This window comes from Mustelus asterias, unplaced genomic scaffold (assembly GCF_964213995.1).
Source record: "Mustelus asterias unplaced genomic scaffold, sMusAst1.hap1.1 HAP1_SCAFFOLD_581, whole genome shotgun sequence".
In the NCBI taxonomy this organism is placed as follows: Eukaryota; Metazoa; Chordata; class Chondrichthyes; order Carcharhiniformes; family Triakidae; genus Mustelus; species Mustelus asterias.
The window spans coordinates 1-111,352 of NW_027590531.1; the positions used below are offsets into that span (position 1 = coordinate 1).

General features: G+C 45.7%; 1 protein-coding gene and 1 pseudogene across 2 annotated transcripts; one reads left to right on the forward strand and one right to left on the reverse strand.

Annotated features, from left to right (window-relative positions):
* The first annotated feature begins 25 nt into the window (after positions 1-25).
* LOC144487074 (Golgi apparatus membrane protein TVP23 homolog A pseudogene) lies at positions 26-24,788 on the forward strand (annotated as a pseudogene). The gene is made up of 3 exons (XR_013496366.1): positions 26-151; positions 790-918; positions 24,655-24,788. The product of XR_013496366.1 is annotated as a Golgi apparatus membrane protein TVP23 homolog A pseudogene (transcript).
* A 53-nt stretch (positions 24,789-24,841) lies between these two features.
* On the reverse strand, positions 24,842-95,381 carry nubp1 (nucleotide binding protein 1 (MinD homolog, E. coli)). The gene is made up of 11 exons (XM_078205133.1): positions 95,315-95,381; positions 82,001-82,105; positions 81,774-81,907; positions 55,153-55,221; positions 44,075-44,107; positions 39,634-39,724; positions 36,060-36,214; positions 31,323-31,433; positions 30,006-30,108; positions 28,553-28,636; positions 24,842-26,980 (listed from the first exon to the last, which is right to left on the reverse strand). The coding sequence occupies exons 1-11, from the start codon at positions 95,343-95,345 to the stop codon at positions 26,928-26,930; spliced, it is 969 nt and encodes a 322-aa protein (XP_078061259.1). The 5' UTR covers positions 95,346-95,381; the 3' UTR covers positions 24,842-26,927.
* Between the last annotated feature and the right edge of the window lie 15,971 nt (positions 95,382-111,352).

Genomic DNA, 111,352 nt, shown 5'->3' on the forward strand with positions numbered 1-111,352 from the left:
GTTGTTCTGTTTCTTCTCAGACTAGCCCAAAAATAGAGCTTCTTCAACTGAAGCAGAAGCTCAGATCTTCTGGCTTGGACTGATCGTCTGTCCCCTAATATGGACAGTGTTTCTTTTCAGCACTTTGTTCTCCCTGAAACTGAAGTGGCTGGTAAGATATTTGAAAAGGACTGCTGCAGGAATATGAACCAATTTTTTATTTTGTTCTTTTAATAACATAGTTATTATCATTGACCTCTACTGGACAGACCTACCCAACAATGTGACGTGGCAGCCAGAGCCAGGCTTGGCTGTTTTAATTTTTACTCCATCCCTCTTGTAATAAAGGACAACATTCCATTTGCCTCCTAATTACTTGCTCTGCCTGTATACTGACTCTTTATGATTCATGTACAAGGAGGCAAAGACCCATTTGTACCATGGCATTCTGCTGTCTCTCCATTTAAATTATATTCTTCTTTTCTGTTCTTCTTGCCAAAGTGAGCAACGTTGCATTTTCCTACATTTGCTCCATCTGTAAAATGTTTGCCCACTCACTTAACCTATCGACATCCCTTGTCTTCAACTCCTTTCTATTAATCAATATGTCCATTTAATCTGATTTAACATACCTAACTTGATTGACATTATTATGTGGTTATAATAAGTTGTTTTTCTGTGATCTCTTTGTCAATTTCTGAATGTTGTTTGGAGAAGTTTAACAGATGTGAAGTGGTTCCTGATGTGATAATTGCCCTGTCTGTTCTAAGACTTGTGCATCTTTAATTCATTAATTAATGTGCTTTGCAGGCCTTGGTGATAGCAGGACTTTCTTTACAAGCAGCTAATCTTTATGGATATATCCGCTGTAAACTTGGAGGCAACAAGAACGTCACTAAAGCGGCTTCAACATACCTAGGCCAACAACTCTTTCAAAGGGTAAGGTTAAAAGATACTACAAATAACTAACTTTTGTTAACATAAATGAACATTTTTTGAAAATGTTTTACATTCAGGGCGAAAGTGTCTTCTAAATGAAGATCTCAAAAATATTTTGGATCCTACTTGTAAAGCATTTCATATTAGAGAAAAGTCACCTTTGAAGCAAATATGTGGAGCGTTAGAATTATACTCCACCTGCTGGACTCGAGCTTACACTTCTGTTTCAAGTGACTTTTTAATGTCTTCGATGTTTTATTTTGTTTAGGGTGCTGCATAAGCTCTATTTTCAGACAGTGCATGCTTTTCTTTGAGGTAAAGTGATTTATCGGTGAATAAAACTTTAGGTCTGTTTCTATGCTCAAGACTTTTTGATTTGATTTATTATTGTCACATGTATTGGTATACAGTGAAAAGTATTGTTTCTTGCGCGCCATACAAAACATACCATGAAAGGAGAGAGTGCAGAATGTAGTGTTACAGTCATAGCTAGGGTGTAGAGAAAGATCAACTTAATGCGAGGTAGGTCCATTCAGAAGTCTGATGGCAGAAGGGAAGAAGCTGTTCTTGAGTCGGTTGGGGGGGGTGTCCTCAGACTTTTGCATCTTTTTCCCGACGGAAGAAGGTGGAAGAGAGAATGTCCAGGGTGTGTGGGGTCCTTACTGGGCTACGTTGACAGTGGACATTGCCATATGCAAGGATCGGTCCAGCCTTTCCTCCCAGCCAGATAAACTTCTAAAATGCAAAGTTCAATATTCCAGACATAGAAAAAATACACATTTGTTTTTTAATGCAAGTAGGAACCACTTGTGAACATGTTATGCTCAATTTATAACTGGAATACTCTACTTCTACAATTGCTTGTTATTGATTGGACAATAATAATGCATTAGGGACCTGGACCGGAATCCCAAATTACATTAGGATGCCACACTAGACTCCAACAGTTTTTCTATTTTGGCATATATGTGAGGATAGAATGCTTTACTCCAGGATTAATTCCGCTAACAAATTAGAGATCTTTTATAGTAAAAACAAACTTTATTTAATTAAGTATAACTCTAACAAAATGAAACAACTTAACTATTAACAGTTGAGCAATAGTTTAAAAAAATGAAAGGAAACAACTTTAATTTCTAACTGTTTCAGTTCCAAATAAGCAACATTCTCTTACAGACTTAAAAATTCCATTTTAAATACAGTTAGCAATAAATATACTTGCTATAAGGAGTATAGACAGCCTTGAAGCCATCGGATATTTTAGTTTCAGAGCAGCTCGCAGGCCTCTTGTCTTTAAACAAACCCCAGCCAGAATTGAGAGCTGTTTTTCTCTGCTACATGCCTAGCTTCTCCCAATAACCACATTATCACGTGACCCTGTCAATCAACCTAATCAAAAACCCCAGAGGAAATCTTCCCCTATAAACAAAAATCCAATTAGCTCTCTCCTAAGTAAACACTGTTTAGCTAAAATGAGTAATTATCCTGCTCTCCCAGCATCTGACCTGCATTCAATGAAGACATACCGACTGCCGATGGAAAAAAAACTGAACTTTAAAATATTCCCCTTAAACATGAAATATATCAACAGCACACTATCATCACAATGCCCTTTCATATATAGAGTAAATTCTGACTAGAATTATAAATATAATTGTTAGTGTAAATGTCAAATGATCCAGGGACCATTTGCAAAAAGACTTTGTACTTGGGATTCTCTACCGATGTACTACATACTTAACTGTACAAGGCTATGGTGGGTTTCTGATCATCTGCAACTCACTGGAAACCACATCTTGATTGTGGATATGTAACCAGTTGAGGTTCCTTGCTTGTGGAGGTATCATTCCTTTGTAAGCTGATGGTCAAGATACAGTGGAGATGTTGAAGAAGTAGCCTGTGGGCCAAATGATCCCATGAGCTGCTTGATCTGACCTCCCAGATTCTGCTGATTCCTTCTTTTCACTTTTAGACAAAGTTGCTTTCAACTTCAACTCCATTGATTTCCTAGGCTTGGAAGATGAGAAAAAGTTTCACCCGGTTTGGTCCAAATCCACCAATCAGGAATGAACCTTTACCAGTTCCTCAGACCCAGGAACTTTGAAAGAGTTGATGGCTCCATATTTACGAATTTTGAAGGGGAGAGTTGAAAATGAGCAATAAGGAAGGAAAGGACATAAACTAATCTGAGCTTGCAAAATTAGAATTTATTTGTGTAAGGGTGTCCCTCCCGCTCTTTGAACTTAAGTTTCTGCATAAAACTATGCAGCCTACTCGATGAAGAATCTACTGATGACCATGAAACCATTGTTGATTGTTGGAAAAACCCATCTGGTTCATTAATGTCCTTTAGGGAAGGAAATCTGCCGTCCCTACCTGGTCTGGCCTATATGTGACTCCAGAGCCACAGTGATGATGGTTGATTCTCAACTGCCCTCGGGCAACTAGGGATGGGCAATAAATGCTGGTCCAGCCCATGTCCCACAAATGAATTTTTAAAAAGTATCACCTAGTTCTCTCAACCTAATGTCTCTGATGGAAAAGATCAGCAAGTTAAAACAGGTCTAACTAAAACTGTAACAGAGACATAGCGATCTCATAAAGGGACTCTCACTTTCTTCTCAATTTTATTCCAATCCAGCTCCATATCCTCAAATTTTCTTTTATTATTAGGGCTTGAATTTAGAAATGTGTGTTGCCTTTTGAGCTTTTGTTTTCTCCAAAGTGAGAGATGTTGATACTTGGTAAGTCTAATTTTGCACTCTGGACACCAGTCTGGATTCTTCAATTTGCGGTGTATGTTTTTGTTGGGGGATTGCTGTGCTAAAAATTGGGTGGAATTTTGGGATTAGTTTAGATTCTTCAGTCAGGATTTGATTTGAGCATTAAGCATCTCCAGCAGTTTCATGATCCATGTACACTGATGTGTAAGTAGGATAATATCATGGGCAGGATTCTCTGTCCTGTTCACGCCAGGGGGATTCTCTGGTCCCGCTGCAGTGAATGGAGATTTGGCTGAGCGCCAGATTGTCCATCCTTATTGGCAGTGGGGCGTGAATAAGAATTCTGGCCCACATGTACCCTTTTCCCTTAACACCTCACACCATTTCCCTTGATTGTCCTGTTAAATTGAGTGGAAATCAGCTGAAAAATTAATACTGAGCATTGTCTGATCTAAGCTATCTTCTTGTTTCTTTTCCCCCTGTTGTCACTGAGATGTTTCCTTGTGGATTTTGCTATAGTATTTCATTTTTTTTCTACTTCTGCGCAATAGTGACTTTCCTATGGGAATTCTCCCAAACCTCTACTTTTTGGAGACCACAAAGGTTGCCTGGCAGGTTGCACCTGAGAATAACATAATATTCATGAAGGCCCTGCCTTTTCAACCTTGCCCCTCGCCTGAGGTTTGGTGATCCTCAGGTTAAATCTCTACCAGTCAGCTCTACCCCCTCAAGTGGGGGTGGGGGGCAGGGGGGCAGCTGATGGTCACCTGGGACTAGGGCGACTTTATCTGAAAAGGCTGGCATCTTCCTGACAATGTCCTGAACAGCAATGTCCATATACCAGGGTGACACGGTGGCACAGTGGTTAGCACTGCTGCCTTACAGCGCCAGGGACCCATTTTCAATTACGGCTTCAGGTGACTGCGTGGCGTTTGCACGTTCTCCCCGTGGGTATCCTCTGGGTGCTCCGGTTTTCTCCCTCACTGACGGGGAGAACATGCAGACTCTGCACGGACAGTGACCCAAGCCGGGAATCGAACCCAGGTCCCTGGTGCTGTGAGGCAGCAATGCTAACCACCATGCCACCGATGCCTATAAGAATGGTTGAAGGGACATGACCCATTGAGCTTTTGGAGCGCTGCTCCTTCGTTAGGTGAGTGCTCTGAAAGCTCATGATTCCAAATAAACCTGTTGGACTTTATCCTGGTGTTGTGAGACTTCTTACTATGAAAATCTATGAGAAAGGATGTTTGTAGAAGAGTGGGGACTCGCCTTTTCTTACCTGTTCAGCTCGTGTCATTAACTCCTGGTCATTTTTTTCAGTCGGACATCATATTTGGAGAGCTGTAAACTACAGGTAATAATGTTCACGTCATACTTTCCCATAAGGTGAACCAAAGCTGTAGCTATTTTTATAACCGCTATCCAGTGTAATATAAATCCAGTTAAATGAGTATGATTTTTTTCAAGTGACTGGCTAACTTTTAGTGGCAAGATTAAGATCAAACATCTTATATTAAGCATTGAGGATCATTTTTAGAGAAATATGGGGTTTGCACAATTTTGCTTCAGTGAAATCTATTACATTGAGCAAAGGAAAAGTCAGGAGATCTCATTTTCCACTGTTCAGCAAGGGTTGAAGGAGTGAGTTTTAAAATTTGCATTAATCTATGCTCCATCTTGCGTGTTATTCTCGACCTTAATATCCTTGCTTACACATTCTTCTGGGCGGAGAACTATAGGGAAAAGAGAGGGACTGTTTCCTGAATAAGACCCTTCATTGTGATTTCAATGATCTGTTTGATCTGTGCTACCTCAGACTCTTAAAATTCAGTCCGAGCAAATTTTCTTCAACTGTTATTCATAATCAAGAGAGATTGCTTCCAAACTCTTTCACTGTAAATGAGATTGATGTTTTAAAACAAAAATAATGTGGTGGGCTTGCTATTGCTAAAATGGCTATATTTTTCATATCTTTTATTACTGGTACAAAAATCACTAAATATATTATAGGAACTGCATATGAGAGAACATTCGAAAGCTAAGATGACTCAAAGGCTTATCAGAGGGAAATGGATCTCAAGGAAGTCGTCAGGAAAGGTGGAACCATACCTAGCTAGAAGATAAACTTTCCAGCCACTATACAACTCCAACTTGCATTTAAGCTAGTTGCTTGTCGAAAGGTGCTTGATTGAAATGTAATCAGACAAAATTTTACGAAGAACCAAAGAAGGAGACAATGGAAACAATTTTAAAGGGCATCTCAAAAAGGGAGAATGAAGTTGAGAGGTTTGGGGAGGGAATTCCAGAGCTTTGGGCCTACACAGCTAAAGGCAAGGCTGTCAGTGCTGGGACAAAGATCTGGAAGCAAAACAGACCAACTGCAGAAGAATGAAGGGTCCTTGGAGGATTTGGGCAGATACAGGTTTCAGAGGGCTTGTGGCCAGGGAGGGATTTGAACATGAGGATATGAATTTTAAAGAGTGCCAATGATGGATGTAGATTAGCGAGTATGGGGTACTGAGTGAGCATGGCCGCGGTGTGAATTGTGATACTGATCGAATAGTTTTGGATGAGCTCCAGATTATGAAGGACAAAAGGTGTGAGGCTGGTCAGACCAGCATTGAGATAATTGGACGTGGATAAGGCTTTCAGCAGCAGGGGAAATGAAAGTTGGCTATCTTGTCAGAGAGGGTGTTGGCTTATAAGCTCAGTTTGATCAAATATGATGCTGAGGTTGTGAACAGTCTGGTGCGGTCTGAGATAGTGGCCTGGGAAGTGGATAGAATCTGTGGTAAGGGAACTAAGCGGTAGAGGCTGAAGGCAATGGCTTTGGTCTTTCCGATGTTTAATTGGAAAATGTTTCCCTTTCTGCGCATATACCATGTAATTCTATCATTGACACAGACTAATTGAGCCCAAATGATTTCTCTCTGTGTGGGAGGACTATATGTCAGACAAGTTGGAGACAGTGTTGGGATTGAGAGGGGTAGTGGTGAAGTAGAGCAGAATGCTGTCAGCATACATGTGGAACCTGATCTGCTTTCTAATTTCCTCTTGAGGGGCAGCATTAGAAGAAGTAGGAGGGGGGGGTGGTCGGGTGGCAACCGGTGGTGAGTGGATGGATCGTTCAGAGGTAACGATGCGAGAATGGGAAGAGAAGCCAATAGAAGTTGATCCTCCAGCTGCCTATGGCTTTGCAGGAAATAGACAGTTCCACTCTTGGACGGCAGAGGTGTTGAGGGATGATGGTGTGAATGACCACAGCAAAGGCTGCAGTGAAGTGGAGAGAACGCAGAGGGATAATGCGCTGTGACTAGTTACAGTGGATGTCATTTGTGACCTTGGCTGGGGCCACTTTATTGCTGTGACGGGGTAGAAACCTAACTGAAGAGATTCAAGCATGGGGTAATAGGAAAGATGAGGCATGCTATGGACCCTTCCCAGTGGAGACAGGGACGGGGTTACAAAATGCAGCAAGCCACTCAAAAACCCACTGACCTTAGCAGGACTAGAACAAAGAAAATTACAGCATAGGAACAGCCCATTTGGCCCTTCAAGCCTGCCCTGACCATGCTGCCCGTCTGAACTAAAACCCCCTACCCTTCCGGGGACCATATCCCTCTATTCCCATCCTATTCATGTTTTTGTCCAGACGTCCCTTAAGAGTCACTATTGTATCTGCTTCCACTAACTCCTTCGGCAGCGAGTTCCAGGCACCCACCACCCTCTGTGTTTTTTTTAAAAAACCTTGCCTCGTACATCTCCTTTAAACCTTGCCCCTCGCACCTTAAACTGGAAAATTCCACCCGTTGACTTTGGAGAGAAAAGGGAGGTTGGAAATGGAGCAGGAGTCTGCAAAATCAGAGAGGTCAAAGGTGGTTTAAAAGGAGGGTAATGACCGCAGGGTTGCATCTGTAAATGAATCCTGAACTTTGAAAGCATTCACTGCTGGATTGAAAGTGCATTTTTAAAATTACTTTCATAATTGTGAATCGAAAATCAAACACGTCAACGACTAATGTGGTTTTATAGAGCTTACAAAATGTAAATTCTTTATCATTCAGGAGTAACTGTATTTTCCCTCAATGTGCAGTGATGTGTAACTAGTTTCATATTGAATATCCTTCATTCAGAATAGCACTTAAAGATTGTCAAATGCAAATTTGTTGCCGTTTTGTTGCCTAACGTATTTTTTTCGTTTTAACTTATGCTATCAGTGATGTGAAGGTAAGAAATGTTTTCAAAACTACAGATTAAGTCACACATGCGGCTGAAAGATTGTAACCAGATCACTGGGTACATATTCTCTGCATTTCCAGCACCTCATTCTGTCTTGTCCAGCAAACTTAAAAATAATGATCTGTAATTAATGGAATAATCTAATTATTTAATCCTTTGTTATTTAAATGTCTTCACCCACGGGATAATCTTGCCTTGATGTCGGATATCTTTTATTAATTCAGTGATTTCAGTATGTGTGGAAGCATAAATAACAAGATGTTTGCACGGAAACTCTTTTATTGTCTCTTCTATTTGATTTGATTTATTATTGTCACATGTATCGGGATACAGTGAAACGTATTGTTTCTTGCACGCTATACAGACAAAAACATACTGTTCATACAGTACATAGGGGAGAAGGAAAGGAGAGGGTGCAGAATATAGTGTTGTAGTTACAGGTAGAGTGAAGAACATAGAACATAGAACATAGAACATTACAGCGCAGAACAGGCCCTTCGGCCCACGATGTTGCACCGACCAGTTAAAAAAAAACAAAAAAACTGTGACCCTCCAACCTAAACCAATTTCTTTTCGTCCATGAACCTATCTACGGATCTCTTAAACGCCCCCAAACTAGGCGCATTTACTACTGATGCTGGCAGGGCATTCCAATCCCTCACCACCCTCTGGGTAAAGAACCTACCCCTGACATCGGTTCTATAACTACCCCCCCTCAATTTAAAGCCATGCCCCCTCGTGCTGGATTTCTCCATCAGAGGAAAAAGGCTATCACTATCCACCCTATCTAAACCTCTAATCATCTTATATGTTTCAATAAGATCCCCTCTTAGCCGCCGCCTTTCCAGCGAAAACAATCCCAAATCCCTCAGCCTCTCCTCATAGGATCTCCCCTCCATACCAGGCAACATCCTGGTAAACCTCCTCTGCACCCTCTCCAAAGCCTCCACATCCTTCCTGTAATGTGGGGACCAGAACTGCACACAGTACTCCAAGTGCGGCCGCACCAGAGTTGTGTACAGTTGCAACATAACGCTACGACTCCTAAATTCAATCCCCCTACCAATAAACGCCAAGACACCATATGCCTTCTTAACAACCTTATCTACTTGATTCCCAACTTTCAGGGATCTATGCACACATACACCTAGATCCCTCTGCTCCTCCACACTATTCAAAGTCCTCCCGTTAGCCCTATACTCAACACATCTGTTATTCCTACCAAAGTGAATTACCTCACACTTCTCCGCATTAAACTCCATCCGCCACCTCTCGGCCCAACTTTGCAACCTGTCTAAGTCTTCCTGGAAACTACGACACCCTTCCTCACTGTCTACCACACCACCGACTTTGGTGTCATCAGCAAATTTGCTAATCCACCCAACTATACCCTCATCCAGATCATTAATAAATATTACAAACAGCAGTGGCCCCAAAACAGATCCCTGAGGTACACCACTTGTAACCGCACTCCATGATGAATATTTACTATCAACCACCACCCTCTGTTTCCTATCCGCTAGCCAATTCCTGATCCAATTTCCTAGATCACCCCCAATCCCATACATCTGCATTTTCTGCAGAAGCCTACCATGGTGAACCTTATCAAACGCCTTACTAAAATCCATATATACCACGTCCACTGCCTTGCCCCCATCCACCTCCTTGGTCACTTTCTCAAAAAACTCAATAAGGTTAGTTAAGGCACGACCTACCTGCCACAAAACCATGCTGACTATCACCTATCAATTCATTACTCTCCAAATAACTATAAATCCTATCCCTTATAATTTTTTCCAACATCTTGCCGACAACAGAAGTGAGACTCACCGGTCTATAATTCCCGGGGAAGTCTCTGTTCCCCTTCTTAAACAATGGGACAACATTCGCTAACCTCCAATCTTCTGGTACTATACCAGAGGCCAACGACGACCTGAAGATCAGAGCCAGAGGCTCTGCAATCACTTCTCTTGCCTCCCAGAGAATCCTTGGATAAATCCCATCCGGACCAGGGGATTTATCTATTTTCAGACCCTCCAGAATATCCTGCACATCCTCCTTATCAACTGTAATACTGTCTATTCTACTCCCTTGCAACCCAGTGTCCTCCTCAGCTATATTCATGTCCCCTTGCGTGAACACCGAAGAGAAATATTGGTTCAATGCTTCACCAATCTCCTCCGGTTCCACACATAACTTCCCTCTGCCATCTATAACTGGCCCTAAACTTGCCCTAACCAACCTTCTGTTCTTGACATACCTATAGAACGCCTTAGGATTCTCTTTAACCCTATCCGCCAAAGTCTTCTCATGTCCCCTTTTAGCCCTTCTAAGCTCGCTCTTCAACTCCCTCTTAGCCAATCTAAAGCTTTCTAGTGCACTACCCGAGTGCTCACGTCTCATCCGAACATAAGCCTCCTTTTTCTTTTTAACCAACAAAGAAACTTTTTTGGTGCACCACGGTTCCCTAGCCCTACCAATTCCTCCTTGCCTGACAGGGACATACCTATCACAGACTCGCAGTAGCTGCTCCTTGAAAAAACTCCACATGTCGGACGTTCCCAGTCCCTGTAATCTCCTAGTCCAACCTATGTTTCCTAATTCTCTCCTAATAGCCTCATAATTACCCTTCCCCCAGCTAAAACCACTGGCCCGAGGTTCATGCCTATCCCTTTCCATCACTAAGGTGAACGTAACCGAATTGTGGTCACTATCACCAAAATGCACACCAACTTCCAAGTCTAGCACCTGGTCTGGCTCATTTCCCAGCACCAGATCCAATATAGCCTCACCTCTAGTTGGCCTGTCTACATACTGAGTCAAAAAACCTTCCTGCACGCTTTGAACAAAAACTGACCCCTCTAACGAGCTAGAGCTATAACAATTCCAGTCAATATTAGTCAAGTTAAAATCCCCCATAACAATTGCCCTATTACTTTCACTCCTAAGCAGGATTGACTCCGCAATCCTTTCCTCAACCTCTCTAGAACTTTTAGGAGGTCTATAAAAGACTCCCAACAGGGTGACCTCTCCTCTCCTATTTCTAATCTCCGCCCATACTACCTCAACAGATAAGTCCTCATCAAACCTCCTCTCTGACACTGTGATACAATCTCTGACCAATAATGCTACCCCTCCCCCTCTTCTACCTCCTTCCCTACTTCGACTAAAACATTTGAATCCCGGGACCTGCAGCATCCATTCCTGCCCCTGCTCTATCCATGTCTCTGAAATAGCCACAACATCGAAGTCCCAGGTACTGATCCACGCTGCAAGTTCACCCACTTTATTGCGAATACTCCTGGCATTGAAGCATACACATTTCAAACCCTGCTCCACCCCACCTCTGCAATGCCGTGCATTGCAGTCCCCATCCATGCATCCCTCACTTTTAGCCCCACTACTCAGGATCCCTCCCCCCCCCCGAATCAGTTTAAACCTCCTTGCATGGCCTTAGCAAATTTACCCCCCAGGATATTGGTCCCCTTCTGATTAAGGTGTAGACCATCCTTCTCATAGAGGTCACACCTTCCCCAGTACGAGCCCCAATTGCTTAAGTACCTGAACCCCTCCCTCCTGCACCATCCCCTCAGCCATGAATTCAAACCTTCCCTCTCCCTATTCCTCTCTAAACTATCCCGTGGTACAGGCAAGAGTCCAGAGATAACCACTCTGTCAGTCTTGGCCTTTAGTTTCCACCCCAACTCCATAAATCCCTGCCTAATATCCCCTTCCCCTATCCTCCCTATGTCGTGTGTCCCCACATGTACAATAACTTGTGGTTTATCTCCCTCCCCCCTAAGAATCCTGAATACCCTGTCAGACACATCCCGGACCCCAGCCCCTGGTAGGCAACACACCAACCCTGAGTCCCTACCTTTAGTTCCGACCCTCCTATCTGTCCCCTTAATTGTGGAGTCCCCAATCACAAGGCCCAGTCTTTTACAGCCCCTAACCACCTGAGCTTTCTCACTCGGCTCACCCCCAGAGATCTGCTCTCTATGCTCAGTTGATTCCTCCTCAACTGTAGCCTCCAGCACCGAAAACCTATTATGGAGGGGAACCGCCCCAGGGGATTGTCTTCCCGATTGCTTCTTACCCCTCCTCCTGGCATTGACCCAAGCCTCATTTCTAGGAGTTACTATTTCTCTATAACTCCTATCAACTTCCACCTCCGCCTCCCGAATTATGCGGAGTTCCTCTACCTCCCCCTCCAGCTCCTTTACACGCTCCTCCAGAAGCTGCAATCTAATGCACTTCTTACAACTAAAATCTCCTGAAACACTACTGGATTTCCTCACCACATACATCCCACAGGAGATGCAGCATACTGCCTGAACTGCCATCCCTGAAGCCATTACCAGCAAGAAAAAATAAAAAAAAAAAAATAAAAAAAAAACAACTTCCCCACACTTCCCCAACTGTCACACTCTACTGCAGCCCGAGCAGCACTCCCTCACTGAGACACCAACTGTCACTCTCCACTGCAGCCCGAGCAGCACTCCCACACTGAGACACCAACTGTCACTCTCCACTGCAGCCCGAGCAACACTCCCACAGTGAGACACCAACTGTCACACTCTACTGCAGCCAGTGCAGCACTCTGAGGAAGAGGAAGCTTAATGTATAATAGGTCCACTCATGAGTCTGATAGCAGCAGGGAAGAAGCTGTTCTTGAGTCTTCTCAGGTTTTTGTATTTTTTTCCCGACAGAAGAGAGAATGTCCGGGGTGCGTGGGGTCTTTCATTATGCCGGCTGCTTTTCTGAGGCAGTGGGAAGTGTAGACAGAGTCAATGGTTGGGAGGCTGGTTTGAGTGATGGACTGGGCTACATCCACAACCCTTTGTAGTTTCTTGCGGTCTTGGTCAGAGTAGGAGCCATACCAAGCTGTGATACATCCGGAAAGGATGCTTCCTATGGCATCCTTAAAGGTCATGATGTGGAGTTGGACTCGGGTAAACACAGTAAGAGTTTTAACAACACCAGGTTAAAGTCCAACGGGTTTATTTGGTAGCAAATGCCATTAGCTTTCGGAGCGCTGCTCCTTCGTCAGATGGAATGGAAATCTGCTCCTTAAATCCTTAAAGGTGGCAGCACAGGTGGAGAGGGTGGTGAAGAAGGCATATGGCATGCTTGCCTTTATTGGACGGGGCATAGAATATAAAAGTTGGCATATGATGTTGCAGCTGAAGAGAACGATGGTTAGGCCACATTTGGAATACTGCGTCCAGTTCTGGTTGCCACACTACCAGAAGGACGTGGAGGCTTTGGAGAGAGTACAGAAAAGGTTTACCAGGATGTTGCCTGGTATGGAGGGTCTTAGCTATGAGGAGAGATTGGGTAAACTGGGGTTGTTCTCCCTGGAAAGACGGAGGATGAGGGGCGATCTAATAGAGGTGTATAAAATTATGAAGGGCGTAGATAGGGTGAACAGTGGGAAGCTTTTTCCCAGGTCGGAGGTGACGAACACAAGGGGTCACGGGTTCAAGGTGAGGGGGGCAAGATTCAACACAGATGTCAGGGGGACGTATTTTACACAGAGGGTGGTGGGGGCCTGGAATGCACTGCCAAGCAAGATGATTGAGGCGGACACGCTGGGATCATTTAAGACTTATCTAGATAACCACATGAACAGACTGGGAATAGAGGGATACAAAAGAATGGTCTAGTGGGCACATGAGCGGCGCAGGTTTGGAGGGCCGAAGGGCCTGTTCCTGTGCTGTATTGTTCTTTATGGTGCATCTGTAAAAATTTCCTTAGCCTCCTGAGAAAGTAGAGGCATTGGTGGGCTTTCTTAACTATAGCGTTGGTGTGGAGGGAGCAGGACAGATTGTTGGTGATCTAGAAACATGATCTAAAGCACCTAGAAACTTGAAGCTCTCGACCATCTCTTGAAGGCAGCAGTACCAAAGTACTGGATAGTAATTCGCAACCTAATTTAACTCTAGCTTTGCTATTTAACCTTTCCTACAACTTTAGCTTAAATCTTAAAAGATATCTTGTTTTATAAAAGTGTTTTGCTGATTTTGTTTTTCAAACCCACGCTGATTCTGGAACTGTTTCAAGGCCTTATAAAACTTAGAATAAAATTCTGTTCCATTAAGCCACTACGGAAGTATTTGGCAGCCAAGTACCTTGGTTAACGTTTTCCAAATAGGAAGTTATTTTGTTAGTGCAGGCGTTTATCACTTAAGGAGAAACGTTTTCCCTAAGACAGGGAATCACAGGCCGAATGGCCTCTTTCTGTACTGTAGGGTTTCTATGATTTCTATGACAGTAAAGACCAGAATGCAAAGAGGGCCGATAGTTAAAAGTATCCCTGAGGAAAAAAATGTTATAACAAATAACGGGATAAAAGCGAAGGGAACAGACAAATGTTGTTGATGAAAGGATCCTACAAGTGATGTTGCAAATGGTGAGACAAAGGAAATCAGCTAGCCTACAAAAGGAAGGAAATGAATTTATATCCTGCATGGAGAGGGCATTAACATCGTCACTTGGACACTATTTTCCTTTAAGTAGCCTGTGACTCAATGACAGCACTGCCACCATGAGTCGGAAGGTTGTGGGTTCATGTCACATTCCAGAGACTTGAGTACAAAATCTAAGACACTCAGCTGATGCTTAAGGGAGCGCTGCACTGTCAGATGTGATGGCTTCAAATGGGGCATTAATCTGTCTGGCCTCTCCCAAAAGATCCCACATGATTTGAAGAGCGGAGGAGATTTGTTCAGTTATCAGCCAATATTTATCTGTCAACCGACACCAAAAAACTGGTTCTCTGGCAGTTATGGTAGCACAGTGGTTAGCACTGCTGCCTCACAGCGCCAGGGACCCAGGTTCGATTCGCAGTTTGGGTGACTGCGGAGTCTGCACGTTCTCCCCGCATCTGCGTGGGTTTCCTCCGGGTGATCTGGTTTCCTCCCACAGTTAGAAAGATGTGCTGGTTAGGTGCATTGGCCATGCTAAATTCTCCCTCCGTGTACCTGAACAGGCACCGGAGTGTGGCGACTAGGGGATTTTCGGAGTAACTTCATTGCTGTGTTAATTTAAGCCTACTTGTGACACTAATTAACCTAAACTTAGTTATCACAGTGCTGTTTGTAGGATCCCTCCATGCATAAACTGATTGCTATTGTTCCACATATTTGCAACAGTGAATACATCTCAGAAGTATTTCAATAGCTGCAACGCTGTTTTGGTTGAACTGAGTTTGGTTAGAACTATCCTTGAGGTTTAGACCTTCCTGACAGCAAAACTACCCTGTTAGTTATTGAGTTAAGAATGTGTTACCAAAGGCCAAAAAAGCAGCCCCCATTATTCTCCCCTGGGTTGAGTGGCATGATGTTTGCCTTTACTCATGGGTAGAGTGCTTCCCCAGTGATGGGAGAAATGGCTGAGTATTGTAAAATTGTTTTGATCCCAAACTACTCAGGCTGTCATGACTTTTAGTTTTACCATTGTGTTCACTGGTGGAAAAGCAAGTGTTGGGAGTAAGTAAATAAGGCCTAAAATTACATTATTAACAGAATGGGATTGGCAATAAATGCTGGCCAGCCAGCGACGCCCATGTCCCACGAATGAATAATAAAAAAAATCTAAATTGTTAATTTAATTTGGTTTCCGATGGGATACGGAGGAGCAGTTCTGAGTGGTTTGCTTGTAGCATCAGCTATACATTGTCAGTGACACAGTGATTGAGGCGATCTCTGAATTTGTTTTAATACCAGTAGTTTTGCCCACAGTGTAAAGTTACTTCCATCGTTGGGAAAGACTATACAATCAAAAAATTTGTGCACAAGAGTGTTGATCACAGACTTGAAATTAGTTCTCTTCTGTCTAAGAACTTGTATGGCCACTGTAGAATTGATAACTTACGTACTATAACTGCATTATTAATTTCTGAATTATTTAAAAAGTTAAATAACAAAATGATGTAAAACATGTTGGACAAGAGGAACAAAAATCAGCCTTGGTGACTTAATCTGTGTCTTTCCTTTCTTATCTTTCTTTGTTTTAATTCCTGCAGATATTTATTTAAACTATGCAGTTAGATTAATGAAAAAATGTTGCAAGTTTACTAATAGCAACAGACTGCCTGTGTCTTTAAGAAAAAGTTCTAAGCTTTGTAAATTCAAAAGTAATAATCAGTATCAGAACTAAACATAGCCTGTCTGGCTATAGATTGATGCTGTATTTAAAACAAACACTTTCTATAAAATTAGATAAAACCGTTGTCAGTTCTCTTGCAGAACATCTGTGTAACACTTCTTTAAAGAAATAAGTAAAGTTTATTTATGAGTCACAAGTAAGGCTAACATTAACACTGCAATGAAGTTACTGTGAAACTCCCCTAGTCGCCACAGTATGGTGCCTGTTTGGGTCAATACACATAACTGGCACGTTTTTCAGAATGTGGGAGGAAACCGGAGCACCCGGAGGAAACCCACGCAGACACGGGGAGAACGTGCAAACTCCACACAGACAGTGACCCAAACCAGGAATCGAACCCAGGTCCATGGCGCTGTGATGCAGCAGTGCTAACCACTGTGCTACCGTGCCGATATTAACTATGGGATAAATCTCTTTGATGTGTGTTATAAACTGGCTTCCAGTCGCCGTCGCCTCCTAATGTTTTCAGCTTAATTTAACCATTCGACTTTTTAAGCTCCTTATAATTAAAAATATAACCAAACAGTTAGTAGAAGTGTCCTAAGATGAAAGCTTCGACTTGACTGTTTTTTTCGGCAATACTCCAGAAACTCTGCCATTGAGTTCAGATCAAGGAGAAGTAAATCTAGACCAGAATTCTCCGACCTTGAACGTGGCTGGGATTGTCCGATCCCGCTACAGTGAGTGGAGTTTTAGCTGAGCGCCAAAATTTCCGTTCTCGTTGCAGCGGTGGCCGGGCGAACGAGATTAGAGAATCCTGGCCACTAGTGTCTAACAATCAGACCCAGAAGACAAATGCAAGTACAAATTTTTGCACAGTCTAAACTTTAGTTATTCTTCTTGCTTATCATAAACTTTTTGATACGTTAAGAGGAAGTAAAGTGTAAACTTCAACTGTTAAACTTTTGCCTGCTGTGGGTTGTGGACACCTTATCATTGAGTATATTCAAGGTTGAGATAGATGTTTAGGCATATGGGGAGTGGGCAGGAAAGTAGTTTTGAGACAGCATGGTCACAATGAATGCCAAAGGTGACAAAAAGGGTCATAGAATCATAGAGGTTTACAGCATGGAAACAGGCCCTTTGGCCTAACTTGTCCATGCCTCCCTTTTTTTTAAACCCCTAAGCTAGTCCCAATTGCCCGCATTTGGCCCATATCTCTCTATACCCATCTTACCCATGTAACTGTCTAAATGCTTTTTAAAAGACAAAATTGTACCTGCCTCTACTACTTCCTCTGGCAACTTGTTCCAGACATTCACCACCCTCTGTGTGAAAAAATTGCCCCTCTGGACACTCTTGTACCTCTCGCCTCTCACCTTAAACCTATGCCCTCTAGTCTTAGACTCCCCTACCTTTGGGAAAAGATATTGACTATCTGGCTGATCTGTGCCCCTCATTATTTTATAGACCTCTATAAGATCACCCCTCAGCCTTCTCCGCTCCAGAGAAAAAAGTCCCAGTCTATCCAGCCTCTCCTTATAACTCAAACAGTCATGTGGTTTACTCCAGTTCCCGATTCTTTGTTCTGTAAAGCGACCAGGATTAAGTGAGAACTGGATCAATGGAGTTGGGGGGAGATAGATATCAGGAGGTGAGTCAGAGAAGAGGACATGGGAGGAAGGTCAAGGTAACAGACATTCGGGCCGAATTTACCAACCTCACCCGCGGCTGGGATTCTTCAGTCCCGCTGCGGCTGGGATTCTCCAGTCCTGCTGCGGCTGGGATTCTCCAGTCCCGCTGCGGCTGGGATTCTCCAGTCCCGCTGCGGCAAGTGGAGTTTTAGCTAAGAACCAAATTTGATGTTCTCACTGGCAGCGATGGTGGGGAGAATGTGATTGGAGAATCCTGGCCACCAGTATCTAAACAATCCGAACCAGAAAAAATGGTGGAAATCCTGGAAACCAGGAGGGAAGTATGGAAAGGATAAATGGCAGGGAAGGTCCCAGAGGTTTGGAGAATAGCCAATGTTTTTCCTTTGTTTCAGAAGGGTAGCAAGAATAATCCAGATAATTACAGGCCGGTGAGCCTTACATCAGTGGTAGGGAAATTATTAGAGAAGATTCTTTGAGACAGGATTTATTCCCACTTGGAAATACGTGGACGTATTAGTGAGAGGCAACATGGTTTTGTAAAGGGGAGGTCGTGTCTCACGAACTTGATCGAGTTTTTCGAGGAAGTGACGAAGATGATTGATATGGGTAGAGTAGTGGATGTTGTCTACATGGACTTCAGTAAGGCCTTTGACAAGGTCCCTCATGGCAGACTGGTGCAGAAGGTGAAGTCACATGGGATCAGAGGTGAGCTGGCAAGGTGGATACAAAACTGGCTCGGTCAAAAAAGACAGAGGGTAGCAGTGGAAGGGTGCATTTCTGAATGGAGGCCTGTGACAAGTGGTGTTCCTCAGGGATCAGTGCTGGGACCTTTGCTGTTTGTAATGTATATAAATGATTTGGAGGAAAATGTAACTGGTTTGATTAGTAAGTTTGCGGACGACACAAAGGTTGGTGGATTTGCGAATAGCGATGAGGACCATCAGAGGATACAGCAGGATATAGATCAGTTGGAGACTTGGGCAGAGAGATGGCAGATGGAGTTTAATCCGGACAAATGTGAGATAATGCATTTTGGAAGGTCTAATACAGATAAGAAATATACAGTAAATGGCAGAACCCTTAAGAATATTGATAGGCAAAGGGTGTACAGGTACACAGATCACTGAAAGTAGCAATGCAGGTGGAGAAGGTAGTCAAGAAGGCATACGGCATGCTTGCCTTCATCGGCCGGGGTATTGAGTTTAAAAATTGGCAAGTCATGTTGCAGCTTTATAGAACCTTAGTTAGGCCGCACTTGGAATATAGTGTTCAATTCTGGTCGCCACACTACCAGAAGGATGTGGAGGCTTTGGAGAGGGTACAGAAAAGATTTACCAGGATGTTGCCTGGTATGGAGGGCATTAGTTATGAGGAGAGGTTGGAGAAACTTGGTTTGTTATCGCTGGAACGACGGAGGTTGAGGGGCGACATAGAAGTCTACAAGATTCTGAGAGGCATGGACAGAGTGGATAGTTAGAAGCTTTTTCCCCAGAGTGGAAGAGTCAATTACTAGGGGGCATAGGTTTAAGGTGCGAGGGGCAAGGTTTAAACGAGATGTACGAGGCAGATTTTTTACACAGAGAGTAGTGGGTGCCTAGAACTCGTTGCCGGGGGAGGTAGTGGAAGCGGATACGGTAGTGACTTTTAAGGGGTGTCTTGACAAATACATGAATAGGATGGGAATAGAGGGATGTGGTCCCCGGAAGGGTAGGGGGTTTTAGTTCAGTCGGGCAGCATGGTCGGTGCAGGCTTGGAGGGCCGAAGGGCCTGTTCCTGTGCTGTAATTTTCTTTGTTCTTTGTTCATATCTTAATCTTGGAGCTGAAGAAATCCATTATCTCTGGTTGAGGTATGGAAAGGGTACTGTATTTCCTTAAACAATCTAGATCTTTCCGCAGTTCTCCCCTCGTTGCCCTGCATAAACTGCACGTGCTAATTTGATGTCTCCTGATTTTTCTTTTAAATAACAGGTACGTTCTTGCAGGTCATTTATATAAAAATGTCAGAATACTGGATCCTCAGCCCGCAGGATCCCACTTGCTACCTGGGTTCACGGATCCTGTTTTTCAACACTCACCCAATATTCAATCCATTTTGGTAGAGTCCCAGCGGTACCAAGTTTTGTGAAGGGTGTTAACTTGGTAAAATTCAGGCATTGATGTTTGACTAAATGATCGACACTTAACCAGATTTACCCAAGTTCTCATTTTATATACTATGTTTGCTAGTTCCCAATATCTCTGCCATTACTCTTGCTCGTTTGCTTCAGGACTCTACCAGTGGATATATCCCACCAGGTGTCTTCTTTACTTGGATCTTCAGTTCCTTATTAATGTTGATTTCATTACATTATTGAATCTTGAAATCTTAGAACATCCATGCTCTATTTGATTTGATTTGGATTTATTAATGTCAGATGTATTGGTATACAGTGAAAAATATTGTTTCTTGCAGAGATGGAGAGAGTGCAGAATTAAGTGTTACAGTCATAGCTAGCGTGTAGAGAAAGATTGACTTAATGCGAGATGGGTCCATTCAAAATTCTGATATCAGCAGGGAAGAAGCTGTTCTTGAGTCAGTTGTTACATGACTTCAGACTTTTGTATCTTTTTCTCCGATGGGAGAAGGTGGAAGAGAGAATGTTCGGGGTGCGGGGGGTTCATAATTATGCTGGCTGCTTTGCCGAGGCAGCGGGAAGTGTAGACGGAGTCAGTAGATGGGAGACAGGTTTGCGTGGTGGACTGGGCTATGTTCACGACCCTTTCTTGTGGTCCTGGTCAGAGCAGGAGCCGTACCAAACTCTGATATATCCAGGATGTATTGTTTACTTGTAAGCATTTACTGTTTAACCTTTCAGCTTTGTACACGTAAGGGAACAGTAGCAGAGTGGTAATGTCGCTGGACCTGGATTAATGATCAGAGAATCCCACCAAGGCAGCTGGGGAAATTTTAATTCAATTAAATAAACAAAGCGGGAAGAAAAATCTATCATCGATTGTTGTAAAGACCTATCTGGTTCACTAATGCCCTTTAAGGGGGGAAATCTGACATCCATACCTGATCTGTCCTATCTGTGACTCGCGACCAACAGCAATGTGGTTCTCCTCTGTAAAGGCCAAGCAAGCTACTCGGCTGTATCAAAACTGCTGTGGAAAAATGAATATCGTGGGTGTACTTCCACCACATGGACTGCTGTGGTTCGAGAAGGCAGCTCTCCATCACCTCCTCAAAGGCAGTTAAAGAGGGGTAATACTGGATTCTCATGTCGCACGAATGAATAAAAGAAAATTCATTAAGTTATTTTGTCTCCAAGCCAGTGTCTCTTTTGCCACCTCATACAAAAGAAAGCTAGCACTTGGAGATAGTCAAAGCAAATGCTGTCTGCTTCATCTCTTAAATTCTTGGGGGTCAGGGTTATACATTTGGCGCTAATTGGTACATATCCCATCCCGTTGACATCGCCAGTGCCGACATTTTAAGCATTTAACACAGATCATTATACTACCAGCTAGTGCATCCCTGTTTTATGCCACAAATTCCTCTAATTTTCCAATGGGGTATTCTGATCTGATGACTGAGGCTCCATCATATGGGGAACAGCTTTGGTGGCTGCTGTAGTTTAGGCAAAAATGGCAGGTGTTCAGTGGTCAATCCAACGTGTTCATGTGCTCCTCAAATCGTCTAACTGGCTGCAGTTGTTACTATTTTGCTGTTCTAAAGATTGCATACACGTGTAATTCCCCAGCTCTTGCCAGGGTCAAAAAAAATCCAAACAGTAAATGTATGACACCCAAATTTACATTGGTGACAGAAATGTCTCAGAACCGAAACACTCGCTGAGTAATTCTGGTGTCTGGGGTTTAACCCTCTCGTCGTATTAACTTTCCATATTTAGTAATATTTACACTATCGTTTTCACAGATCTCGCTGTTAAGGATTGTAGTCTTTGTATGCAGGGTGCATGCCTCAATAGAAATTGATGTTTTACCTGTTTAAAACCATATCAGTTTACCAATCACCAGAAGAATGTATCAGGAATTCTTAGCCCAATTGTTGAAGCAGTCATAGTCTCAGAGACATTTGCAGCACAGAAGGTGGTGATCATTCGGCCCATCATGACTGCACTAGTTAACAAAGATCTGACTACATTGTGCCTTTCTATCCATCCTATCTATGCTCCTCATAAGCTTGTGCAACTTTATCAGGCCACCTCTGAACCTTCACCATTCCAAGGAAAATAGTCCCAGCCTATTCAACCTCACCCTGTAGCTCAGACCCTCCAGCCCAGGCAACATCTTGATGAATCTCCTCTGCACCCTCTCCAGTGCAATCACATCCTTCCTATACTAGTGACAGGACGTTGTGGGAGGCTAGGGAGGAAATTGCGAGTCCCCTAGTAGAGATATTTGAATCATCGACAGCCACAGGTGAGATGCCTGAAGGTTGGAGTATTGCATTTGTTGTGCCTTTGTTTAAAAAGAGCTGCAGGGAAAAGCCTGGGAACTACAAGTCGGTGAGCCTAGCATCTGTAGTGGGTAAGTTGTTAGAAGATATTCTGAGAGACAAGGATTGATTAGGAACAGTCAGCATAGCTTTGTGAATAGAAAATCATGTCTCACAAATCTGATTTGAGTTTTTTGAAGGGACAACCAAGAAGGTAGATGAGGGCAGTGCAGTTGATGTTGTTTACATGGACTTTAGCAAGGCCTTCGACAAGGTACCGCATGGTAGGTTGTTGCATAGGGTTAAATCTCAACGAGATCCAGAGTGAGGAGGCCAAATGGATACAAAAGTGGCTTCATGACTGAAGTCTCACAGCACCAGGTTAAAGTCCAACAGGTTTATTTGGTAGCACAAGCCACAAGCTTTCGGAGCGCTGCTCCTTCATCAGGTGAGCGGGAGTTCTGTTCACAAACAGGGCATATAAAGACACAAACTCAATTTACAAAATAATGGTTGGAATGCGCGTTTTTACAGATAATGAAGTCTTAAAGGTACGGACAATGTGAGTGGAGAGAGGGTTAAGCACAGGTTAAAGAGATGTGCATTGTCTCTAGCCAGGACAGTTAGTGAGATTTTGCAAGGCCAGGCAAGTCGTGGTGGTCACAGATAGTGTGACATGAACCCAAGATCCCAGTTGAGGCCATCCTCATGTGTGCGGAACTTGGCTATCAGTTTCTACTCAGTGATTCTGCGTTGTCGTGAAGGCCGCCTTGGAGAACGCTTACCCGAAGATCAGAGGCTGAAATGTTCCCCAACAGGAAGAGAACACTCCTGCCCGGTGATTGTCGAGCGGTGTTCATTCATCTGTTGTCGTAGCGTCTGCAATGGTCCCCAGTGTACCATGCCTCGGGACATCCTTTCCTGCAGCGTATCAGATAGACAACGTTGGTCGAGTTGCAAGAGTATGTACCGTGTACCTGGTGGATAGTGTTCTCACGTGAGATGATGGCATCCGTGTTGATGATCCGGCACGTCTTGCAGAGGTTGCTGTGGCAAGGTTGTGTAGTGTTGGGCCACTGTTCTCCTGAAGGCTGGGTAATTGACAGAAGCCAGAGGGTGGTTGTAGAGGGTTGTTTTTCAAACTGGAGGCCTGTGACCAGCGGTGTGTCTCAGGGATCATTGCTGGGTCCATTGTTTTTTTTGTCATTTATATTAATGATTTGGATGAGAATTTAGTAGGCATGGTTAGTAAGTTTGGTAGCAAGATTGGTAGCATAGTGGTAAATGAAGAAGGTTATCTAGGATTTCAATGGGATCTTGATCAATTGGGCCAGTGGGCTGATGAATGGCAAATGGAGTTTAATTTGGATAAATGCGAGGTTATGCATTTTGGTAGATCGAACCAGGGCAGAACTTACTCAATTAATGGTAAGGTATTGGGGAGAATTATAGCACAAAGAGATCGAGTGGTACATGTTTATAGCTCCTGACAAGTGGTGAAGAAGGCATTTAACATGCTTGGTTTCATTGGTCAGAACATTGAATACAGGAATTGGGACATCTTGTTGAAGCAGTACAAGACTTGGGATACTGTGCACAGTTCTGGTCATCCTATTATAGAAAGGATATTATTAAACTAAAAAGAGAGCAGAAAAGATTTACTGGGATGTTACCGGGACTTGATGGTTTGAGTTATAAGGAGGCTGGATAGACTGGGACTCTTTTCTCTGGAGCGTAGGAGGCTTAGGGGTGATCTTATAGAGGTCTATAAAATAATGAGGGACACAGATCAGCTAGATAGTCAACATCTTTTCCCAAAGGTAGGGGCAACTAAAACTAGAGGGCATAGGTTTAAGGTGAGAGAGGAGAGATACAAAAGGGTCCAGAGGGATAATTTTTTCACACAGCTTGTTGAGTGTCTGGTATGAGCTGCCAGAGGTAGAAGTAGAGGCGGGTACAATTTTGTCTTTTAAAAAGCATTTAGACAGTTTTTGGGGAGGATGGATATAAAGGGATATGGGCCAAATGCGGGCAATTGGGACTGGCTTAGTGGTTTAAAAAAAGGGTGGCATGGACAAGTTGGGCCAAAGGGCCTGTTTCCATGCTATAAACCTCTATGATTGGAACTGCATGCAGTACTCCAGTTGTGGCCTAACCAGCATTTCATAAAGTTCATGAGTGATCTCCCTGCTATTATATTCTGTGCCTTGTTATCTACCTTCCCTGCCACCTTCAAGGATCTGTGGATATGCACTCCTAGGTCCCTCTGATCTTCAGTACTTTCCAGATTCCTACCATCCTTCGTCTTGTTAGCCCTGCCCAAGTGCATCACCTCACACTTTTCCAGGTTGAATCCCTTTTGCTGCTGCTCTGCCCACCTGACCAGTTCATTAATATCTTCCTGCCGTCGATGGCAATTCTGCATTGAAAACGTTATTCCCGCTCGACACAATTTCAGTAATATCTCCATGATCTGATTTTCAAAAATGATCGGAGTAACAAGGGTCTTAATCACAAAAAGGTTTAATCATCATTGCTAATAAAATGTATTTTCTTCCCTAGACACTTTGGACCAACAATGATGGGAAAAGAAAGTCCTTCAGATAAAAGTTTTACTTGGAACCATGGAAATTAACCTATTGCACCGACCAAATGGATTTGTTTCAATCATTCGTAGGAGCTACAACTGCACATGTTCTGAATGGGACTGTAATTGATAATTATCTGTGAATGCCACGAGTAGAGATGTAAGCTAAAGATAGTTTATTTATGTTGTAAATTTTGGAAAAACACTTTGTCCTGAAAGTACAGTGCCTTGCTCACCTTTGAGGTCAGGTTTATTAAAATGTCAACATATAATTTCAATGTTTAATAAATTACACGATTATTCTTCTGATCTTACAAAATCTTATGGTGTCAGAACTGCTGCATCATCTATCCTTAGAGTCTGTATTCCACCCCTTCACCCACTTCAATCTGTCAGATTACAGGCTGACTGATCATTAGATACTCTATACACAGACACAATACACAAAATCAATGGTCTCTGCTTCAGCCTGATTAATTTGTGTTTGGTCAAAGTGAAATCAGCTGAAAATAGTGAGGAAAAGGAAGGCCTTGGAATCAATATTAACTGAATCATCTCCATCTCATGCTAATGGGGGGGGTGGCACAGTGGTTAGCAATGCTGCCTCACAGCTCCAGGAGACCCAGGTTCGATTCCCGCCTTAGGTCACTGTCTGGGTGGAGTTTGCACATTCTCCCCGTGTCTGAGGTTTCCTCCTGCAGTCCAAAGATGAGGGGGTTAGGTGGATTGGCCATGCTAAATTGCCCCTTAGTGTCCCCGGATGCGTCGGTTAGAGGGATTAGTGGGGTAAATATGTGGGCTAATGGGATAGAGACTGGGTGGGATTGTTATCAGTGCAGACTCGATGGGCCGAATGGCCTCCTTCTGCAATGTAGGGATTCTAATGCCGATTTGTTTGGTGGAACTGCTTTGACTTGAGGTATCAAAGTTTTATTAGCCAATTAAACTATATTTAGCATCGACATTTGAAAAACAGTGCACAGTGGAGTTTGCACATTCTCCTCGTGTCTGCGTGGGTTTCCTCCGGGTGCTCCGGTTTCCTCCCACAGTCCAAAGATGTGCGAGTTAGGTTGATTGGCCAGGTTAAAAATTGCCCCTTAGAGTCCTGGGATGCGTAGGTTAGAGGGATTAGCGGGTAAATATGTGGGGGTAGGGCCTGGGTGGGATTGTGGTCGGTGCAGACTCGATGGGCCGAATGGCCTCCTTCTGCACTGTAGGGTTTCTATGATTCTATGAGTATGACAATTTTCTCAAAGTACGCTGGCAATTTGAAAACAAACAAGCCACTACCCTAGTCCAGATCAGCAATGTAGCTTTTCTTGCTGGAGGTTGAAGGAGCCCAGTGTCTTCCTTTGGGGTTCAAATTAGACCACCTTTAGGAGTAGTAATAAACTTGTAATCATGGCCATACTCAGTTGCATCAAAAATTACCAGTGGCAGAAAATGGAACTGAAATATGAAGAATCCTCCTGCTATAATCTGAGAGCAATGGGGAGAATTCAGCTCCAAATGGACTTTTTCCTCGTAATATACTTGGTAACAAACCTACCACAAAGCAGAGGAGTGAAGCTCCCGTGTTACACAGGATATATTTTCGGCCAGAATGTTCCAGCCGTTCACACCCCACCGCGAGCGAGGACAGAGAACTTGGCGCTCAGCCAAATCTCCGTTGACTGCAGCGGGACCGGAGAATCCCACCAGCGCGAACGGCCAGAAAATTCTGGCCACCTTATTTGAAAATAAATGGGTATTAATTTCCCATTGATTGAGCCAAATATCTGGTATGGTGGTCCCTGTGCTATGTCTCTGTCCTATGTCTTAGCAGCCACGAGATCTATTCTTCCTTGTTTCCTCGAACCGATCTGGCCCCTCTCACCACCATAGCCAAGCAGAGAAACATTTCCTATATCTTAATTCTTCTTCCCACCCTAATCAGACTACTCACTCACAAATGTCTCCTCTTCCCCAGTTACTGTCATGCCCAGTGCTGCAACAAGTGTAAGCAGGCTCTTTACTACAAATCTTTACATTCATGGGATTTTTTTTCCATTAAAGCCATTTAAACTGAAAACTAAAATCAAAACTTCACTGAGTCAGTGCCAAGAAAACAAAGTGCAGATCCTGAATTTCCGAGATTACGAGCGAAGATTGGAAGTGTGCAGTCAGAATGAGTTTGGTCACTTCACTGTGGCTTCTTCCACTGCCAGAATTCACTCAGCTGATCTCAAGAGGATTTTCCCGGGCACACTTAAGCTGTTACTTCTACTTCAGAGCTACGAGTTGCACAGTGTTCCTGGATTCCTGTTGGAGAAACAATGTTTTTCATTAATTACTACTGTATTTAAAAGAAGTACAAAAAAGGGAAGAAGTTAACAATTTTAAAACACATCTTGCAGTCGTGTACAAACATTCACCATTTTTGATGCTATGATTTCCATATTTGTTGTAGAACGGTATTGCAGCAACCAATAATTTTAGAGTGCATACCCTTAAAGGGGTATATAGAATCATACAGAACAGGAGGCGGCCATTTGGCCCATCGAGTCTACACTGACCACAATCCCACCGAGGCCCTTCTCCCCATAACCCCATGCATTTACTCTTAGCTAGTCCTCTTGACATTAAGGGGCAATTTGTCATGGCCAATCCATCCAACCCACACATCTTTGGACTGTGGGAGGAAACCCACGCAGACACGGGGAGAACGTGCAGACTCTGCACGGACAGTGACCCAAGTCGGGAATCGAACCCAGGTCCCTGGCACTAAAGAGGCAGCAATGCTAACCACTGTGCCACCGTGCCGCCCATTGGGTAAAGGTTGAGTATCCGCTGGTGGTGAGGTGTCATGTCTCGGAATTGCTGAATGCTGGAAATGGGAAAAGGACCTCACCACTGATACAAACTCAGGAAAATCTAGACTCAAATGTTTAATCATTTTGTGACATCTCCTTCAGTATTTATGGTCAGGAAAGGTCATTGTGCTTTGTGAACTGGTGCAGTATTCATTGTGTTTGCTATAAACATACAATTGTAATGTTACAAACATGCAGCACTGCTTTATATAAAATATACGGGTGAGATTTTATCTGTGTCAAAACTCATCCACTTGCATAGAGTTCCCTTTCAATCTTGGTCCTTTCTCAACAGATTCCAGACAAATGGAAAGGATTGCACTGGGATAACACATGATGGTCACTTGACTAGTTGTTCTGGCTTGTCCCATACAGCTGGATTAAAATTTGAAGTTTATTTATTTGTGTGACAAGTAGGCTTACATTAACACTGCAATGAAGTTACTGTGAAAATCCCCCATTACTTACTTGCTACTTTTGATAAACATCATTATCATCAAATCCCTACAGTGCAGAAGGAGGGCATTCGGCCCATCGAGTCTGTGTCGACTCTCTGAAAGAGCACCTTGCTCAGGCCCAATCCCCACCCTATCCCCATAACCCCGCACATTTCCCATGGCTAATACAACTAACCTACACATCTAGGGACACTGAGGGAGAATTTAGCATGGCCATTCGACCTAACCTGCACATCTTTGGACTGTGTGGCAGGAAACCGCAGCACCTGGAGGAAACCCACAAGGACAGGAAGAACTTGCAGACTCCACACAGACAGTGACCCAAGGCCGGAATTGAACCCGGATCCTTGGCACTGAGGCAGGTATAAAACAATACTGAACTGCCACAATCACTCCTTTTAGAAAAGGATAAGTAGAACACTCAGCTTGGAAATAAAATTCAAATGAAGCCTAATCCATTGAGGTGATGTTACTTTCGTGCTGATGACATATTTATTATTTAAGATTCCAAATTTCAATCCTCTTACGCTTGTACAAGTATTCTGAAAGTGAGCATGACTTACGACGAACAATTTCCTTGTAAGCAATGGATGCAGGAGAACCGGGAATTTCTCTCAAAAACGACTTGCCTTCATCACAACTCCTCCCTTTAACAAAAATGGAAAGTGTTAGAGTTTTTAATTAAATTAAAAATTTCACCAGGCAAAAAATTTAGTTTAACCTTTGTGAAAGTGAAGATAAAGATGGAAGAGTTTCACTTCAGTTTTTAATAAATAGTCATTTTCGAACTGTGACGTTGTAGAAAGAAGCATTCTAGCGCTTAATAGCAGAGCAAAGAATCTACTTCACCCACTTTAATTTACTTTTTTTAGCTCTATAATCCAGACAGAGATCAGCTCCAGAACCTGTCGGGATTCTATGTTATACTAGAAAAGTCCCGTTAGGTAGGTAGGGGTGTGTGTGTGTGTGTGTATATGTGTGTGTGTATATGTATATGTGTGTGTGCGTGCGTGCGTGCGTGTGCGCACGCGTGTGTGAGAACATCTACTGTAGAGAAAATGCTGGAATCTATTATTAAGAAGGTAATAGCTTAACAAACCTCAAGCAATTAGGCAAAGTCAACATGGTTTTGTGAAAGGAAAATTATGGTTGACTAATTTCCGAGCATTGAGGAAATAACAAGCAACACAGATAAAGAGGAACCTGAAGATGTGCTGTAGTTGGATTTCCAAAAGGCATTTGCCAAGGTACCACATCAAATGTTACTATGCCAAGTGAGAGCTCATGGTGTAGGGGGTTGACACATAAGCAGGGATAAAGGATTGGTTAGCTAATAAGAAACAGAGTGGCATAAATGGATCTATTTTGGGTTAGCAAGATGTGATGAGTAGAGTGCTAATTATATCAATGACCAAATATCATGCTAAATTTGCTGATGATCAGGATAGGTAGGAAAGTAGTTGTGAAGAGGACATAAGGAGGCTGCAAAGGGATTATAGCGAGATCAAGGGAGTAGGAAAACATTTGGCAGAAGGAGTGTACCCTCCTGTCACCAATCTCTTGAGTCAGGAACTCAGGGCGGAATTTTCCCATCCCACCCGCCACGGGAATCGTTGCGGGCAGGACACAGACCATGCAAAGGTCCATTGACCTCGGGCAGGATTTTCCAGCCTTGGGGCGAGCGTGGCTGGAAAATCCCGCCCTCAGTGTTGGAAGGTGCTGTTTAAGGTTTGCCACTCATCTGTTGAGAGCCCTTCACCTCACCACAACACAACACAACATAACAGACATACACAGCTAATTAACTCAATTTGTGGCTTGGTCAATACAGGTTCACTGGATCAACCACAATTTACCTTCGAAAACAATTTTAAATAGCAATAACCTTTGGCTGGGAACTCTGCAGATTCAAAAATACATCAGCTAGTAAGTTCAGTATAATAGTATTTGCTGACCATAGTACTTATTCTGCTTTGGACAAACAGCCCTGCCCTGTTCTTAGTCTGTAAGACGTACCTATCCTGGGATCCAAGGGCACATTACCAAGAAAGGGAATGCTTAAATCCTTGCACATCTTCATGGCACCTCCTGTGGTTGGTGGAAAAATTTGAGATTCGTGCTGTAACATACAGAACACAAAATAAGGAATCAGTAATTATAATGGTCATTCGAAAATATTGCAGACTAAAGCAAAACAAGACTTATTTAGGATTTGATTTATCCTGTTCTCGTTGCCAATCCAGTCCAGGGAAAGGCAGGCTCTGACAACCCCCACTGGCCTTTACTGCATTCAGTAATCTGGGGGATTCTCTGGCTGCATCTATTCTTGGGCAGCCACAAAGCTAATGCGTCAACACAAGACAAGTATAAAGAGGAGCCACAATTTTTCACTGAAATTTCTACTCTTTCTCTACCCATCCCCTTGAACATTAATAAACCCACCCATCAGTCATAAACAAAAAGATTTTTACAATTCTTACAAATACTCATTCATATCATTTCTGAAACTTAATGCTGTGCGTATTCAAGAATGATTACCTTCCTCGGTTGTATTATGTCACACATGGAGACAAACAAAGGACTACTAGGATTAAAAGACATCGCATATGATTTCTTTCAATAGGTAATCATGTAACCAATACTACTCGCAGGTGATTCCTTCCAGGAGGAATAGAAAGAAATAATGAACCTCACAATTTCCGAGTCCAAGACACACTTATCACAAGTTGCGGTTTAATCATAGAATTCCTACAGTGCAGAAGGAGGCCGTTCGGCCCATCGAGTCTGTACTGACCACAATCCCACCCAGGCCCTATTCCTGTAACCCCACACATTTACCCAGTCAATCCCCCTGGCACTAGGGTCAATTTAGCATGGCCAATCAACCTAACCCACACATCTTTGGACTTTGGGAGGAAACCGGAGCACCCGGAGGAAACCCACACGGACACAGGGAGAACGTGCAAACTCCACACAGACAGTGACCCGAGGTCGGAATCGAACCCGGGTTTGATGTATCAAGAGCCAGAACGGCGAAAAGTTTTTAGTTTATTTATTAGTGTCACAAGTAGGCTTACATTAACACTGCAATGAAGTTATTGTGAAAATCCCCTAGTCGCCTGTTCGGGTACACTGAGGGAGAATTTAGCATGGCCAACATGCCTAACCAGCACGGCGTTTGGACTGTGGGAGGAAACCGGAGCACCCGGAGGAAATCCACGCAGACACGGGGAGAACGTGCAAACTCCACACAGACAGTCACCAAAGAAAAGAGGCAGAAACTGGGTTTCACAGTTTAAAATAAGTTCATTCTTTCTGAATGAAACCTCTCACCTGGCACTTAGGACACACAAAGCCACTCATATTTTCTACAACTCCTATTATAGGCAATTTCACTTTCCGACAGAAGTTGATCTCTTTTCTCACATCCTGAAGCGATACTTCCTATTACAAGATCAGAATACAATTTAATAGTATCGCAATAGCGGATCAGAAACTAAATTATGAAGGCAGTCATTATCAACACTAAACAATCCAGGATCCCTTATATTAGATTTCAAAATATCACATGCCCATCACAAAAGATGCTTTTGTAAAAAATGCTTGTAAGCATTTCTCGAGTGCAACTTAGAATCTCTTCAGAAACCTCGAATTCTAAACTTCAGTTCCTGGGCTATGAAGGATTTTTCCACATCATTGTTAGAGAATTACAGAATGCCCACTGCTCGAGTGCTTACAAAACCCAAAATGACCCACTTGCACGATAACATATTCCAAAGCATAACCACAAACACTATTTCTTCATAACGATGGCAAAAATAGAGATTATGAAAGGATCATTCTTCGATTTGGTTTCTTTTTTAAATCCCACGCTATAAAATGCAGTTAGATCCCTGGACAATACATATTGAAGCATTTTACTGTGGATAATTTTCTCCAAAAACACACGGTCAGCTTGCTAAGAGGGCATGTTTTTAAGCCCACTGTAAAACCAGTTTGTTGTGTCTGACAGAATGTTTTTGGTACTTAGAAGTCAATCTCAAGATCTAAGCAACAAGTGATCCATTAATCCTCATGGATTCGCCCACAGACTGGATGAGTGGAGAGGTGAACTGTTCAACAGTTGAATGGTCTGACCTTAGACACCAGTTTGCACTTCTGATTGTAGAGTTGCTCGAAGGGAACCGATGATTTATCAGTTTTGCCAGACAAATCTCTCGGGTTTCTGGTTAAAGCTAACCACAATTTTGTCGCTCCAGTATGTGTTGCAACAAGACCTAACTACAGCACAATCCTTTTCCTGGACTAGTTTTGTTGTCTGAGGGACCACAAGATTTTCCAGATTTCTTTTCCCTCAGAGACCTTAAGTTTAAGTTTATTTATTAGTGTCACGAGTAGGCTTACATTAACACTGCAATGAAGTTACAGTGAAAATCCCCTAGTTGCCACACTCCGGCGCCTGTTCGGGTACACTGAGGGAGAATTTGGTATGGTCAATGCACCCAACCAGCACGTCTTTCTGGGGTGAAAGAGGAGCACCCGGAGGAAACCCACGCAGACACAGGGAGAACGTGCAGTATCCGCACAGACAGTGACCCAAGGCCGGAATTGAACCCGGGTCCCTGGCGCTGTGAGGCAGCAGTGCTGACCACTGTGCCACCTTACCTGTGATTTTACTAGATTGTTTTGCCAGGAGACGGCAAGCTTCAGCTGAGGCTTTGGAGTGCAGATGGTGCGTGGGGAGTGCAGATGGTGCGTGGGGAGTGCAGATGGTGCGTGGGGAGTGCAGATGGTGCGTGGGGAGTGCAGATGGTGCGTGGGGAGTGCAGATGGTGCGTGGGGAGTGCAGATGGTGCGTGGGGAGTGCAGATGGTGCGTGGGGAGTGCAGATGGTGCGTGGGGAGTGCAGATGGTGCGTGGGGAGTGCAGATGGTGCGTGGGGAGTGCAGATGGTGCGTGGGGAGTGCAGATGGTGCGTGGGGAGTGCAGATGGTGCGTGGGGAGTGCAGATGGTGCGTGGGGAGTGCAGATGGTGCGTGGGGAGTGCAGATGGTGCGTGGGGAGTGCAGATGGTGCGTGGGGAGTGCAGATGGTGCGTGGGGAGTGCAGATGGTGCGTGGGGAGTGCAGATGGTGCGTGGGGAGTGCAGATGGTGCGTGGGGAGTGCAGATGGTGCGTGGGGAGTGCAGATGGTGCGTGGGGAGTGCAGATGGTGCGTGGGGAGTGCAGATGGTGCGTGGGGAGTGCAGATGGTGCGTGGGGAGTGCAGATGGTGCGTGGGGAGTGCAGATGGTGCGTGGGGAGTGCAGATGGTGCGTGGGGAGTGCAGATGGTGCGTGGGGAGTGCAGATGGTGCGTGGGGAGTGCAGATGGTGCGTGGGGAGTGCAGATGGTGCGTGGGGAGTGCAGATGGTGCGTGGGGAGTGCAGATGGTGCGTGGGGAGTGCAGATGGTGCGTGGGGAGTGCAGATGGTGCGTGGGGAGTGCAGATGGTGCGTGGGGAGTGCAGATGGTGCGTGGGGAGTGCAGATGGTGCGTGGGGAGTGCAGATGGTGCGTGGGGAGTGCAGATGGTGCGTGGGGAGTGCAGATGGTGCGTGGGGAGTGCAGATGGTGCGTGGGGAGTGCAGATGGTGCGTGGGGAGTGCAGATGGTGCGTGGGGAGTGCAGATGGTGCGTGGGGAGTGCAGATGGTGCGTGGGGAGTGCAGATGGTGCGTGGGGAGTGCAGATGGTGCGTGGGGAGTGCAGATGGTGCGTGGGGAGTGCAGATGGTGCGTGGGGAGTGCAGATGGTGCGTGGGGAGTGCAGATGGTGCGTGGGGAGTGCAGATGGTGCGTGGGGAGTGCAGATGGTGCGTGGGGAGTGCAGATGGTGCGTGGGGAGTGCAGATGGTGCGTGGGGAGTGCAGATGATGCGTGGGGAGTGCAGATGATGCGTGGGGAGTGCAGATGGTGCGTGGGGAGTGCAGATGGTGCGTGGGGAGTGCAGATGATGCGTGGGGAGTGCAGATGGTGCGTGGGGAGTGCAGATGATGCGTGGGGAGTGCAGATGGTGCGTGGGGAGTGCAGATGATGCGTGGGGAGTGCAGATGGTGCGTGGGGAGTGCAGATGATGCGTGGGGAGTGCAGATGATGCGTGGGGAGTGCAGATGGTGCGTGGGGAGTGCAGATGGTGCGTGGGGAGTGCAGATGATGCGTGGGGAGTGTAGATGATGCGTGGGGAGTGTAGATGATGCATGGAGACGTTTGCCTTGTGATGCAGGAGCCATGTAAGTATAAATCAAGGGTGAGATTCAACATGAATCCGAAGTTTATTGGGATTAAACGAAATTTTCAGAATTCATACCAATTGAATTTGACCGGCCATCATTTTACCACATGTACAGGAATGGGCAGAGTGCCACTGGAGAAGCACAGTCTCTCATTAGAAATAGAAATATATTGGTAAGTAATCTGCACTTTCCAAAGCACATGATCCAAACTTGGAACACATGTTCGCTCCATGCAAATTAGAATGAACTATCGTGTCATTCTTGGGTTGTTAGCATGAGACACATTGATTATCAACCTGGAATCTGTGAAACTTTAAAAAGAAAAAGCTTATCCACATTGATAGCTTTAGTTATCCAAACCGTGAAGGGATTGGACAACATTGGAAAAACCACAAAGCACAACTGTTCAACTCTAAATGCACTTAAAAATTGGGCTAAATGTATTATTAAGATTGATTAAACAGCATTTATTGGCATAAGCAACTTACAATGCTTCTAATTCATTTTAACATTTATTAGGTTAAGAAAATAACACAATCCATAGAGTGACTGAGAGCAGAAACAATATCACATGATTGATTCTCATTGGCTGCTGCAGTGCCCTCTCTTTATAGAAAGAGTTCTGGTTTCAGAAGTTCAAGTTTTTGTTCCCAAATCTTTGACAAATTTGAGTCTTGCCTTCTTCCCAACCACTGATTTCCTCTGTTCCTTTCAGGTAAGTTTTTCTTGCACCTGGAACAATGAACCCACAGACATGGGCACGCGGCTCTCTCTCCATACCCATACTTACTTCACAGTTTAAGACAGCACATGACTATAAGTTACTAAAGCGAGTACTTCTCTTTTACAGAAAGATAGATCCTCAGGTGACCCGAGTACTAACTAATAAAATTCATGTATGTTCTGAAGCGTTGTTAACTCTGGTGGGATTTATCACATGAGCTCCCATCTCCAATCATCCCACCAAGTCAAAAATCCTTTTCATAGAATCCCTACATTGCAGAAGGAGGCCATTCGGCCCATTGAGTCTGTACCGACCACAATCCCACCCAGGCCCTATCTCCAAAACCTCACACATTTACCCTGCTAATCCTCCTAACACTAGGGACAATTTAGCATGGCCAATCAACCTAACCCACACATCTTTGGACTGTGGGAGGAAACCGGAGCACCTGGGGGAAACCCACGCAGACACGGGGAGAACGTGCAAACTCCTCATAGACAGTGACCTGAGGCCAGAATTGAACCTGAGACCCTGACACTGTGAGGCAGCAGTGCTCACCACTGTGTCGCCATGTCGCCCTGTGCAGAAACAGTGAAAGTGTTAGACAGCCTGCCCACCCTTGGGCCTGTTGAGGCCCCTAAATGGCCTCAACAGGCAATGAATGGCCCCTGTCACTATTTTACATGTGACAAGAGAAGGCAGAGACAATGCGGGTAAGCAGGAAGCCCCCTCAGCAGGAATGGGGTTACATCTTTTGTGGGGGGGGGGGGGGGGGGTGGTGGTGGTAGGGCTATTGTGTGCCCAGCAGAGAGACATCTCTCCCTCATGACGATCCTATCCTTCCATTAACCCATCCCCAGGCCTCTCAGACATGGCCCCCAGCTCCATTCCCCTCCTCGCTGGCGTCCGCTAGGCAGATCTGTCTAAAATTCCAGACTTACTATTAAGTCCAGGCTCCATTGCTCTTCTTCCCCACACCTGCCTGTAGTCCCTGCAGTGGCCACAAGTGGGACTGCAGAGCTACCAGTCCCGTAAAGTCCAGCCCTGATATTCTACTTACATAATGCCGCCTACCTGTGGAGTGGTAATGATCACAGCTCCATCTACTTGTGTAGCACTCAGATACTGCACAAGAGAAAGATGTTCATCTGAGGTGCCAGGCGGTGTATCAACAATAAGGTAATCTACTTCACCCCAGTCCACATCTCGTAGAAACTGCTTGATTAAACCTAAAGGGGGCAGTCAACATGTCAATACCAGCAAATGAAGGTCGAAAAGTAAAAATAATCTTAGCAGTGCACTGCCATCAGGATTGGCCATGCTAAATTCTCCCTCAGTGTACCCGAACAGGCGCCCGAGTGTGGCGACTAGGGGAATTTCACAGTAACTTCACTGCAGTGTTAATGCAAGCCTACTTGTAAAACTAGGTAAACTTTAAACTAAACTTGATTCATCGCAGATTTTTCTTTTATTCATTCGTGGGGCATGGGCATCGCTGGCTGGCCAGCATTTATTGCCCATCACTTATTGAATGACTTGCTAAGCCATTTCAGAGGATAGTTGAGAGTCAACCACATTGCTGTGGCTCTGGAGTCACATGTAGGCCAGACCGGGTAAGAACAGCAGGCAAAAGCAAAATACCGCGGATGGTGGAATCTGAAACCAAAGCAGAAGATTCTGGAAAATCTCAGCAGGTCTGACAGCATCTGTGGAAAGAGAATCGAGCCAACGTTTCGAGTCTGGATGACCCTTCGTCAGAGCTCAAGTGGTCATCCAGACTCGAAACGTTGGCTCTATTCTCTCCCCACAGATGCCGTCAGACCTGCTGAGATTTTCCAGCATTTTCGGTTTTTGTTAAGGACGGCAGATTTCCTTCCCTAAAGGACATTAGTGAACCAGATGGGTTTTTCCAACAATCGACAATGGTTTCATGGTCATCAGTAGATTCTTAGTTCCAGATTTTTTTATACTGAATTCAAATTCCACCATCTGCCGTGGCGGGATTCGACCCCAGGTCCCCAGAGCATTAGCTGAGTTTCTGGATTGATAGTCTAGCGATAATACTAGGCCATCGTCTCCCCTGTGATTCCCCTGGAATCTGTGATTCCAATTCAAAACCACAGGCAAAGGTAGGTGTTTTCTCACAGAAAGGCAGTGAGAAAGAAGTGAGTTGAAGAATCATCGTTGGACAACACTCACACCCAGCCTCAACGGGTAGTTCCAGAGGTGCCTGTCATCAGAACCCATATTTACTCAGCTATGAAGCAAAGGGGATATAATTGTGGAATGGGAAATAAACTTTTAAAAGAGGGAACATTACTGGAATGTTAATGCAAACTTTTTATATTTGGCTTTGCTTGTGGTAAGCCAAATGATGTGCTGTTTCATTATGACTGGAGTATTGTATCATGTATATACAACATGACACAATATATTATTCTGTTACTGGGGTGTGTCCATTTTTAAGATCATTTGTCCTTTGATGAAAATGTAATCACTTTAAGTATAAACAGCCAGAGATTATTCAAGAGTTTAGTTGAAATTTGGTGAGGAAACAGCAGATTAGGATTTTTACGTCCGTTTCAGATTGCCACAGAGAAGCCCCAAAAATGCCATGTCTGGAGCGAGATGTTTGGGCGCACATTTTTTAATATATGTAAAATAAATCTGACATAGTTTTCGAGGCATCACTTGTATTTACTGTAGCTTAGGTGCAGAAAACACAAAATTACAGCTACCCCCTGTGGACTTAAAACTCACTTTATACTTAACATTTGATTTATTTTTGAAAATAATGTGATGGGTGCAGTGGTTAAGAGTACAGTTCGACAGAATGGACATCAAAAACAGAGCCACACATTAGTGGCATGGCATCAAAATGATTGTTATTCCTTGTGTATGGTCTCTGTATATTCTATTACCAAAATTTATTGTCTCTCACATACCAAAGACAAATTTCACATTTAAAAAACTAAAAATAGTTAACTGCGACAGACTGAAGAACGCGACTGAAAGAGAAATGTGCCTTAGTCACATTGTCTACAGGTTCCTAAATATTTTTTTTCCATAAACAAAGGCAGATCGGTGATTCCTAAAATAAACAGAGGGTGGGGATTTCCCAACCACACTCGCTCCAAAACCGGAAAATCCCACTCGAGGTCAACAGATCTTCCCCCGCCCCCGTTCTGGTTCCCATGGTGCATAGGATGGGAAAATTTGTCCTTTAATCTCTGAAAGAGTTCAGCGTTTGGTCATTAGCCAGACTTTAGCTTTCAAAGGAAAAACATTTTAGTAGCCTAAACCTGCATTGTACAAAAATGTCAGGGGGGAACTAGCTAGGGTAAATGCATGGGGTTATGGGGATACGGCCTGGGTGGGATTGTGGTCGGCGCAGACTCGATGGGCCGAATGGCCACCTTCTGCATTATAGGGATTCTACGATAAATGTTTTAGTCCTTCCTAGTCATCTGGATCAACCTTATAAAATTATTTAGAATAAATAAAGATCTAATATTTCCACTGGTTGGACAGATGATAATGAGAGGTTACAAATTTAAAATAATATTGAAAAGAATTGCCAAGGGGGAGAAAATCTTTTACACAGTGGTTAGAATTTATAATTCCTTGTCACAAAACATCTGTTGAAGCAAAGTTCATAAATTCTCTGCAATCGGAACTAGACTGTTGAAGGGTATTTGGGGAGTGTGTGGAAGAGTGGTGGCTCAGGAGGCGGCAAAAAAAGTACCCAAGCAGATTTGATGGGTCCAATTCCTTCTTTCAGTGTTGTAACATTCTATAATTTGTTCTCCCCGTGTCTGCGTGGGTTTCCTCCCACAGTCCAAAGATGTGCAGGTTAGATGGATTGGCCATGATAAATTGACCCTTGGTGTCCAAAGGTGCGTAGGTTAGATGGATTGGCCGTGGTAAATGTGTGGGGTTACAGGGATAGGTTGGGGGAAGAGGGCCTGGGTAAGATACTCTGTCAGGGAATGGGTGCAGACTCGATGGGCCGAATGGCTTCTTCTGCACTGTAGGGATTCTATGATTCCATGAAAACTACGCATCCTGTGATTTGCCGGGAACAGCAGCACAAAAGGAGAGTTACCAGTAACCACCAAATGTTGAGTAGCATTCAACTAAGCTAAAAAGTGTGGACAAAGTCTCGATAATGTTGTATAGTGCTCTGATCAGACACATCTTCAATCATGCGAGACATTCCAGGCAGTTCAAAGAAGAATTTCAAGGTTGATTCCAAGTGTCAATAGCATGAGTTAGAGAAAGTGGACAGCTCCATCCCAAGAGGAATCTGAGAAGTAATCTTAATAGGTGAGTAAGATCTCTGGATTACTAGTCCAATGACAATACCACTACGCCACTGCCACTTTTGTGGAAATGCTGGGAAAAACTAACACAGCACACTGCAATTCCTGAATAATAGTCATTTGTTCTTTGCCTAGCTGCACCAAAATATGTTTTCCCCAATGATATGGTGCTTATATCTTGCCAGTCAAGCTTTATAATGGTACGTTAAGGATTAGAGAAATTATTCCCCTGCTTGCTACAACGTTTGAAATCCTGGTCACTTTAACGCTACAGGGGACATTTGCTAACTCAGGGAAAAGAGCTAACTCAACAAAAGAATACCAACCATTTTTCTTCGGCCCCTTCCAAATGACGGCGTCATCGAGGCTGCTCAGCAAAAACCCGACTGACATTACACCCAGATTTTCTTCCACATACTGTAGAGAGAAAGCAAACAGGAAACCATCAACAGGACTTGTGGCAATGTGGCTGGAGTTCAACAAATTCTCATACACGCATAGTAAGCCAATTCCTTCATTAAATTACGGGTGGCACGGCGGCACAGTGGTTAGCACTGCTGCCTCACAGTACCAGGGACCCGGGTTCAATTCTCAGCTTGGGTCACTGTCTGTGTGGAGTTTGCACGTTCTCCCCGGGTCTGCGTGGGTTTCCTCCGGGTGCTCCGGTTTCCTCCCACAGTCCAAAGATGTGCGGGTTAGGTGGATTGGCCATGTTAAATTGCCCCTTAGTGTCAGGGGGACTGGCTAGGGTAAATGCATGGGGTTATGGGTATAGGGCCTGGATGGGATTGTGGTCAGTGCAGACTTGATGGGCCAAATGGCCTCCTTCTGCACTGTAGGATTCTATGGGAGACACAGTGAAGGTAACTGTTATAAAATGAATATTTTACATAAGTTCTCTCTGTGTTTTTGAAGCTACTGTAGAAATGAGACTTTGTTTTGATTTATATATGGTATGTGGGTATCGCTGGCTAGGCCAGCATTTATTGTCCATCCTTAATTGCCCTCAGGAAGGTGGTGGTGAGATATCGTCTCAGAATCATACAGTGCAGAAGAGGCCCTTTGGCCCATCGAGTCTGCACCGACACACGAACAACACCTGACCTCCTACCAGCACTTGGCCCATAGCCTTAAATGTTATGGTGTGTCTTGAACCGTTGCAGTCCCTGTGGTGTAGGTACACCCACAGTGCTGTTAGGGAGGGGGTTCCAGGATTTTCACCCAACAATAGTGAAGGAATGGCGATAGATTTGCAAGTCAGGATAGTGAATAGCTTGGAGGGGAACCTCCAGGTGGTGGTGTTCCCATGCGTCTGCTGTTCTTGTCCTTCTAGATGGTAGTGTTTGTGGGTTTAGAACATAGAACATTACAGCGCAGAACAGGGGTTTAGCAGGGTAAATATGTGGGGCTATGGGAATAGGGCCTGGGTGGGATTGTGGTCGGTGCAGACTCGATGGGCTGAATGGCCTCCTTCTGCACTGTAAGGATTCTATGGTTCTATGGACATTTTAAGATGTTGCGCCGACCAGTGAAACCAATCTAAAGCCCATCTAACCTACACTATTCCAATATCATCCATTTGTTTATCCAATGACCATTTAAATGCCCTTAATGTTGCCCTTAATGTTTGGAAGGTGCTGTTGAAGGAGCCTTGGTGAGTTCCTGCACCTTGTAGATGGTACGCACTGGTGCCACTGTGGGAGTGATTGTTTGTGGATGGGACGCCAAACAAGCTTTGCCCTGGACGATTAACAAACTAAAAGTGGTTGGAAAGTGGGTAAGTGAACTGAACATCAAAATGCTCATCCATTATAATATGTTGGGAACTACTTATTTAGAAATGCACAGTTTATAATATTAACATATTATGGGGTGGCACAGTGGTTAGCACTGCTGCTTCACAGCGTCAGGGACCCGGGTTCGATTCCAGCCTCGGGTCACTATCTAGGTGGAGTTTGTACATTCTCCCCGTGTCTGCATGGGTTTCCTCCGGGTGCTCCGGTTTTCTCCCACAGTCCAAAGATGTATGGGTTAGGTTGATTAGTCATACTAAATTGACCCTAGTTTCAGGGGTTTAGCAGGGTAAATATGTGGGGCTATGGGAATAGGGCCTGGGTGGGATTGTGGTCGGTGCAGACTCGATGGGCTGAATGGCCTCCTTCTGCACTGTAGGGATTCTATGGTTCTATGGACATTTTAATATTTTTGGTCAATTTTGTGCCAATGAGTGCAATCAAAATGGGTTCGCAATTTTCCATTCAGTATCAAACTCACAGAATAAAAGGCAAAGTAGGCACTTGGATAAGAAATTGGCCAAATGACAGGAAACAGGGAATGGTGATAAACGGTTGTTTTTCAGATTGGAGGGAGGTTTATAGTGGAGTTCCCCAAGACTCAGTGTTGGGACCCTTGGTCTTCCTGATATATATTAACGACCTTGACTGCGGTGTGTGGGGCAGGATTTGAAAATCTGCGGATGGTATGAAGAGAGGAAACAGAGTCAACTGTGATGAGGATAGTATTGAACTTGAAAAGAACAAGGGCATGTCAGTGGATTGGGCAGACAAGTGGCAGATGAAGTTCAATGCAGAGAAGAATGAGGTGATGCAATTTGGCAGGAAGAGTGTGGAGAGACAGTATAAAGTAAAGGGAGAAACTCTGAAGGAGGTGTAGGAACATAGGGACCTCAGTGTATATGCTCGGAAGTAATTGGAAATGGCAGGACATGTTGAGAGAGTATTTAATAAACCATCTGCTCCCTTGGTTTTATTATTAGGGGCATTGAGTACAAGAGTAAGGAGGTCATGTTGAACTTGTTTAAGACACTAGTTAGGCCTCATCCGGAGTACTGCATCCAGTTCTGGGCGCCATAATTGAGGAATGATATGAAGGAATTTGAGGGAGTACAGAGGGGGTTCACATTCAGATAAACAACTCTAGCTATGAGGATGGATTGGAGAGGTTGGGACTGTTTTCCATGGAGAAAAGAAGGCTGAGAGGAGACCTTGATAGAGATATTTGAGATCCTGAGGGAAATAGACAGGGTAGATAGCGAGAAAATGTTCCCACTCAAGAGAGCATCAAGAACTGGAAAGCAGATTGAAAATAATGGGCAATGGGAGTAAATGGGACGTGAGGAAATCTTTTTCACCCAGCGGGCGTTGGAGTCTGGAACCAACTTCCTGAGGTGGTGGTAGAAACAGGTTCTTTTTTAAAATTCATTTGTGGGACATGGGCGTCGCTGGCTGGCCAGCATTTATTGCCCATCCCTAGTTGCCCGAGGGCAGTTGAGAGTCAACCATATTGCTGTGGTTCTGGAGTCACATGTAGGCCAGACCAGGTGAGGACAGTAGATTTCCTTCCCTAAAGGACATTAGTGAATCAGATGGGTTTTTCTGACAATCGACAATGGTTTCATGGTCATCAGTAGATTCTCAATTCCGGATATTTTTTATGGAATTCAAATTCCACCATCTGCCGGGGCTGGATTCGAACCCGGGTCCCCAGAACATTAAGTTTAAAGTAAAGTTTATTTATTAGTCACAAGTAGGCTTACATTAACACTGCAATGAAGTTACTGTGAAATTCCCCTAGTTGCCACATTCTGGCGCCTATTCGGGTCAATGCACCTAACCAACATGTCTTTTGGAGTGTGGGAGGGAACCGGAGCACTTGGAGGAAACCCACGCAGACACGGGAAGGACGTGCAAACTCCACACAGACAGTGACCCAAGCAGGGAATCAAACCCGGGTATCTGGCGCTGTGAGGCAGCAATGCTAACCACTGTGCCACCGTGCCGCCCCATTAGCTGAGTTTCTGGATTAATAGTCCAGCGATAATACCATTAGGCCATCGCCCAGGTTCGATCGAGATATTCAAAAGGGAATCAGATTGCTATCCGAAAAGAAAGAATGTGCAAGGTTACGGGGAAAAAGCAGGGGAGTGGACTGGGTAGAATGCTCGTCCAGCGAGCCAGTGCAGACCTGATGGGCTGAATGGCCTCCTTCTGCATTGTAAAGATTCTGTGAAACTTTTTCTAAAGCTATCTATATAGCAATGAGCTGGAAGCAACCAAATGCACCCACAGTCCACAGAAAATTATGTTTTGTATTTGTCACACCAGATAACCCAGTTGTCAGAGAGGTGCCATCAACTGAATGTGAATCTGTGGAAAGTCCTGTGTTCCGACCCCGCGCTGCTGGACAATGAAAAAACAAGACACCCACCACTTACACTTCCATCATACTGCTCCTCAAGGCTCCTTTACATTCTTTCGACCTGGATCAAAATGTATTTTCACCACATGCTCTGCGTCACAACTTTATGATTAGGTCTGTAATCAAAAGTGTTCTTTGACTTGACGTCAGAAATGGGCCTACAGTCAAGGTTAAGCTGTTCTTCATTATCTCTTGGGAGTCTAGTTATAGAGTCTTACAGCACAGAGAGAGAGAGAGGCCCTTCAGCCCATCGTGCCTGCGCCAGCCATCCAGCAGCTATCTATTCTAATCCCATTTTCCAGCACTTGATCCGAAGCCTTGTATGCCATGGCGCTTCAAGTGCTCATCTAAATGCTCAGAGTTCAGAAGCTTGGGATTGGAAGAGGGGTCCCACACTTCCATCAGAGAATCTTATCTGATGGGAGCCCGGGGTGGGATGAAGATAAATCTAAAACAGTGTAATCTCAATTCTCCAATCTGCACTCTCATCGGACACAACTGCAGGCTCAACCCGGTGGCCTGCTGGTAATTAACTAAAGCAATACTTACCACGAGAGACCATCCTGACGCACTCTGGTGTACCTGGAAGAGCAGAGGGGATAGAGAGGATTTAGTTCACATATTTTGTTTTCAATCGTTACCAGCGATGATTTGGGATTAATTTAAATCAACACATCTGTTATAATAAAGGTTGGGGTTATGTGAAAGGGAAAGATTCTTTTGCTGCTGTAACCTGTGTCCGTGACCATGTTATTTTGTTGCTGTTTCATCCAACTGTTAATCCTTAATAGTTTGTTGATTAATTGTCTATTTTTTCCCTATCTGACACTTTCCTTTTGTACACTGTGCCAGTTACAGGTCAGATCCAGGGAGGGGAACGAAAATATAATGAAGAATGGATAAGCCCATGTATACATTGCAGTGCTGTCAGAAATCTGGAACCAAAAATTAACTTTAAAACTTTAAAAAATAATATTATTAGTCACAAGTAGGCTTACATTAACACAGCAATGAAGTTACTGTGGAATTTCCCTAGTTGCCACAGTCCAGCGCCTGCTCGGGTCAACGCGCCTAACCAACACGTCTTTCAAACAGTGGGAGGAAACCGGAGCACCCGGAGGAAACCCACGCAGACACGGGGAGAACGTGCAGACTCCGCACAGACAGTGACCCAAGCCGGGAATTGAACCCGGGTCCCTGGCGCTGTGAGGCAGTAGTGCTAACCACTGTGCCGCCCCTAATTGGTTCTTACGATATTTTTCTCATTACCATGCAGTGATTGTACAACTCAAGGGTTTGCTGGATGGCTTCACTGGGCATCAAGAATAAACTAATACTGTGGGGCAGGTGTCGCGTGTCGACCAGTCAGGGTAAGAATTGCAGGGTCCCTTCCTTGCAGGGCATCGGTGGAGATTTTCATAGAAACCTGACAGTGCAGAAGGAGTAAGAAGTTTAACAACACCAGGTTAAAGTCCAACAGGTTTATTTGGTAGCAAAAGCCACACAAGCTTTCGGAGCTCTAAGCCCCTTCTTCAGGTGAGTGGGAATTCTGTTCACAAACAGAGCATATAAAGACACAAACTCAATTTACATGAATAATGGTTGGAATGCGAATACTTACAACTAATCAAGTCTTTAAGAAACAAACAAACTTGATTAGTTGTAAGTATTCGCATTCCAACCATTATTCATGTAAATTGAGTCTGTGTCTTTATATGCTCTGTTTGTGAACAGAATTCCCACTCACCTGAAGAAGGGGCTTAGAGCTCCGAAAGCTTGTGTGGCTTTTGCTACCAAATAAACCTGTTGGACTTTAACCTGGTGTTGTTAAACTTCTTACTGTGTTTACCCCAGTCCAACGCCGGCATCTCCACATCAGTGCAGAAGGAGGCCATTTGGCCCATCAAGTCTGCACCGACCACAATCCCACCCAAACCCTATCCCCCATAACCGTATGCATTTACCCTAGCTAGTCCTCCTGACACTAAGGGACAATTTAGCATGGCCAATCCACCTAACCCGCACATCTCTGGACTGTTTTACAACAGGTTGGCAGCTTCTGTAGTCCCTCTCTTCTGATCAGGATGGACCCACGCACAGAGTGTTTAACCATCTCTTTTTAATTTTGCATCGCTCCATAACCAACTCTCTGTCTAGCTATTTTTTAACCGTATTAATGGATACTTTCACTCACTCCAGTGAGACTCTGTCAAAGAACAAAGAACAAAGAACAAAGAACAATACAGCACAGGAACAGGCCCTTCGGCCCCCCAAGCCCGCGCCGCTCCCCGGTCCAGGATTGAATCCTGAATCCAGGATCCCCGCCCAATTTTCCAGCCTATCTACATACCAATATCCTATCCACCGAGCTGTCCCTCACAGCTACGATGCTTTGTTCATTACAACCTATTAACTCACCCCCACCCCCCCATTCCAGACCATGTGATCTCCAGGGAGAGGCGAAAACCCAGAGTGAAAAACCCCAGGGCCAATATGGGGAAAAAAAATCTGGGAAATTCCTCTCCGACCCCCTAAGGCGATCGAAACGAGTCCAGGAGATCACAATGGCCCCGATCGGAAAATGCTTCCCAACCCTAGTCATTTCCACTTCCACGAACACCATATGAATTCCCTGCCCCCGAGACAGGTTCCCAACTATCCGCAGTCTCACTCTGTACTGGCACCAGCAAGATGATCATAGAATGAAGCCTTGAAACGAGAAACCAGGAACAATTAGCCCGCGCCGCTCCCTGGTCCAAACTAGACCACTCTTTTGTATCCCTCCATTCCCACTCCGTTCATATAGCTGTCTAGATAAGTTCTATGTTGCGCCAATTACTCCGCATAACTTTCTAGATTCTGTTGCAATGTTCTCTGCCCTTTCCAGGTCTCCATTTGCCATTTGTATCTATGGGCTGTGGGCTCTGGCTTCACATGCGCGGCCAACCATGACCTCGAGCTGGCCCCCAGGCAGTGCAGGGAGGGGGTAGCACTCTGGATCCACTCACTCTTCAGGGCTGCACTTCACTGGATAACCAGGATTCCCACACAGGAACCAATCGGTGTTGGGATCCACAAACCCGGTGAGTCGGGGCCTCAAATATTATTTCAGACCTGGGGGAACTGCAGGAGATTTCACAACAAGCCAATCAGAACGCAGAAACTGGGACAGCGAATCAGCCGGAGTTGCTGATTTGGCCAAAAAAGGTTCTGGCGTCGGCGAATCGCTCATTAGAGACGGAGCAGCTTTGTCACGTGACTTGACAAAACATCAACGTGACGTTAGGGACACAGCGTTTGCAATACCGAGATATCGCAGTGAAGGCCCACAGATATAGAATCCCGGTGCAGGAGGAGGCTAATTGGTCCATCGAGCCTGCACCAACAACAATCCCACCCAGGCCCTATCCCTGTAACCTCTGACACTAAGTGGCCAATCAACCTAACCCGCCCATCTTTGGAGTGGGAGGAAACCGGAGCAAACCCACGCAGACACGGGGAGAATGTGCAAGCTCCACTCAAACAGTAACTCAAGACCAGAATCAAACCGGGGTTTCTGGCGCAGTGAAGCAGCAGTGCTAAACACTGTGCCACGGTGCTGTACAAGTACAGCTACCAAGTGCCATATTGATTGTAAAAGCAGGAGGCAAAAAATGTTTCTTGGGTGGGATGGATCTTTAGGGATGAAATGAAAGACAGGTTCTGATGTTAAGTTTACTCACCGCTTGCTATCTCCACACAGTACAGGGCGGTACTCAGTAAAGCAAACGGGATGCTAGGATATATTGTCGCAACCATTCAGTTCAAATACCCAGAGGTTATGGTGAAGCTCGTGGTCAGGTAAACATCGAGTACTGTGCTCGGTTCTGGTCGCGACACAGGGAACCACCCTCTCACTATAAAGGAAGAGGCATAGAAACATAGAAGATAGGAGCAGGAGGAGGCCATTCGGCCCTTCAAGCCTGCTCCGCCATTCATCACGATCATGGCTGATCGTCCAACTCAATAGCCTAATCCTGCTTTCTCCCCATAAGCTTCGATCCCATTCACCCCAAGTGCTATATCCAGCCGCCTCTTGAATACATTCAATGTTTTGGCATCAACTACTTCCTGTGGTAATGAATTCCACAGGCTCACCACTCATTGGGTGAAGAAATGTCTCCTCATCTCCGTCCTAAATGGTCTACCCTGAATCCTCAGACTGTGACCCCTGGTTCAGGACACGCCCACCCTTGGGAACATCCTCCCTGCATCTACCCTGTCTCGTGCTGTTAGAATTTTATAAGTCTCTATGAGATCCCCCCTCATTCGTCTGAACTCCAGCGAAAACAATCCTAACCTGGTCAATCTCTCCTCATACATCAGTCCCGCCATTCCCGGAATCAGCCTGGGAAACCTTCGCTGCACTCCCTTGAGAGCAAGAACATGCTTCCTCAGAAAAGGGGACCAAAACTGCACACAATACTCTAGGTGTGGCCTCACCAAGGCCCTGTATAATTGCAACAACACATCCCTGCTCCTGTACTCAAAAACTCTCTCAAAGAAGGCCAACATACCATGAGGCTGATATCCAGCTTTGGAGCTGTGAGGAATGACTCAGTAAAGTGGGAGAGAGGGTGATTAAAAGGGCATGCAGGACGGAGAAAGGGATATCCAGAAAAATACTTTTAACCAACACAAGGCACAAGTGAATCTGTGGAACTGTTGGCGGCAGAAGGCTGTGGAGGCCAGGTCATTGAGTGTCTTTAAGACGGAGATAGGTAGGTTCTTGATTAATAAGGGGATCAGGGGTTATGGGGAAAAGGCAGGAGAATGGAGATGAGAAAAATATCAGCCATGATTGAATGACGGGGCAGACTCGATGGGCCGAGTGGCCTCATTCTGCTCCTGTGTCTTGTGGTCTAATTTAACAACTGTTAAATGAAAATGCCAAAGAGCAATTCTTTATGTAACAAGCCGTCAAAGCTGTCGGAGAAGGTGGCTGGAGGCAGTTTACAGGACATCTCGGACACCCAACTAACTGCTGTAACGTGGAGATGTGTTGACACTGAGAGAGGATCGGATCCAATGGGCCAAAGATCCTTCTTCATCCAAACCAAGCTCATGTCACAAGGATTGCCTCCAGTTACACGATGTACTTTCTTAATGCAGTAATTTATCATTTTGTCTGCCTTCAAATATGTAAACTAATTTGGCCACAAACCACTCCTTGTCTTGGGGCCTGCGCAGACAATCAGCTTGTAACCTAATCCACTAAATTAGAGTTTAACCAATTTAAGTATCTACTCCAATCCAAAACAAGAAATTCAAAACAGCAGTTTCAGAACAAACTACCCTTTGTGCGAAAGCAGAACCATTTAAAAAAACTCATAATTATATACTCCTGATAGTTATAAGTAAACGGATTTCTGTTTAATAGGAGTCCCCGCAGGGCACAGGAAAGAAGAAACCAGAAATTTTAGAAATATTCACTAAATCTGTTCATAAAATATTGCGGTGGGGTTAGTAAGGAAACAAAATATTCTCAGGAGATTGTCCATCCATATTGCATTTCTGATCTGCGCAGGTACTGCAGCTGGACAGCAGATGGTGCTGCTGAGCTGTCAATCCCTTCCATTGCTACCACAAATTGAGACAGTTCAGTGCCAAATTCAGTTTTAAAGTTTATTCATTAGTGTCACAAGTAAGGCTTACATTAACACTGCAATGAAATTAGTGTGAAAATCCCCTAGTTGCCACACTCTGGCATCTGTTCGGGTACACTGAGGGAGAATTTAGCATGGCCAATGCACCTAACCAGCACATCTTTCAGACTCTGGGAGGAAACCGGAGTACCCGGAGGAAACCCACGCAGACATGGGGAGAACGTGCAGACTCCGCACAGACAGTGACCCAAGCCGGGAATCGAACCCAGGTCCCTGGTGCTGTGAGGCAGCAGTGCTAACCACTGTGCCAATGTGCCACCTCACAAAATAGAGTCATAGAATCCCTACAGCGCAGAAAGAGGCCATTCGGCCCATCGAGTCTGCACCGACAACAATCCCACCCAGGCCCTATCCCCGTAACCCCACGTATTTACCCTGCTAACCCCCCTGACACTAAGAGACAATTTAGCATGGCCAATCAACCTAACCCGCACATCTTTTGGACTGTAGGAGGAAACCGGAGCACCCGGAGGAAACCCACGCAGACACGGGGAGAACGTGCAGACTCCACACAGACAGTGACCCAAGGCTGGAATTAAAGCTGGGTCCCTGGCACTGAGAGGTAGCAGTGATAACCGCTGTGCCACCGTGCCACCCAATACTATTTGGTCCAATTAACCTTCTCTTAATGGAAACGGCTCAAGGCAAATTTATGCAGAGCAGTTTATAAATAGAACTGATTCCATTTGTCCTGGCTAGGTTGGAAATCCGAAATACTTTACAACCAGCAAGAGTATTTTGAGGTGTGGTTACTGTAGGAAAGTTGGCAGCCAACTTGTGCACAGGAAGCTCCCACAAAGAGAATGTGAAAATGGCCAGAGAATCTGATGTCGATTGAGAGATAACTGTTTCCCAGAAAATTGGAATAACTCAATTGCTCTGATCCGAAACAGCGCTGGGGGTCTTTGCGAATCAGCCGGAAGGGCATTCTGGTCCTCAGTTTAACTGGTCATCGTCGACAGGGCAGCATCCCCTTAGTACTGCACTGGACCGTCAGCCTGGATTTCTCTACTCAACTCGCCCGAGTGAAACTTTTTTTCATTCATTCATTGGACATGGGCATCCCTGACTGGCCAGCATTTATTCCCATCCCTAGTTCACCTTGGAAGGCAGTTGAGAGTCAACCAGTGGCTCTGGAGTCACATGTAGGCCAGACCAGGTAAGGACGGCAGATTTCCTCCCCTAAAGGACATTAGTGAACCAGATGGGATGGTTTCATGATCATCAGTAGATTCTTAATTCCAGATAATTTTATTTATTGAACTCAAATTCTGCCGTGGTGGGATTCGAACCCGGGTCCCCAGAACATTAGCTGAGTTTCTGGATTAATAGCCCGGCGATAATATCACTAGGCCATCGCCTCCCCCTTCAACACACAACCCTCAGACCCAGAGACAGATGTGCTACCAACTGAGCCACGGCCGACACACCAAGGTGACACCAGTGAAAGGAGAATTGTGTTACACTGCCTCGTTCCCTTAACAGGTTAACGATTCAATTATAGTAATTGGACACTTTGAGATGATTCAGCCTTCCACGTCAGCACTGCCGGTACGTCCTCCTTTTTTACCTAGCCAAGGATTCCGCCCTCACCATGGTTGTTGAGTGTCTTTGATCATATCCATCCCGTTTCCCGAACTTCTATTCCCACCTCTTCCCTGAACCATGAGCGGGCTCCCGTTGTCATGGTGATAAGAGCTTCACAGCAGAGAGAGAGGCTGTTCGGCCCATCATGTCTGCACTGGCCGTCAATCGCCTTTCTATTCTAATCCCATTGGTCCGTAGCCTTGTATGCTGTGGCGTTTCAAGTGCTCATCTAAATGTTTCTTAAATGTTGTGAGCGTTCCCGCCTCTCCCACCCTTTCAGGCAGCGGGTTCCCAATTCCCACCACCCTCTGGGTGAAAATGTTTTTCCTCACATCTCTCTAAATTTCTACCCCCTCGTTACTGACCCCTCTACTAATGGGAAAAGCACCTTCCTATTTACCCTATCCATGTCCCCAATAAATTTTGTACATGTTCCACTCCTTCAGCTTCCGGGTTCAACAGATAAACCTCCACCATTTCCGTCACCTCCAGCGTGACACCACCACCAAACAGATCTTCTCCTCCCTTTCAGCTTTCCAAAAGGGCTTTGCATAATCTCCTCCCCCATCGTCAGAGGCCCGGAACATTCTTTCCAGATGATACAGCAATTCGCAGTATACTTCTTTTGATTTAGTGTAATCGGCGCTCACAGTGTGGTCTGCCCGACGTGGGAGACCAAAAAAGGATGGGTTGACTGTTTCGCAGAGCTCCACAGGCCCGGCCCCAAGGTTTCCTGGCCATTCCTGCTCATTTCCATTCTCCATCTTGCTCTCTCTGTCCTCGTCTTCCTGCGCTTGTCCAATAAAATTCAGCGTGACCGCGAGGGACAGCACCTCAACTTTCAATCTGGCACTCTGCAGCCGTCCGACTCAACATTCGAGTTCAACAATTTCAGACGGTAACTTCAACCCCTGTTTGGTTCCTTCACCGTGGCTGGTTTAAGTTTTACTCTAGTTTTTCTCTCTTTTTTTTTGCTTTCATCTTTTTGCTCCTTTACTTGTCCCATTACTGCTCCCTGTTGGCATTTAATTTCTAGGTGCATTGGCAATCCAGCCTCCCATCCATTGGCTCTGTCTACACTTCCCGCTGCCTCGGCAAAGCAGCCAGCATAATTAAGGACCCCACGCACCCCGGACATTCTCTCTTCCACCTTCTTCCGGTGGGAAAAAGATACAAAAGTCTGAGGTCACGTACCAACCCACTCAAGAACAGCTTCTTCCCTGCTGCCGTCAGACTTTTGAATGGACCTACCTTGCATTAAGTTGATCTTTCTCTGCACCCTAGCTATGACATTAACACTATATTCTGCACTCTCTCCTTTCCTTCTCTATGAATGGTATGCTTTGTCTGTATAGCGCGCAAGAAACAATACTTTTCACTGTATCCCAATACATGTGACAATAATAAATCAAATCAAATCATGCTAAATTCTCCCTCAGTGTACCCGAACAGGCACCAGAGTGTGGCGACTAGGGAATTTTCACAGTAACTTCATTGCGGCGTTAATGTAAGCCTATTTGTGACACTAATAAATAAACTTAAATTCCTGTCTTTCACCCTGTCACAAATCTTCCCCTTCATTCTGTTTCCCCCACCCTCCCCTCCCTGTTACTGCACACAACCGATCACATTTCTCATGTTATCCAGCTCTGATGAAAGGTCGTTAACTCTTGTTTCTCTCGCCACAGATGCTGCCACAGCTGTTGAGTGTTTCTGATCTTTTCTGTTTTTGTGAATACCTTTCTGTAAATGTGTCGGTGAGGAGGCTGGCTAACAACAGGGCTTGTCTCGTCCGAATCAGGCAGGAACTTACCGGCATCACTCTCAAAGACTCAAATAGAAAACAACCACACAAGTGGCCCGGTGGCACAGTGGTTAGCACTGCTGCCTCACAACGCCAGGGGCCCGGGTTCGATTCCGGCCTCGGGTCACTCTCTGTGTGGAGTTTGCACATTCTTCCCGTGTCTGCGTGGGTTTCCTCCGGGTGCTCCGGTTTCCTCCCACACTCCAAAGACGTGCGAGTTAGGCGGATTGGCCATGAGAAATTACCCTTTAGTGTCAGGGGGACTAGCTAGGGTAAATACATAGGGTTAGGGGGATAGGGCCTGGGTAGGATTGTTGTCGGTGCAGGCTCGATGGGCCGAATGGCCTCTTTCTGCACTGTAGGAATTCAATGATTCAGTGACTGCCTTTTAGCAAGAATCCAATCTAAAAGACTGAATCCACCAGTCACTCAATAACCAAAGGAATTTCCAACATTGTAACTGACGACATTTTGAAAGTATTTACTTGGCTGTGGGAAACTCAGAAGTTATGCACAGCACTGTATAAATATGCCATATCGATGCGAGTCTATTTTCTCTCCAGTCGGGACACTCTCTGGCTGTTCCAGCCCACTTTGTCCTTGCTCTGGTTTAGTGTACAGCGATGAAAGAAATTCACATGGTCTTCTCCAGAGGAAAGAAAATCATTCCAATCAAACCACTCATTTTGCTACATTTCGTTTCCCGCCCACCTAAGGCCAATCCAGTCAAAGCCTCTTTTACAGTAGAGTGCGAACCTGGACTTAGAAAATAAGCAAACAAATGTGACTTGGGCTTTAACGTAGAATCCATAGAATAGAATCTTAGAATCCCTACAGTGCAGAAGGAGGCCCTTTGGCCCATCGAGTCTGCACACACAACAATCCCACCCAATCTCCATAACCCCACATATTTACCCCACTAGTCCCCTTGACACTAGGATGTTTTGGCTGTTCATGCTGGGGGTTAAACTCTCCGACCTCGTTGCAATGAGAATGTGGCATGATCAGCGGGTACGCTCACACCCTAAGGGTCAATTCAGCATGGCCAATGCACCTGACCTGCACATCGCTGGAATGTGGGGGGAAACCGGAGCTCCCGGAGGAAACCCACGCAGACACGGGGAGAATGTGTAAACTCCACAAAGGCAGTGACCCGAGGCTGGAATTGAACCTGGGTCCCTGGCGCTGTGAGGTAGCTGTGCTAACTACTGTGCCACTGCGGTCTGTCGTATTGAACAACACTACTATTGCAGTTAAGTTTATTTACTAGTGTCACAAGTCGGCTTACATTAACACTGCAATGAAGTTACTGTGAAAATCCCCTAGTCGCCACACTTCGGCGCCTGTTCAGGTACACCGAGGGAGAATTTAGCACGGCCAATCCACCTAACCAGCACATCTTTCAGACTGTGGGAGGAAACTGGAGCACCCGGAGGAAACACATGCAGACACGGTGAGAAACTCCGCACAGACAGTGACCCAAGCCGGGAATCGAACCTGGGTCCCTGGCGCTGTGAGGCAGCAGTGATAACCACTGTGCCACCATGCCGCCCCTAACTCACTGTTTAGAGGAAAAATTGTTCCGAAGTATATTCCCATTTAATTGTTCATGACCGAGCTACGGTATCATGGTGGTTATGTTATTGGACTCACCATGGTAGCTGGGGAATTTAAATTCAGTTAACTGAAGAAATAATGATGGGAAAGGTGGCCAGTAAAAGAGATTGAGGTCGACAAAGAATGGTCTATTTACAGAGTCTCGCACACTTGATGAATGTAGAAACTTTAAAGATAAACCATGCCTCCAGGGGGAGATTAACATAGACAGCCATGGCTGCCGACATTCTCTTCGGGTATGATCACTGAAGAGGAAGTAATCCGTAATGGTGATGGTTAAACTACTGGATTGGAGTTCAAACTTATCCGGTTCACTGATGTCCTTTGGGGAAGGAAATCTGCCGTCCTTATCCGGTCTGGCCTCCATGTGACTCCAGAGTCACAGCAACGTGATTGGCTCTTAAATGCCCCTCCCCCAGAAATGGCCCAGCCAGCCATTCAGAATCAGGGCTCATCACAACCTATCTCCAGGGCAGTAAACACAGGCTTTGCCAGCGACGTGTTCATCCTGGGACTGAAAATAAAATTAGTGCGCACTGATCCCATGTTCCATGACCACTTCCATCTGGGACAAGGACAGCAGATACATGGGGAACACCACCACCTACAAGTTCCCCTCCAAGACACTCACCATCCTGACTTGGAAATATATCGCCGTTTCCTCGCAATCGCTGGGTCAAAATCCTGGAATTCCCTCCCTAACGGCATTGTGGGTCAACCCACAGCAGCGATTCAAGATGGCAGCTCACCACCACCTTCTCAAGGGACAACTAGGGATGGGCAATAAATTCTGGCCTAGCCAGCGACACCCGTGTCCCACGAATGAATTAAAAATCAGCTAGAATTTTGTCCATTTGAAACAATGCTTGTTAAAGCATGCCCGATTATTGGCAATCGAGCAAATTCACTCTTACCTGCTCACCTTCCACTCCCATTATTTTTGGAATGGATGGACCACACATGTCGACATCCAGCAGGGCAACCTGTTACCAGGAAAAAATAAAGAGTGAGAAATATGCGTTTTCCAAACCGGAATATTACCCGAACACGTGAATAAAATTACAGAACATGGATACAATGCTATGAGAGTTCAAAGATCTTCCACTTATCCCCTCCAGTACAACATTCCTCCATTTCCTGGCGTGCTGTCTGTGCATTAAGTCACAGCACAGGATATTTTTGAGAGCACGCACTCCATTTTGTGACAAATACTAAATGCAAATAAAGTCTGTTTAAAACCAATGAGTGCTGAACACTAAAACACAACTGCTGGAAATACTCAGCAGGTCAGTCAGCATCTGTGGAGAGAGTGGCAGAATTAACTTTGTAGGTGTGGACCTATCATTATTCAAATAGGGGGTGGTCCGTCATGCATGTATTACGGGGCAGGTAGGACACAGGGGTCAGATAATCACCATCCTTGATTACGCCAGAAGACAGACCCCAGTACAATTCGAGAACTTGTGCCCTGGCTGGTAAGCTTGCAGCCACGCTGTCAGGGAGTACTCCTGGGAACTTAGAAAAATGCAACTTTACACTAAAATTTGCATAGATTTACTTTTCGACCCCAATTTTCAACTGCAGGGGATGAAGTGGAATTGGTCAAGAGCTTCAAATTTCGAGGTGTCCAAATCACCAACAACCTGTCCTGGTCCCTCCATGCCCACGCTACAGCTAAGAAAGCCCACTAACGCCTCTCAGGAGGCTAAGGAAATTTGGCATGTCAGCTACGACTCTCACCACCTTTTACAGATGCACCATAGAAAGCAGTCTTTCTGATTGTATCACAGTTTGGTATGCCTCCTGCTCTGACCAAGACCGAAAGGAACTACAAAAGGTCGTGAACGAAGCCCAGTCCATCACTCAAACCAGCCTCCCATCCATTGACTCTGTCTACACTTAAGAACATAAGAACATAAGAAATAGGAGCAGGAGTAGGCCATCTAGCCCCTCGAGCCTGCCCCGCCATTCAATAAGATCATGGCTGATCTGACGTGGATCAGTACCACTTACCCGCCTGATCCCCATAACCCTTAATTCCCTTACCGATCAGGAATCCATCCATCCGCGCTTTAAACATATTCAGCGAGGTAGCCTCCACCACCTCAGTGGGCAGAGAATTCCAGAGATTCACCACCCTCTGGGAGAAGAAGTTCCTCCTCAACTCTGTCTTAAACCGACCCCCCTTTATTTTGAGGCTGTGTCCTCTAGTTTTAACTTCCTTACTAAGTGGAAAGAATCTCTCCGCCTCCACCCTATCCAGCCCCCGCATTATCTTATAAGTCTCCATAAGATCCCCCCTCATCCTTCTAAACTCCAACGAGTACAAACCCAATCTCCTCAGCCTCTCCTCATAATCCAAACCCCTCATCTCCGGTATCAACCTGGTGAACCTTCTCTGCACTCCCTCCAATGCCAATATATCCTTCCTCATATAAGGGGACCAATACTGCACACAGTATTCCAGCTGCGGCTTCACCAATGCCCTGTACAGGTGCCCTGCTTTTATATTCTATCCCCCTCGCAATATAGGCCAACATCCCATTTGCCTTCTTGATCACCTGTTGTACCTGCAGACTGGGCTTTTGCGTCTCATGCACAAGGACCCCCAGGTCCCTTTGCACGGTAGCATGTTTTAATTTGTTTCCATTGAGATAGTAATCCCATTTGTTATTATTTCCTCCAAAGTGTATAACCTCGCATTTCTCAACGTTATACTCCATTTGCCATATCCTCGCCCACTCGCTCAGCCTGTCCAAATCTCTCTGCAGATCTTCTCCGTCCTCCACACGATTCACTTTTCCACTTATCTTTGTGTCGTCTGCAAACTTCGTTACCCTACACTCCGTCCCCTCCTCCAGATCATCTATATAAATGGTAAACAGTTGCGGCCCGAGTACCGATCCCTGCGGCACGCCACTAGTTACCTTCCTCCAACCGGAAAAACACCCATTTATTCCGACTCTTTGCTTCCTGTCGGATAGCCAGTCCCCAATCCACTTTAACACACTACCCCCAACTCCGTGTGCCCTAATCTTCTTCAGCAGCCTTTTATGGGGCACCTTATCAAACGCCTTTTGGAAATCCAAAAACACCGCATCCACCGGTTCTCCTCCATCAACCGCCCTCGTCACATCTTCATAAAAATCCAACATGTTCGTCAAGCACGACTTTCCCCTCATGAATCCATGCTGCGTCTGATTGATCGAACCATTTCTATCCAGATGCCCTGCTATCTCCTCTTTAATAATGGATTCCAGCATTTTCCCTACTACAGACGTTAAGCTGACCGGCCTATAGTTACCCGCCTTTTATCTCCTTCCTTTTTTAAACAGCGGCGTAACATTAGCCGTTTTCCAATCAACCGGCACTACCCCAGAATGCAACGAGTTTTGATAAATAATCACTAACGCATCCACTATTACCTCTGACATTTCTTTCAATACCCTGGGATGCATTCCATCCGGACCCGGGGACTTGTCCACCTTCAGTCCCATTAGTCTACCCAGCACTGCCTCTCTGGTAACATTAATCGTATTAAGTATTTCTCCTGCTGCCAACCCTCTATCGTTAATATTTGGCATACTATTTGTGTCCTCCACCGTGAAGACCGACACAAAAAACTTATTTAAAGACTCAGCCATATCCTCATTTCCCACTATTAACTCCCCCCTCTCGTCCTCCAAGGGTCCAACATTCACTCTAGCCACTCTATTCCTTTTTATATATTTATAAAAACTTTTACTATCATTTTTTATATTAATTGCTAGCCTAGCTTCATAGTCTAACCTTCCTTTCTTTATCGCTTTCTTAGTCTCTCTTTGTTGTTTCTTAAATTTTTCCCAATCACTTGTTTCTCCACTATTTTTGGCCACTCTGTACGCAGCTGTTTTTATTTTAATACTCTCCTTTATTTCCTTCGTTATCCACGGCTGGTTCTCCCTTTTCTTACAATCCTTGTTTTTTGCTGGAATATATTTTTGCTGAGAACTGAAAAGGATCTCCTTAAAAATCCTCCACTGTTCCTCAGCTATCCTACCTGCCAGCCTGCTCTCCCAGTCTACCTTAGCCAATTCATCCCTCATCCTATCATATTTCCCTCTGTTCAAACAGAGGACACTGGTTTGAGACCAAACTTTCTCCTCTTCCATCTGAATCAGAAATTCGACCATATTGTGGTCACTAGACCCAAGAGGGTCCTTCACAATAAGATCCTTAATTCTACCTACCTCGTTACACAATACCAGATCCAAAATAGCTCGTTCCCTCGTCGGTTCCGTAACATGCTGTTCAAGGAAACTATCCCGACAGCATTCTAAGAACTCTTCCTCCATTCCACCCTTACCGACTTGAGTCTGCCAGTCAATGTGCATGTTGAAGTCCCCCATGATTATTGCCGTTCCGTTTTTACACGCATCCCTTATCTGCTTGTTTATAGCCCTCCCCACCTCAACATTATTATTTGGGGGCCTATATACCACACCTACTAGTGTCTTTCTCCCTCTACTATTCCTCATCTCTACCCATAACGATTCCACGTTTTGTTCCTCAGAGCCTATGTCATCCCTCAGTACTACCCTGATATTATCTCTTATTAATAGCGCGACCCCACCACCTTTTCCTTCCTGTCTATTCTTCCTAAACGCCTGATACCCCTGGATATTCATCTCCCAGTCCTGGTCACCTTTCAGCCACGTTTCTGTAATGGCCACTAGATCGTACCCACTTGTGCTGATTTGCACCATCAACTCATTCACCTTGTTCCGAATGCTTCGTGCATTCAGGCAAAGTGTCCTTATTCCAGCTTTTATCTGGACCCGCTTTGATGAGTCGCGAACACCCTCTCCCTCTACTCCCTTATCTAAATTACCGCCTTCATTCACTTGCACCCTCTCCTCTACCATTAATTTTGTAATTCCCCTTACCCCTGCATCCTCCCCCCCATCAATTAGTTCCTTGATCCTAGTCAACTCTTCTAGCTCCCCTCCCCCCAACCTATCTAGTTTAAATTCTCCCCAGTAGCCTTAGCCAACCTACCGGCCAGGATATTGGTCCCCGTGTGGTTCAAGTTCCACCCGTTTTTTGTATACAGATCACCCCTGCCCCTAAAGAGGTCCCAATGGTCCAGGAACCTGAATCCCTGCCCCCTGCACCAGTCCCTCAGCCACACATTCATCCTCCACCTCACTCCATTCCTGCCCTCACCTTCCCGTGGCACAGGCAGTAATCCTGAGATTACTACCTTTGCTTTCCTCTTTCTCAGCTGTCTCCCTAATTCCCTGTACTCCCTTTTCACGACCCCTTCTCCCTTCCTACCCACATCAGCGGTACCAATATGTACCGCTACCTCAGGCTCCTCTCCCTCCCACCTCAGGATTTCCGGGACGCGACTAGCGACATCCTGGATCCCGGCCCCAGGGAGGCACTTCCTGCTGCCTCGGAAAAGCAGCCAGCATAATTAAGGATCCCACGCACCCCGGACATTCTCTCTTCCACCTTCTTCCGTCGTGAAAAAGATACAAAGGTCTGAGGTCACGTACCAACCGACTCAAGAACAGCTTCTTCCCTGCTGCCATCAGACTTTTGAATGGACCTACCTTGCACTAAGTTGATCTTTCTCTACACCCTAGCTATGACTGTAACACTACATTCTTCACTCTCTCGTTTTTTTCTCTATGAACAGTATGCTTTGTCTGTATAATGTGCAAGAAACAATACTTTCCACTGTATACTAATACATGTGACAATAATAAATCAAACCAAAGCAACAGCGGTAATGCCATCAGTGAGTTTGCATGACTGTGAAAGATGACAGAAAATCTATCCTGTTTAAAGTCGTCAAGTTTTTATCTCATTGGAACAGTACAGAAGATGGTGCTAACTACTCCAGGGCAACAAAGGATATTTGAGTTGAAGCAGGAACTCAGAGTCCAGAATCATAAGGGCGGCTTGTGTTCATTTGCACATATTTATACACAGAACACCGTGCCGATATACACTCTGGCATTGTCAAACATTGTCGATCACCAGCACAAAACACCAGCTTACAACATCATCCTGTGAGGATGCAGAGAACCTTCTTTCAAAGCCGTTTAGATGGATGCCAAGGGAGCTCACCTCTTCAAAGAGGAAACCTCCTAGAACAACCTCCAAAGAAGATTGTCTTAAAATTCAATCACAGGACCCAAGCGTCATTGGCTGGACCAATATTTAGAACAAAGAACAAAGAAAATTACAGCACAGGAACAGGCCCTTCGGCCCTCCACGCCTGCACCAACCATGCTGCCCGACTGAACTAAAACCCCCTACCCTTCCGGGGATCATATCCCTCTATTCCCATCTCACTCATGTACTTGTCAAGACACCCCTTAAAAGTCACTACCGTATCCGCTTCCACCACCTCCCCCGGCAACGAGTTCCAGGCACCCACCACCCTCTGTGTAAAAAATCTGCCTCGTACATCTCTTAAAACTTACCCCTCGCACCTTAAACCTGTGCCCCCTAGTAATTGACTCTTCCACCCTGGGAAAAAGCTTCTGACTATCCACTCTGTCCATGCCTCTCATTATCTTGTAGACTTCTATCGGGTCTCCCCTTCAACCTCCGTCGCTCCAGGGCAACTCCAGGATTTATAGCCCTTCCCTTAATCGAGTACCTTGCTCGGCCATTTCAGAGGGGCAGTTAAGAGTCAACCACATTGCTGTGGGTCTGGAGTCACATGTAGGCCAGACCGGGTAAGGACGGCAGATTTTCTTCCCTAAAAGGACATTAGAGAACCAGATGGGATTTTTTTTATTGACAATCCAGAGTTTTCCATATAATAGAATCCATAGAATTCCTACAGTGCAGAGAGAGGCCATTCGGCCCATCGAGCCTGTACCGACATAATCCACCCACATGCTTACCCTGTTAATCCTCCTGACACTAAGAGACAATTTAGCATGGCCAATCAACCTAACCTGCACATCTTTGGAGTTTTGTGGTTACCATTACTGATGGAGATCTTGTTATTCCGCATTTATATAATTAATTCCCCAGTTGCTGTGGTGGGATTTGAACTCATGTCTCTGGATCATTAGTCCGGGCCTCTGCATTACTAGCCCAATAACATAACCATTGTGCTACTGTTCCCCATACTGGAGGCCAATTTCAGGATTACTAAAAACACTTCGCTGCATAGCTCATCTATCTCTACTGTTAATTCCTTGATTCCCACCAATCAAAGAGCTGGAACTCAAGGATGAAGAACAGGAACCGTTGGTGCATATTCCCAAAATTAAGTTCAATATGAGCTAACCTGGAAAAGCCCACACCTCGCTCCCAATCCCAGCAGGAAGCGGATTCCCATGTCTCGTAGCTTAATAACAGTCAGGTAACAACAATGGAACCCTACAGCTGTGAATATCACTGCACAGAGAGGTCCCAGGTGTGGTTAGGGCAGTGGCTGAGATTAAATGTTAGCCACGGGCTGGGAGAAGGGAATAGGGATTAGGAAATTGGCCAGGGGTCCTGCCCTTACTAACTAGTGGTCGTGGTCAAAACTGCAGATACACGGAGAGGCCAGGACAGGACAGGTTGGATGAACAACCCATCAGCGCTCATTGTTGTGGTTCAGACACTTGGACAAGGTATGCACACACGAGAAAGGCTCACAAATACTGATGTGAAGTGATGCAGTTCAGCCTGAACAAGGTTTTTGTTTCAGATGTTTCTACTGTTTAATGTTCATGCTTTCTAGGCTAATTCTTCTATCCAGAGGAGGCTCCGATGGTTTTAAAAGGAGCCTTCCTTCCTACAGCACATATGATTGAATAAAAATCACCAAAGTACAGAATGAGTGTGATGCTCACAACCAGAGGTGTGACAAAACCAAATGCAGCTCAATCCTACTGACGTGGCATTGCCCGATACCAAAACTCCCAGCGTCACAGAGGCATGAATTACGGGTCAGCATCAGCATTTGAGACAATGAACGATATTCCGCTTTGAAAAAGTCGATGCCAATTTCGAAGGGGAACAGAACTTTACAGAGTTCACTTTCTAAAGATATACTTCCCCTTTTCCGATGCTTCAATGATTCATCGCTTTGCTAAAATTGCAATCACTAGGAGAAAGCTTTTCTACCAGCTACACGCACTCCTCGTGGATGAGTCAAGTGACAGTGATATTATTCAGCTGACAAAGCCACAAACTACACCAGTCAATGCTGCAGTGTGGCAAAGGAGAAATCTGTCCCTTTCCCACTCACTCTCAGGAAGTTAGCAGACACCAGCCAGCGCACTGAATACGGGTCAAAATAAATGTTTATCAGATTTCATAAGCAAGTTTTCTCCCTTAAAATATTAATTAATAAGTTGTGGTATTGGGTGACCAGGCTTGGGCCTACTAGGCGTCCTTTACGGTATGGATTCAAATCCCAATTAGATTGATAGTATGAAAGTTCCTTTCCTCGAGTTGTCAGGCACTTATCCACAAACCATTTGACGCACCGTCCGCCCACAGTCGCACCCCTCACCAAAAAAAAAATCAGAATCAGGCTTGAAGTTGGACAACTTGCTCAGAGGCTCCTTAGGTAGCACCTTCCAAACCCACAACTGCTACCATCTAGAGGGACACGAGCAGCAAAAACCTGGGAACACCATCATCTGGAGGTTCCCCTCCAAGTCACTCACCACCCTGATTTGGAAATATATCGCCGTTCCTTCACTGTAGCTGGGTCAAAATCCTGGAACTCCCTCCCTAACAGCACTGTGGGTGTACCTACGCCACACAGACTGACTGATGTCCAATAACAATCCTGGAACTCTCTCCCTAACAGCACTGTGGGTGTACCTACGGTTCAAGCACAGATTTACCACCACCATCTCAAGGGCAGTTAGGGATGGGCAATAAATGCTGGTCTGGCCAGTGATGCCCACATCCCGTAAATGAATTTTTTTAAAAAGGTACCACAAGGACAGTCAAGGTGGAACATATAAAATGTCCTGGGTGAAGCGACACTCGCTGTAGCTTTTAATGCACAGAGTGAGGGACATTTTGTACAAACAGCAGACATTTTGGAATCGACTGCGGGAGAATGGGTATGGAGGAAAAATGGTGACATTGGAGAACTTACCCAACACTGCAACAATGACTAACTCATTCCATTGGCTGTAAATTATTTTGGATTGCCCCTACATCATGATAGGTGTTATATCAACGCCAGTTCCATCTTTCATTACAGGTGATAGGCATCTAAATTCCTGTTATAACAGAGAGCTTCCAGGTTCAATCTAGGGGTTAACCGAATGGCAGCACCAACCAAACCACTCTATGCTGATAATCAGGTCCCACTGGTGCCTCAACCCATCTTCCTGGCTGCAGGCATGACATGGTCAGAACTCGTGTTATAACAGCTGGTCTGTATGGTCCATGTTACCCACTGCATTCCTCATTTAACACCCAACATTCCACACGATATTTCTCCTGTGTGAGTTCCGCTATGTTTAAGTTGAAAGTTTATTTATTAGTGTCACAAGTAGGCTTACATTAACACTGCAATGAAGTCACTGTGAAAATCCCCTAGTCGCCACACTCCGGCACCTGGTCAGGTACACCGAGGGAGAATTTAGCACGGCTGATGCACCCTAATCAGCACGTCTTCCGGACTGTGGGAGGAAACCGGAGCACCCGGAGGAAACCCATGCAGACACGGCGAGAATGTGCAGCCTCCGCACAGACAGTGACCCGAGGCCGGGAATCGAACCCGGGTCCCTGGCGCAGTGAGGGCAGCGGTGCCATGCAATGCTTTCTGAAACACAAGGCTAAATTTCCTCTCCCGGGCACCTCCGGCGATGCTTCTTAGATGGGAACAGAAGGTGGAGTTCTAGCTTCTTCAAACACAAGGACAACCTCGGAATGGGCTGGATCCTTTTCCCAGAAACACACTCCATCATTTTACTCAAACCCGTAACAATCACAAAGGAAGCTTGAGCGGTGAAGTATGAGAAACGTTGGCACTAAATCCAAGTCAGTGCTTGTGTAAATACATGCTTGGGCAGGTACCTGCTGATGTCAATCTGCTGCATTTAATTTCTACAGCAGGTTCTTTTGACAGTTAAATAGAAATATGAAAAAGCTTTGAAAGTCTATGGGGCTTCCTGTTTAATTTCTGAATCACTATCTAAACACAGTCAACCCTTAAAGAGTTTTTGACATGCCAAATACCCATTCAGTACATCGGTCAATATTTGTATAGCCATCACTCTCTCAGTTGTTTCAAACACTGAGCGATGGCAGGAACTGGGTGAGAGCCTCCAACAGAAATCGGATCACTTTTCCAGATATTGAGGCAAAAGAAAATAATGAGTTAAAAACGGAACCATTGCGGCTGCAATGCCATGCTCAGAACTCAGACTCCGATTCACCAGCAGCTAATATTCCAGGCGGAAACCAGCACCCCCAGATCCATACGCCAGTGTCATTATTTTCAGCTTTTATTTCCCTCAATGACACTTGAATGCGGGGCTTCGACTTTTTACATTTCAAACCTGCCTTGGAGTTTTACTTAAAAAGACGTTTAACCTTCTCGGCAGAAGCCTGTGTTTAGAAACAACAAACCAGAGACCTATCCCTCTTTTTATAAGCTAAACTAGACGTGCGACTTCTCCGAGGGTTTGTCTATTGAAAAAGAACATTCACTGCTTCCAGTCGACAAGAGATAGAAACTAGAAGCAGGAGTAGGCCATTCGACCCCTCGAGCCTGCTCCGCCATTCATTATGATCACGGCTGATCATCAAATTCAATATCCTGACTCCCCCCTTCCCCCCATATCTCTTGATCTCTTTAGCCCCAAGAGCTATATCTAATTTCTTCTCAAAATCACCCAACGTTTTGGCCTCAACTACATTCTGTGGGAGTGAATTCCACACATTCACCACCCTCTGGGTGAAAAGATTTCTCCTCACCTCAGTTCAAATATAACCCCTAGTTCTGGACTCCCCCATCATCGGGAACATTCTTTCTGAATCTACCCTGTCTAACCCCTGTTAGAATTTTATACGTTTCTACGAGATCCCCTCTCACTCTTCTAAACTCCAACGAATACAATCCTAACCGACTTAGTCTCTCCTCAGATGACAGACCTGCCCTCCAAGGAATCAGCCTGGTAATCCTTCGCTGCATTCCCTCTATAGCAAGGACATCCTTCCTCAGATAAGGACACCAAAACTGTACACAATACTCCAGGTGTGGCCACACCAACGCCCCATACTATTGCAGTAAAATATTACTATTCCGATACTCAAATCCTACAATGACCAAGTACAAATTGGTAACATGGCTGTCCGTGATCATTAGTGTAATGTCCATGTATTTAATTTGCTAAGCATGTTGCACACAACAGCGACCATACAGCAGAGAAGCAGGTCTCTCAGTCCACGCCATCCTTTTTCCCTCTATCGAGATAACTATTAATTTCCTCATGTGTTTATCCAGCCCTGCCTCAGCCACACGCTGTGGAAGCAGGTTCCACATTCTCACCACTCTCCAGATAAAGACATTTCTTCCAAATTCTCCATTTGATTTCTTGTTGATGCGTCTTGTATTGACGGCTTCTTGTTTCCCACACCATCAAAACATTTTGTCATTGTAAAGACCGTGACTGCTGGGTCTAAAGGCTGGGTCGGTGGCCTGCGCACATGTTGAATTGGATGATCAGCCATGATCAAGATGATTGGCGGAGCAGGCTCAAAGGGCCAAATGGCCTCCTCCTGCTTCTACGCTATCAGATCACCCCTTCGTCCTTCCCTTTTTAAGAAGGAAGTTACCCAGTCCATTCAGCCTTTCTTGGCAGGAATAACCTCGTAGTTCTGGTATCAACAAAATCAACTTTGGGAGAACACAGAATTCTATTTGGGTGTCAATGGGCCTGATTTTACCAAACGGGCGCGAAATCACGGTAAAGTCGGCGTCAGGCCTTTAATGCGATCTGCACCCGATTCCGATCAGATCACGGCTTTACCGACACCCGAGTCGGGCGCGGGTCCGGCCCGTGCCCGAATCAGGCGGCCCAACGATTTAAATGCATTTGCATGCATTTAAATCGACTTAATGAACCGCGCGCCCAACTCTACCGCCAAATCCCACTTTACCGTCTTCTGGCCGATCCGCGTCCGCGCTGTAATCGACCTGCCGAATAAAAGTCCGAAGTCGCCGCTGCAGCCTCCGAAAAGCGGGGTCAGAGACTGCAACGGTTCTCTGACCCAGGTCATCCTCTGGTCGGGGGGAGGGGGGGATGGGAGGAGGAGATGGGGTGTGACGTCTCAAACCCTGGGGGTGGGGGGGGGTGGGAGGAGAGGGGGTGTGACGTATCGTCCTCTGGTCATATCCCCCCCGCGACAAGAGGATGATCGTCAGAGAGCCGCTCTCTCCGCTTTCTGCTGTTTCTTTCTTTCGCGCCCCGGCGCACTCTGTCAGATTTTTTTCGAACTGCGCATGCGCAGTTCAGAGCTCCGATCGGTCCGCCAGCGCTAAGCCCCGCCCACAGCGCGGATCGGGCCGGAGCCGGCAAAACGCATATGGGCGCGCTGGAAAGAGGATTCCGGGCGCGGATCTATTTGACGTCCGGATTCGGCACTTAGACTCAAAATGGTAAAATTCCCCCCAATGTCTCTTGTGACAAAAAAACAATCACACTTGCAGTGCACACCTCGACCACATGATGGAACACCCAAAGCTCAGGGACCGACAGGTCTCTGCACCTTCCCGACTGCCTCACTAATTCGCTCCAATGCATTGTCCTGAATCGGAAATCCACTCAATATCAAACTCAAATAAAGTCAGTTCCTGAGGACGATATCTCTTTGCATTTTAGAATCATAGAATCACACAGTGCAGGAGAGGCCCTTCAGCCCATCGAGTCTGCACCGACACGCGAGAAACACCTGACCTCCCACCTAATCCCATCTACCAGCACTTGGCCCAGTGCCCTGAACGTTATGATGTGCCAAGTGCTCATCCAGGTGCTTTTTAAAATGATGTGAGGCATCCCGCCTCTACCACCCTCTCAGGCAGTGCGGTGGCACAGTGGTTAGCACTGCTGCTTTTCCGTGCCAGGAACCCAGGTTCAATTCCGGCCTTGGGCAACTGACTGTGAGGAGTTTGCACATTCTCCACGTGGGTTTCCTCCGGGGGCTCCAATTTCCTCCTACAGCCCAAAGATACGCATGTTAGGTTGTTCGCCATGATTGGTTGTCCCTTCGTGTCAGGGGGATTAGGAGGGCAAATATGTGGGGTGAGGGGGATGGGACCTGGGTGGGATAGTTGTCAATGCAGGCTCGATGGGCCAAATGGCCTCCTTCTGCACAGCAGATTCGATGATTCCAGGCCGTCACCATCCTCTGGGTAAAAAGGTTTTTCCTCACATCCCCCTAATGTCAATTATCGGAAAAACCCATCTGGTTCACTCATGTCCTTTAGGGAAGGAAATCTGCCATCTTTACCTGGTCTGGCCCACATGTGACTCCAGAGCCACAGCAATGTGGTTGACTCTCAACTGCCCTCTGAAATGGCCGAGTGAGACACTCAGTTCCAGGGCAACTAGGGATGGGCAATAAATGCTGGCCCAGCCAGCGACGCCCACATCCCATAAAAGAATAAAAAAGACATGCAAGGAGTGCCATAATTTATAACTGCAAATTTCAAATGGGACACAAGGAGGAAAGGGAGGAACAACAGGACTATTTTTTCCCAACGTACAAAACTTTGAACAAAAATAAAGTAGAATTCCAAATGAGTTATCACTTTGGCCTGCAGAGGGTTCCTATGGTTTGTGGTTTGAGACCTACAGGAACAGTCAAATTATTTCTGACCATGGATATTTTTAACGCAAATCATCCTCTCCTACCCTGTTGCTAAGTAAATTACAACTCAAAATGAGTCATCAAAATAATATGCTGCAAAAGATCTAAACCATTTTGTATCTGACTGGATAGGAATTAATTTAAGCTTCCCCTGAAGCAGACACATGGCGGAACCCAATGTGCTTTGACTCCCCAAACATGAATTCAGTATAATTATAATTTTTTTAAAATGATGATTTGATGTCTTCTCCTTTGTTGTGAAAAAAAAAGTTTCTTTTAAAAGGAGCATCTTGCACTCTGTGCACTTTTAACTCAGTTTACACCACCTGCTACCCGACCAGATCAAACAAGAGACATGTCGCTGTTTGTGTCTGCAACTCTTCCACCCAAACAGGTAGCGACAGGTTTGCTCCTGCGATAATCTGGAGCCCCTTTTCATTTTATATTGCGAGGGTGTAGATTACTGCGGCAACATCCCTATAACCTTGTTTCCAACATTAGATATGGTGACGAAAGAATAAATTCATCAATCTCAAATGATTATTTCTGGTAAAGAAATACAAAATATTCATAATTGGAGCTCGCAATTTGGAGATTGTATTTGTGAAACTGTATTTAGATTTTCCTTCCTTGGTAATTGTAATTACTAGGTTATGCCCACTTTATAATGGAACGGTTTAATTAACAAAAAGTAACAAAGAACAAAGAAAATTACAGCACAGGAACAGGCCCTTCGGCCCTCCAAGCCTGCACCGACCATGCTGCCCGTCTGAACTAAAACTCTCTACCCTTCCGGGGACCGTCCCTCTATTCTCGTCCTATTCATGTATTTGTCAAGACACTCCTTAAAAGTCACTATCGTGTCCACTTCCACTACCTCCCCCGGCAGCAAGTTCCGAGCACCCACCACCCTCTGTGTAAAAAACTTGTCTCGTACATCTCCTTTAAACCTTGCCCCTCGCACCTTAAACCTGTGCCCCTTGTAATTGACTCTTCCACCCTGGGAAAAAGCTTCTGACTATCCACTCTGTCCATGCCTCTCATAATCTTGTAGACTTCTATCAAGTCACTCCTCAACCTCCGTCATTCCAGGGAGAACAAACCAAGTTTCTCCAACCTCTCCTCAAAGCTAATGCCCTCCAGACCAGGCAACATCCTGGTAAATCTTTTCTGTACCCTCTCCAAAGCTTTCACATCCTTTTGGTAGTGTGGTGACCAGAATTGAACACTATATTCCAAGTGCGGCCTAACTAATGTTCTATAAAACTGTAACACATCTTCATTGTTTAACAAGGAAGGCAGCCATCGGATATTTAATTTGGAGGGTTTGTGAAGCAGAGGATTTGCGTCCTTGCCTCTGGGCCAGAAGCTGCCAGTTCAAACCCCACTTCAGGACTTGATGGACAAGGACAGTGCGTTCATTATCCAGCCAAACAGGCTGACTTGTCAACTAGTAAATGCTTCCAACACATCCCAGCGGTAAGAGTGGGAGAGATTGGAGCCTGATGAAGGGAATTTAATCATCCTGATCACAATACTCAACATAGAGAACTAACATCTAATACTTTAACTTTAAACGAACTTTAAATAAGAAAAACTAATGAGGGCATTAAAAGACATTTGAAGTTATTCGTTAAATCTGCCAGTAACTTAGCCCAAGGTTTTCCTGTATCAGAGAATGAACTGAAATGCATGAAAAACTTAATTGCAAACAAAACTAGTTTTGGAAAATAAATTTGAAAAGCCTGCACCGACCATGCTGCCCATCTGAACTAAAACCCTCTACCCTTCCGGGGACCATCCCTCTATTCTCGTCCTATTCATGTATTTGTCAAGACACTCCTTAAAAGTCACTATCGTGTCCACTTCCACTACCTCCCCCAGCAGCAAGTTACCTTTGTGAAAAAATATTAAATAGAATTACTTCTAATTATTTTCTAAAAACATTCTGGCCACCAAGTACAGAATTCCCCACTTCAAAGTCTCTGTCATAAATATTCATCGCCCCAGACTACGACATGCATGTAAAATTGTGTGTAGTCACAGCAACTCAGAATCTTTGCTGACGACTCACAAATGTTTGTCTGAAAATAGCATAAACTGTTTCTCCATGGGGCTTGATTCCCACAATAAAGACAGCTGAAGAAAAGTAAAGTTTATTTATCAGTCACAAGTAAGGCTTACATTAACACTGCAATGAAATTACTGTGAAATTCCCCTAGTCGCCACAGTCCGGCGCCTGTTCGGGTCAATGCAAGCAACCAGCACGTCTTTCAAACTGTTGAAGGAAACCGGAGCACCCGGAGGAAACCCACGCAGACACGGGGAGAACGTGCAGACTCCACACAGACAGTGACCCAAGCCGGGAATTGAACCCGGGTCCCTGGCGCTGTGAGGCAGCAGTGCTTAACCACTCATATCCCATGAAGGAGACACAATAAAAAGCAAAGAAGGTCTTTTGATGTTCAAAGTGTCAGCGACATCCTTCCACAATGGTGTACAGATGTCAAGGGGGGAGCAGTAGTTAGGGAATGACTAATGTGACTCAGCAGAATTGTCAAAACCGTATCCACGAACGTTAACTGCAGTGACCACAATGTATCATCTGAATTTCTGCACTTTTCTCTCCAACCCGCGTCATCCTGACAACAATTCCAATAACTCTGTGGAATGATTCCGTTTTCTATTGTATTACTTTTCCCCTCATTGCTTCATTTATTTTTCATCCCTTTTTGTCCATTTGCACACAATTCCCCAAGATAAACTTGCTGACCTCCTCCCGACCTCACACAATGAGCTGCCGGACAGGAGCTAGAATCACTTCACTTCCTCTGTGGGCAGGCAGTGGCATAGTGGTATTGTCACTGGACTATTAATCCAGGGCAACGCTCTGGGCACCCGGGTTCGAATCCCGCCACGGCAGATGGTGAAATTTGAATTCAAATTTAAAAATCCGGAATTAAGAATCTACTGATGACCATGAAACCATTGTCGATTGTCGGAAAAACTCATCTGGTTCACTAATGTCCTTTAGGGAAGGAATTCTGCCGTCCTTACCTATCTAGGTTTTGATTTCATTTGATTTATTATGGGCGGCACGGTGGCACAGTGGTTAGCACTGCTGCCTCACAGCGCCAGGGACCCGGGTTCAATTCCGGCCTCGGATCACTGTCTGTGTGGAGTTTGCATGTTCTCCCCGTGTCTGCGTGGGTTTCCTCCGGGTGCTCCGGTTTCCTCCCACAGTCCAAAGATGTGCAGGTTAGGTTGATTGGCCATGCTAAATTGCCCCTTAATGCCTAGCTAGGGTAAATACGTGGTGTTATGGGAATAGAGCCTGTGTGGAACTGTGGTCAGTGCAGGCTCGATGGGCTGAATGGCCTCCTTCTGCGCTGTAGGGATTCTATGATTCTAATGTCCTTTAGGAAAGGAAATCTGCTGTCCTTGCCCGATCTGGCCTGCATGTGACTCCAGAGCCTCAGCAATGTGTTGACTTTTAACTGCCCTCTGAAATGGCCTCGCAATCCACTCAGTTCAAGGGACGATTACGGAAGAGCAACTAATGCTGTCCCAGCCAACGAAGCCCACATTCCATGAAAGAATTTTTAAAAAGCTTCACAATCAATTCTCCAATTTTGTAAGGCAGCATCTAAGTAGAACATAGAACATTACAGCACAGTACAGGCCCTTTGGCCCTCGATGTTGCGCCGACCAGTGAAACCAATCTAAAGCCCATCTAACCTACACTATTCCAATATCATCCACATGTTTATCCAATGACCATTTAAGTGCCCTTAATGTTGGCGAGTCCACTACTGCTGCAGACAGGGCATTCCATGCCCTTACTACTCTCTGAGTGAAGAACCTACCTCTCACATCTGTCCTATATCTATCACCCCTCAATTTAAAGCTATGTCCCCTTGTGCTAGCTATCACCATCCAAGGAAAAAGGCTCTCACTGTCCACCCTATCTAATCCTCTGGTTATCTTGTATGCCTCTATTAAGTCACCTCTTAACCTTATCTTTCTAACGAAAACAACCTCAAGTCCCTCAGCCTTTCCTCATACGACCTTCCCACCATACCAGGCAACATCCTGGTAAATCTCCTCTGCACCCTTTCCAGTGCATCCACATCCTTCCTATAATGCGGTGACCAGAACTGTACGCAATACTCCAAGTGCGGCCGCACCAGAGTTTTGTACAGCTGCAACATGACCTCATGGCTCCGAAACTCAATCCCTCTACCAATAAAAGCTAACACTCCGTACGCCTTCTTAACAACCCTATCAACCCGGGTGCCAACTTTCAGGGATCTATGCACATGGACACCGAGATCTCTCTGTTCATCCACACTACCAAGTATCTTACCATTAGCCCAGTACTCTGTATTCCTGTTACTCCTTCCAAAGCGAATGACCTCAGACTTTTCCACATTGAACTCCATTTGCCACCTCTCAGCCCAGCTCTGCAGCTTATCTCTGTCCCTCTGTAACCTGCAACAACCTTCCGCACTGTCCACAACTCCACCGACTTTAGTGTCATCCGCAAGTGGTACGGTTTCTCCCCTCAGCATACAATCAGAACTTGCCATGCTGTGAAACTGTGTCTGAATCCAAACTCAACTCAGTCAACATTCGTTAGTCATTAGCAGCATCAACAACCTTTGCTGACATGGAGTAACCATCTCCCAGCTCATTACACGTTGCTGCTTGAGGAGCTGGTAAATGTGAACTTCAGCCTAGGCACAGTCGCTGCCGAACCCAGAGAGAGCTGTCACTCCAATTAATTAGCTCACAAAATCAGGAGCAGAAAAACTGGTTCCCTTCAGAGATACGCGTCGTCGGGTGCAGAAGCGCTGTACACCTCCAGTTGGCTCATGTTCTATTTGTACTTCTTAATCTGTGCAGTGACTTTTTAGGAGTTAATAATGAAAAGCAGCTCCTAAGAATTGTAAAACGAGGATGGCAAATTGACATCAGCTGTTTTATAATTTAAAATCTGTGCCTTGCAACACTGCACAGTCCTTTTAAGGACAAAAGCTCCCTTTCACAACAAGGAGGCACCACCACAGTACTAAATCTCCTCCCGAGGTCCCCGCCATTACAGAAGCTGGACTTCAGTAAATTTGATTCACTCCACATGACATCAGGAAATGGCTGAGTGTATCTGATATAACAAAGGCTACGGGTTCCGAACAAAATTCCCAGCTGCAGTACTGAAGACTTGTGCTCCGGGACTAGCTGTGCCCCTAGCCACGCAGTTCCAGCACACCGGTAGCACTGGTATATACGTGACAAAGTGGCAAATTGTCTAGGTATGAAAGCAAAATACTGCGGATGCTGGGATCTGAAACCAAGAGAAAAGGCTGGAAAATCTCAGCAGGTCTGGCAGCATCTGTAAGGAGAGAAAAGAGCTGACGTTTCGAGTCCAGATGACCCTTTGTCAAAGCTAAAAGGCGTAGAAAGTGGGAGAGATTTATATTGCAGGGGGAGGGAATGAAAGATGAGTCATGGCCATAGAAACCAGGGGGAAAGACTGCGAATGGCTGTCCACAGAGAGAATAAAGGGTGAGAATGGCCAAACGGTAGAGAAGCTGTAAACTCTGACAGATGAAGATGTGGGAGGGAGGGGGTGGAATGGGACAGAGGTAGAATGTAGAAAAGGGGAAGCGGGGGGGAGAAAAGATAAGGGAAGGGGGATGAAGTAGGGGGAAAGAGTGGGGGGGGGGGGGGGGAAGAAAAATGAAGAAAGACAATAAAGAAATAAAAGGTAAATTGTCTCGGTATGTCCTGCCCCCGAAAGGCAGGACAAACTCAATCCGTCCAATTCCTGTCCTCCTCTCAATGATCAGAGAGATGGAAGGTGTCGTCAGCAGTGCTGCCAAATGGCACTTACTCACCGATGCTCAATCTGGGTTCTGCCAGGAACATTCAGCTGCAGGCCTCAGTACATCTTTGGTCCAAACATGAACGAAAGAGCTGAATTCCAGAGGTGAGATGACAATAATTGACATCAAGGCTGCATTTGACTAGGTGCAAAACAGGGAACCCTAGCAATCGTGAAGTCAGTGCAAATCGGGGGTTGACCCTGCAATGTCTGGAGTCATACCTAATATAAAGGAAGATGGCTGTGGCTATTGGAGGCCACGCATCTCAGCCCCAGGACATCCCTGCAGGAGATCCTCAAGATGGTGTGCCAAACTCAACCACCTCCAGCTGCTTCATCAGTGACCTTCCCTCCAGCACAAGGTCAGAAACGGGACATTTGCTTTTAATTGTACAATTTTCAGTTCATATCCACAACTCCTCCGGTAATGGAACAGTCCGTGCTTCCTTGTAGCAAGACCTGGACAACATGCAGGCTTACACTTACAGGCGGCGAGTAACATTCGCATTACACTAGTGCTGAGCAATGACCATCTCCAACAAGAGGGGCAGCATGGCGGCACAGTGGTTAGCACTGCTGTCTCACAGCGTGAGGGCCCTGGGTTCGATTCCCAGCTCGGGTCACTGTCTGTGTGGAGTTCGCACGTTTTCCTCGTGTCTGTGTGGGTTTCTTCCAGGTGCTCCGGTTTCCACCCACAGTCCAAAGATGTGAGGGCTCGATGGATTGGCCATGCTAAATTGCCCCTTAGTGTCAGCGGGACTAGCTAGGGTCCCGCTGACCCTTATGGGGATAGGGCCTGGATGGGATTGTGGTCAGTGCAGACTTGTTGGGCCGAACGGCCTCCTTCTGCACTGTAGGATCCTATAATTCTAAGAAGTCGTCAAATCATTGATATTCAATGGAATTACCATTGTCAAATCGCCAACAATCAACATCCTGGGGTTACCACTAACCAGAATCTGAACTGGACCAGCATATATACATATATATATATATGTATATATATACACATATACAATGGCTACAAGAGCAGGTCAGACACTGAGAATTCTGCAGCGGGTAACTTACCTCTTTAGCCTCCGAACAGTTTCACCGGCTAAGAGGCACTAGGCCGGAGTATGATGCAATTCTCCGCACTGCCTGGATAACTGCGACTCCAGCAACATTCAAAACGTACCTGCACCACCCAGGATAAAGCAGCCCACTTGATTGGCAACTCATCCACCCACCACCTTAAACAATCATTCTGTCTGCCACCATGCATGGGGGCGGCACGGTGATTAGCACTGCTGCCTCACAGCGCCAGGGAACCAGGTTCGATTCCCAGCTTGGGTCGCTGTCTGTGTGGAGTCTGCACATTCTCCCTGTGTCTGCGTGGGTTTCCTCTGGGTGCTCCGGTTTCCCCTCTCCGTCCGAAAGACGTGCTGGTTAGGGTGCATTGGCCGTGTTAAATTCTCTCTCAGTGTACCGAAACAGGTGCCGGAGTGCAGCGACTAGGGGATTTTCCCAGTAACTTCATTGCAGTGTTAATGTAAACCTACTTGTGGCTAATAAATAAACTTTAAAAACTTTCTCTGTGGATGTATCAAGGCTTCTGCAACAGCACATCCGAGCTCAACAACTCTACCACCTAGAAGGACACAAGGAACATCAGGCGGGTGAGAAGACTACTACCTCCAAATTCCCCTCCAAGGCACACACCATCCTGACTTAGGAAGATATTGCCATTCCTTCATCATTGCTGGATCAAAATCCTGGAACTCCTGACCCAACAGCCGGGTGGGTGTATCTTCACCACACAGGACTCCAGTGGTCTAAGAAGATGGCTGGCCACTATTATCTCAGCGGTATTCAGGGGTGGACAATGAATTAAAATGAATGCTGGGGTTGTCCATGACCCCCAAATTGAGTTGATAAAGAATATAGGATGATCGGGTGAGATGCGATCAGAAGTGATGTCTGATTGTGTAGAGTATTGTTACACATAGACCTGTTTGGCCACATGGTCTGTTCCTGGTCTGTAAAACTCAATGTCATTCTGTGGAAATATTTAACTTCCAAACCTCATCATTTCAATGTGCAACAAAACAGCCTCTGACTGAACAAAACCCACTGCATTTTCTAATTTCGAACTTTCTAAAGATATACGAGGCTCCACAATAACCACATGATATCAGAAACTGGAGAACAAAACCTTTCACCATATGTAGCAATTTTTAATGCCAATTTTCTCCATCACCCAACAAAGTGTTTATTCTTGTTTGATAACAACCGTCCGTGACTATTCTTCCCCTCCACTCCTTCACTAATCCCACAAGCAGCTTCGGAACAAGCCTGCACCATTGTGTCTTCTCCTCCAGCCCAAATTGCTGAAATACTTTGCTGTATTTTCTTCCTTAGCAACGCTGTTGTCAAGTGTGGTTGAGTCACGGAGAAGGGTGGGGAATGCGGCAGCCCAGCACACTGCATGGCTCACATATGTGGCCAGTTTGTTGGCATTGGCGGTGTGTTTGGAAAGATGGGTAAACACTCTGTAATGTGGGTCGATGCTGGGAGGGATTTTACTTGAACAGAAATTCTTTCTCACAGAGTCATGCCGGTGAATCACTGGAGCTTATTCTATTGTTTATTTCGCAGTTTGGAAAATAGTACAGACAACAAAGTTATGAGCGGGGGTGGAGAGGAGGCAAAGGTTTCTTTTTTGACAGATCAAATATGCATTTGCTACACACACTTAAGGGAGAGGAATGCATTTTATGCCCCACGTGATTTCGAAACAAAATGCTTTTGCAACCCTAAGTCTCGTCCTCCTATGCTGCCTAACCTAACCCGCTCATTCTTCACATCCAGAATAGATTTTAATTTCTTGAGGAGGATTTCTAGACGGCACGGTGGCAGTGGTCAGCACTGTTGCCTCACAGCGCCAGGGACCTGGGTTCAATTCCGGCCTCGGTCACTGTCTGTGTGGAGTTTGCGCGTTCTCCCCGTGTCTGCGTGGGTTTCCTCCGGGTGCTCCGGTTTCCTCCCACAGTCCGAAGGTGTGCAGGTTAGGTGGATTGGCCATGCTAGTGTCAGGGGGATTAGCAGGGTAAACGTGTGTGTTTATGGGTATAGGGCCTGGGTGGGTTTGTGGTCGGTACAGACTCGATGGCCTTCTTCTGTAGGGATTCTATGATTCTAGGTACATCCAGTAATTGGGGGGGGGGAAGGGGGGAAAATCACTGCCACAGAAGATGTAAGAAGTAATTTCAACTCATTAAAGCGATCACAGACATGGAAGCTTCAATTTATACTCAAATCAAAGCCATATTCAATACCACCAAGCAAGAACATTGAAAGCATGTTGTTTAAAAGATCAGCATTCACTAATGGGAAGCATGCTCGTTTCCGCATCCATTCTTACTACTGGGAGCTGAAGACAAACACACCTTATAGCAACACAGGAACAGGGAGGCCATTCTGTCCCTAAATTCTTTTGTTAATTTTAATTTTTCTTTGTAAGCTCTGCTGGCTCGCAGTATTTTTATTACCCATCTCTTATTGCCCTTGAGAAGGTGGTGGTGAGCTGCCTTAGAATCATAGAATCCTACAGTGCAGAAGGAGGCCATTTGGCCATCAAGACTGCAACAACCACAATCCCACCCAGGCCCTATCCCCATAACCTCATGAATTTACCCTAGCTAGTCCCCCTAACACTAAGGGGCAATTTGGCATGGCCAATTCACCTAACCCGCACATCTTTGGACTGTGGGAGGAAACCGGAGCACCCGGAGGAAACCCACGCAGACACGGGGAGAATGTGCAAACTCCACACACTCAGTGACCCGAGCCGGGAATTGATCCCAGGTCCCTGAAGCTGTGAGGCAGCAGTGCCAGCCACTGCAATCCATGCGGTGTAGGTACCCACTGTGCTGTTAGGGAGGGAGTGCCAGGATTTTGACCCAGCGACAGTGAAGGAGCAGTGATATATTTCCAATTCAAGGTGATGTGTGGCTTGGAGAGATTTCCCAGCTGGTGGCGTTCCCAGATATCTGCTGCCCTTGTCCTTCTAAATGGTAGAGGTCACAGTTTGTTCCACCATTGTATTAGATCATGGCTGATCTGTATTCTAACTTCATCAACCCGTGCCTTGGTTCCATACCCATTGAGAAACAAAAAGCTATCCATCTCAGATTTAGAATTATTCATTGAGATATAGAACATAGAACATAGAACAGTACAGCACAGAACAGGCCCTTCGGCCCACGATGTTGTGCCAAGCTTTATCTGAAACCAAGATCAAGCTATCCCACTCCCTATCATCCTGGTGTGCTCCATGTGCCTATCCAATAACCGTTTAAATGTTCCTAAAGTGTCTGACTCCACTATCATTGCAGGCAGTCCATTCCACACCCCAACCACTCTCTGCGTAAAGAACCTACCTCTGATATCCTTCCTATATCTCCCACCATGAACCCTATAGTTATGCCCGCTTGTAATAGCTCCATCCACCAGAGGAAATAGTCTTTGAACGTTCACTCTATCTATCCCCTTCATCATTTTATAAACCTCTATTAAGTCTCCCCTCAGCCTCCTCCGCTCCAGAGAGAACAGCCCTAGCTCCCTCAACCTTTCCTCATAAGACCGTCCCTCCAAACCAGGCAGCATCCTGGTAAATCTCCTCTGCACTCTTTCCAGCGCTTCCACATCCTTCTTATAGTGAGGTGACCAGAACTGCACACAATATTCCAAATGTGGTCTCACCAAAGTCCTGTACAGTTGCAGCATAACCCCACGGCTCTTAAACTCCAACCCCCTGTTAATAAAAGCTAACACACTATAGGCCTTCTTCACAGCTGTATCCACTTGAGTGGCAACCTTTAGAGATCTGTGGATATGGACCCCAAGATCTCTCTGTTCCTCCACAGTCTTCAGAACCCTACCTTTGACACTGTAATCCACATTTAAATTAGTCCTACCAAAATGAATCACCTCACATTTATCAGGGTTAAACTCCATTTGCCATTTTTCAGCCCAGCTTTGCATCCTATCTATGTCGCTTTGCAGCCTACAACAGCCCTCCACCTCATCCACTACTCCACCAATCTTGGTGTCATCAGCAAATTTACTGATCCAACCTTCAGCCCCCTCCTCTAAGTCATTAATAAAAATCACAAAGAGCAGAGGACCAAGCACTGATCCCTGCGGCACTCCACTAGCAACCTACCTCCAATCCGAAAATTTTCCATCCACCACCACCCTCTGTCTTCGATCAGACGTGATGTGGAGATTTGCTACCAAATAAACCTGTTGGACTTTAACCTGGTGTTGTGAGACTTCTTACTGTGTTCGATCAGACAGCCAGATATAACAACAACTTTCATTTTTATAGCACCAGAGCGCTGATTGACACAGATTTGAGTGTTGAGTTCACAGTCAAGGAGAGGAAAGGGAGGTTGGGGATGGGCAATAACTGCGGGATTAAGGGTAAGTTTTCTGAGGAATGGTAATAGTAGATTTGAATGCGAGAAGAACATGATCTGAAGGAGAACTGGGGCCAAGGGGCAAAGTTGGGGGTTAGAGTTTGGTGGGAATAGGATCATGGGAATTTCTTCAGCCAGAGTGAATCTGTGGAACTCAGTGCCAGAGAAGGCTGTGGAGGCCAGCTCATTGAGTGTCTTTAAGACAGAGATGGATAGGTTCTTGATTAAAATGGGGATCAAGGGTTACGGGGAAAAGGCAGGAGAATGGGGATGAGAATCATATCAGCCATGATTGAATGGCGGAGCAGACTCGATGGGCCGAATGGCCTAATTCTGCTCCTATATCTTATGGAGAAACGGTGGGTCTCATGGACAAAATCATCTCAAAGAGGGCATGAGGAGGAAGGAGAGGATTCCAGTTGGGGTTAAAGCAGGGGGTAGGTAGCCTTACAGACAGTTAGGGGGTGAAAGCATCAGAGGCAGTAGAATGAATGGTCTCCAACCTAGTGACGAAGAAATCCATGAACTCCTTGTTGTTGGAGATGAAGGTGAAGGAGGCAAGAGAAAGAGATTTAAGTAAATGGATTGTAGTGGAGAAGAGAAACCAGGGGTTTGCAGGGTGACTCTGGAGTGGTTTGCAGTATGACCCAATCGTGCATCCAGAGCTGGCAATCGATGGTTAAACCAGTTGTCTGCGTTGTTCAATCTGAGTGCTTTGTACCGAGAGTGAGTAGAAATGAGGACTATATCCAGGAGGGGTCAACCAGGGTGAGACAGTAATGGCTCGAATGAGAACTAGGGTATCAAAGAGGGAAGTGGGGTTGTGATGGAGCAGATTGCTGGCTGCAGAAATGTGGTGAATGGAGGGGCAAAGGCTTGATAGTTGGAGATTTGAAAGTGCATTTGTGGGTGACTTGAGGGGAATTTTTTTCCTAGGGCTGGATACAGAAGGAAGTGGGCTTAGGAGGCTGAAGATGGATCTGGTTACAAGGAGCTGAGGTGGCCTTATCTCTGCCTGGCTCAATGGAAGTAGAGAGGCCACGTGAGAGGGTGGAGTTGAGGGGGTGGTCATGAATATGGGTAGAGGAGCTTAGATGCAAGAAGAAATTAAGGGAGGATAGGAGAACTCAAACATAACGAATTGAGATGGAACTGGAAATCATCTCAGATAATCAGTTGTTCATTGCAGAGGCTGAGGGTGATGTAGTGAAGGTATCTCTGTAGGAAACAAAGCATGGTACCCTGATTGAATTTTTTTGAATTTTATTTATTAGTGTCACAAGTAGGCTTACATTAACACTGCAATGAAGTTACAGTGAAATTCCCCTTGTCGCCACACTCCGGCACCTGTTTGGGTACACTGAGGGAGAATTTAGCATGGTCGATGAACCTAACCAGCGCGTTTCGGACCGTGGGAGGAAACCGGAGCACCCGGAGGAAACCCATGCAGACACGGGGAGAACATGCAAACTCCGCACAGACAGTGACCCGAGCCGGGAATCGAACCCGGGTCCCTGGCGCTGCGAGGCAGCAGTGCTAGCCACTGTGCCGAGAACGAGAATTTTAAACTGAGAATGGAGAGGCGAGATGTTCGAAAGGAGGTGGTCTCCAAAGAGCAGAGGGCAGATCAAGGTGCGATTTGGGCGTGGCAAGCAGTGAAAGGTATGGTTAGTAGAGGCAGCTTCATCAAGGGAGAAGGTGTCATCACCATCAGCCAGGTACCGCCAAGAGCATGGTGTCAACACAATAAACCCATGGATAGCAGAAGCCGTGTTGACAAGTGAATGTTCATTCTGAAGGGAAATGCCAGTGGGGCGGTGAAAGCCTATCCACTGGCAAAGCAGCTTGGGACGCCTGGGGTCACTGCTGTAAAGGAGGCAACAAAGGATGCCTTGATAGGCCCTCCGAAGAGGAAAGCTGGAGGCTTATCGAAGAGGAATCAAGCCTGTGACGGCTGCAAGAGAGTGGGGAGGTGGAGGGGAAATGAAGGGTTGAGGTAGGGATTTGGGAGGACAGCATACGCGAAAATGGAGAAATGAAAGGCTTGACAAGGAAAGAGAGGCCTAAGAGGAGTATAGAGAAAAGAGTAAGAGGAGGGGAGAAAAAGAGGAAATTGAAGTTGTGCATGCAAGTCCGGAGCAGCAGGAGATAAGCCTCTTCTACTGCTTTGCAAATGTTTACAGGAAATAGAATTTACCTTTCAATCGAAGGTTCAAAGCTTACGAAGAACAACAATTTACACAGAAACATGCAGGTCCTAAGGAAAGCACGTTCTTTCAAAATCAGATCTATTATTCTCCACATGTTGGGAGTTATAAAATGAAGAAATCAAAGAGTGACTCTGTACCTGGTTTGTGTCATCACTCGCTATCCCGTGAGCTAAGTGTGCACTGAAAGTGCTCTTGCCAACACCTCCTTTTCCAGATAAGACCAGGATTTTATGCTTAACAGATGCCATCTTCTCCTTAATCTCCTGAATGGCTGCAGAGTGAAGACAAATAGAGGAATCTCACATTCCGGACAATACTCACATTAATTGCTTTGTGACGAGTAAAATTACTCTTGAAAATCTACCTGGATCCGGAGCTTTTGCAGCACCTGAAGCACATAGAGCTTGATTTGGACAACCCTGACAGGCTGAAACCTTCCCGGCGTTATCGCTGTCTGTTCCCGGACAATCTAGAACAAAAATAGAAGAAAATAGAGTTCAGATTAATGAGGGGGGAAATCGCAGAGAGACTTATAAAATTCTAACAGGACTAGACAGGGTAGATGCAGGGAGGATGTTCCCGATGGTGGGGGAGTCCAGAACCAGGGGTCACAGTCTGAGGATTCGGGGTAGACCATTTAGGACAGAGGTGAGGAGACATTTCTTCACCCAAAGCATGGTGAGCCTGTGGAATTCATTACCACAGGAAGTAATTGATGCCAAAACATTGACTATATTCAAGAGGCGGCTGGATATAGCACTTGGGATGAATGGGATCAAAGGTTATGGGGAGAAAGCAGGATTAGGCTGTTGAGTTGGACAATCAGCCATGATCGTGATAAATGGCAGAGCAGGCACGGAGGGCCAAATGGCCTCCTCCTACTCCTATCTTCTGTGTTTCTATCTACGGCCACTGATGTACAACAGATAATAACACCTAATATCCCACTGTAACTATCAGAGCACAGGGCAGGTGCAGTGCATTGACAGAAAAGATTATAGTTACATTGGGCAGGATTTTCCGCTGCCTCCTCCCAAAACAGCATGTTTTCCGGGAGCAGCCCACCCCACCATTGGTCGGATCATCCGGTCTACGGGGTTTTGCGTGTACCCCATCCTCCGCCACTGGGGATCCCACCCTGGGACCGGAGGATCCCGCCGGCAGGAAGCACCGAAAAATTCCGCCCATTACCTACCAGATACAAGGAGAAGCCAGCATGTGTAAGACTTCCTCGGATGTTTTATTATTTTGAAAATGGAAGTGGGCCGCCGTGCTTGGTGGGGTGGCATCATGCTGGGGGTGAAGAAAATGGTGGAGGATAATCCATTCAAGGTAGAGACTGGTGGGGGTGAAAGGTGAAGGCAAGGGGAACCCTATCAGGGGTGTGGTGGGGGGGTGGTAAATAGGGAACTAAAGAGTGGAAAATGGAATGGACACGATCAAGGGCCCTGTCAACCATGGAATTGTGGAATCCTTGATTGAGTAGAAAGGATGACATCGGAAGCATTGGTACGGGAACTGCAGGATGCCTGGCTGAGCGCCAAGGCAGATGAAATACAGGGATACGCAGACATAAACAACTTGAAACGGTTCTATAAAGCCCTCAACACTCTCGACGGACCTCAATCTCTCAGGAGTTCCCCCCTCCTGAGTACAGATGGTACAACTCTCATTACAGAGGGCTCAGATCCTGCAGAGATGGGCTGAACACTTTGAAGCCGTCCTCAACCAACCGTCATCTATTAACGATGAGGCGATAGACAGGATTCCCCAGGTCAATATCAACAGCGCCATGGATGACCCACCGGTAGTAGCCGAAGTCACAAAAGCTGTTAGCCAGCCATCTAGTGGCAAAGCCCCAGGGACAGACGCCATACCCGCAGAGATCTACAAAGCTGCTGGTCCTGTACTTATCGAGAAGCTCACCCAGTTGTTCCAGTCCTTTTGGAAGCAAAGATCCATTCCTCAGGAACTTAAAGTTGCTTCCATCGTACACCTCTACAAGAGGAAGGGCAATCGGCAAGTATGCGACAACCATCGAGGAATCTCACTGCTCTCCATCGCAGGAAAAACCCTCGCAATCGTCTGGTCACTCATCTGGAGCTGGGCCTGCCTCCAGAGTCACAGTGTGGCTTCCGCAAAGGTCACGGGACTATTGACATGATTTTTGCCGCGCGCCAACTTCAGGAGAAGTGTCAGGAGCAGAATCGCGAGCTCTACACAATCTTTGTTGACCTCGCGAAAGCCTTCAACACTGTCAGCCGACAAGGCCTGTGGAGGATCATGTCAAAGTTCGGCTGCCCCCCCAAATTCATTCAGATGGAAGGCCAGTTCCATGATGGCCAGAGTACTGGACGGCGGAGAATCCTCTGAGGCATTCCCAGTCACCAATGGTGTCAAACAGGGCTGTGTGCTCGCACCCACACTGTTCAGCACGATGTTTACTGCCATGCTGAATGATGCCTTTCAGGGCAGTGTTGCTGGAATCAGCCTTAAGTACAGAGTGGATGAGAAGCTCTTCAACCTGAGAAGACTTCAAGCTATTACCAAAGTGAAGGAGACTGTTCTGAGAGACTTCCTCTTTGCCGATGACTGCGCCCTGTATACTGGCTCAGAGCCAGAGATGCAAGCCGGTATGGACAAATTTTCCACCGATTGTGACAACTTTGGACTCACTATCAAGATTAAAAAGACCGAAGTCATGCACCAGCCTGCTCCTCATGCACCGTACACAGAGCCTATAATCACAATCAAAGGGCGGAAACTACAGGCAGTGGACCAGTTCACTTAACTTGGCAGCACCCTTTCCCGAGCAGTGACTATTGATACAGAAGTTAACTGCAGAATAGCAAAGGCAAGTTCTGCTTTCGGTAGACTGCGTTCCACTGTATGGGAACGTTGAGGAATCGGCCCACCAACCAAACTGAAGGTCTACAGCGCCGTGGTACTCACTACCCTCCTGTGTGCCTGTGAAACATGGACTGTGTATTGAAGGCATGCAAGACAGCTCAATCATTTCCACATGACTTGTCTTTGCAGTATATTACGCATCAGATGGCAAGACAAAGTACCAGACACTGAAGTTCTCTCTAGAGCAAGTCTACCATCAGTCCACACACTGCTGATGAGAGCACAGGCCCGGTGGGCAGGTCAAATCATCCGTATGTCGGACGAGCGCATACCCAAGCAGCTCCTTTTTGGGGAACTCTCTGCTGGAAGACGCACGCATGAAGGGCAGAAGAAATGTCACAAGGCCTCCCTGAAGTCGCTTGACATAGACACGACCACCTGGGAAACGCTGGCACAAAACCGCCCTACCTGGCACTGCCTCATTCACAAGGGTTGTCAAGCTTACGAAGTAAGGTGCAATGCTGAAGCACAACTTAAGCGCGAGCTGCGCAAGTCCAGAGCCACCAGCGCAACAACTACAGCGCATACACAAGCCTGCCCAATATGTGCCAGTACATTCCGTGCCCGAATTGGTCTGATCAGTCATCTCCGACACACCGCATCCAGCCTCATAATGACTAATGCTGTCGAGGTCCTCATCGACGACGATGGACGAACAACAACAACAACGGGAACTGGCATCATCAAAACAGATGCAACAGAGACAGAGAAACTGGGAGAATGGAAGAGAGTCCTTACAGGAAGTGGGAAGAAGGAATTATATTCATAAAAGCTACGGGAGTCAGTAGGCTTATTGTGAATATTGTTCGATAGCCTGTCCCAAGAAATGGAGATAGAGAAATCGTAAATTTGATGGTGGACTACGCGATGAAAATTAAAAGCGACATTGATTGAATTTTCTAGTCCAGGGAGCGGTGGGACAAGATATGGTGTGGACAGGGATTAAATAGGCCACTGTTCTAAGCAGAAGCAAAGGGCCCCAGCCATTCTGGGGAGGGTGGAAAGGAGATATATCAATCAATCTCCCACTGCATTCCCCACAGTCAGAAATAGGCTGAGCCTTCAGGTGAAGCAACAATAGAAGGCAGAGAATATCTGGGCCAGAACATGCAAATATAACTCAATATTCATTTTAATTCATATATTGAGGCCTTAGGTGCATTGGCCATGCTAAATTCTCCCTCAGTATCCGAACAGGCATCGGAGCGTGGCAACTAGAGGACTATGGACAGCGCCAGGGACCTGGGTTCAATTCTGGCCTGGGGTCACTGTCTGTGTGGAGTTTGCACATTCTCCCCGTGTCTGCATGGGTTTCCTCCGGGGGCTCCGGTTTCCTCCCACAATCCAAAGATGTGCAGGTTAGGTTGATTGGCCATGCTAAATTGCCCCTTAGTGTCAGGGGGATTAGCAGGATAAATATGTGGGGTTGCGGAAATAGGGCCTGGGTGGGATTGTGGTCGGTGCAGACACGATGGGCCAAATGGCTTCCTTCTGCACTGTAGGGATTCTATGATTTTGAGAGTGACTTCATTGCAGTGTTAATGTGTGCCTACTTGTAACATTAATAAATAAACTTTAAAAAACTTATTCCTATATTCACATTTATATTGCCACGGCAGATTTGTCACATTATAGTCGCACCTTTCCTCCAACTAGTGGCATTAAAGCATCTCTAAAGAATGAAGTGAGCCAGGAAGAATGTACGCATTCCATGCAGAGTTTACACAGGTATTTCCTTTAGGAATGTGGATACAGGGGTTTATAATAAAAATGGTTCACTAAAAGTCTACAAATGCACATTATTAATATACTAGCTTATTTGGCACACGTCTTGGCAAGTCCAAGTTCCTCCTTTCTCAACACCTATCAGCTCCATCAACTCCACTTGCCCCCACTCAATCACACCTTACGCTCTCAATAGTCTGCGATCTCTCTCTCTCAGCTTTTTGTAACTGCCCTCGTTTCCTTGTTCAACATTTCCCTCCTCACCAACCCTCATCTCTGGTGTTCTCTCAGCCGCTCCTTCACTCAATCCCATTTCACCTGGTTGCTCTCAACTCTTTCTCATTCTTTTTCCAGCTGCCAACTCCTTTTCTCTCCCGAATATCTGAGTCTAATCCCCTCCCCACTTATTCATCGCTCCTTTTTTCCGATATGTTTTTTTAATTCATTCGTGGGACATGTGCGTTGCTGGCTTTCCAGCATTTATTGCCTATCCCTAGTAGCCTGAGGGCAGTTGAGAGTCAACCACATTGCTGTGGCTCTGGATTCACTTGTAGCTCGGAAAAGCAGCCAGCATAATTAAGGACCCCACGCACCCCGGACATTCTCTCTTCTACCTTCTTCCGTTGGGAAAAAGATACAAAAGTCTGAGGTCACGTACCAACCGACTCAAGAACAGCTTCTTCCCTAGTGCTGTCAGACTTTTGAATGGACCTACCTCGCACTAAGTTGATCTTTCTCTACGCCCTAGCTATGACTGTAACACTCCTTTCCTTCTCTATGAATGGTATGCTTTGTCTGTATAGCATGCTGGAAAAAATACTTTTCACTGTATACTAATACATGTGACAATAATAAATCAAATCAAAGCCCAGACCAGGTAAGGACGGCAGATTTCCTTCCCTAGAGGACATTAGTGAACAAGATGGGTTTTTCTGACAATCGACAATGGTTTCATGGTCATCAGTAGATTCTTAATTCCAGATTTTTAAATTTGAATTCAAATTCCACCATCTGCCGTGGCGGGATTCGAACCCGGGTCCCTGGAACATTAGCTGAGTTTCTGGATTAATAGTCTAGCGATAGTACCACTAGGCCATTGCCTCCTCTTAATGTGTGTCACATGCTGCTTTCAAATCTCAACAACTTCCAACAATTCGAAATCGGAATCAGGAAACTGCTTTTCCATTCAAGACTTTCTGTGCATGGATCACTAACAGAAGTTCAAACCTCTGTGTTGCAGGGATAATCCCTTAGCAAAGTCAACTTCTGTCAAAATACAGCTGGAGATAACTATTTGGCACCAAAATTCAACTGGGTTCTGTCAATACCGGACATTGAACAAAGATTCACATATTTTGCTTTCTCAGCTTAACAAACTTTCTGAAGTTTTCTTTGCAACAGAAACAAAAGTTGCAATAGGCGTGTCATTAACACACCACCCATTTTTCCTGAGAATCATAGAATCCCTACAGGAGGAGGCCATTTGGCCCATAGGGCACTGACCACAATCCCAGCCAGGCCCTATTCCCATGGCCCCTGCTATTCCCTTGACATTAGGGTCAATTTAGCACGGCCAATCCACCTAATCCGCACATCTTTGGACTGTGAGAAGAAACCAGAGCACCCAAAGGAAACCCACGCAGGCACAGGGAGAACATGCAGACTCCACACAGACAGTGAACCGAGGCCGGAATTGATCCCGGGTCCCTGGCGCCGTGAGCCAGCAGTACTAACCACTGTGCCACCCCGAGACACGTTCTTTTAAAAAGTTCAAAATAGATTAGACCTCAATTACGCTTATGAAATGTGCCCTGTTGCTTTTCAAATTATTACAGACAGTGCTAGAAACTGAAGGCAAATATCAGATCAGTACAATGACCTGGGAAGAGCCTGGGAACATTCATGTCCTGCACATGTCCAAACAGCACAACCCCAATTCACTCAGTGAATCCACACCCTAAGCAGAAACATCAACTCCATCTTCACACTTCTTGGGAGAGACTGAAATCTTCAAACCAAGACTGCAATGGAGGTATCAAAACTCCAACTCAACAAATACATCTAATCATCTTTTGCTCTGAAACACGTCATTGCTATTTTGATTAAGCCCTCATTAGAAACTTCAGTTGCAAAATGAGCAATTTGTAGAAATCTGTGAGCCGGTTGTAAAGGAAGAGGAGTTTCTGAAGGCAGGGCCCATGTTAAATGTAGACATAGGAACTTATAATTTGCAGCAATATGAAAACAATAAATTATGTGCTACAGACATGAAGTACACAGCTATACAAGATTATAGATATATCTCGTGGCAGAAAGCACTACGAATATGAGGATTTGTTGTCTTATCCCATGTACAATGTGTTATCTGACATTGAGTTATGGGGCAGAATTTTACGTTCCTCCCCAAGGCAGGTTCTGAGGTAGGGGGGCAAAGCATAAATGTGAACAGGATTCCCCCAGGAACCTGCCTGCCCAAGGGGAGAGACGACCTCTGTGAGAGCATCAATCGCTCACCATCTTTAAATTTCCACCCATGGTGACTCATCAAGGGAAATGTTATTGTGCATTATTGTACCTGTTGTATGAGTTAAATAACTGCGTATATTTGCATGGAAAGTGTAAATCAACTACTTTATTATTTCAATAATCCACCTTACCATGTAACTGATGTTAATTCATTTACTAATAAAAAGTGTTGGGAGGTGTCCAAGCATGCAGGTCAGTATGAAATAGGGTATGTCACGGTCAAGATGTGATGGAAAATATTTATATATATCTTCATCAACTGGAATACTTTATAAAGACTTTTTTTGTGTGCTGGTCAGAATGTAAAATTGTTGAGCTGACAAAATGTCATAGAATCATAGAACCCTACAGTGCAGGTGGAAGCTTTTTGGCCCATCGAGCCTGCACCGACAACGATCCCACCAAAGTCCTATCCCCATAACTCCATGAATTTACCCCGCTAATCCTCCTGACAACAAGGGGTAATTTAGCACGGCCATTCCACCTATCCTGCACATCTTTGGAGTGTGGGAGGAACCGGAGCACCTGGAGAAACCCATGCAGATGCGGGGAGAACGTGCAAACTCCACACAGACAAGGTGTGTCTCAGACTGATCGCTCAAGGCTGGAATTGAACCTGTGTCCCTGGCGCTGAGAGGCAGCAGTGCTAACCAGTGTGCCATCCAGGGCAAGGGGCAATGTCTCCAGCTGGTTGCCTGATACCTTGCAGAAGTTTCAAAGTAACAATGGCCGTGGGGCCAATGAGTCTGTTTCAGTCACCTCTGAACAAAGACAAGCCTTTGCAAGTCTTAATTTCCCATAATGGTGCTAATGGCTGAAGTAAGAAGTCTCACAACATCAGGTTAAAGTCCAACAGGTTTATTTGGAATCGCGAGCTTTCGGAGCGCTGCTCCTTCATCAGGTGAGTCAATCAGGTGAATCAGAACATGTGACTCACCTGAAGAAGGGGCAGCGCTCCGAAAGCTCGTGATTCCAAATAAACCTGTTGGACTTTAACCTGGTGTTGTGAGACTTCTTACTGTGCCCACCCCAGTACAACACCAGCATCTCCACATCATGGCTAAGGCCTAGGTCCTTACACAATGGTTTTGACAAAGAGTTAGTTATCCTGCCACCTGTGTCCCCAAAAACAAAAGGAATCCTGACTCCAATCAAACACTGATACATTCCTGAGGCTGAAGTATCTCCTGTGTCCAACATTGAGGAGGTATTTCACATGGCCTCCTCAAAGCTGCACTGCAATAGTCAGTTGGAATTAACGAAGGCAACACCTCCTGTTTGATCCCCAACATGAACAGAACTCCAGGCAACAGCCTGTGTGCTGTCTACCATCAAGCCGGTGACAGCAGAAAGAACTCTGGCCCTCACCAAACCTGCCAACTGCTGGAACCTTGGAACTTGTGACTCCAGAGTAACTCACTCTATGTGCCTTCTCTCATTGCGCAGATTTTGCTCTGGCAAGATGGAGCATGCATCCGTGTGTGTAAAAATAAACCAATCATAGCATCCCTATAGTGAAGAAAGAAGCTATTTGACCCATCACATCTGCACTGACTCTCCAAAAGAGCATCCCACCCATCTACCCTCTACCCTATCCCCATAACCCTGAGAATTTATCACGGTTAATCCACATAACCTACACATCTTTGGACACTGAGGGGCAATTTAGCATGGCCAATTCGCCTAACCTGCACACCTTTGTACTGTTTGATTTGATTTGTCACATGAATTAGTATAGTGAAAAGTATTGTTTCTTGCATGCTACAGAGACCATTCGTAGAGAAGGAAAGGAGAGAGTGCAGAATGTAGTGTTATAGTCATAGCTAGGATGCAGAGAAAGATCAACACCACCAATAATGAAAGGGGAAATTCCTTTATGGACGGGTAGAGGTGGGGAAATCAGGGCAGTTTAAACTGACCTCCCTCCTGTCCGTGTCAGATATTACATTGTATCGTTCGACCACGTCATTCTGTGTTGGTGCTGATCCTCAATATGATTAGTGGTCATGATCTTAACATGTTTATTTTGCTTAGAGTTGTCAGGTGAAAAGAAAAAATGGCAGATCAAAAGTTTTCAAGAAGTGTTCAAGTATCTGTTAATGCCCCTCCCACTCCTTCCTTAAACCTATTTTTAAATGTCAACATTTAATCACTAATTCTGCTAGTGCTTGCCACCACCTCAGAGCCCTTTGTGTAAAAATATTTCTTCAGACTGTCAGAAATCCTCCATGGTCATCCTCAACACCGGTGCTCCACAAGGCTGTGTTCTCAGCTCCCGACTATACTCCTTATACACCTATGACTGTGTGGCCAAATTCCACTCCAATTCGATTTTCAAGTTTGCTGACGACACCACCATAGTGGGTCGGATCTCAAACAATGACGAGACAGAGAACAGGAATGAGATAGAGAATCTGGTGAACTGGTGCGGCAACAATAATCTCTCCCTCAATGTCAACAAAATGAAGGAGATAGTCATCGACTTCAGGAAGGGTAGTGGAGAACATGCTCCTGTCTACATCAACGGGGATGAAGTAGAAATGGTCAAGAGCCTCAAGTTTTTAGGTGTCCAGGTCACCAGCAGCCTGTCCTAGTCCCTCCATGTGGACGCTATAGTTAAGAAAGCTCACCCCCTCTACTTTCTCGGGAGACTAAGGAAATTTGGTATGTCTGCTACAATTCTCACCAACTTTTACAGATGCACCATAGAAAGCAATCTTTCTGATTGTATCACAGCTTGGTACGGCTCCTACTCTGCCCAAGACCGCAAGAAACTACAAAGGATCGTGAATGAACCCCAGTCCATCACACAAACCAGCCTCCCATCCACTGACACTGTCTACACTTTCTGCTGCCTCGGAAAAGCAGCCAGCATAATTAAGGACCCCACGTACCCCGAACATTCTCTCTTCCACCTTCTTCCGTCGGGAAAAAGATACACAAGTCTGAGGTCACGTGCCAACCGACTCAAGAACAGCTTCTTCCCTGCTGCCATCAGACTTTTGAATGGACCTACCTTGCATTAAGTTGCTCTTTCTCTACACCCTAGCTATGACTGTAACATTACATTCTGCACTCTCTCCTTTCCTTCTCTATGAACGGTATGCTTTGTCTGTATAGTGCGCAAGAAACAATACTTTTCACTGTATACCAATACATGTGACAATAATAAAATCAAATTATATCTACATCCGCTGGTTCTAGAATCCCGCAATTACTAAAAAACAGTCCTTCTCCACTCACTCTGTCTCGTCCCTCTATCATTTTAAACACTTCTACCAAATTAACCCTTAATTTTCTTTACATTAACAAGAACAGCATCGGCTTTCACATTCTTCTTCATGTTTGCATTTCCACATACCCAATGCTTTCTGAGGGAAATGCCCACCGTAGCCTCTCTGTGATTTCCCCAAAGATTCTCAGCAAATTTGCCCTCTCTCCCAATGTTAGTAGATCCTGCAAAAAAATTCCAGGATCCGGATTTGCAAGTTTGCCAAGAACTAAGTACTTCCTCCTTGGGCCATACTCTATCTGCGTCCTAAGGTTGGTTGAAATCCACCCATTAGGTTTTTAGACAAATTGAGAGATTAAGTATGCAAACAGTTTAAGTAGTATGACTTACTAAAGGAGGTTCAGCATGCATTCATCAAAGGTCAAGCTTTATTAGCCTGGAGTTCTCACAAATATATTACCCCTGTCGGTAATAAGTTAACATCATAAACTATGATCTTCTGAAAGCTTTGGACAGTAGGACATCAGTGTAACTAATGGCTTAGAACAATCGCCTTAGAATGTGGCCATAATAGGATTCTTTGAGTGACTGGAATCAGTTGAGACCCATTGAACTGAGCTGATTACACTAGTTATCCACAGTCGAATTCCTCATCTCTGGGCATGTTCTCAATTATTCAGTTGTATTTCCATCAAAGACGAGGTTTGTACTGCCCAATGTTCTTGCCTCAAAGTTACACAGAAGGACATTATTCAATTTTTGTTATTTTACTGAAGTGGTTCCCTTTCATCAGCGATCCGAGAATTGGTATCCTGGTAGCTTTATTGCAGCATTAAGTCGATGTATGGAAAATCACAATGGCGTACAGGACTTATTAACATTCAGACGCAGCAATTTCTCCAAGTGGGCAGTTGTGATGTTAAACGCCAGTGCAAACAAGCTTCTGTTTCACACAGTGCACATAAATCAGTTATTAAAGCAGAGATTAACTCCGAGCAACACAAGAGAGAGAATCTCTCCAGGAATACTTGAATCTAGACTCGGGCTGCCTTGCATAGAAAGTACAGTTTCAGTGTAAATGTGAAACTGTTGCACTGACTCGACAGTTCACAGAATCCCTACAGTACAGGAGGAGGCAATTCGGCCCATCGAGCCAGCACCGACAACAATCCCATCCTATCTCCATAACTCCACATATTAGCACTGCTAATCCACCCACCACCCCCCTCCCCTCCCCCCGAAACTAGGGTCAATTTAGCATGGCCAATCAGCCTAACCTGCACATCTTTGGACTGTGGGAGGAAACCGGAGCACCCGGAGGAAACCCACGCAGACATGGGGACAACGTGCAGACTCCACACAGACAGTGACCCAAGCCAGGAATTGAACCCAGGTCCCTGGTGCTGTGAGGCAGCAGTGGTCACCACAGTGCCGCCCTGTTGCAGTATAAATACACCCTCTTTACACACAGATGCAAGAATGAGACAAGCTTTGTAAACATATAGAGGGAGGCCACTAATCCTATATATTTATAGATTTATTTGGTTAATTTCAAACATTCTTTTCAAACATAATTTTCTAACCAAAAGGAATATTTTATCTAATTTTACTCTTTATCAAGTGGGGGATTCAAACACAGACAATCAAGCCCTATCCTAAGCCATTTTTCTCCCCTCCAGAACCGCTGCTGGACCCAGTCATGCCCCATGGTATCTACATTTGCTTCTGTTGCATTGAGTCACGATCAAGAATCCCAGTTCATAGAATCCCTACAGTGCAGAAGGGGGCCATTTGGCCCATCAAGCCTTATGCCCACAGCCCCATGTATAATCTCCCTGATACAAAGGGGCAATTTAGCATGGCCAGTCCACCTACCACGCACATCTTTGGAGTGTGCGAGGAAACCGGAGCATCTGGGGGAAACCCACAGAGACTCATGGAGAACATGCAGACTCCATGCAGTCACTTGCGGCTGGAATTAACCCGGGTCCCTGGCGCTGTGAAACAGCAGTGCTAACCACTGTACCACCGCACTGCACACAAATGCTTATTTAGGGATAGAATTAACAATTTTAGCTTAAAACAGATAAAGATCCTTAAAAACTTGCATTTATATAGCCTCTCATTTAACAAAACATCCCACAGTGCGTTGTAGGACATTTGGCACAGGGCTACAAGGTAAATGGGACCAGGTTTGATATAGGATTTGAGCAGAATAGTTTTGGATTGCCTCAAGTTTGTCAAGTATGGAAAATGAGATACCAGCCAGAGAGTGCTGTGATCAAGTCTAGTAATCGAATCATTAACCAGTCACCATTTTGGTGACCATCCCCAGGATTTGTGACTGACCCTCACTCTCTGACCATCCCAGGGTCAGTCACTGACCCTCACTGTGACCATCCTCAAGGTTAATCACTGACCCTCACTATGACCATCCCCAGGGTCACTCACCGACCCTCACTGTGACCATCCCCAGGGTTACTCACCGACCCTCACTGTGACCATCCTCAAGGTTAATCACTGACCCTCACTATGACCATCCCCAGAGTTACTCACTGACCCTCACTATGACCATCCCCAGGGTCACTCACCGACCCTCACTGTGACCATCCTCAAGGTTAATCACTGACCCTCACTATGACCATCCTCAGTGTCATTCACTGACCCTCACTGTGACCATCCCCAGGGTCAGTCACTGACCCTCACTGTGACCATCCCCAGGGTCAGTCACTGACCCTCACTGTGACCATCCCCAGGATCACTCACTGACCCTCAGTGACCATCCCCAGGGTCAGTCACTGACCCTCACTGTGACCATCCCCAGGATCACTCACTGACCCTCACTCTGTGACCATCCCCAGGATCACTCACTGACCCTCACTCTGTGACCATCCCCAGGATCACTCACTGACCCTCACTCTGTGACCTCTCCCAGGGTCAGTCACTGACCCTCACTCTGTGACCATCCTCACTGACCCTCACTCTGTGACCATCCCCAGGGTCACTCACTGACCCTCAGTGGCCTTTCCCAGGGTCACTCACTGACCCTCACTGTGACCAACCCCAGGGTCAATGACTGACCCTCACTGTGATCTTTCCTAGGGTCATTCACTGACCCTCAGTGGCCTTTCCCAGGGTCCCTCACTGACCCTCACTCTGTGACTCGGGGGAAGGATTCTGGGGGTGGCTCTATTTCCGGTCCGCTCCGCTGTGCTCCAGCTCTGTGGCTGCAGTGACATTAATGAATAAATTGCCGCTCGCTCCGCTCGCTGAGCCCACACTCACGTGCCGGTGCGTTATTAGGAACGTCCGCCATTGTCGTCTAGTCCCGGAGCCGCACTTCCGGTGTCCTAGTGCAGCGGCGAATTGTACCGCCCGCCGCTAGCGCCACCGACAAAGGTTCCGCCCAACAACAGCTCAGTTTGTGCTGAACCCATTGTCACTGCCCCAATACAACTGATCACCAGCATCTGTAACTGTGCTTCTCGTGTCTTGTTCAAAGACTGCAAATGCGTTGGAGCTTTCGGAACTCTTAGATTCATGAAATCCAAAGCTTTGTGAAGTTTAAGTGTAGTTAGATTTTTTAAGAAATTATTTATTAGTCACAAGTAGGCTTACATTAACACTGTAATGAAGTTACTGTGAAAGTCCCCTAGTTGCCACATTCCGGCACCTGTTCGGGTACACTGAGGGAGAATTTAGCATGGCCAATGCACCTAACCAGCATGTCTTTCGGACTGTGGGAGGAAACTGAAGCACCCGGAGGAAACCCTCGCAGACACGGGGAGAATGTGCAGACTCCGCACAGACAGTGACCCAAGCCGGGAATCGAACCCGGGTCCCTAGCGCTATGAGACAGCAGCGCTAACCACTGTGCCATTCCCATGTGCATGTTAGGTGGATTGGCCATGCTAAATGCCCCCTTAGTGTCCCAAGATGTATGGGTTAGGGGGATTAGCGGGGTAAATATACGGGGTTACAGGGATAGGGTGGGGGTTCGGCCTGGGTAAGATGGTTTGTCAAAGAGTTGGTGCAGACTCGATGGGCTGAATGGCCTTCTGCACTGAAACAAAAACTTCTGGAGAAACTCAGCAGGTTTGACAGCATCTGTGGAGAGAGAATAGAGCCAACGTTTCCAGTCTGGATGACCCTTCCTCAGAGCTGCGCTGCTAAATTGCCTTTAGTGTCAGAGGGACTAACAGGGTTACAGGGATAGGGCCTGGGTGGAATTGTTGTAGTGCAAGCTTGATGGGCCGAATGGCCTCCTTCTGCACTGCAGAGATTCTATGATCAGAATAACGCCTTCCTTAAAGATCATCCGTTGTTCCGTTGCCATTCTTCCTGTCTTTGGTTCTATTTTACCCTGGCAAGATCTCTTCTCATCACATTGAAATTAGCCCTCTTTAAATCTAGACCACTATTTTATGTCGTTCCTTACTTTTCTCGACTATTAATCTTAAACCATGTGAGATTCCTCAAATGACACTTTGTCCACGAGGTCCATCTCATTTCCCAGCACCACATCCAGTAACAAGGTGGCACAGTGGTTAGCACTGCTGCTTCACTGCAAGGGACCCTGGTTTGATTCCTGGCTCGGGTCACTGTGTGGAGTCTGCACACTCCATTGATAGCTGTGCCTTTAGCTGTTTGGGCCCTAAGCTTTGGAACACCCTTCTCTCACCTCTCCATCCCTTTCCATTGAAAGCATAGAAAAGTTACAGCACAAAAGGAGGCCATTCGGCCCATCTTGTTAATGCTAGCCCCAGGACACCCAGGTGCCCTTTCTAATCCCTTCCTCCTTTAACTCATTCCTTAAAACTGAACTCTTTGACCAACCTTGGATCAACCTTGACCCAATACCTCCTAACGTGGCTCATTCTTTGTTTTATAATGCTCCAGAGGCCGCATGGTAGCACGGTGGTTAGCACTGCTGCCTCACAGTGCCAGGGACCCGGGTTCAATTCGTGATTTGGGTCACTGTCTGTGTGGAGTCTGCATGTTCTCCCCGTGTCTGTGTGGGTTTCCTCCGGGTGCTCCGATTTCCTCCCACAGTCCAAAAGATTGGTTAGGTGCATTGGCCGTGCCAAATTCTCCCTCAGTGTACCCGAACAGGTGCCAGAGTGTGGCGAAAAGGGGGATTTTCACAGTAACTTAATTGCAGTGTTAATGTAAGCCTAGTTGTGACAATAATAAATAAAACTTTTCTCATTGGGCCGGAAATGCTGATCAAGGAAGTTCTCCTGAACACGTTTCAGAAATTCTTCTCCTCCCTATTCCGTTGCTGTAATGTTGGTGTGCATGGGGTGTCATGACAGGGGTTAGTACCTCCGTCAGGGGGAACACGTCATTCTTTTCTTAGAGAAGTTCACCTGCATTGGACCCCACCTGACACTCAGCTCTCACTGTGGCTCCAAGTAGCTGTTTGCATGTGACTGCAGACGCAACAGAAAACCGCCTTGATGGGCAGGGCTAAGCCAGGTGAGGGTAGCCGATAGGCCAAAGCCCTCGGAGAGACAGGACTTGTCTACCTCAGCATGTGAGGTCTGTTTCTGATTGTGCGGAGGAAACCACTAACAGGTTCAACAGGCTGGAAGGCGGGATCAGCAATGTGTTGTGGAGCACAAACAGTGGGACTGAAGATGTCCTGGTCATCCACCGCACCCTGTTCTACTTCCAGCCATTTGGACTCCGTCCTGTCATCCACTGCCCTCTGGACTCTGTCCCACCACTGAATATGGGAGTAGAGAGTAAGGCTGATGGTGCGCACCTCTCCCCTCACTTAAATCGAATTCACGCACATGTCATCTTCAAGCACTCTTTTTTATTCATTCGTGCGACATGGGCGTCGCTGGCTGGGCCAACATTTATTGCTCATCCCTAGTTGCCCTTGAGAAGGTGGTGGTGAGCTGCCTTCTTGAATCGCTGCAATCCACGTGCTGTGGGTTGACCCACAATGCCGTCAGGGAGGGAATTCCAGGATTTTGACCCAGCGACTGCGAAGGAACGGCGATATATTTCCAAGTCAGGATGGTGATTGGCTTGGAGGGGAACTTGCAGGTGGTGGTGTTCCCATGTATCTGCTGCCCTTGTCCTTCTAGATGGAAGTGGTCGTGGGTTTGGAAGGTGCTGTCTAAGGATCTTTGGTGAATTGCTGCATCTTGTAGATAGTACACACTGCTGCTACTGAGCGTCGGTGATGGAGGGATTGAATGTTTGTAGATGTGGTGCCAATCAAGCGGATTGCTTTGTCCTGGATGGTGTCAAGTTCTTGACTGTTGTTGGAGCTGCACCTATCCAGGCAAGTGGGGAGTATTCCATCACACTCCTGATTTGTGCCTTGTAGATAGTGGATAGGCTTTTGGGAGTCAGGAGGTGAGTTAGTCGCCACAGTATTCCTAGCCTCTGACCTGATCTTGTAGCCACTGTGTTTATGTGGTGAGTCCAGTTGAGTTTCTGGTCAATGGTAACCCCAAGGATGTTGACAGTGAGGGATTCAGTGATGGTAAACCATTGAATGTCAAGGGGCGGTGGTTAGAGTGTCTCTTATTGGTGATGGTCATTGCATTTGTGTGACACGAATGTTACTTGCCACTTGGTTTGATTAGATTTGATTTATTATTGTCACATGTATTGGGATACAGTGAAAAGTATCTTGCATGCTCTACAGGCAAAGCATACCGTTCATAGAGAAGGAAAGGCGAGAGTGCAGAATGTAGTGTTACAGTCATAGCTAGGGTGTAGAGAAAGATCAACTTAATGCAAGATAGGTCCATTCAAAAGTCTGATGCAGCCGAAGCCTGGATATTGTACAGATCTTGTTGCATTTGAACATGGACTGCTTCAGTATCTGAGGAGTCGCGAATGGTGCTGAAACTTGTGCAATCAAAGAACAAAGAAAATTACAGCACAGGAACAGGCCCTTCGGCCCTCCAAGCCTGCACCGACCATGCTGCCCAACTGAACTAAAACCCCCTACCCTTCCGGGGATAATCTCCCTCTATTTCCATCCTATTCATGTATTTGTCCAGACGCCCCTTAAAACTCACTATTGTATCTGCTTCCGCCACCTCCCCCGGCAGTGAGTCCCAGGCACCCACCACCCTCTGTGTAAAAAACTTGCCTCGTACATCTCCTTTAAACCTTGCCCCTCGCACCTTAAACCTGTGCCCCCTAGTAATTGACTCTTCCACCCTGGGAAAAAGCTTCTGTCTATCCACTCTGTCCATGCTTCTCATAATCTTGTAGACTTCCGTCAAGTCGCCCCTCAACCTCCGTCGTTCCAGTGAGAACAAACCAAGTTTCTCCAACCTTTCCTCATAGCTAATGCCTTCCATGCCAGGCAACATCCTGGAAAATCTTTTCTGTACCCTCTCCAAAGCCTCCACATCCTTCTGGTAGTGTGGCGACCAGAATTGAACACTATATTTCAAGTGCGGCCTAACTAAGGTTCTATAAAGCTGCAACATGACTTGCCAATTTGTAAACTCAATGCCCCGGACGATGAAGGCAAGTATGCCTCCTTCTTGACTACCTTCTCCACCTGCGTTGCCACTTTCAGTGACCTGTGTATCTGTACACCCAGATCCCTCTGCCTATCAATACTCTTAAGGGTTCTGCCATTTACTGTATATTTCCTATCTTTATTAGACCTTCTAAAATGTATTACCTCACATTTCCCTGGATTAAACTCCATCTGCCATCTCTCTGCCCAAGCCTCCAACTGATCTATATCCTGCTGTATCCTCTGATGGTCCTCGTTGCTATCTGCAAATCCACCAACCTTTGTGTCATCCGCAAACTTACTAATCAATCCAGTTACATTTTCCTCCAAATCATTTATATATATTACGAACAGCAAAGGTCCCAGCACTGATCCCTGAGGAACGCCACTTGTCACAGCCCTCCATTCAGAAGCACACACTTCCACTGCTACCCTCTGTCTTCTATGACCGAGCCAGTTCTGTATCCACCTTGCCAGTTCACCTCTGATCCCATGCGACTTCACCTTCTGCACCAGTCTGCCATGAGGGACTTGTCAAAGGCCTTACTGAAGTCCATGTAGACAACATCCACTGCCCTACCCTCATCAATCATCTTCGTCACTTCCTCAAAAATTTCGACCAAGTCAGTGAGACACGACCTGCCCTTCACAAAACCATGTTGCCTCTTGCTAATACGTCCACTTATTTCCAAGTGGGAGTAAATCCTGCCTCGAAGAATCCTCTCCAATAATTTCCCTACTACTGACGTCAGGCTCACCGGCCTGTAATTATCTGGATTATTCTTGCTACCCTTCTTAAACAAAGGAACATTGGCGAACATCCCCATTTCAGGCCTTATGATGGACGGAAGGTCATTGATGAAGCAGCTGAAGAGGGTTGGGCCTAGGACACTCCCCTGAGGGACTCCTGCAGAGATGTCATGGGGTTGAGGTGACTGACCCTCCACAACCAGCTTCCTATATGCCAAGTATGACTCCAACCAGCAGAGAGTTTGCCCCCTGATACCGATTGATTCCAGTTTTGCTCGGGCTCCTCGATGCCACACTCGGTCAAATGCGGCCTTGATGCCAAGGGCTGTCACTCTCACCTCACCTCAACCAAAATGCAAGTCCTGTGGTGATGAGTGAGCGACGAAGCGGCAAGTGTGATTCATTGGGAGCTGAGATGGATTGACCCGAACTGGTGCCGGAATGTGACGACGAGGGGAATTTCACAGTGACTTCATTGCAGTGTTAATGCAAGCCTTGCTTGTGACTAATAAATGAACTTTACCTTTTAGCTGCAAACTGGCACACAGGTCATAGGGTCATCCTTTCACTGAACCCAGGCAGCGGTGAAACCCGGCAACCGCCTGAGAAACCGAGCAACCCTTTTCAGGACTGAGCTGCCTAGTCTGAGGAAAGGACTAGAAAAGGTGTCCAAAGCATTGCCTGCTTCACCAAAACCTGGCCAGCTTAGCGTGGCTGGCAGGCAGCACCTCCGCAATGTCAAAAAGAGAAAGAAAGCAAATGTGACACATCTCACTTGTAGTGCTTGGATTGTGCGCACTCTCACGTTGCCCCAATCGGTATTTGGTTAATTCAAGTCTCCTCGTATACCCACTCTATTGTTACTGAACATTTCTGTGGTTACCCTGCAGAATGCTCCTCTCTCTTTCTCCCTCTCTCTCACTATTTGGCGGCCGTCAGAATGCTCCCAGCCACCATATCCGTTTTATTCTTCAGTTCTAATCAAATGGATTCAATCTTTTAACCCTCAAGGACACACCTTCTTCACAACACTACAATTTCTCCCCTAATTCGATTCGATTCCCGGCCTTGGGTCACTGTCTGTGCGGAGTCCGCATGTTCCCCCCGTGTCTGCGTGGGTTTCCTCCGGGTACTCCGGTTTTCTCCCACAGTCCAAAGATGTGCGGGTTAGGTGGATTGGCCATGCTAAATTGCCCCTTAGTGTCCGGGGGACTAGCTAGGGTAAATGCATGGGGTTATGGGTATAGGGCCTGAGTGGGATTGTGGTCGGTGCAGACTCGATGGGCCGAATGGCCTCCTTCTGCACTGTAGGGATTCTATGATTCTATAATCAGTATACCCCACCTCCCTTTTCCCTTTCTCTGTCTTTTCTGATTGCCAATATCTTTGTGCATTCAGTGCCCATTACTCATCATGTTTAAGTCACCTTCTCTTTCTTGTCATATATTCCCATGAGGCTATTTCTGCTTGAAACCCCATTACCCTCATTCACCAAACTTTGCACATTTACATACATGCATCTTTGCATTCTCCACCATCCTTGGTAGTCCTTCGAACTAATGTGCAACTGTTTCCTGCTCCAGTACTGCCCAACACTTATTTTATCCAACCTATTCTTCTTTCCTACTTCCATATGCTGGTACTGCAGCCCATTCTCCTGCTAGAAAATGCATAAAACAAACATTTTTGACTAAATTTATGGTCACACACCAACATCTGCATTGCTCACAATTCATTTCAGAAGTGTCTTAGGATATTACAGGCGCTTTATAAATGCAAGCTATTGTTATTTTTGGTTGATGGTGTGCCACTCATTAGTCATAGAATCCCTACAGTACTGAAGAAGGCCATTCGGCCCCTTGAGCCTGCACTGACATCAATCCCACACAGGGCCTATCCCCGTAATCCCACCCCGCTCAGGGGATCCCTGACTCAAAGGGGCAGTTTAGCATGGCCAATCAATGTAACTCGCACATCTTTGGACTGGCAGCAGAGTTTTGTATGACTTAGCGTGCATGGAAGATAGAACATAGAACATTACAGCACAGGTACAGGCCCTTCAGCCCACGATGTTCTGCCGAACATGATGCCAAATTAAAATAATCCCTTCTGCCTGCCCTTACTCCATATCCCTCTATTCCTTGCATAGTCATGTGCTTATCTAAAAGCACACCTCATAGCTGCCTCCACTACCACTCCTGGCAGCGCATTCCAGACACCTACCACTCTCTGTGTAAAAAACTTGCCCCTCACATCTCCTTTGAACTTTCCCCCCTCTCACCTTAAGTGTGTGCCCCCTAGAATTACACATTTCAACTCTGGGAAATAGATCCTGACTGCCAACCCTATCTATGCCTCTCAAAATGTTATAGACTTCTACCAGGTCTCCCCTCAGCCTCTGTTGCTCCAGAGAAAACAACCCTAGTTTGTCCAGCCTCTCCTTATAGCTCAAACCCTCTAATCCAGGCAACAGCCTGGTAAACCTCTTCTGCACCCTCTCTAAAGCCTCCACATCCTTCCTATAATGTGGCGACCAGAATTGAATGAAATAGACCATAAGATATAGGAGCAGAATTATGCCATTCAGCCCATCAAGTCTGCTCCGCCATTCATTCATGGCTGATATGATTCTCATCCCATTTTCCTGCCTTCTCCCCACAACCTTGATCTCCTTATTGATCAAGAACCTATCTATCTCTGTCTTAAAGACACTCAATGACCTGGACTCCACAGTCCTCTGTCTAAGTGCGGTCTAACCAAAGTTTTATAAAGCTGCAACATGACATCCTGACTCTTGTACTCAATGCCCGACTAATAAAGGCAAGCATGCCATACACCTTCTTTACCACCCTATCTACTTGTGTGGTAGAATGTGTAAGCACAGTAAGAAGTCAGAATGTGTAAGACCAGCGAGTTGTGCATTGGAATAGTCAATTTTAGAGGCAGCAAAGGGATGAAGGAGAGTTTCAGCAGAAGATGAGTTGAGACAAGGGCAAAGTGGGACAACATCACGGAGGTGAAGATCAGCGGGCTTGGTGAATATGTCAGTGGAATTTCATCCTGGGGTCAGACCAGATGCTAAGGTTGCAAACTGACTGGTTTAGCCTCAGACTGTTGCCAGGATAAAGGAGAGAGGCAGGAGCTAGAAAAAGGGAGTTTGGAGTGGGGTCTAAAACAATGGCCGAAATTTTACCGTCCCGCCTGCCACGGGAATCGGAGTGGGCGAGGGGTGGCCATGGAAAGGTCCATTGATGTCGGGCGGGATTTTATGGTTTCGGGGCGAGCCCGTCCATAAAATCCTGCCCATCGTCTTCAGGATTTCCAATATTTCCTGGAGGTAAATACCTACTCATGCAGTATTGGATGTTGGAAAAGCGATCTGATAACTGAGCAACTGTGGGTGAGTGGAGGGAGGTACTGGTGAGGTGGAGCTGCGTGTCATCAGCATCCACGTGAAATTAATGCTGTGCTTTTGGATAATGTCACTGAGCGAACACATGAGAAATAGGAGCGGGGGAGGCTGGTGGGTCAAAGATAAATTCTGGGACATTGGAGGCAACAGTGCAGGAGCAGTGACAGAAACATATTTAAGGACTCTGGGGAGGAAAAGGAGGTTGGAGGTGCGGATGTAGCTTGCAAGCACGGGGGAAGTCCAGGGCTGATATTTTGAAGAGAAGGGTGATGAAGGCAGATTTAATGCAAGAGGGAGAACCGTCAACAATATGGGCTAGCTCGGGGACCAGGAGGGGAAGTTGAGTGGTTAATGACTTAGTGGGAGCAGAGTTGAGGGAGCAGGAGGTGGGCCTCAAAAGACACACTGAGCTCAGAGAGGATGGGATGGGAGGTAAGAGAGAAACTAGAGAATGGTGTGAGTTCAGACTGAGGATAGACAAGAGTTTTAGAGGCTTCATGGGTTAGTGAAAGGGAGTGTGATGTCAGAGGCAGCTACTCTCACCAACTTTTACAGATGCACCATAGAAAGCATTCTTTCTGGTTGTATCACAGCTTGGTATGGCTCCTGCTCTGCCCAAGACGGCAAGAAAGTACAAAATGTCGTGAATGTAGCCCAATCCATCACGCAAACCAGCCTCCCATCCAATGACTCTGTCTACATTTCCCGCTGCCTTGGAAAAACAGCCAGTTTAATTAAGGACCCCACGCACCCTGGAAATTCTCTCTTCCACCTTCTTCCTTCGGGAAAAGATACAAAAGTCACGTGCCAACCGACTCAAGAACAGCTTCTTCCCTGCTGCCATCGGACTTTTGAATGGACCTACCTTGCATTAAGTTGATCTTTCTCTACACCCTAGCTATGACTGTAACACTACATTCTGCACTCTCTCCTTTCCTTCTCTATGAATGGTATGTTTTGTCTGTATAGCGCTCAAGAAACAATATTTTTCATTGTATGTTAATACATGTGACAATAATAAATCAAATCAAAATTAATAGATCATCACTCTAGTCCACTAATTCTCCAAAGAAGTACAGTGAAGAGAGGTCACCACAACACTGGGAGCCGTTATAGCAATGAATGGCAACTGGACCTAATTGAAAGTGTGTTGTTCACATCCAGTTTCCAGAAGTTTTTCATTTGCTTAGCTTAAGGTGTAAATTAAGGCAGTTGCAAATTGCTCATTAATTGTGAGGGTGATAAATTGCATATAAATGAAATTTAATAGGATGCAGGCAATTAATGGAACCTATCCAAAAAGCAACCTATCCCAATTGGAGCAAAACAGGTCTGCAGGCATTTGGAGACCCTTGAAGGAAGCTAACACTATCATCACTAATAGTGTTATTAGACACTAATAACAAAACTATTATTAGCTTTTGCCAAGGTTGTAGGTGGAGGAGACTAAAAGACAGGCAAGAATGAAAGGAAACTAAAAGTGCAGAATTATTTTTTTTATTCAATCAGGGGATGTGGGTGTCACTGGCTGGGCCAGCTCATCCCTGGGGGCAGTTAAGAGTCAACCACATTGCTGTGGCTCTGAAGTCACATGTAGGCCAGGCCAAGTAAGGGTGGCAGATTTCCTTCCCTAAAAGGCATTAGTGAACCAGATGGGTTTTTAAAAAATAACATTCAACAATGGTTCCATGGTCATCATTGGACTTTTAATTTCAGATGTTTATTGAATTTGAATTTCACCATCTGCCATGGTGGGATTCGAACCCGGGTTCCCAGCAGATTACCCTGGGTCTCTGGATTTTTAGTCAATACCACTATGCCACTGCCTAAATCCGCACTGAACTGAGAGCCTTACATCTGATCTGTTGCTGCATCAGAAGATGGAACTCCTCTGTGGTACCCTTCACCATTTGCGTGGCACGGTGGCACAGTGGTTAGCACTGCTGCCTCGCAGTGCCAGGGTACTGGGTTCAACGCCGGCTTGGGCCACTGTCTGTGTGGAGTCTGCACGTTCTCCCCGTGTCTGTGTGGGTCTCATCCGGGTGCTCTGGTTTCCTCCCACACTCCAAAGATGTGCAGGTAAGGTTGATGGCCATGCTTAGTGACAGGGCGATTAACAGGGTAAATACATGGGGTCACGAGAATGGGGTCTGGGTGGGATTGTTGTTGGTGCAGTTCCTTCTGCACTGTAGGAATTCTATGATTAGCATGGCAATGTGAAGGCAAGGAGGTGAAATCAAATCTCAGGCCACAGCTGACTATTATTCTCATTGTATGCGTCTGCCTGATGCTTCATGGTAGCTGTGGGTGTCTGTGCAGCCAATGACTTGGTTCCATCTCTGTCAAAGTGTTAATGTGTCAAAGGTTGCAAAGAGGTCAAGATTTTACTGCACCATGATCACAGCCAAATTGGATGTCATTGACTTTGACTAGGGTTATTTCAGAGATTGTGACAAGGGCAGAAATTAGATTGCAGAAGTTTAAACACTGGGGCAGGGTGGTCACAGAAAAGATAGACATAAATTTTAAGGGTGACAACATGTTCAAGAGAGGAAAGGGCACAGTAAGAAGTCTCACAATACCAGGTTAAAGTCCAACAGGTTTATTTCATAGCACGAGCTTTTGGAGCACTGCTCCTTCATGAGGTGAGTGCCTCGATTGCCTAGAAGAAGTGCCTCCTTCATCTGGTGAGAGGAAAGGGAGAATGGGAATGGGGGGATGTTAAAGTTAAAAAAGTTTTATTTATTAGTCATAAGTAAGGCTTACATTAATACTGCAATGAAGTTACTGTGAAATTCCGCTAGTCGCCACACTCTGGCGCCTGTTCGGGTCAATGCATCTAACCAGCACGTCTTTCAGACTGTGGTGATGTTTGCGAGAGGGGAAGGGTCGGGGTAGATCATGGAATATTTGAGCAGAAAGGGAACATGAAATCAGAGGGATTAATTTGGAACGTCTGCTGACATGGAGGAGCAGGAAGAAAAGCTGAGTGTGAATAAAGTTGAGAAATCAGGAGTTGGGCCACACTGATGAGGAGAACTTAGAGAGGGAATGAGGGGAGATATGGGAGAAAGTAGAGAAAGAGGTGGATTCTGGGCTAGGGAAGGGAGGGCTGATGCAAAGACAGTTAAATATGTAATCTCATTCTTAATGCCATGAGGTCTATGAGTTCCTCATATTTGCTGTTAGATTTGAGACTGGAGGGCAGAGCGGTGAGGGGTTTAAGGAATGGTTGGTAGTGAAGAGAAGCCAGCGCTGTGTCTGCATTCCAGGATAACCCTGCGATATTAAGCAGTTTTAGCAGAAGCGGGTGAGGTTTGGTTGTCCTTCACGTGGTGCAGCCAGACCTGAAGCCAATTGACCAAACCAGTTATTTGTCATATATTCAAATCTTGTTCTAAGAGGGTGAACGTGGAGAGTATAACGTGGAAACCATTTAGTCAATCTGTAATGATCTGTTCCCTCTGTCAGGACAATAAGAAGTCTCACAACACCGGGTTAAAGTCCAGCAGGTTTATTTGGAATCACGAGCTTTGGGAACGCTGCTCCTTCCTCTCACCTGATGAAGGACCTGGTGTTGTGAGGCTTCTTACTGGGGTCATAACCACCTCAGTCCAATGCTGGCATCTCCACATCATGGCCCTCCATTAGCAGTAGCAATCTCACCTCTGAATCTGAAGCTTTTAAAAATTACTTTATGGGCATCTCTGACTGGGCCAGCATTTAATGCCCAGCTCTAATATCCCTTGAGAGGGCATTTAAGAGTCAACCACATTGCTGTGGCTCTGAAGTCACATGTAGGCCAGACCATGTCAGGACAGCGGATTTATTTCCCTAAAGGACATTAGTGAACCAGATGGGTTTTTACAGCAATGGTTTCATGGTCATCATTAGACTTTTAATTCCGAATTTCCATTCAATTTCACCATCTGCCGAGGTGGGATTTGAACCTGGGCCCCACAGGGCATTACTCTGGGTCTCTAGACCTGTCCTGCCCACTACCATTCCCGTGGCGAGCGGGACGGGAAAATTCTGCCCCGTATATCTATTTTTCCTTTGTGGGAAATATTAGGAATAGGTCTGCTTCCCAATTCGATTTGATTTGATTTGATTTACTGTTGTCACATGTATGGGGATAGAGTGAAAAGTATTGATTCTTGCGCGCTACACAGACAAAACATACCACTCATAGAGTACATAGGGGTGAAGGAAAGGAGAGGGTGCAGGAAATAATTTTGCAGTTACAGGTAGGGTGAAGAGAAAGATCAGTTTAATATATGATTGGAGCATTCAGAAGTCTGATGGCAGCAGGGAAGGTGTAGTGGCATTGGAGGCAGTTCAGAGGAGGTTCATTAGATTGATTCCAGAGATGAGGGGTTTGTCGTGTGAAGAGAGATTGAACAGTTTAGGCCGATGCTCTCTGGAATTTAGAAGAATGAGGGGAGATCAAATTGAGGTACACAAGATAATAAAAGGTATGGATAAAGTAGACTTGGAGCGGATGCTTCCTCTTGTGGGGCATTCTAGGACGAGAGGCCATAGTCTTAGAATAAGGGTTAGCAAATTTAAAACAGTGTTGAGGAGAAACTACTTCTCCCAAAGGGGTTGTGAATCTGTGGAATTCGCTACCCCAAAGTGCGGTGGATGCTGGGACAGTGAGTCCCAGTGAGTAAATTTAAGGAGGAGTTAGATAGATTTTTAATTGGTAATGGGTTGAAGGGTTATGGGGAGAAGGCAGGAAAATGGGAATGAGGAGCATATCAGCCATGATCGAATGGCGGAGTGGACTTCATGGGCTGAATGGTCTAATTCTGCTCCTATATTTTATGAACTGTTCTTGAGTCGGTTGGTGCACTCAATTAGACTCTGGCTGATCTGACCGATTATAGGAAGTTGAGTTTAAGAAAAAAAGATATGTCCATTGTGTGTGACATCATAGAGACAAAATAGCATCATAAAGCAGCTTCAGCAGCTTGTTTTACCCAGCACAGAGTTAGGTTGCAAGTATTGTAACGATAGTCTATCATAGTCAACAATGGCACATGAGAAGTAGTACCTCCACTTCTGAAAGTGCCATAATTGATAAGTGACTACTAACACTAGTAAGACATCTGGTCAGTATATGATTCTGTATCTTAATCAGATTTATCCGTAGATTTTTTTTTCTTTCCGATCCATTTCATTTGCTTTTCCGAGATACAATTCCAAAATTTCGCCAAGGCAGAAATAGAGAAAAATTAAACTTTAGTTTTTTTTAAAAACATATTTTCTCATGTTCTGTCTGCAGAACTGATTTCCTTCAAGGCCCTTTTGCCTTTCCATCACTTTTCCATATTTTCTGATATGCTTGTTATATGTTTGTTTCTGATCCTTTATTTCTTCCTGCTGTCTCCTTTTATTCTCTGTCACTCCTTATTTTCCGATTTTCAGTATTCGCCCTGCTTTCCCCTCCTCATCTGTCATGGGGGATTGATGTGCCTGCTTGCCATCCTCCTGTTCTTGTAACATTTGTCCACTCCCTCTCACACTCTTACCAGCCTTTTAGTTCTACCGCCATATATATATTTTTTCCATTTGTTTTTGGGGTATCACTGGCGAGGCTGACATTTGTTGCACATTCATAATTGCCTTGAGCTGAATGGCATGCTGGGAGAGTTAAGAGTCATCCACATTACTGTGGGAGTGGAGTCACATGTAGGCCAGACCAGGTAAGAAAGAAGATTTAGTGAACCAGATAGGGTTTTTTTTTAAGGCAAACCTGGTAGTTTCATGATTATCATTACTGATGAATAGTTTGTTTTTTAAAAAATTCTCATTAATTGAATTTAAATTCATCCATCGGCAGTGGCGCGATTTGAACTCGTGGGGCTAGAGCATTAGCTTGGGTCTCTGGAGCAGCCCACTAACATTGTTACGTCGATGCCTCAAGGGCGGCACGGTGGCACAGTGGTTAGCACTGCTGCCTCACAGCGCCAGGGACCCGGGTTCGATTCCGGCCTTGGGTCACTGTCTGTGTGGAACAAAGACAGGCCTTCGGGCCTCCAAGCCTGCACCGACCATGCTGCCCGACTTATCTAAAACCCCTTACCCTTCCAGGGACCATATCCCTCTATTCCCATCCTATTCATGTATTTGTCAAGACGCCCCTTAAAAGTCACTACCATATCCGCTTCTACTACCTCCCCTGGCAACAAGTTCCAGGCACCCACTACTCTCTGTGCAAAAAAATGTGCCTCGTACATCTTCTTTAAACCTTGCCCCTCGCACCTTAAACCTGTGCCCCCTAGTAATTGACTCTTCCACCGTGGGAAAAAGCTTCTGACTATCCACTCTGTCCATGCCTCTCATAATCTTGTAGACTTCTATCAGGTCGCCCCTCAACCTCTGTTGTTCCAGTGAGAACAAACCAAGTTTCTCCAACCTTTCCTCATAGCTAATGACCTCCATACCAGGCAACATCCTGGTAAATCTTTTCTGTACCCTCTCCAAAGCCTCCACATCCTTCTGGTAATGTGGCGACCAGAATTGAACACTATATTCCAAGTGCGGTCTAACTAAGGTTCTATAAAGCTGCAACATGACTTGCCAATTTTTAAACTCAATGCCCCGACTAATGAAGGCAAGCATGCCGTATGCCTTCTTGACTACCTTCTCTACCTGCATTGCCACTTTCAGTGACCTGTGTACCTGTACACCCAGATCCCTTTGCCTATCAATACTCTTAAGTGTTCTGCCATTTACTGTATATTTGCTATCTATATTAGACCTTCCAAAATGCATTACCTCACATTTGTCCGGATTAAACTCCATCTGCCATCTCTCCGCCCAAGTCTCCAACCGATCTATACTCTGCTGTATCCTCTGATGTTCCTCATCACTATCCGCAAATCCACCAACCTTTGTGTCGTCCGCAAACTTACTAATCAAACCAGTAAGTAACGTGGAGTTTGCACGTTCTCTCTGTGTCTGTGTGGGTCTCCTCCGGGTACTCCGGTTTTCTCCCACCCTCCAAAGATGTGCAGGTTAGGTGGATTGGCCATGCTGAATTGCCCCTTAGTGTCCCTAAATGTGCAAATTAGGTGGATTGGCCATGCTAAATTGCCCCTTAGTGTCCCAAGATGTGCAGGTTAGGTGGATTGGCCATGCTAAATTGCCCCTTAGTGTCCCAAGATGTGCAGGTTAGATAGATTAGCCATGGGAATTATGTTATGGAGATAGGGCGGGGCTAGAGCCTGGGTAAGATGCTCTGTCGAAGGGTCAGTGCAGACTCAGTGGGTCGAATGGCCTCTTCTGCACACTAGGGATTCTATGATTCCATGATGAATGCAGATAACAATTGGTTAGACCAGTCTCATATCACTTTGCACATTATTATAAAGGCAAGTGGAGTGCATTAGAGAGCTAACTTTGCAGGATATTTAACATTGGCAGCACTCAAGAGGTCAAGGGTTGGCATTCTGGAAGGTAAGAGCAGCAATAAGACGGCAACTCTGCTAACAAGACAAGGTGGGGCAAACTGGCATAGCTGGCAGAGTGTGCAGGAATTGCGATGACTGGACAAACACAGGTCGATGGCTCCACCATTGTCTGGTCTCTGAGACTCGGTGAGAAGCAGTGGTAACATCAAACCCTGACTGTATGATCAGCTGAAATTCACCGA

Bases quoted from the DNA above. Each gene is read 5' to 3' on its own strand.
- nubp1 (XM_078205133.1), bottom strand. From the start codon at position 95,345: ATGGCGGACGTTCCTAATAACGCACCGGCAC. The intron at 82,106-95,314 runs GTGAGTGTGGGC...TTTTTGTTCTAG, and splicing joins TCCTAATAACGCACCGGCAC to ATTGTCCGGGAACAGACAGC. The intron at 28,637-30,005 runs GTACGTCTTACA...TTTTTGTTAAAG, and splicing joins GCCCTTGGATCCCAGGATAG to GGAGGAGTTGTGATGAAGGC.